The sequence below is a fragment of the Equus przewalskii genome, chromosome 5, assembly GCF_037783145.1.
Source record: "Equus przewalskii isolate Varuska chromosome 5, EquPr2, whole genome shotgun sequence".
NCBI lineage: Eukaryota > Metazoa > Chordata > Mammalia > Perissodactyla > Equidae > Equus > Equus przewalskii.
In genome coordinates, this window is record NC_091835.1 from 81,253,636 (window position 1) to 81,396,409 (window position 142,774).

The 142,774-nt window shown below is 46.5% G+C and overlaps 2 protein-coding genes and 1 long non-coding RNA gene across 4 annotated transcripts; 1 reads left to right on the top strand and 2 right to left on the bottom strand.

The window, feature by feature from the left end:
* Positions 1 to 15,908: 15,908 nt before the first annotated feature.
* LOC139083646 (uncharacterized) lies at positions 15,909 to 28,966 on the bottom strand. The gene is made up of 4 exons (XR_011540530.1): positions 28,868 to 28,966; positions 23,939 to 24,100; positions 18,264 to 18,388; positions 15,909 to 17,483 (listed from the first exon to the last, which is right to left on the bottom strand). It is a non-coding gene; the product is annotated as an uncharacterized lncRNA (long non-coding RNA).
* A 1,081-nt stretch (positions 28,967 to 30,047) lies between these two features.
* RASSF3 (Ras association domain family member 3) lies at positions 30,048 to 95,777 on the top strand. Its single transcript, XM_070621955.1, has 5 exons — positions 30,048 to 30,302; positions 86,777 to 86,884; positions 88,983 to 89,220; positions 90,993 to 91,102; positions 93,146 to 95,777. The coding sequence occupies exons 1-5, from the start codon at positions 30,192 to 30,194 to the stop codon at positions 93,293 to 93,295; spliced, it is 717 nt and encodes a 238-aa protein (XP_070478056.1). The 5' UTR covers positions 30,048 to 30,191; the 3' UTR covers positions 93,296 to 95,777.
* A 9,706-nt stretch (positions 95,778 to 105,483) lies between these two features.
* Positions 105,484 to 142,639, bottom strand: GNS (glucosamine (N-acetyl)-6-sulfatase). Of its 2 annotated transcripts, none has more exons than XM_008530508.2 (14): positions 142,238 to 142,639; positions 137,293 to 137,352; positions 134,371 to 134,577; positions 132,556 to 132,621; positions 131,813 to 131,911; positions 129,884 to 130,051; positions 128,189 to 128,271; positions 126,816 to 126,934; positions 125,054 to 125,157; positions 119,544 to 119,645; positions 113,919 to 114,026; positions 112,838 to 112,948; positions 111,308 to 111,468; positions 105,484 to 108,210 (listed from the first exon to the last, which is right to left on the bottom strand). In XM_008530508.2, the coding sequence occupies exons 1-14, from the start codon at positions 142,430 to 142,432 to the stop codon at positions 108,132 to 108,134; spliced, it is 1,662 nt and encodes a 553-aa protein (XP_008528730.1). In that variant the 5' UTR covers positions 142,433 to 142,639; the 3' UTR covers positions 105,484 to 108,131. The 2 variants fall into 2 exon arrangements, with proteins under 2 accessions (XP_008528730.1, XP_008528731.1); XM_008530509.2 differs by having other exon boundaries at positions 105,484 to 108,204; positions 142,238 to 142,610.
* Between the last annotated feature and the right edge of the window lie 135 nt (positions 142,640 to 142,774).

The window sequence follows — 142,774 nt, forward strand, 5'->3', positions numbered from 1 at the left end:
TGGGGGCTGATAATTCTTTGTTATCCCTCATCACATTCCTACAAGCTGCCACCTCTAACAGAGAAACAGTCATGTTCTTTGAGAAAACAATCGTTTATGTCTCAGCACTTTTGCATAAATTTTTAGTGAGCTTGAAACTAAATTCTGCATACACAGGGAGTAGAAGAAAGTACACTCCAACCGTCCTGTGAGTGAGAAACGGAAGCTGGTCCACGAGCAGAGAAAAGTGTCTCGCTTCATTTGGGGTGTGTCTTAGGAGGGCACAAGGGGGACATGTCTTTGTACCAACCACCGATGGCCAAGGGACTGAAGGCTTGCTGATGGAACTCTATCCACAGTAAGAGAGGAGGGAAACTTTTCTAAGAATGCTCACCATCCTAGACATTTCTGCTTTTTTTCCCCCAAGGAATGTGAACTATCTTGTTTTACATTTTCTATTTTATCATTTAATCCATTTGCATGGCACTATTGCAAAACATTTGGAAAACACATTCCAAAGCAGACTCATTGGAAGCAAGGCCACTGGCCTCAAAATCCAGCGTCCAGCAGAGCCCTGCACCTGCTGGGCACACAGTAAGTATATTAACCAGAGCCGAAGTCCTGACGGGGTCCTGAAAGGAGCAGAGAACCCACTTCCCAATGGCTCAGCCGGGAGGTTCATTGCCAAAATTTCCAAGAGGGTAGGCGAAGAAGTGTGGGGTTAAGGGGGAAGTAAATAAACCCTCATATGGTAACGCTGTATGAATTGAGGGTTCCACATGCAGACACTCCAGAACTTTCCCAGGCAGGGACCAGTAGACCACACGCTATTGGTCAGACACAAACGTCAATATGGCGGGCAGGTTGGCTGCAGGTAAACAAGATGTTTACTTTACTAAGCGTTCTGTACACACTGCATCTGTAGAATGCAGTGTATTACCCATGCTTGTCCCTCTCTCCCCTGAGGGCTGGGATTCTGGACTCTTGAAAGTCTGAGCTGGTGTTTTTGTGCTTGGGGACCAAGGGCAAAACGCAGTTGTCCAAGCGCTTAGGTCCAGATTAAGCGCAGCTTTGTGGGCGGGGGCCAGGACCTCGAGTCCTCTCGCTGGCGGCTCCCCAGGCGCGGCAGTTCACCGAGGGCGGGGAGAATTGATTCTCTTGCTAACCGGCCACGGAGGGAAGGAGCAGCTGGGGTTTGCAACTGTTGTGGGGGATCGATTTCAAAAGAGGCCCCGTTCGAAGCAGACTGTTGCGGGAGCTGGGCCAGGAGACAAAGCGGTGGAGGAAGCTGGGTGACACGGGGCTGAGCCCGAGAGGGTGATGGTCATCCCCAGGGTCGTGGTCCAGCCTTTATCAGTCACAGCACAGCAGCCTGAGCACGTGCAGGTACAAAGAAATGGAAGGAAACCCCTCCCCAGTGGCCACAAACCAGAGAGGAGGCCGCGCTCACTCACCTCTTCTCCAGGGCGCGCGGCCCCGTCGGACTCCCAGCCTCCGCGTTAAAGGGTGGCCGGGCCCGAGGCCCCGCCGAGGAGTCCTGGGTGGAGGGCTGCGTGCCACTCCCAGGCCCGGCCCGAGGCCTCCACGCCCAGCCATCGCTCTCTCCTCCTCACCGGCTGAACGGAGACAACCCCGGGCCGCTGAGGGATGATGACCCCACGGGTGGCAGGAGCCTGGAGCCCTGGACGCCGCTCACCCACGTTGGCGACCGCCTGGGGGCTAGGATTTGGGGGTCCCCACGACAGTTAGCATACGATGAACAACACACTTCTGGAACTGCAGATTCTAGAAACCCCATTCCGGAAAGAGTCTCGCCAGATCTCATACCAGAGCTGCTGGCCTGGGAGACGAGGCTCCACGCGCAGAGCCGCCTCTGCGGACCCTGGACCCCCCTCCCCCCGCCTCCACCGGCGCCGCATCCGCCCGCTGCTGCTTCTCCAGCCGGAGCTGGATGCGGGAAGAGTCTCTGCGTAACCTCTCCTACCTCCCGTTCACCCCCTGGGTGTGTCTGTGTGTGTGTGTTTGCTTGTTTTTTTTAATTTCTGTGTGTGTGAAAATATATGTAACATACATAGAATTTGCCCTTTTTTAATTAATTTTTTTGTGGGGAAGATTGGCCCCAAGCTAACATCTGTTGCCAGTCTTCCTCTTTTTGCTTGAGGAAGATTGTCACTGAGCTAACATCTATGCCAATCTTCCTCTATTTTATGAGGGACCCTGCCACAGCATGGCTTAATGAGTGGTGTATAGGTCCCCGCTGGGGATCCGAACCTGCAAACCATGGGCCCAAAGCCCAGCCGGCAAGCTTAACCCATAAGCTGGGTCAGGCCCCTGGAATTTGCCATTTTAACCACTTGCTTGTTTTTCTTCTTTCCATGACCACAGAGGGCCCCAGGCCTTGTAAGGATCGCTCATCCCCAGTCAAGCTGGGATGGGGCCATTTCCACAGTTACTTTTTCCACAGCCCCCAACACAGCAGACGCTGGCCATACCGGCGTCCCCTCTCTGTGTCCAGAGCAGTCTCTGGACTCCACCAGAGCAGCACCGCAGATGGGCACTCCTCCTCTGTGGGTCCTGCTCCACAAAAAATTCCAAAAGGCATCTCGTTTTCATTCGCCCCCCCAGCACCAGCCCGAAGGTGGAAAGTGCCCTTTCTGAGTCGACCGCGGTCCCCTCCCAGGTCGGTCAGGGAGTCTCAAAGGGAACCTTGAGAACCGTCGGTGAGGACTAAGTGTTGCTTCCCGGAGAGGTTTGGGCTGGGACATGCTCGTACCCACTCCCGTGTCCAGGGACCCAGACATGGAAACGCCAATGGGATGGCAGCTTCTCTCTTGCCTCCCCCACTGATGTCCTCTTCTGCCGAAGTTACACCCTGCTCGTGACACCCAGTCCAGGAAAGCCATCTTTCACTGCTGCTGTTGGAGCCTCCAGAGTTCCTTTGGGGCATAGCTCTTTGAACAAATTAGAAAAAGCCTCTTTCTCTGGCAGCCACAGCCCCACCCTGGAGCCCCAGCTTGGCTCCAACCTCCAGGGATCCAGCCTCCGCCCAGACCTGGCCAGGTGCTCAGTCAGTGCACAAACCGCACACCTGCAGCGCTGGCCCCGTCCACCTGGCTGCTGGAGTCTTCCCCACAACGTTGCCATGACTTCTAACCAGTCCCTCCCTCCTCCAGCTCATCACTGTCACCCTTGGGGCTCAAAGGCACAGGCTTGGGGACTGTAAGGTGCCCGGAGGTGATTTTAGTTACACTATGCCAGATGGAATTCTGCAGACTGATCTGAGAACACAGGTATCTTAATATCGTTGTTCCTATGGGGAAATGTATGCTTAGGTCTTTCCAAAAAACCGACTTAGGGGCCGGCTCGGTGGCACAGCGGTTAAGTGTGTAAGATCCGCTTTGGCAGCCTTGGGTTCGCTGCTTTGGATCCTGGGTGTGGACACGGCACCGCTTGGCAAGCCATGCTGTGGTAGGCGTCCCACATATAAAGCAGAAGAAGATGGGCACTGATGTGAGCTCAGGGCTAGTCTTCCTCAGCAAAAAGAGGAGGGTTGGCAGCAGTTAGCTCAGGGCTAATCTTCTTCAAAAAAAAACCAACTTAAAAATAAGTCTTAAGGGGACAATCTGTCCATTAAAACACAGGTCCTGCCCATAACGTACAGTCATGTGTCATTTAACGACTGGGATGCATTCTGAGAAATTTTGTTAGTTGATTTCATTGTGCAAACATTGTAGCATGTACTTACACAAACCTAGCTTGTATAGCCTCCTGCACACACAGGCTGTGTGCTACTAATCTCTGGGACCACCGTCGTATGTGGTCCATTGGTGACGTTGTTATGGGGCGCAGGACCATATCCGACTTGCTCCTTCTCATCCTCAGGCTTGTGAATGCCTGTGGCTCCCCCCAGCCTTGGCTCCGATGCATCTCAACTCCTTCAGACTTTGCCGTATGAGTCGTACGAGCTTTGGAGAAGAGTGTTCTGGATGTAGTATTTTCTTTGAAACTTGAACCCCAAGCAGAGGATGTATCTTTGTGAATGACTGATTTAATTAAAAAGTGGACAGATGCTAATTATATGCCCTTTTCCTCTTGGAACGCTTATTTTGGTGCCGTCCTAAAACTGCTGGTTAGTGGCTGCTGGGCGAGGATAGCTGTTTCCGGCCAGCCTCGTCTCCTTGATCATTCTCATCTGGGCATCATCATATTATCAAGGGGCTAACAAGGCTGAACTCAACACGATCACTTGACCTCATTTCTGATTTATGAATTCTCCCCACAACCATGCAATTTGAGGAGAAGGCCGGCTCTGAAGTGTGTTTTGAATTTTAATATCTTTTCATACTGGCCTCTTTCTTCGTCAACCACCACGTGTGCATCTGGCTTAACTTGCTGACTGGAACACTGAAATGTATTTCCAGCCGGCAGCCAGAAACAAAGGGAAAAATTGTCTGTCTAAAGAGCCATTTAGCTGCCCGCGTCTTGCCCCACACGCCCTCACCCTCGTGTGCCACCCCCGCAGGAATCTAAGGTCTTTTGCGCCAGCGTCAGCCGTGGCATCTCTCACCGGGTTCTGTCTAACAGTGACAAGGTGAGGGGCCTGCCTTGCAGCGTGGTCCCTCACAGCCCCTCAAGGGGTCTGTTCTGCCACAGTGCGGGAACTGGAGGGGGTCTCAAGTCATCTGGCAAGCCTGATTCCAAGTTAAGAAGTGTGTAGAAACCTCCCTCAAGGTTATGTCCTTTGAACGCTGCCTGCTTTCCAGCTCCTTAGAAGCCAGTGAGGATGGTTTCAGGGAATTGGCAGTGACTTCATCTGGAAGCATTTTCCTGAAACATGTAAATATTTGTACCTCAGGGGACTCTGACTGCAGAAAGGCTTACACCCGCGTGCGCTGTGGGAGGTAAGGCAGGACTCATGGGACACTCTGAGGGGAGGCCACTTTGACCTAACCGACAGGAGAGATTTGTGTTCCAGCGACAGGGATAACCCCTAACAGGAAAGGTCTGCAGGGAGGTAGGGTGGGTGTGAAGCAGGCGGTTCCGGAAAGCCGGGCTTCCAGGTGCCAACCCGTTTGTGGAAGAGGCACCTGGATGATGTTCTGCAAATGGCAGTCCCTTGTCTCTGAGCCTCTGCTGCTCGGTGCTTTGTAATGACGCTCTGCAGAGGCTGGGCCCTGAAAAGCCCGCACAGGGAAGAGGCTGTCACGTTTCCAAGACAAGGGCTTCAGAGGACTGAGGCCACCTGGCAACAGGAAGTGAGAAAACCCCTCAAACCTCATGGCACCATGAAGCCTCGCCCCCGCCTCCCACCCCAGCCGGGCAGGGAGCTCTGTCTGGAGCTCCCGCAGGGCAGGGCAGGGCGGAGGCTGCAGCAGCCACGAGCTTCCTGATCACTCAGCACCTTCTTTTCTTTGACACCTGCGTGTTTTGGCTGCCACGAGGGGGAGAAAAGCCAAGCTCTTGGCAGTCTCCTCCCTCTGGCATTAACAGCATCACGCCAGTCATTTCGAGCAATTATCTCCCTATCAGAGATGCTCTGTGGAGAGATTCGTGACCCTTTCTTTTCCAATGCCTGCGCTAAAGTTGGGAGATGAGTTCTGTTCAGATGGTCTGTCCTCTCTTCTCCCAGGCTCCCGAGTGATGGCCGTGCCCAGCAGTATGGGCTGCACACACGAACCAAGGCACGCTGTGAGGACCGTGGAAGCAAGCAGGGTGACTTCTGAGATTCTGCTGGTGCTAGAATCACTCACTTTAATCTCTTCTTTCTGATGGTTAGAGGGCAAAGGTCCTTCCACTGAGCTCAGAAGTTATAGATTAAGATGTTTGTAGGGTTCTTCTTACCCTGGATTAGGCCTGGCTCCCCCTTTCTTTCCCCCATGGCCCCCTGAACCTTTTGGTCGTGGCTGTCTCACAGTTTGTCATTGTTTGTGCAATTATTTATTTTATGTCTTCCTTCCACGAGGCTGTAAACCTTACGAGAGCACGGGCCGCATCTGTTCTGCTCGTGACTGAATCCCAGCACCAAGCCCAGAGCCTGGCGTGTGGTGTGGGGTCCAAGGAATATTTATAAAATGAATGAGCCAATTAGGGGCTGGCCCGGTGGCACAGTGGTTAAGTGTGCACCTTCCGCTTCGGTGGCCTGGGGTTCGCTGGTTCGAATCCTGGGTACGGACATGGCACTGCTTGGCAAGTCATGCTGTGGCAGGTGTCCCACATATAAAATAGAGGACGATGGTCACAGATGTTAGCTCAGGGCTAGTCTTCCTCAAAAAAAAAAAATAATAATAATGAATGAATGAATGGAACTTGAAGAAACCATAGCGAGTGAGTCCAGCGCCACCACTTCCTAGATGAAGATACAGAAGTTAAATGGTTTGTCCAAGTGTATGAAGCTTGTTTTTTTCTTTTGCACATATGAAGACAGATTGAACTTGTCAATTAACTCCAAAGTATTAATTGGACATTTATTCTAAGTATTAGAGAATTCAAAGATGAATACAATTCAATTCCTACTTTTAAAAAACAGCAGTTAAATTGTTAAGACAACAATGGTGACAGTTCATTAAGCGCTTACTAAGACATTGTTTCATTTCCTGCTCACAGCGGTCCTATGAGATAGGTCTTATTGGGCCCCCCGTTTACCAGACGTGGAAAGGCAAGCTCAGAGATAACATTGCTCAAGTGTACCGAGCTCTTACTGGCAGCTGCAACGGTTCTACCTATCTTACCTCCACTTAGAAATTCCTTTAATCCTCAAGGCCTGACCTGGGAAGGAGCCACTCGAAGCTCGCTCCTGAGACTGTGCACAGGACTCAGGTCCTCACTCACTATGGGCCAGAGACAGTTCCTTGCTATATGGGCCTCTCCACAACACGGCAGCTTGCTTTCCCCAGGGCAAGGGCTGAGAGAGACAAAGAGAGACAGAGAGACAGAGAGACTGAGGTTAAAGCCTTTGTAACTTCCTCTCAGAAGTCACTTCCCACCACCTCGTTATTGCCATGTTTGATTCATTAGAAGTGCATCGCTGGGTCCCGCCCACACTCAGTGGGAGGGTCTGACACAGGGTGCCAGTACCAGGAGGCAGGGCTCACAGGCCATCCTGCAGGCAGCCGTTAAAGATGATCCTCATGGCGAAGTGTAGGAGCGTGGAGAGCGGCGTATGATATTACGCAAAGGGAAGGAGGCAGGGTGCACAGAGGCACACGCGCTCAGAGGGCAAATATGTAAAATGTGAGGGCCTCAGACTGAGGACTGAACGGGGTTTTGCAGAAACAAAGAGTTGGCAGTGATAATCTTATCTTTTTTCAAAGGATCCCTACAATTGTCCCGTAGTCTTCCCATGAATGACAGACCAAAAATGAAGGGAAAGCCTTTCTTCCCTTTGAGAAACCCCATTTCTCCCCAAAATGTACTGTCGCTTGCGAAGCTGTGCTGTGACGAGTTCTTTAAAAAGGATTAGCCCAGCCCCTCGGGGTCATGCTGTCGGGGAGCCTGGCGTCTATTTCCAGCCCTGCTGACGGACTGGTGATGGACCTCACGCGTGTCCTTTAAGCTCTTCCCGTGTGTGAAGCAGAGAACAGGCCCGCTTGCTACTGCCATTTAGGTTAATGAGGTGCATTTAGTGCCCGTGAAGTTCATTGCAGCATTTCAGGTTATAGCCTTCCTTTGAGAAATCTGTGTTGTTCATAAAGGAGAAGGAATCAGTAGGAGCGCTGTTGTGGTATTAAAAGTGAAAGCGTTCAATCAACATCATTGTGCAACCGTGTGCAAGGGACTGTGTTTGGAGTTATGAGGTTTATACAAAGATGTCTACATCATGATTTCTGCCTTCAAGGAGCTTACAGTCTTATAAAGATGAAAATATCTAATATTTACTGAGGGTGTACAATGTGAGAGGCATATGCTTTATGTGCATATTTCTCTACTAATTACTTATGCATTATTTATCATTGATATCGTTATGCATTAATTAACACGTAATGAATTTATTTAATCCCAACAACACCCCAGGGAGGTGGGGGTGATTATCATCATTTTAGGAGAGAAGTAAATTCAAGCTGACAGAGGCTACATAAGAACCCAAGGTTGTAAACCTAAATTGACCCGAGCCGGGTGGGCTAGCTGACAGAAATCGATGCCGTTGTCACTCTCCTATGCCGTCTCCCAAACACTAGCCAAGCTGGGAAGCAACTGCCTCCCTCAGCCAGCTTGCCACCAATCCACCCAGCAGGTGGGCTCTGATCTACAAAATAATCCTTTCGATGGGGGCTAGTTGAATCTAGTAGCCAAACAACCCGGTTGGCGAGTCTGTACCCATAACTCAGTTTCAGAGGCATTTCTAATAGGGCTGGATTTGTCATGTTTTTCTTAAAAATTGCAATATAATTGACATATAACATTATGTAAACTTAAGGTGTGTGGTGTGTTGATCTGATACATTTATAGACTGCAGTGTCACCACCCCTGTAACATTAGCTCATATCTCCATCATGTCACATGACTATCATTTCTTTTCTGTGGTGAGGACACTTAAGATCTAGCCTCTTGGCAGCGTTCAAGTATATAACACAGTGTTGTTAACTATAATCCCCACGCCGTGTGTTAGAGCCCCAGGACATATTCATCTTCTAACTGCAAGTTTGTACCCTTTGACCAACCTCTCTGGAATTGTCAGTTCATTTAGAATGTTGGGATAAAAGTCATCGCATTTAGGTTACGATTAGGTGTTTTAATATCTGTTATTTTTGGGGAAGGGAACTACGAGCAAGAGCCAAATGTCATTAATAAACAATCTTTTCTTAATGTTATAACTGTGTGTTGTCTAATATTAAACTGAACATTTGTCTTTTCCTGGAATCTGTAAGGGATTATAGGGTAATTACTGGCTATGCTGAGAATAGAGTACAAAACTAAGTCTTTCTTGTATTCTGGTTCTTCCAATCTGCACCCCGTTTATGTCCCATAGAGTCACAGACTCTCAAGTTTGGAAAGAACCTTAAAGGGCATTTCTAGTAGAGCATTTTTCACACTGTGGATCACAACTCATTGGTGGGTTGTGAAATTAACAGACCAGGTTATGATAAGCATTTTCAAAAACAAAATAAGGGGCTGGCCCAGTGGCATAGAGGTTGAGTGTGCTCTGCTTTGGTGGCCCAGGGTTCGCTGGTTTGGATTCCGTGTGTAGACCTATGCATCACTTATCAGGCCGTGCTGTGGTGGCATCCCACATACAAAATAGAGGAAGATTGGCACAGATGTTAGCTCAGGGAGCATCTTCCTCAAGCAAAAAGAGGAAGATTGGCAACAGATGTTAGCTCAGGGCCAATCTTCCTCACCAAAATACAAAAAAAAAGAAATAAAATAGGATAAAATTGCACACGGCAAAAGTAAAGTATCATTTAGTAAAACTTTTGCTTTAATTATTGTTTTAGTTTCATAGGGCTGCCATAACAAAGTACCAGAAACCAGGTGGCTTAAAGCAAAAGAAGTTTATTCTTTCTTAGTTTCGGAAACTGGAAGAACAAAATGAAGACGTCAGCAAGGGCCTGCTCCCTCGGAAGCTCTGGGTGGAAACCCCCTCTTCCTCTTCCTAGTTTCTGACGGTGGCCAGAAGCCCTCGCAGTCCCCGGCTTGCAGCTGCGTCCCTCCGGTCTCTGGCTGTTGTCACATGGCCTTTGCTTCTCCGCGTGTGTCCATGTCCCACTTTCCCTCTTCTCATAAGGACACCAGTCCTACGGGATTACGGCCACCCTGATGACTTCATCTGGACTTGGTTACATCTGCAAAGCCCCTCTTTCCAAATAAAGTCACCTTCACAGGTCCTGGGGGTTAGGACCTCAATGTATCTTTGCGGGGGTGGGGGACACAATTCAACCCATAACAATTATCTATTTGCAAAACCTGTGTACTGAGTCACATGTAAAATGTGTTTGATATTGGTTGTGATAAAAAAGAAAAAGCCCGATACACGTGTTCAGTGTAACCACGTGTCCCGTTCTGACCTTTCTGTAATAACTTGACAACAGCACTTGGGTCTACGCTGAGTCCCCCAACAAGTGGCTGCCCATCTGAGTAGAGATCCGGGGGTCCGTGGACAGTTCTGATCGTCAGCCGGGCTTTCGTCAGGGAAGAATTTATTAGGACCATATCACTAGCTCGTGAGAGACCCGAGAGCTCCTTACACCATCAGGCTAGTTTTTCAGTGGTTCCAGGTAAAGTGATCTTTTGAAACAAAGTATAATATGACTGGAAAGTAGTCACACCTGGTGATGGAAAGGATAAGGATTAAAACCAAAAAAAATCAGTTTTAGAGGCGAGTTTTAAATGTTACATATAAGGAAGATCTCATCGTCAAAGCCTGAAGAAGGATGCATAATCTTTTTTTTTTAAAGATTTTATTTTTCCCTCTCCCCAAAGTCCCCCAGTACATAGTTGTATATTATTTTTAGTTGTGGGTCCTTCTGGTTGTGGCATGTGGGACGCCACCACGGCATGGCTTGATGAGCAGTGCTAGGTCGGCGCCCAGGATCCAAACCCTGGGCTGCTGAAGCAGAGTGTGCGAACTTAACCACTCGGCAACAGGCCGGCCCCGCATGATCTTTTTTTATCTGAAAGCATTTCAAAAGCAATTGAGAGGGGCTGGCCGAGTGGCTCAGCAGTTAATCTGCTTCGGAGGCCCAGGGTTCGCCAGTTCGGATCCCAGGTGCGGACAATGCACCGCTTGGCAAGCCATGCCGTGGTAGGTGTCTCACATATAAAGTAGAGGAAGATGGGCACGGATGTTAGCTCAGGGCCAGTCTTCCTCAGCAAAAAGAGAAGGATTGATGGCAGATGTTAGCTCAGGGCTAATCTTCCTCAAAAAAAGAAAAGCAATCGAGACACTTTTTATCATAGTAGACAGAACATGAACTAGGTCAGAGGTCCTCAGGTGTTCGATGAGGTTCTGCTGTGGAATTGTAAAGTCTGGCCTTTCCAGATGCCCAGTGCGTTGCCAGCATTCTGCCAGTCTCTGAATTCACCAGTTTCCTCCTTGCCTCAGAAACTTTGCCGCCAGCACCAGCCTGCTCACCCCAGGGAGATGCCTCTTCCTGAAAACGGTAGCTAGGCTGAGCTTCCTTAGGTCATTTCTAGAGAAGTCATTTTGCCTGTTTCTACTCTGAAGTGCTTTACTATTTGATTCGTGAAAGATCATTTTTAGAGCTCAAAGGACACTTTAGTAACACTTTTTTTTGTCTCCAAGACATTCAGGTTGGGAACAACCCCATCAATGGCATCTCATCACCCTGAGAAGAGCCCTGGGAGGGGTGGGACTTCGGGGGGCGAGGGGGGTGCATCTTAGAATGAGAGGGAGGAAGGTGAAAAGTTTGAAAAGATCTCCTTCCGAAACAACCTCCCTCCAATGCCCCCGTCACACCTGGTCACACCTCCCCTGCGCCTTGGAGGGAGCAATCAGACCAGGGGCTTCAGTGGCTCCTGGCTGTGCTCTGGGCTTCACACTCCATAAAAGATGCTGAGGGTGAGCCAGAGTTCCGACCTGGCTCCCCTGGTGATTTCCCCATGATTGTGACCTGCTTGTACGTCCCTTTCTTTTCTCTCCTCTCACATGGGAAGGCTGAAAGTGTAGAAAGAGCTTCGAGACACTACTCAGTTTGAAGCGCGTGATCAGTGCTTGTGCACAGTGGCATGAACCTCGGGCCTCTGAGTCCACACTTCAGCAAGAGGCCTCCTCTGCCTTTGGTTTGCCTGTGACACAGCAGTGCTCGCTCCACAGAGATCTCCTTTGCCTGCCTCCACCCCCTCCACCCAGGGCAATGGGAGGTACCCCGCGGGCACTGAGGCCTGAGTCTTTGTTCCGGAGTGGGATGAAGTGGTCTCCACCCTCTGGCACAGTTAATGCGGCTGCTTTGTTTGGGCTCTTTCTGAAATTAAAAAGAATCCCTTTTTCCGCGCACAGTTTACAGGGTGAAAACTCAAGCATCCGTGGAAGTCAGGCTCTGGGAAGTCTTTTGTGGGGTTCGGTCATCCACAGGGTTTTTGCCTCTTCTCCGCCGGCCCTTCCCTCCGGGTCTCCTGTCCCGTGCTTCCTCAGTGTACCAGGCGAGAAGAAGCCGAGGCTGGGTGGTGGAGTTTGCCTGACTTCTTGTCGCCAGTCATCTCCCCTTCCTGTTTCCTTTTGAAGTTCACTGGCAAGGTCTTGTTTTGCATGAAAAATATGGTAGCTTTATGTGTGCTCTCATTTCTGATAAATTTACACTTTAATCTGCCAACCACCATTCCAGGCCCTAAGCTGGCTTCAGTGTGGCTGCACAGCTCTTGCCCAGAGATGGTGGCGTCCAACAAAATCATATATTCAGGCAGCTGATTACAGCGCGAGACACTGACCCCGGGCTCCGCCGCGGTGCAGTAATCAGGCCATCTGCGCTCCACAACAATTAAAACCTTCAGATCTCTCAGGCGTTTCCTTCCTCTGATTATAACTTCGGGGCTGCAGCAAAACTCAGAGGGAAACAGAGCCGGCTGTGATGCCAGAGAGATCTCCGCTGGGCCGCTCGAGCCAGAGCACCCCCACCGCACGGAACAGCTCTCTTCTCTGCTGAGACATGGCTCCTGAACATCTAACAAACCCGAACTTTTAATTATTCACGTTGCCTCTTTTGCCCAGAGGGGAGGAGGAACCTTTTGTTTATGGAGCCAGAGTCAGGCAAGATTATGAGGTAAGGTCTGTCCCGGAGATCTCTTATCTCCCATTTTCCATGTCGCCCTTTGGCCTCTCCTGCCAGCTTTCCACACCGTCAGAGGCCCTGCTGCCTTCCACTACAGAGGCCCAAACAAACAAACAAAAAAGCGAAAGGAAGTCAGTGCGCCATCTCTTGCCTCCTTTCTCTCCCCTCAGAATCCCCACATCGTTATGATTGTGGCTTTCCTAGGAATTCCAGAGGCAATGCATACAATAAACGCATTCAACTGAAGGGTCCCAGGAGGGCCTACCGTCACCTTTGGGGAATGGAGGTGAGGAGTGGTGAGGAAAAGTCCTGACAGAGAATAGATTTCTAATGGAGAGCATCAAACTCTTAGCGAATCTCTGGGGGGACCAGAGGCTGGCTGGAGGGAGGGTAGCAAGTCACACTGTAGGCGTTGCAATATTACTCTCCAGGAGCACTTTGGAAAGGCACGGAGGAGTTCTTTGAACTCAGGCTCTTCTGCAGGCTAGAGGCTGCCAGCCTCAGCCTAGGCACACCAGTGGGGATTTCTTCGGTGACCACTGAAAAATCCAAGATTATAAAGATTTCTGTTCCTGACTGGGCACGAGGCTGGGGAGAGACTTTGCAGATCTGGTGCTTTTTCTTAAGCGCTAAGATTTAACAGAATAGCTCCTAACTCTGAGGCTAATAAATGAGGGGGGATAAAATGAGACGTTTCTTTCCCCAAAACTCTTACTGAGTTTTGCTAGACTTGTCTATAACAATGGTCATGTACAGGATCTGGCCCGGTGGCACAGCGGTTGAGTACGCATGATTGGTTTTGGCGGCCCAGCATCCGCTGGTTTGGATCCCGGGTGAGGACATGGCACTGCTTGGCAAAAAGCCATGCTGTGGCAGGCATCCCACGTATAAAGTAGAGGAAGATGGGCATGGATGTTAGCTCAGGGCCAGTCTTCCTCAGCAAAAAGAGGGGATTGGCAGCAGATGTTAGCTCAGGGCTAATCTTCCTCAAAAAAAAAAAAAACCAACAATGATCATGTGCAGCATTAGTGACTACAAAAACCTTGGCTCTCCTTGCTTCATTTAATCCTCTTCAGAATCTTAAGAAATAGGCATTTTCATTCTCTAAAAAAATTAGAAAGTGAAAACCCCCCATAAAATCACTCCCCAGAGATAATCACTGATACATGTTATATGTAGTATTATTATTATCATCCTCAGTTTGCAGATGCGAAAACTTAGATTCAAGAAAAGTAAAACAGGAGCCAGCCCGGTGGCCGAGTGGTTAGGTTCAGTGCCCTCCACTCCGGGGGCCCGCATTCGTGGGTTTGGATCCAGGGCATGGACCTACTCCACTCATCCGCCACGCTGTGGAGGTGGCCCACATACAAAGTGGAGGAAGACTGGCACAGATGTTAGCTCAGGGCCAATCTTCCTCAAGCAAAAAAAAGAGGAACATCCAATGTCACTGCAATAAAAAAAGAGGAAGATTGGCAATGGATGTCAGCTCGGGGTGAATCTTCTTCACCAAAAGTAAAAGAAAAGTAAAATAGTTTATCCAAAGCCAAATGTTCTATCTCTAAATTTTCGTGCTATTTTAAGTCTGTTTTCCATATCCCCTCCTCCTCTTTTTGTGTGGTGTGGTAGTGGTTGTGTGTGTGAATGTGTTTCCTTTATTTTTAGTTTTTCTCCAAGGAAAAAATAGCTAATAGTTTGATAACGACCTAATGTGGCTGTTTTATCTACAAGAGTACTATGCTGGGGCCTGCCTGGTGGTGCATCGGTTAAGTTCACATGTTCTGCTTCTCGGCAGCCCGGGGTCCGCCGGTTTGGATCCCGGGTGTGGACATGGCACCGCTTGGCAAAAGCCATGCTGTGGTAGGCATCCCACGTATAAAGTAGAGGAAGATGGGCACAGATGTTAGCTGAGGGCTAGTCTTCCTCAGCAAAAAAATAGAGGAGGATTGGAAGTAGTTAGCTCAGGGCTAATCTTCCTCTAAAAAAAGAGAGCACTATGCTGCCTGGCCAGAGTATTGCCAAGTGGAATGTAAAATACAAAACTTAATTTAAAACTTAATTTTAAATTAAGGCCTGGGTTTTGATAGTGCGTCACCATCCATAGCATTAACGTGTCTGAAGCCTGGTGGTGTCACAGTCCACCGCCACCCCCGACCCCACCCCTTCCCTCGTGCAGTGAGGGTCAGATGCTTCTAGGGTGGAGGGTGACATTCTGTTGGTATTTGCCAGGCGCCTGATCTCCTCCAGTTGTGGCTTCTATAGGAAGATGTGAGGTCCCCCTGGATTCTATCATTCCAACCACTTATGACGTGTAACTGTTTGAAGAAAATGGAAACTCTAACAGTTCTATTTTTGTTCTAGTTAAAAATGCTTCAACGTAGACAACGGTAGCTCAACTCAGCATTTTTTCAAGATCATAATATTTGGTTGTTTCATGGTATTAACTAAATGAGCACCACCCCTGGCTGAATCTTTAGGTTTCTATATTTATCAAACCCCATTTACTAAATTAGTACATCAGGAAAGAGCAAGTTACTCCAAGTCTTGCTCACATGGTTACTGAGAATGCAGAGCAGGAAACGAGGGAAGAGGGCACCGGCGACATTTCTTTGCATTTGGGTCCCTGCTGCTGTGCTGGATGGAAGATTGGAAAAACGAATTGTTGAACTGTCCCATGAACGGTACATTTTGGAGTCCATTTCTACACGCCACGGAGTTGCTGGGAGCTGTGTATAATCACTATTAAAATATTCATTATTGTACATTAAAATCTGGCATAGAAAAGACTTTAAAATATCTTTTTTCTTATAAAAGTAACACATATCTATTGTGGAAAATTCATTAAATGTAAAAAAACATAAAAAAGAAAATAAAGGGGTCTGCCCTTTGGCTGAGTGGTTAAGTTCACACACTCCGCTTCAGAGGCCCAGCGTTTCACCAGTTCGGATCCTGGGCGTGGACATGGCACCACTCATCAGGCCATGCTGAGGTGGCATCCCACATACCACAACTAGAAGGACCCACAACTGAAATATACAGCTATGTGCTGGGGGGATTTGGGGAGGAAAAAAAAAAAGATTGGCAACAGTTGTTAGCTCAGGTGCCAATCTTAAAAAAAAAAGTAAAGAAAAATGACCCGTAATTCCACCAAGCCAAGATGATATTTATGAACATTCTAGCCTTTTTTCTTTCTATGTATAAATTATTTTTAGACAAAATTGGGGTTATGCTGTATATTTAGTTTTGTATCCTACATTTTTTGACTTGATATTAAATCATGAACATTTCTCCATGATATTAAATAAGATGAGTTTGATGTTTATATAATATAAACATATAAAAACCTATTTTGGGGGCCAGCCCAGTGGCGCAGTAGTTAAGTTCTCACGTTCCGGCAGCCCAGGGTTCGCTGGTTCGGGTCCCAAGTGCAGACCTATGCACTGCTTGTTGGGCCATGCTGTGGCAGGCATCCTGCATGTAAAGTGGAGGAAGATGGACAAGGATGTTAGCTCAGGGCCAGTCTTCCTCAGCAAAAGAGAGGAGGATTGGCAGCGGATGGTAGCTTGGGGCTGGTCTTCCTCAAAAACAAACAAACAAATAAACCTATTTTTATGTAACTTTTAATATGGGTCAAAATGCATACTTTTTAATTCCTATAATTTTTTACGACTTCTTTTTAGTTTTTAATTTGCAAGAAGCTGCTCTGAGTTGAATTATAAGAAAATCTGAAGGAAAAATAAGAAATCATTATGCTGTCTTTTGAAACATAATAAAACAAAATATTCCCATAACACTAAATGTGTTACATAAATCAAAGAACAAGGACACCATGGGAATTTAGGTTGGAAGTCAGTTCTCTTTTTCACATTAAAAGTGTCAGAGTAGGGGCCACATCCCCGGGCTGAGTGGTTAAGTTTGCATGCTCCACTTCGCGGCCCAGGGTTTCTTTCACTGGTTTGGATCCTGGGTGGCAACATGGGGACAGGGGGCTGGCCCCTTATTTTCTTTTTTATGTTTTTTTACAGTTAATGAATTTTCCACGATAGATATGTATTACTTTTATAAGAAAAAAGATATTTTAAAGTCTTTTCTATGCCAGATTTTAATCTGCAATAATGAATATTTTAATAGTGATTATACACAGTCAAGCCATGCTGAGGCGGCATCCCACATGCCACAATTAGAAGGACCCACAACTAAAAATACACAACTATGTACCACGGGGCTTTGGGGAGAAAAAGGAAAAATAAAATCTTTAAAAGTGTCAGAGTAATCAAATAGTTAAAGATGACACCCCACAATTCAAGACTAAAGATAGCAGTCCTATAGTTAGGGCCCTGCCACATGCCAGTAGGCCGTCAACAAATATGAGCACAATTTTAAAACATTTAGGCGTGCTGTTTTAAATTAACAACTTTTTTTCCCCCATAAAGAAAATGCATTCAAGACTTAGGCTTGACCATGCTGAGGCAGCATCCTACATGCCACAACTAGAGGGACCCACAACTGAAAATATAGAACTATGTACTGGGGGGCTTTGGAGGAAGAAGGAAAAATAAAATCTTTAAAACAAACAAACAAACAAAAAGACTTAGGCTTGAAGGAGGCTGGCCCCATAGCCGAGTGGTTGAGTTCATGCGCTCCACTTCAGTGGCCCAGGGTTACGCTGGTTTGGATCCTGGGCGCGGACATGGCACCGCTCGTCAGGCCAAGACAGCATCAACACATTCAATGACCTCTGTGTTCTATCATGATCATTTTGTAGACATAAGTCCATGAACCTGACTTTCAAATAAAGGAGAAGGGACACTCCTTGATTTCATAGTAATGTTGAAAAGGGAGACAGATGGACAAACACACGCACACACGCAGTAAAAGCTCAAATGCATAGTAATGTTTTTAACTAGTTCTGGCCTATCCATTACATGTGAAATTTAGGGTTTTAAGGGGATCTTTCTAATACGCACACTATTTAACCAGCGTGCAGGAGTAAAAACCGTCATATTATGAATTCTAATCTCATCTCTTGATGTTAATGTCCTCTGTAGTCTTGTACAAGATAGTTGAATTTGTGGATCCAAAACCTGAGTCCCAGTGTCGGTTCAACTATGATCACGGACACATTGCTTTACTACTCCAAGACTCAGTTTCCCCTCTGCGAAGTGGCAGTAATTACAGAGCCTTTAGGTGAAGCTGAGATAACTGTGTGAGAAAGTGCCGTGAGCATTTTCAAAAGCATGGCCTGAGATACATCAAGCTATTATTATTATACAGTGTTATTTAGTTTCTCCATATTGAATTGCAACAATTAATCAAAACACCGCTCAATGACGCAGTGAAGCCCTAGCTTTAATATTTTTAGAAAGCTTTGAAGATGAAAGGATGCTAAGGGGTTTCATCACAGGAGTTTGGATCCGGTCTGACCTGAATTTGTTTGTAAATAGGGTAACAGGGCAGTGATTGTATTCCAGTGGAGGTGCTGAAAATGGAGATCTTATGCTCCTTCAAAAATTTTTATTATGAAACTTAACATGAGAACCAATTGTATCATGAATCTCCACATACCATCACTAACATTCAGCAGTCGTCAGAATTTGCCACTCTTATTTGATCCATTCGCTTTTTCCTTCTTTTTCTCAAGCAATTCCCAGATCTCATGTCATTTCATCCATATGTACTTGAAAATGTTTCTAAAAAATATGAACATAAAAACAATGCCATCATTATCACTTAGTTTATCCCAGAAATATACCCATAATCATCTAAAAATAAATGATTTTAGCAATACTGCTATTGCAGTTTAAGACTACTTGGCAATTATTTTATACTTAGAATATATCACACTAAGGGAAGTACAATCTAAATACTGTTGTAAAGACATCCAGAACAATTATTTTCTTTGTGTGTCTGATACTAAATATTCAGTTTGTTGCATTTATTTTAATGTGTTTTCAATTTGTAGGGGTTGCTTTTTCCCCCTTTTGATTAAACTTAGATTTTAATTATATAAACATTCACATAGTTAAAAACTCAAAACTATAGACTAAGATGTTTACATAAGTTGTGCTTCTATTCCCTGTGCCCTGAACTGGTTCCCTCCAGCCCCCTAGAAGTCACTAATTTTTTGTTATTCCTTGGTTTATCCTTTTATTGCTTCTTTTAAAAAATATTTTCCAGGGTCCGGCCCGGCAGTGCAGCGGTTAAGTTGGCATGTTCCGATTCTCGGCAGCCTGGGGTTCGCTGGTTCGGATCCCAGGTGTGGACACGGCACCACTTGGCAAAAGCCATGCTGTGGTGGGCGTCCCACGTATAAAGTAGAGGACGATGGGCATGGATGTTAGCTCAGGGCCAGTCTTCCTCAGCAAAAAGAGGAGGATTGACAGTAGTTAGCTCAGGGCTAATCTTCCTCAAAAAAAATTTTTTTTCCAAATATATTGCATACTACAATCACTGTTCCGCATTACTCTATTTTAATGATTAATCCTGGAGATCATTCCATATCAGTGTGTTGACATTGTTCTCATTTCGTTTTATGGCTACATAGTATTCCATTTACCAATTGTACAATTGATGGATATTTGGGTTGTTTCCATTTTCTTATTGTTGCTATAAACAATGATACAATCATAAACTTGACCATGAGATATTTTATACTTTTCCCAGTGTGTCTTTGAAATTGTTTCCCACCAGAGGAAATGCATATGTAATTTTGCTGTCTATTGCTAGATTATCCTCCCTTGAAGTTGTACCATTTTGCATTCAAACAATATATGTAAGAATGTCTGCTTCCCTCACCCTCAGTAACAAATCTGCCTGACTTTTGGATTTTTGCCAATTTGATAGAAAAGAGTAGTATCTTGCACTACTTTCAATGTGTGCATTTTTATGGTGAATGAGATTGAGCATCTTTTTGGTATGTTTAAGGGCTGTTTTCATTGATTTTACTGTGAACCATCCAACCTTATCTTTTACCCATTTTTTGGGGGGTTATTGCTCTTATTGATGTTTAGGAACGCTTTAAGGATTATGGATCCAGTCGGTCCCCAGGTTTCATATCCTCGGATTCAAGCAACTGTGGATCTAAGGATGCGAAACCCGCAGATACGGAGGGCCGACTGTATTCACTATTCTACGACATTTTACACGTATGAGGGACTTGAGCATCCGGGGACGTTGGTACCTGCGGGAGTTCCTGGAATCAATCCCCCAAGGATAGCGAGGGACGACTGTATTTGCTATTTGTGACAGAATTTGCAAATACTTTTTCCTGGTTTGTTAATCACCTTCCCCTTATTTAAAAAATTAAGGCATAATTAATATGCAGAATTCACCCTTTTTAGAGCACAGTTCAAGTTTTGACAAACATACAATTGTGTAACTCACCATGACCACAATCAAGATTCAGAATAGTTCCTGTCATCTGCCTTTCACTCTGCCTGTTGTCTTCTATTTTGCCATGATTTTGTACTTTTTTTTTTTAGCTCTTACAACCATGATTTAATGTAAACAGATTCTTTCAATAAATACCTCATAGTTCTCCTCTGCATTTTAAAGAAACAGATTATAAAGCCTGAATGTACATTCTACCTGGGGAGGAAAGGACTCATATAACTAATAAAATGCATTTTTTTCTTTTCTGTTAAAGGAGTTTCTAAACGTAGAAGTTAGAAATTCCTGCAGCAAAGCTGAATAGGATTGCTCTTTTTTGTTTGAGGGGTTGTGGGGCAAGCAGTAGGCTGAAGAATCGAAAAGGAATGTGGCAGCCTCCAAAAGACTTTCGGTCGTTTTGCTATTTCCAACATCCACTGACGGGGCTCAGCATAGGCCACCCCAAAACATGCTTCTTTGGCATAAGGATTATTTTGAGTTGAAAGCAACTGGGGAACAGCCACCTCGGGGACAAGTTCTAAAACCAGAGTATAAATTTCCGTTTTGAAAGGAAATTTACATTGATTAAGAAAATTTCCACTTGTAAACGCGTCTTCCGCTCCCATGCTGGAAAAAGGAGAATGGTGGGAGACCACTCTTGTGCCTGGGAGGACTTGAGTCTGCTTAACAAACTTATTAAAAATCTTTATTTATAATACATTTCTAGTCACCTTCCTACAGCCTCCCCTCCTCCCACTCAAAGTCCAAGACCCCCTCTCCACCCTTTGATAAAATGGTGTGTGATCCCCCATCTGTCCACCTCTTTGGGCTTTCTCTCCTTTTCTGTGATGCTCCCATATGCATGTGTAGTAAACCCTTTTCTCCTGTTAATCTGTCTTTTGTCAGTTCGATTTGTAGGCCCCAGTACCGGACCTAAGAGGGTAAAGGAGGAAGTCTCTTCCTGCCCTACGCCACTGATATCCCTCGTAGTTTGTGAGTTTAGCGGGAGATTGCATTTGGCTTGGTTGTTTTGACAAGGGCTGTCGGTGACAGCAAAGTTCCAGGATCTGGAGTCCTGTGTCCCAAGGCCCAGCCAGCGCACATCCTCCGACTGTGGAGCCCTTCACAGAACCACAGGAAGTTTCACAAGAGATGGTCAGGCTTGTTTGTCTGCTCCTCGCGGGCTCTGTTACAACACAGTCCCCCACCCCCAGCACTCTCTCCTCTGCGTCACCTGACTGCTAGTTCCCAGATTACTTCCTCAGCTGAAGGTTCAATACCTTGGCCCTCACTCTGCTCAGCTTTTCTTCTCAACTTCAAGTGTTTGATTCAGCCCAAGAATAGGTTGTGCTCAGGTTTTTGCTGGTGACCTTTTCTCTCCTCTCTGAACTTCCTATTCTCTTCCCTCTGTCTGTCTCTGTTTTATGATTTGCCAAATCTCTTCATGTGTTCTGACCTTGTGTTTATATTTTGACACATTCTCCATAGATTGACCGATTGCCTAACTACAGCCTGTCCTTATCATGTAATTGTTCTATGAGAGTGTTTTTCTCACCAACTAGATTATGAGGTTTTGGAGGACAGAGAACCCACCTGATTCTTCTTTCATACCTTGCCCAGTGGTTTCCATGGGGCTCCGCATCTAGTGAGGTCAGAGTTAGTGCTTAACGAAAAGAAAAAACGGAGGTGGCAGAGCGCGGAAGGAGAGCAAGGGAGCTTTCCGGCTCCTCCAGAAGTCTGTGTCCATCAGCAATTCTTCTCTTCTTTTATACGGACAATTTATGCAGCCCAGTGTAAGCTGCCCCCAAGGCCTCCTCCAGAGAAATTCTGAGGCCATCATTAAGTTTCTGTTTGTATTTATTAAGAAGGATCGATATCTCCCTGGAATGCCTTTCCTGAACAAAAAGGCCTTTCTGTTTGCCTAAAGCTGGCCTTTTAAGACACAGATTTCAAAGTCAGCTATCTGGGGCTCTGGGTACAGGTGCTATTTATCGAGAAGCAGTCATCAGATCTCTGTCTTGTGTTTGTGATAAATGTTCCATGTTTAGTCACAGAACACACTCTATTTTTCCATTCCTCACTCCACTTCCCAGCCTCCCGAGATTAACTAAATCTCAACCAAAAATGGAAGAAAATGTCCTTTTATTCTTCATAGGTTACAAAATGAACATGTCTGCAGAGGTGACGCCGCTTGACAAGGGGGCTCAGTAGTGGATAGGGACCCCTCACTTGGGGACAGTATTCACCTCCCAGTCACAACTCAGCTTTTAGAGGCCTCGCGCAAGAGATAATGCAGGGGCCGGCCCGGTGGCACAGCAGTTAAGTGCACACGTTCCACTCCAGCAGCCTGGGGTTCACTGGTTCAAATCCTTGGTCAAATCCTGGGTGTGGACATGGCACCGCTTGGCACACCATGCTGTGGTAGGCGTCCCACACAGAAGGTAGAGGAAGATGAGCACTGATGTTAGCTCAGGGCCAGTCTTCCTCAGCAAACAAAGGAGGACTGGCAGTAGCTAGCTCAGGGCTAACCTTCCTCAAAAGAAAACAAAACATACCAGCAACTGCTTCAGTTTTTTCCCCCCTAGGATTTCTTTCATTGGACATGAATAAACTCGTACTTTGATGAAGACAAACACAGTGTGTTTACTCAGTAAAATTCCCAACTATTTGAGGAACAACCCATCTAACTAAGTTTTAGTTTCAAATGCCCTTTGGAAGTCCTGTATCTTTGCCAAAATGATTCAATGTTAATGTTTTGTTTGGGTTTTTTTTTTTTTCTCCTTTGAGGGAAGCTAGAGTTCTCTACTGTTTTGATCCATGGTGTATACCTCCATCTTTTTAGCTTGGCTTATAAGAGTTTTTAACTGACCTATATGTAGTTAATAGGAGGTGGACATTACCAATGGACATCTTAGACCCCAGTGGGTTTGTGTGGTGCCAGATTTTTAAAATTTATGAATTTCTAACTTAAACAAGTTTTATTGTGACTACATTGGTTTCTCAGTCTTAAACTGATTTTTGCTCTGGAATATTTTTGCTTGTTTTCTATTTAGATTTCCATGAGAAAAGAAATTCTTAGACATAGAAGTGTTAAGTTTTTTTCCTCCTGTCTTCAGAATCTTAACACCATTGTAAACCCAAAGTGCCTAAACCAGGATCGTAGTAGATTTTTATCCCTCTAGGCCTTATTGAAACTATTCTAGTACATATTGCCATTTTTAAATAAATTATTTTTCACAACATTGTTAGTGAGAGAATCTGTTTTATTCTCACGGCTTAGGTTTTCAGACGTTTTAGGGCCCAGCCCCCTGCTCGCATCCCGTAAGCTATGGATGAAGTTCCCCATAGTGTTAAAATGTAATTCTTTAAAAAATTGCAGTTATGACCTGCCCTTTAGTTTCCTTTTAATTCTGTAAAACTAAGAAATATTCCAGGCATACAAAAAATGCAGACAATACAATAAAAAATCTGTGTTTTCAATGCCCAGATAAAATACACGTTAACGTGTTGCCATATTTGCTTTAGTCTCTCTCTTTTTGCAGAAATAAAGTGCCACAGCTACAGTTAGAGGTCGCTCCCCATTCTTCACTCTCTCAGACCTGGGGTGTAGCCTTCCCATCTCTCTGTTTCGTTATCTTTTAAAGGAGACGAGTGATCACCACTTGAGGAGAGTTAGTGTGAATGTCAAGGGCTTTGAGGGGCTGAGACAGAAAGTAAGATGACTGAGTGTCATCATGATGAAGGACTTTTTCATCAGATATGTGCTTTCCCTTGGCCGGTCCTTATCAGAGGAATGAGGAAATGCAGAAGCCTAAGATGAAATCTACTTGAACGCAGACACCAAACTATGGGGTTCATTGTGGAATACTCACGACAACTAGTATACTGTGCGCGAAATATTTTGGCTCATTCCAGTAGATCCTAGATATGTTGGACTGGCGAGTCTACTGATGGGAAAGACCATTTTTCTCCTCCACCTTCTTCTATACACCTGGGTCACTTCCACATCATTTTCTTGGATACTGAGGACGTGCCTAAGCATGGAAATATTATCCTTATATGTAATCATATCAGTGAGCATTAATTGAGCTCTTATTGTGTGCCAGGCACCGTGTATTACATGCCTTATTTGACTTAATCCCTGCAAGAACTCTTCAAGGTGAGTACCATTATGCCCCATCTTCCAGACGTGGGACTGAGGCTTCACCAGGTCAGACAATTTGCCATGGGTCACACCATCTTAGCCTGCATTTCAATACAGGCAGTCTGATTTCCAGGCCCGCACACTTAACCCCCAAACACACTGCCTTCCAGCTATTATACTGTTTATTTCTGTTGTTGTCATGAACACAATGGTAGTTGATGCCACAGGTGCTGTTTCTGTCAAAACAGAAGAGACACTGATTGTTCCGGTCTAGCTCCCCCCGTGCACATCCTCGAAGCCTCAGCCTGAAGTAACCACTTCTGTCATAGAATTTTTGAGAGAAATTTTAGAACATCTCTTTTTCTTTTTCCTTCTTCTCTTCAAAGCCCCCCCAGTACATAGTTGTATATTCTAGTTGTGAGTGCCTCTTGTTGTGGCATGCGGGACGCTGCCTCAGCATGGCCTGATGAGCGGTGCCAGGTCCGCGCCCAGGATCCGAACCAGTGAAGCCCTGGGCCACCAAAGTAGAGCGTGTGAACTTAACCACTCGGCCCCGGGGCGGCTCCCTCTTTTTCTTTTTTAAAACCATTTTAAAGATCAACCCTGGAGCCAGCCGTTTGGCTGAGTGGTTAAGTTCGTGCACTCCACTTCGGTGGCCCAGGGTTTCACCGTTTTGGATCCTGGGCGCGGACATGGCACCGCTCATCAGGCCATGCTGAGGCAGCATCCCACATGCCACAACTAGAAAGACCCACAACTAAAAATACACAACTATGTACCAGGGGGCTTTGGAAGAAAAAGGAAAAATAAAATCTTTAAAGACCAACCCTTTGGGATGGATTCTATTTGTTTAAATGTGAGAGAATGACCTTTCTAAATTATTTTTAGGGGAACAATTCAATTGTCCTTTAGAAAATCTTATTTCTGCTTCTATCTGTGTCTCTGACCGATTCTACCCAGTGTTGACGGAGGAGAACAGAACTTGGCAGAAATATGATGAGAGGGCCTTTTCCAGCAGAAAATAGATAAATAAAGACAGGCTGGGAATATCTCAGTGAGAATGGTACCAGCTGACTCACTGGCTTAAACAGTAAAGAAAGTATTTATCTCCCATAACAAGGAGCTCTAATTAGGGCAGCTTCAAAGTGGGTCAATTCAAGGACCAGGCCAGTTCTTGGCATCATTCTGCTTTGCCATCTTTAACCTATCAGTTTCGTCCATAAAGTGGCTACATAATTCCCAGGTACCACATTCAGGCGTGACAAGTTCCCTTGGAAGAATAGACAGTTTTTTTCCAAGTCTCCTTTCAAGGTGAGGAAACTTTTCCTGGAAGCCACCCAGCGGAGTGTCCCTCAGGTCTGTGTCTCCGTGGCAGGTCTGTGAGACCTGCTCCCATGAAAGCAATCCCTGGCCGGGGCACGGGGCCACCGCCACTGCCCAACGCCGGGCCTTCCGGCTGAGGCTGGACCTTCCCCCAGAGGGGGCGATTCCTGGACCAAAGCTTGCTGGCTAACAAAGAAGTGGGTATCGGACGTTGAGTCTGCAACAAGGTCTAATATTTGGGGCAAGAAAGACTAATATTTGCTTGGCCCTATTCTGTGCCAAGGGCTTTACATGGATTCTTTTGCTTAAACCGTACAGTAAATTATAAAGAGAGTAAAATGGGGATGGTGTTATTCCCATTCGACTCACAGTGAACCTGAGGCACGGAGAAGCTAATTAAATTGCTAAAGGTCACCCAAGAGTAAGCGACAGTGTCATCATTCAAACTCAGGTTGGCCTGACCTCCAAGGCCAGGCTTCTTCCATATCACACAAGTCTTAAGTAACAGGTGTCTGTCAATGTGACCTTTATTACAAATCTCCTTGATAAATTATCTTAGTTCCTAGTACATCTTAAGAATATTACTATGTTATGTATGCTGTTTAATGACCTGTTTTAAAGAATACTTGCCAATCTCACGAGTGAGAAATGTACCTTGTTTTCATTTGCTAGAGTTTGCATAAGCCTTAACACTCTATTCTTTACCCAGCAACCAAAGGAGTCCTTTGAAAGGTAAGTCAAATCCTGTCATTCCTCTGCTCAAAACCTCCAGTGGTTTCTCATCTCAGAGTAAAACCCAAAATTGGAGTCCCTATAGTTGCTTTCAAGGCATTGTAGGAACAGTAATCTTTCTGTCTCTGTTACCTTTTATATCACAATTCTTACTCCTGTCTCTTTCACTCACCCACTTCAGACACACTGGCTTCTTTGCTCTTATTCAAATATGCTACCACACTCCTGCCTCAGGGCCTTTGCACTTGCTGTTCTCTCTGCCTGAAATGCTTTTCCCAAGGACAGCTGTATGGCCAGCTCCCTTACCTTCAACACATCTTTGCTGAAAAGTGACCTTCTCAGTGAGAGCTGCAGTAACCAGTCTACATAAAACATTCTTTATCTTCCTTCCATGATTTATGGGAGAGCACTTATTACCTTCTAACATACTATATAATTCTCTTATTCATTTTGCCTCTCTCCCTCCAACCTGCACTAAATATATATTCTAGTAGAGCAAGGACTTTTGCCATTTTGTTCAGTGATGTATTCTTGTGTGCTGAGATCAGCGTCTGGCAGACAGTATGTGCTCAATAAATATTTGTTGACTGAATGAGTTTTTTCATGTATAAATGAGTGATGTATTTCTCCTTTTATTAACTGATTGTCATGTCCTTTGCTTATTTCTCTATTAGGTGTTCAAAGTTTTTATTGATTTCTATGAACTCTTCATATTTTAAGGATATAAATCTGGCAAATATTTTCTCCAGTTTTTTTCCCTGTCTTTTACCTTTGTGTGTGTGCGTATGTTAAAAATATTTAAAATTTTATGTAGTCAAATCTAGAAATCTTTTCCTTTATGGTCTTCTGTTTTATTAGGACAAGTTGACAAGAGAAATTTTACTTATAAATTATTTAGTCAAAGCACGATGGGGCCGGCCCCGTGGCCGAGTGGTTGAGTTCTCGTGCTCCGCTTTGGCAGCCCAGGGTTTCACTGGTTGGGATCCTGGGCGCAGACGTGGCACCGCTCATGAGGCCATGTTGAGGCGGCGTCCCACATGCCACAACTAGAAGGACCCACAACTAAAAAAAAAATAATACAACTATAATTGGGAGGCTTTGGGGGGAAAAAAAAGAAGATTGGCAACAGTTGTTACCTCAGTTGCTAATCTTTAAAAAAAAAAAAGCATGAACTGTGCCTAAATTTTTTCTACATTTATTATATTTGAGTTTCTACTATTTGTGGATATGTAGTACTTAGAGTATCTGAATAATCATTTAAACTTTTTGATGTATAATCACATTTATAGGATCATTTTTCTCCTGGGTGGTTTATCTGGTGAGCAAGAAGGGTTGATCTGTTACTGAAGCCTCTCCTTTTACGCTCATTTAAGGAAAATGATTTCATATGCAGGATGATTAAAATTACAAAACATTTGGGTGTGTTTACAATATTTGCATATACTTATTAAGTTTTAAATATATTCCCCATGTAACATAGAAATAAAAGGTTACTAGGCTATAAATCTAAATCACTAGGATCTGGTGTCATTGGAACATTGATGATAACAGAGTCCACTCACAAATTCTATTCTGTGTTTGACAGTAAGTCCTTTCAAAACTGAACTTGGTTGCATACATTTTATTTATTCCACCCCCTTCCCTGAATTTTAAATGTTAAAAATGTCTAGTTGCTTAATGCGACATTTGAACTGTTACAAATACTACTTTCATGTACCAAATTTTAAATTCACATTCTTTTATCAAGAATACTATCAGAAAAATATAGAAATATAATGATTATGCTGCTTTTAGGAAACAGAATGCCAATTCTTCCTTCCTTCCTTCATTATTCAATTATGTCTTTTTGTTACAACTGATTCTGATGGTGCGCTGACAGATAGAAAGGTCAGTTCAGTCCTTTGGAACTTAAAAATAACACAATGAAAAAATTCTTTTTTTACGGTATGGTGGATCATAAAACATTTTAATGTATTTTTCCTTTTACTGTTTTCCTCCAAAGGATTCTGAAACTGTTTAAAATAATTTGTTCCGGATGGGGTCATTTCCACCTTTCTATCCACAATAAAACAAGTTATTTAAATTCTTTAACCTACACATTACTCTTAAATGGGAGTATTTAAATCAGGATTGTGCTAATGAAGTAATGGAAACGGAATAACAAAACTCTATCAGAAAGTCAGTCAATCTTCCTATTCCCTTACATCCGGCTAAGTGCGTGGCTCACACAGGGATCAGCTTAGACTGAAACAATATGGCGTTGGAATTGCTGGTTTCTAACTACTCAGTACCGTGTGGCCCGGAGGCAGGCTTCAGTGTTGCAGAATCTTTAAAGTGGGCTGTAACGCCCAGGCCCGCCTCGTGGAGTTGCCGTGAATCCCTTGGGTAATTAACACACACTTTGCAAGCTGGATGTGTGAGTGAGCCTGAAGGAAGGTGGGGGTGGCTTGCAAGCCTTTTTTCTGCCTGGGGATAGGACGCCTCACGAGCCAGTGCTCCCCTTCCCGTCATCTCTGCTCCAGCTCTCCCTCCCACCAGCCCACAAATGACCATGGCTGACCACGGACCAAGCAGAGGACCTAGAAGGGTATCGAAGACCTACCGATCAGAATGCTCCCAGCCCCGCCGCCTGCAGCTGCCTTCCTCTCTTTAAGCCTCAGCTGCTCTGGGTGTAAAACGAGCATGAAATAGCACTAACTACAGAGTTGTTCTGAGGGTAAAAGGAGGTAATGAAAGAAAGTTTGTTTATAATGGGTGAAAATGGTCTTTTCTAACCCTTTCTTCCCCTCCTACTGAAACCTCTCCAAGCCTGCCAACCGCAACAGGGCTGAAGCTTCAGAACAACATTTCAATCAGGGGTCTGCACGGAAATGAGCGTGCTTTTAATCAATTCAGTAACGCTAAGGTGTAAATGACTGGTACGTACAGGTGGCTGGGAGGAAAATTGTGCATTTTAAAGGAGTATTAACTGACTGGAAGGATTTCAGAAAATATAGAATCTGTTTTTGTTTTTGTAGGAGGGTGAATCGAGTTCCCTGAGCCCTTCACTCCAGCCCTGAAACCATGCCTCGTAGGTTTAAAGCGGATTGTGGGAGGGGACATTTAACATCACGTTTGATTAACGAGTCCTCGAGCTCTAAAACTAGTTCACCCCTCTTTGCACCAAGTGGCCTCCCAGATCATAACGACCTTGGCCATGCTTATGTGGGCATGCACCCTCGCTAGAGAGGAGGGCGAGGGGGAAAGACCGAACCTCAACGGAATTACCAGAAAGGATGTTTTCATTTGAATAAACCCAACCCAGGGTTACCTCCCCACTCATCTCCGCTAACTTTAACCCAGGGTTCAGGACGGGGCGGAGCGGCTGCAGGACGCCCGAGGGTCTGCGCGCCCCCGGCAGGGCAATCTCCGCCGCCACCCGCTGCACCCCGGGAGGGGTCAAGCAGGGCAGGGACAGCGCAGAAAGTTCGCCGGTCCGCTCCCGCCCTCCCCAAAACCCGGGCGAGCGGGCGGGGGCGCTGCGCGCGGAGGAGCGGGCCGTTTCCGGGAGGCTGGGGAAGCGACCCCGAGCACAGCCCCAGCAGGCGCGGGCCCGAGCCGGGCTTTCCGGGTTCCACCCACGCTGCCGGGGAAGGGCAGCCCCCACCTGCGGCCGCGCCCGCGGGGAGCAGAGGGGAGGGCCGGGGAGGGCCGGGGAAGGCCGGGGAGGGGCGGGGCGCCCGCGGCCCGCGGAGCCCGGAGCCGGGCGGGGAGGCGAGGAGGCGGGGAGCCGGGGAGGGGCGGGCGGGCCGAGTGAGCGGCGGCCGCAGCTGCAGCAGGACGGCCGGCCGGCGGTCGGGGCGGCGCGCCGGGAACCTCGCGGGGCGGGCAGGCGCCGCACCCCAGCCTGGCCGCCTGCGCCCCCCGCGCGCGCCGGGACCAGCAGCATGAGCAGCGGCTACAGCAGCCTGGAGGAGGACGCCGAAGACTTCTTCTTCACCGCCAGGACCTCCTTCTTCCGGAGGGCGCCCCAGGGCAAGCCCCGCGCCGGCCAGCAAGTGAGTGGCGCGCGCGGCGGGGGTTCGACCCGCGCCCCCTCGCTCCCGGGGGGCCCGGAGGTCCCGGGGCGGCAGGACCCCCGCCTTCACGTGTCTCCTGGGGCGCGCCGGGGATGCCCGCGGGGAGGGAGGAGGAGGCCGCCGACAAGGGCTTCTCCATCTGGATGCCGGGGTCGTGCCTGGCGCCGGTGCCTGTGCGCGCGGGGCGCCTGGGCCGGGGAAGGGGGAGGACGGGCGGGAGGCCGAGAGACCGCTCTGCTTCCGCGCCAGATGGCTTCTGCCGCCCCGGGGGCCGTCCGAGAGCCGGGAGGCGTCCGGGCCACCCCCGGCGTCCCCAGCGCAGGCGGCGGTCGGGGCCTCCCTCTTGGTCCGTTCAGTGGCCGGCGGCCCCAGAGAGGCTTGGGGGCCGTGCGGTAGCCTGGAGCGCGGGGGGTGGGGTGGGGGTGGCCTTGGTGCCTGGCCTCCGCCACCTTCACGCTCCGGGCGCCTCTGGTCTGCGGCGCTGGGAGAGACGCGCGGCCTGGCGCCCGTGGGCGTTCCCTGAATCCGGGCTGCGGGAGTCGGGGTCCTGCATTCCCGTACAGTCAAGTTTATGGTGACCCGAAGGTTTTGCAAACAAGTTCCGGTGCTAGGTACATGCCAGCGGGCGCGAGCCGAGCCGCCGGCCGGTTTCTTCCTTTTTTGGAGGAAGCACGCCGTGGGAAGCTCGGCTTGGGAAAAGATGGGACGGGAACTGGGCCGGTGTCGCCGACCGGGACCGTGTTTTTCAGGGAGGCCTCCCCGAACTGGGGCACTTGGGTGGACTCCTAAGTCCGGCGCTTAACCCGCGGCCTCCGGGCCCTGGAGCCACCCCAGGAGGCTGCCAGCCAGCCGTGCTCGCGTCAGACGGGAGAGGGCTGTCATGGAACGGATTTCTTGCTTTTAAAAAATAACAGGCGCGCAGCAAACAGTGCTGTCCGATTGGGTCCTGGAGACTAGAAGCAGGGAAAATCGTTCAGGGCCAGCCGATGAGTTATGGGGGCTGAGAACGGAGTAATGTGTCAGGCTTTCCTTGCCAGACCTTTTAAGTTTATTTAAGCACTTTCTGAGGTTAGGTTTCTTTTTAAGATTCGGAAATTCTAATCTTTCCAACCTCTTAATTACCAACCCAGAAGTGGGAGAGGGCTGGGGGAGAGGGGACAGTGAAGGGCGCGGGGGAAGTCAGGGGCCCTGCTCAGTAGCAGGGAGGGCTGCGCCGAGTCCAGGTGCACCGGCGTCCCCTCTGTGTGCTGTCGAAGGCTCAAGGCCGCGCTGGTTTGCTGGTTACTTTGAGTGATGTCCCCGTCAGCTCGGGCTGCTGTAACGAACACCATAGACTAGGTGATTGAAACACAGATACTTATTTGGAACTCTTGTGGCTTAAGCACAAATATTAAGCACAAATATTTATTTCTGACAGTTCCGGAGGCTGGAAGTGGGAGATCTGAGTGTCGGCATGGGTGGTTTGTGGTGAGGACGTCTTCCTGGGCTTCCTGGCTTGTAGACGGCTGACTTCTTGCAGAGTCCTCACCTGGAGAAAGGGCTGACCCTCTGTCCTCTTAGAACGACCCAGCGTGGGTCCACCCTCATGTGCTGATTACCTCCCAAAGGCCCCACCTCCAGATCCTTTCCTATTCGGGCTTCCTCATATGAATTTTGGGGGAGACACATTCAGTGTGTAGCAAGTGATCTTTTATTTTCTCGTGACATGAGTTTGCTGTGACGGTTGGAAGTCAGAAATCCCCTCTACCTGCAGGGGTTATGGAAGAATTGCATTTCCTTGTGCTTTTTTTCACTTTGCTTTTCTCTTTCTTTCTTGGCCTCCTGTTTCTTTCCCTTCTCTGTTTTTTCTCCTTCCATTTGTTGATGTTGCTGTCGCATTTGACACTGACTTGAGCGTGTCAGAGATGGTTGTGCTAGTGTGAAGTCTATGTCAGAGGTGGCTAGTATCCAGAACACTTGCTGGCCTTGGATTCTCCAAGTGTGAGATGCCCCTTAACATCAAGGGTCAGCGTATCCAGGTCGGAGTTGCACAAGAATGATTTGATGCTTTAAAAAGTAAAATGTCAGTTTTTCCTGGGTTTGTACCCATGCAGTGTGTCTGCGATATACTCATTAATTTCTGGAATATTCATCCAGCATATATATTATACTCATATGATGTTACTTATTTAGCATTCAGAATTAGGCAAGCATTTATGTATATTTCGAGGTATTGTGCTGAAAGTCAGGACAGTGACACCTAGTTCTTTGTTCGAAGAGCTTAAAGTATATTCTGCAGCTTTATTTCCTGTGTATTTCTCCCTCTAACATAACATATGCAAGGTGCTGAGTTATAGGACTTCTTTGCCAGGGGGAGAAAGTGTTTTAAACTCTGACTTTTAGTGGGCATTTTGGTTTGTTCAAAGAAGTGACAGAGTGAGTCTGTTAGATTTCTGATAAGATTTGTGAGTTAAGGAAGTAAAACTTATAAATCAAGGCACTCTAAATATAACCTAAGGTTAGATAAGCCTTTTTTCATTTTGTTATGCTGGTGATTGTAAGAATAAGGTAAGCACTTGTGACATAAAGGGTAGAAGTGAAATGTATCTTTTCTCTAGAGTGTTGGAAAGAGGTGTTGCCATAGGGATCTATTATTGATAAAAGTGAATGTTTTTGGTGCCGAACCACCTGTGGGAAAGCCAGGAAAATGTGGTTTCTAGAACTCTTGAAAATATCTAGAGAAAGCAAGATGTTTGTGGTAAATGCAGGATGGAGAGAAAGGGGGAGGAGGGTGAGAAATTTTTTTCTTCTCTTTCCAGGCAAAGCAGCAGTCCGACACATCTTTCTGTGTTCAACGATAAGAAAAATCTTACAGATATAAAGAAAATGTTATCATTTTCTTGTTTTATGTTGGTACCGTCTTTAAAAAAAAAAAGAAAAAAGGAAAAGGCTTTTAAAAACCTGTCTGAAAGATAGAAAGGGAATGTTCGAACATGTGGCCTGTTTGTGTCAGTTTGAATGTCAGCTTATTGCTGTATCCCCAGGGCCTTGGTCAGTGCGTGACACACAGTGGTTGGTCAGTGAATATTAGCTGAATGACGGAATGCCTTCCTGGTTTGATAATAATTGGCTCTTTATGGGTTTTCAGTGTACCCTGTCTTAGGATTCTCCCAGGAGCCCTCTGGAGCAGGAACCTAATGAAACTCAGAGCCTTGTTAAGGGCTTCGCCCAAGGGCCCACACTTAGACAGGGGCAAGGCTGGGACTCAAGTTTTCCGACTCAAATTGCACTCTCCTAGTTGTTACTTCTTGGCTATAAAAGTAATTTTAAAATTCGGTTTTCCCTTTGCAAATATGGACGTCTATGATTTAGGACTTTCTTAAAGTGTTGACCCCCTATTCTGTATACATCTTCATCACGGTGTTCGTAATTCATCCTTGTGGATTTGCTATGTTGTTGTTTCACGCAGAACCAAGAATGTGGACAGTTGTGTAATTCATCCTTCTCCTTTTCTGATTTTCCAACAAAATCAAATACAGGACGTGTTCAGACTTCCAAGAGCAGAGATGGACTCCAGTGATTCCTAGGGTGACCTACTGCAGCCTGTCTCACCCCGCAGCTAAGGTGCTCACTCTTTTTCCTGAGCCTTTGGTAGTTAACAGGAATAAGGAAATGAGACTCTGTTTTTGCTTTAGAAGTCGAATAGTCAAGAAGTCTTGAAAAACCTGAACTTGTCTTCTGAACCACCCACACTTTTACAAAAGTTATATTGAAGATTGGTTTAATAGGGCAAGTCCGTGAGACTGCACAGACAGGCCTCAAGGTTGCCCTGTGGGTTTTCTCCTTATGGTAATAGAAATATCTTTGTGGCTCTCTGGTTCTGTGTCTTGTCGCTGGAATCAACAGTAATGCGTTGCATTATTTTATTCAGTGCTTTTATTAGAAGTTTTGGCGATAGACCCACTAGGGCAAAAGAATAACAGTTTGCAAATCAAAGGTCTGTTGGCTGTCCTAACATTTTATACTAACCGTTAGTCCCTCTGTGACTGACTGGAAACATTCCCGCCAGTCCTTTTGCCTGGTGCCCGGTGATTGGCACATCTTGTCTTCGTGTCTGATACAATCTGTTCGTACACAGTATTAATCCATTGGAATTTTGTGTTTGTGTGAGCAGGACACACAAAGTCACATTCCTTTAACTGAATTTCAAAAGAAAGTTAGTCACCAATCTCACATACCTCAATATGAACAATACACTCTCTACCCCATTTCTTCTTCTGGCTAACTTGCAAGATTTGGAATTATTTGGAAAGCAGTGACACAAAACATTTATGAAAAGAAAAGCTAAAAATATCCAATAATGTGGTTATTCTTTTTAGACTTCCTTTGGCAGTCAGTGCAAGTCACACTGTAAACATTCATTTTCTGGGAGGAAAAAGCCAGGCTGAGCAAATGCTTTCTAGTGTGGCCTGATCATCAGCTCTTAGCCCCGAGCACCAGCTCTTGCTTACCCCCAACTTCCTACAAGTAGCCATCTTTTAATAAAGGCTCCAGTTCCAGTCTGGCTTTTCAGCTCTAATTTGGCCCAAGGCCATTAGCCAGCCTGGGAGGCCCCTCTTCAGAAGGATGGAGAAGGAATCGGATATAAGATAGATGCAGGCAGAGGAGCTGCTCTTCTGAGCTGACTTAGCCTGTTTGCCTCCTTATCTCATTGAATTGAATGAAGAGCCAGTGTATGTTGCCTGGAAGGAGTTTGTTATTCTGGCTAAGCAAGCCTCTTCCAGGCCCAGCTTATTGGTCACTCTCTGGTGTAACAACTTTTAAGTAACAGTGTGTAACCAGGACTCTAGTCATATTAGCCTCTTCCTTTCAGGACCCAAGTTGTTCTCCATCTCAGAGCCTTGGCCTGGCGTTGCTTCCCTCAGTTCTTCCCATGTCAACTTAGTGTCACTTTCTCGGAGAAGTCGTCCTGAACCACCAGTCCGAAGCAGGCTCCCTCCCCTCTTAGAGCCCTCTGCTCTTTCCCTTCATAGCAGAACTTATAATTGGTTGTCATGTTTTGTTTAATGAGGACAGAGACCACCATGTTTACCCAGCACGTAAAGTAAATGCCCGGCACTTAGTAGGCATTTGAACAACTGAACTGTTGCTCCTTTTGGTCCGGGGTCCCAGTGCTGGGTGCTGAGTGTTTTCTTAGACACAAATGTACAGTTTTTCCCCCTCTCTCATTAGACCAAAAGCCCCCATAGTATCTTACACATAGTAGTCATTTAAAAATGGATGCTCTTGGTCATATCTGTTATTACTGGTTTAGGTATAGCTCACTTTATATATTTTCCCCTTATTTTAAGAAAGTCCATTATTCATTCATTTAACAATTTATTGGTTTATTTTTGTAAACAATTTATTTTTTCTATGAAGAGAAACAGCAGAGGGCTTTGGGGGGGCTACTTCAGATTGGTGATTGACTTCTCTGAGAAGGTGACATGTCAGTTGACATGGGAAGAATTGCCACACACACACACAGACACACGCAGACACACACAGACACACATACAGGCTTGGCTCTGGGGATAGAACCATAAATAAAACGAAGTCATTAGCCTCACTTAGTAATATTTTTTAAAAGCTTATCAAATAGACAAAACTTCTCTTTAATTTATCTTTGAAGAGCTTGCTTCTTTAGAGTAAAGAAGACTTCTAACCACTTCCAGGTTTTCAGGAACAGACCTGTTGTGTAAAGTGTGGTGAAGCTGTGCATCTGTTTAGATGGCAGTGTTGACTGAGAAGCGCATCCCTGGGCAAGAAGTCACGTTTCCCCCTTGACGTCTGTCCTAAAATTTTAGGTGACCGTGTTCCAACAGAAGCATAATCACGCTCAAGGATATAAAATGCATTAAACAGCGTTAGGAACAGTAACCAGAGTTTACCAGACTCTTGAATGAGGCTGATTTTTCAGATTTCTCGTAATAGTTTAGTTAGTCCTGGTTTGGCTATCAGTGACTAGTGAAATGGTTTTTGTTTACTGTTATATTTTTTTTTTAATGGAGAGGGCCAGTTATGCACTAGGAAGGGTATCAGAGCCCATAAAGCGTGACATGCATGTAAAAATGTTACAAAATGGAAATGACCATCATTTTAAAACTGTCCTGTCCAGGCTGGTGATTACTAGCCACGTGTGGCTGTTGAGCACCGACATGTGGCCAGCCCGAATTGAGAGGCACTGTCAGTATGACGTGCACACTGGATTTCCATGGCAAAGGAAAGAGAATATAAAATAGATCAGTCATTTCTTAATCTTGATTATATGTCGAAATGATACTATTTTGGATGTATTGAGTTAAATAAAATTATTTTTACCTGTTTATTTTTTAATATGGCTATTGGAAAATTTTAAATTTCCTCTGTGGCTCGCAGTGTCCTTCTGTTGGACGATGCTGTTTGCTAAAGCAGAGCTGCTGACTCCTGCCAGGGGTCTGAATCTGCATCCTGTAGATGGCTGCAGATGGATGGGTGGGGTGCCAGCCAGGCCCACTGCAAAGATTCTTCCTTGTGAAGGGGGACTTGCCCTTCACTGTTGGGAATAGTTTCTTCTCAGCCCATCTTGGGTCACGCATACCAGCATTTTGGGGTTGTGAAACTTTTGCGTGGGGAACTTCCCTTTTATTCACATCTGAGCTGATAGGATAAAACCATCCTAAGGGCATTCTAACTGCAACTCTGCCTTCAGTTTACAGAGAACAGGGCCCATTATTTCATAGAGCATTAAAATGGCAAGAGTAATAGGTATTTTATGGTCTGTAATTGCTAACTACTGCTCCATGATTCTGCCAGCTAAGAATAATTTACTAATTATATATTGCAGCCCTCACTTCTTTTTCAGATGCTAAACAAAGTGAGATAATTAAAGGGGGAAAAGAATGAATTTAGGAATTGGTGACCACAAGAATAGATTTAGAATATCTTGGATTTAAGAGATTTAGAATGTAATCAGCAAAGTGTTTTCAAGAAATTAATGCAGATTGGGCAAACAATTTGTGTGTTAAGTTTGTGAAGGTCATTTTCTAAATTCATTTCCCAAGTATTTATTGAATATTCACAGTGTGCTAGACTAGGTTCTAGGCTTTTGGTGGACAAAACAGATTGAAACCTGCTCTCGTGGGGTTTGGAGCAAGATATTAGTTCAAAATTTGACGCCATCTTTGTTTTGTATGTGCTAAAAAAGTGAATTATTTCTCATAAGCATGTAATTTTTACTGGAAGGACTTTAAGCCTTGGGTTTTATGGGTAGTAAGAGCAATATGCTCTTAAAATTTTTTTTTTAATAAAAAGAGTGCCATAAAAATCAAATCATAGAGTTTGGGGCAAAATGGTGCATACTCTTACTATCCTAATCCAAATATTTCATGAAATTGTTTCCCAGTGTTTTCATTAGTCTGTTTTACATACGTCTAATCATACTGTACTGACATTTAAAAGAAGTTGTGATAAAATATACATAACATAAAATTTGCCATCTTAACCATTTTTAAGCGTCCCGTTCTGTAGTGTTAAGTATATTTACGTTGTTGTGCATCCAATCTCCAGAATTGTTTCATCTTGAAAACTGAAACTCTGCACCTATTAAACAATGATTCCCCATTTCTCCTCCCCCCCAGTTCCTGGCAACTACCATTCTGCTTTCTGTTTCTGTGAGTTTGACTACTCTAAATATCTTGTATAAGTGAAAAATCATACAATCTTTGTCTTTTTATGACTGGCTTGTTTCACTCAAGGTGCATCCATGTTGTAGCATGTGTCAGAATTTCCTTGCTTTAAGTCTGAATAATATTCTTTGTGTGTATATACCACATTTTGTTTATCCATTTGTCAGTCCATGGACATCTGGGTTGCTTCCACCTTTTGGCTATTGTGAATAATGCTGCTATGAACATGGGTGTACAGATATCTCCTGGAGACTCCTCTTTCAGTTTTTTCAGATATATACCCAGAAGTGGCATTGCTGAATCATATGGTAATGCTGTTTTTAATTTTTTGAGGAATACTGTACTGACAAATTTGAATCCTACTATTGAAACTTACAGTTATGGGATATTGCTGTATAATTTCAGCTATCATTTTGACGTCTACATTGTATTTTCTTGAATAGGCATTATTGCCCAAATATTGGAAAACTTGAATGTTTCTGATTTTTGCTGCTATACATAACACTGTAGTGAACATCTTGAACAAGAAACCTCTCCATTATGGATTAGTTTTTTAGGATAGATGTACAAAATAGAATTGTACAGAGCATAAGGGGGGGTGACCATTTAATGGCTCCAGGTATGTATATTACCAATTGAAGGCTATATTTTTAACTAGTTTCATTGCATCCTTAGCTCCACTGGATATAGTCATTTAAATAGAGGAAAAAACTCATTGTTCTCTAATTTGCATTCCTTTAATTGAGTGAATGTAATACTTTTCTCTTCTTCCAAGGGGCTGAGCCCAGCCTTTGCGCATCTGTCTGTGAGGCGGGCGGAAATCTTGAGAGCCCTGGGTTGAGTGCTGTGCGTGTTTGGCTGGTAGATAGTTCCCCTTTTTTTGTGGTCATCTGAACTTCAGGTTATTTTTTGACTTACTCTGTTTGTACCAGAGGGACATTACATATTCTGGCATTTTGAAATACTTGGGAGTGTGTTTCAGGCTGACATCACTGAAACTCGGAGCAAAACACTTGTTCCTCCCATAATTATGATACAGGAGAGGCACTGCTGAGAAAGCGTCGGTGTCCTGGGAACGCCGCGGAAGACGGGGTGGGGAGCTGGGCGATGGGTCTTTACCAGCCCTGTAGAAGCTGGAGGCTGGACGTGCCTGTTTATCTTTGAATTTCAGTAAATTTATCACCAGTTTTCCAACCACTGTGGTAGAATTTGGAGGAGCCTAAATTATGCTACAAATACCTAGACTAGTTATTGGTAAAAGGAAGGTAGGACCAACTCGTAAAAACTTCACCTAGCAAAGAGAATTTTTCCCTTGTTTACCTACAAGCTTATTGTCTTTTGTTGAAAAATTGCAATTAGGTGGAATCTGGCGTCTCTGTCTGCTTGAAGGCTGGCTGCTGTTGAAAACTGTTGCTTAATCTCTTGTAATCCGATTACCTCCTAGTTTGCCCTTATTTACTTTTTCCTTCTTTCAGAATATTTTAATTAAGTGAATCTTTTAAAAAGATATGAAGAGTTATTTCTGACTTGAGATAGATTGTGAACCCTCGCTAATCCTCATCCTCTTAGACAACTCAAACAAGCTTACTCTGGGGCCGGCCCAGTGGCGCAGCGGTTAAGTGCGCATGATCCATTCTGGGTGGCGCAGAGTTCGCCAGTTCGGATCCCGGGTGCAGACATGGCACCGCTTGGCAAAAGCCATGCTGTGGTAGGCGTCCTACGTATAAAGTAGAGGAAGATGGGCATGGATGTTAGCTCAGGGCCAGTCTTCCTCAGCAAAAAGAGGGGGATTGGCAGAAGATGTTAGCTCAGGGCTAATCCTCCTCCTCCTCAAATAAATAAATAAATAAACAAACAAGTTTACTCTGAAAATTTCCCACAAATGCTTGCTTTGAGGAATAGTGTTTGATATTTTGCCAGTTAAGTCGGAGAGATTTATGTATATCTGATCTAGTTCTCAAACAGGAACACAAACAAAAACCAAAAGATTTTTGTGAAAATAGAAAACAGCAGAGCTACATACATTACATGGGAAGGAAAATATTAATACTAAAGTGAAGTTGAACATTCCATGGCCTTTTACAGTTAATGGCGCTTTCCAAGGGAATAAAGTTCAGGTGATTTATTTGGACTCTAAGAAGTTTCAGTGGAACCTTGAGATAAAGTAAGCTAACAGCAGGTTTTGGTCCAGGCCTTCAGCAGATCCAGGTTGAATGGCACAGCCAAGGGGAACTTGGGCCCATCGACTTGCAGGCACTGATTTCCCAGCCCTGGGAAAATGTAAATATTATGTAGGTGGTTTAAAGAAACAATAATATTACTTTTGTCCATTTAAGGTCTGTTCCTGTTTGTTTAACCAGGCGTGTGGATTGCTTTTCTTGCCAGTTTCCCTGTGGGGGAAGGCATTGGCCTTTCAGAAGCCTCTTTCTGAAGTCTGAAGATTTTCTTCCTGCCTTTCCTCATGCCAGTGTGGGCCGCGGGCCGTGGGCCGCAGGCAGCTGGAGACTGTGGTGCTGGCCCTGGCCGAGGTGGGCTTTGATCCTTGGCCGTCCTGCTAGAGGAGCTTTGTTGTGTGGACGGTACCCACAGCATAGTTGTTGCTGCTGCTGGTGGACATGACGTGAGGTGGGTCACGTAGTGGAAGGAGTGCTTTGCAAAAAGGCAGACCTAGCACCAATATCAGCAAATCAACTTAGAATCCACTCCCACTGGCGGTAGTGCTGTACAGTTTTAATTACAGTGGATCCTGATCTTTGGGGTGAGGGCTATTACTATTAAAAAAAACAGGGACTGGATTTGTCATGGCCTACAAGGGTGTGGTGTGTTCTTGCTGGGTGGGTTGGTTGCTTGCCAGCAGCCATATAAGGCAGCTTGAGTCAAATCTGGGCTACTGTGTTATCTTGGGCAAGATGGCACCTCTTTAAGTGTCAATTTCCTCATCGTAAAGTTAGCAGTGTGCCTGGCACATAGGAAGCAGTGATAAATATTAGCAGTTGTCATTTTTAAAAGGTTCTACTATGTATGGTCATATACTTCTTCCCATTTGTGGGGACTCAGCTCAATGGAGAAGCAACAGTGGCTGAGAGATTTGAAGCGAACTCATCAGCCAGCTAGAGAATGGAAGATGGCAGGAAGCAAAGTTGTCGCTCTTTGGCTTTACTGACCAAGATGAATTGGGAATGTCAGTGTAATTGATCAGAAAGGAGCTTCAGTCATTCCTGGAGGCTTAATTTTGTTTTTTCTTTTTTTTTTTTAAACCTCTTTCTGTATTACTGTGGGGCATTTGTTTTCTGGTAAAGGGGCTGTTTTCTCCTGACTAAGCCTGAGGCCACCTATTAGAGTCTTTGTCAGCTTCTTTTTCCTTTGAAGCAAGCCCCCTCTGTGGAAAGAGGATGCGCAGGCGTATGGAAGTGTCGTCTTTGGCCCAAGAGTTTATGTGAAAGTTAACACATTGGACGAAAGTTATTTTCTTTTCACCTTCCTCTGCTCTCCCTCTAATCCGCCTCTGGCTGCAGTTTTGCTCGAGGCTGCTGGCTTGACCCATAGCAAATGCTCCTTCTTCCTGGTGGCTTTCCTTTTTCCTCCAAAAGGTCTCAATCGCCTCCTGCTCATTGTCCGGGGGCTTAGTCACTGTCCTGTTTCTGGTTTTCATGAGATCAGATTAAATGAGGTAATTTATGTGAACTCTGTACCTCGCTGCACAGGGAGATGCTGTGGCTGTCCTCAGAGTCCAGCGCCACGCGCTGTGGCTGGACCCCAGCCCTCTGGCCTCCCACCCACGGTGTCGATCTCCTCTCTAAGGATTTCAGCGTTGCTGGACACGTCCGCAGTTGGGAAACAAGCTTGCTCATGCCAAATTTGAATGCAGGCGTGAGAGAAGCTCTGCGAATCATGTGATCTGTTCTTTATGCTCTGTGAAACCAGTCGGAGTTTTGGAATCTGGTGGGAAACCTCTTCCTTTGGGCCGCGTGAGCCTCCTGGGGTTTGCTCTTCCCTCTCCGCCCCCAGCCTTCCCTTCCTTTGGTTGAGTTTCTTACAATAAGCCAGTTGTCTAAAACTGGCTTTATATTCCGAATGCCATTGTGAATATTTTTAATCACATAACTTTTTTTTTTAAATTTGACTATGACTGATATACTCTTATGTAAATAATATATCACTGATTAATTTGTATAAAAGACTTGGAACATTATCTAGCTTCTGAGTACATGTTTAAGAAAAGTTAACTATTATTATTTCTAGTGGTGGTAGCATCAATGGAAACAGTTGGGTAGGAGCATTTACTAAGACATTGTGGTTCAGGAGAAAAGTCCAGGGGTCTGGAATTGTGAAACTCTAGCTTGGTTTTGGATCTGTCATTTACCAGCTCTGGGAGCTTGAGCAGATTCCTTAATTTCCTTGAATATCAGTTTGTTAATCTTTAAAACAGATACTCTTATAGAGCTATGAAATGGGATAATGTGTGTGGAAAGTATTCTTAGATTATAAATTGTTGCATAGCTGCAAGGGTGACAGCATCACAGGTGTGTTTAGAGACTGCTATAAAATTGTTTTCTCTTACTTTTAATATACATCTTGTGTCTTGTAAATTGATGATAAATACTCAGCCTCATGGAGTATTGGAGGTGACCTTTGATGAACAATTGTTGAAAAATGAATTTATCCCTCCATATCATTGATGTATGTCTATTTTTATCTGCGAAGTAGTGATTTGTATTTGGGGACCCGAACAATTATATCTAAGCAGCAAGTCTAAATTACGTTATGAATCGATTGTGGTGTGTATGAAGCTCTCTGATGCTTTGGAGAAAGTGACATTTTAGCTCATTGTTGGATGCGTCAGGGGACTTAAGTAAATTTAGTTTTAAGCCTAAACTTACTAAATTATCCTGTCTGTGGGCTTCACGAAGGCAGACTATTTCTTGTTCACCACTGTAGCTTCATGGCTAGTGTGATGCCTGACAGAGGGGCTCTGGTCCATATTTGTTAATTGACCACCTGGGTTTCATTTGCTCTGAATTGTGTCAGAATTATAATCAAGAATAAGAAGTTGGGTGAAGGCCATGACACAGATTTCTTTTGGTTTCAGGAGGAGTAATAGTAAAACAAACAATGGTAATAGATTCCGTATCATGTGAAATTGAGACATTTAGGTGAGAGGGGAAGTTTATGGGACTGGGGATGTGGCATCCTGGTGGCAGGCCTGGTCCTTTATTAACCGCCAGAGGGAACTTTGGGAGTTGCTTAGCTACTTTGGGCTTCCGTTTTCCTTCCTCAAAGACCCTGTCCAGTTCTGTGACAAATGGTTACTTTATTCTGGAGCTGAATTACTGATGGAAAGGAGAGTAACAATGATAAGACTTGGAAGGGCTTCCATGAAATGTCTTGAGATGCCAAGTGAATTAGTCTGGAAACACCTACATTCGGTCCTATCTGGTTGGGTGGGGTTGAACTTAAGTGAATCGATGGGTCACTGATTAGTCATTAGTGTTTGAGAGATGAGTAGAATATGTCGAATTATTTCTTTCTTTTCCTAGAGAGGGAGTGTCTTGGGAAAGAAATCAAGGGGGTCATGAGTGGTGTATTGAATTTATCCGTTTATAGTGCCGACAAGAATGGGTTTTGTGCAAGCCAAAGGAAACACTTAATTGTTCTGAATTTCTGTATTGAAGGAATTGTAAATACAGAACCATTTAAGAAAGAGCCCCCCAGCAGTGCTATATTCCTCAAAGACAGGGCAGGATGAATGTCTGAGTCACTGGCTTACTGAGAATACTGGGACCCTGGGGCCGGTGGAGCCCCTGTGCTTGCTGGAAGGGCGAGTGCTGGGGGCTGGGGCAGCATTTGGGGGTGGAGGAAGCGTCTTCATTACCTTTGCAAGATTTAGTTCTGTCTTTCGTTCTGTCGTCTCCTTTATTCCAGCTGGTCTGCACGTATGCTTGCCGGGTAGATGTTAGAAAATTTCCTTTAGCAAGTTTAATCCTATTAGAAAACATCAGTGTCTTGTCGACTACAGCATGTCCAAGTGTGAGGCTTGTACCCTGGTGCCCACACGCTGTAGGGCCTCACCCCGCCTCTCCGTTCCCTGATCCTAGAATACCCACTTCAAGGCTCTTTCTTAAAATGGCTTGTCCTCTGATTGCTACACGTGTGTTCAAGCATCGCCTTCCTGACAAGAACGAAAACTCTCGAGGGCTCGGGACCTTTGCTCTGTAGAGGCCGTGTCGAATGATTCCTGAGTGTGATGATTAACTTGATTCATTCTGAGACGTCGTCTTTTCCCAGAGGAATTATTTTTGATTTGAGCAGTCTATTTAGAACTTCCCTCTCGTCTGTGTCTAATTTCCTATATACTTCAGAGGATGTCAGCAAGACCCAATGGGGAAAGATATTTCTTTAAAATTGGACTTTTGAATATTTGAGGGATTGGTGATAACTTAGAGTGACATGACCGTAACTCAGGAATGGACTAGGTGCACTGATTCCTTTTAACCTGAAGAGCCTGAGCTTTTCGGCTATTTTGGCCGGAAGGAATGTGCCTAAATGCGTAGTTAGATGAAGTTTTGTTTTCAGCCATGGAAATTGTAAAAAAATTATTTTTCTGGTGACTCCTGTTCTTTTTGTTAAACATATCCTAGTATCCCTGACATTCTGTGCTGGATTTTAGATTTGGAAAATGTGTGATGTAATAATATGAAGAGAGAGCTGATGTAGCTAACTGCTCACAATTTTGTGTCCATTTTTTTGAGGAAGATTGGCTCTGAGCTAACAATTTGTGTCCATTGTTTTGAGGAAGATTGGCTCTGAGCTAGCGTCCGTGCCCCTCTTCCTCTATCTTATATGTGGGGCGCCTGCCACAGCATGGCTTGACAAGTGGCGTGTAGGTCCACCCCCGGGATCCGAACCAGCGAACCTGGGCTGCCGAAGTGGAGCATGCGAACTTAACCGCTATGCCACTGGGCTGGCTCCTTGTGTCCGTTCTAATTTAAAATGTTGGCCATATGAAAATGGGTATCATGTCAAAATGGTTTATGTGGACTAAAATGTTGTGTTAGTATTTTGTGGCAAGTAAAGCCACGAGTCTCCAGATCCTCAGCGTTAGAGTTATTTAGCTTTATTTGAAGTATCTCTGAATTTAAACATAGACATTCCATTCATTTGGGCACTTACTGATTTTAACAATTTCAATGTTGAGAAGGGAAAATGTTGGCTGAACTATAAAGTAGTAGATACCCCCAGATGTATAATTTATGTCACCAAAAAAGATAGAAACATAAAGCTAAAAAGCTGCTTGGAAATACTGAACCATTCTTTGTGGCTGTCAGAACATGTTCTATTCCATCATGTCCACCTCAGGAGTCAGTTCTAGCCAGTGCTCAGTGGCTCTTTATTTTTATTTTATTTATTTATTTATTTTTGAGGAAGATTAGCCCTGAGCTAACATCTGCTGCAAATCCGCCTCTTTTTTGCTGAGGAAGATTGGCCCTGAGCTAACATCCGTGCCCATCTTCCTCTACTTTACATGTGGGATGCCTACCACAGCGTGGTGTGCCAAGTGGTGCCATGTCTGCACCCGGAATCTGAACTGCGATCCCTGGGCCACTGAAGTGGAACGTGTGCACTTAAGCAATGTGCCACCGCTGGCCCCTCAGTGGCTGTTTAATTGTTGAGGTGGGATGAAGGCAATCAGAGTGGGGATGGAGTGGAGGAGGGGCCGAGCTGGAGATATTGGTGAATTGGGGGAATTTTGCAGCATTGAGTGTGGGTGTTGGGTGGTGAGAGAGAGGGGTCAGGATGAGTTGTGGGTTTTCTTGGCTTTAGATGATTGGAAAGATGATACTGTCACTTGCCAAGAAAGGGAATATAGGAGAAAGATCAGATTTGGGCGAGAGGATAAGTTCAGACTGCATGTTGACTCCAGGTGGTCCATGAGTGCTGAATGAATGAATCTGGGAAGGTGTATTGTGAGACGTCTGTGGGGTATCAGTTTACTGGGTTGGTAGATGTGATCTGGAGAGAGAGCTTTCAGATTTATCGAAGCCATGGGGTCTTGAGACAGAAGCACGGAGCACGCCAGCATTTAAGGGGTAGGCGAGGAAGAGTGTGTTCACGGAGATAGCCAGGAACGAGTGGCCAGAGAGGTAAGAAGAAAACCAGGGGAGAGTGCGTGTCCTGGGAGCCGAGCTGGGGCCGGGCCGAAAACAAGGGCTTGGTTAGTAGGACGAGTGCTGCAGAAAAGCGGGGCACTGAGGCTGAGGCAGTAGGAGGTCTCTGGAGACCTTGAGGAGCCCCTTCCGGAGCTGGAGTGGGAGGAGGAGGGAATAGCTGCGGAGGAAATGGGGAAGGTGAGTGCAGACTGCTCTTCCATGAAGCTCGCCAGCAAGGAAAGGACGGTGGAATGAAATGAGGAGGCCAGGAGGCCGCACTGCGGAGGGAGGTCGGTCGTCGGGGTGTTGACATCAGTTGTCGATGAGAGACTTGAGCAGAGAGTCTGGGCAGTGAGGATGCAGGTGAGGGAGAGGGGACCGTTGGAGCAGCGGCTGCCTTTGCAGCGGAAGGGACGGTATCTGGACCATCAGTGGAAGAGGAGTGCTCAGAAAGAGGGCAGCTCCTCCTTGGAGAACAGGGGGGGAGTTAAATCTGCAAACGGACGTGTGGTACCAGGGGAGGTGGCAGGAGTTTGAGTTGGTGGCAGGTGGACGTTGATGGAGGAGGTGAGTGTGCATGGTGTGAGGTGTGCAGAGAAGCCCACAGAAGCGCAGAGGCCGAAGAGGGCGTGCTGGTGTCTCTGGGGAACCAGCTGGTGGTGTGGGTGGAGCAGATGGCGTCACCGACAGGTGTGGTGAAAGACTGAGCTGGAAAAGGAGGTGGGTTCTTCCAGGGCCTTGCTGGCTGGCCTGAGGACTTTGGATTTTATTTTCTGGGTGAGGAGGAGCCATTTAGGGAAAGTAATGTGGTCAGATCTATGGTTTTGAAACCCATAGCAGTTTATGGCAGAGTTCAGAGAAGTTTAGGAGGCTATTGAAGTCACCTGGGTGGAGGTTATTAGGGCTGGAAATAGGGCAGGTGCTATGGGACAGATGACTCCAGAAGTTGAGTCAGCCGATTGGCACCTGACTGTTCTGGTGAGGGTGCGGGGCAGGAAGGAGAGGAGGGAAGAGAAGGAGGAGGTGTGTGTGGAAGGCAGCTGAGAGCACGGCGGTGGTGCCGGGTGGATAGAGAACACGCGAGGAAGAGAAGCAGCCTAGTGAGGGGGGCAGCTCAGTTTCAGGCACATTTACAGAGCGTTTGTGTAGCGTCCAGCTGGCAACTAGGATCAGGGGTCTGAAGGTCGAGACAGAGGTCGCAGCAAGAGAGAGAGATCTGGAAGCATGAGATCATCGTATTTGAATTGGAAGTGGTTAGCATTTATTTGAAGGAACGAGAGAAAAATAAATCTTGATGTGGATATGGACTGTAAAAGTAAACTTCTCAGACCTCTTCAGTGTATTTTTAACTTTCTTAGAATAGAGCCTCTGATGACCAGAATATGGGCGTGCCCCCCCAAATAGCTCAAATTTGACATGACCAAAAGATGTTGGGAAATAAATTCAGGCATTTTCAATAGAAATGCTGTTATCTTGGTAGTTTTTTCCTGTCAGGTTAAAATCTGTTTCTTCAATCCTTTTGTTTATCTTCTTTTTGATAAGAGACTTCAGAAGAAGGATGAGGATTGGCTGGTTGTAGTTTTGAAAGTCTTTGAAGATGAAATATTGTGTCTTGGGGTGGTCTCGGGGCCTTTCCTTCCCTGGCTTGGTCACCAATGATACCTAATAATGAGATATTCTAACTCAATGTTTGGAGATGGATTTAAAAAAAAACTAAAGTAGTTTATATCTCTTTTGAGAAATAGACTGATTACAATCTGTACTTAGCTGAATTCTGATTTGTAGAGCCTTACTTTGGATCTGCCATAAAATCCATGTTTTTCTGTTTTCCTTCCCAAAATGTGTAAGCAAGTAACACTGCTGATCTGTGGAAATGTTAATTAAACAGAAGTAAAGTCTTTTTTTTTTTTTTTCTTTTTGAGGAAGATTAGCCCTGAGCTAACTGCTGCCAATCCTCCTCTTTTTGCTGAGGAAGACTGGCCCTGAGCTAACATCCATGCCCATCTTCCTCTACTTTATATGTGGGACACCTACCACAGCATGGCTTGTCAAGCGGTGCCATGTCTGCACCCGGGATCCAAACCAGCGAACCCTGGGCCACCGAAGTGGAACGTGTGCAGTTAACCACTGCACCATTGGGCCGGCCCCAGGAGTAGAGTCTTTAAATCCTCTAGCAGTTCCCAGCAGTGTGTTGTAGGGGTGTGTATGATCCGGATTGTTCTCCCCAACTCGCTGCTGCTGTCTCATAAACTAACTGTGCTACTTTTTTTTTCTTTTTCTTTTTTTTTTGCTGAGGAAGATTCACCCTGAGCTAACATCCACTGCCAGTCTTCCTCTTTTTCTGTGTAAGCTGCCACCACAGCATGGCCACTGACAGACGAGTGGTATAGGTCCACAGCTAGGAACGGAACCTGGGCCACCGAAGCAGAGTGTGCCGAACTTAACCACTAGGCCACCAGGGCCGGCCCTGTGCTGCTTTTTGATTTCATGCTGTAGAAGAGAGATTAGTATTCCTGCTTTCATGGGATCAACAAACATTTGTTGAGTGCCTGCTTTATACCCAGTGCTGCTGTGATATTGTGACTTACAGTAAATGTACATATTGGTCCCATCCCCCTCCTGGTGCAAAGCTTCTAGAACCTGGGGAATTTCCTGTTGTTTATAACATGCCCTTTTCAACCACTCCTGAATTTACGTTAGTGAGGTGGCTTCTGAAAAGCCCCTAAAATGGGAGGCTGGTTGCCAGGGGAAGCCAGCAGGTGATTAGAGGGCTGGACCTTTTGCCTCCACCGCCCCCTCCTGGGGTGGGAGTGAGGGTGAAGATTGAGTTGAGTCACCAAGGGCCAGTGATGTAATCCGTCACGCCCACATAATGAAGCCTCCATAAAAATCCTAACGAGGACTTCGGAGAGCAGCTTGGTTGGTGAACACGTGGAGGTGCTGGAGGGGGGCCCCGGGCCAGGGGGCGTGGAAGCTCCGAGCCCCTACCGCTTGCCTTACCTTTTGCATTTCTTCGTTTGGCTGTTCCTGAGTTGTGTCCTTTGTAATAAACGGGCAAGAGCAATCAGAGCACTTTCCGGAGTTCTGTAAGCTGTTCTAGGAAAGGATTGGACGTGGCGAGAGGGTTGTGGGAATCCCCAATACACAGCTGGTCAGTCCTAAGTACAAGTGACAACCTGGACTTGGGATTGGCATGGGGGGAGGGGCAGGGCAGGTGGGGCCGGGCCCTCAACCTGTGGGGTCTGCACTAACCCCAGGAGATGGTGTCAGCGTTGAGTTGGATTATAGCGCAGACACCCAGTTGGTGTCGCAGAGAATTGGGGAATTGCTTGGTGTCGGGGGGTGGGGAAAACACCGTGTATCTGGTGTCAGAAGTGAATCATTGAGAATAGTAGAGAGTACAGAAAAAGAGTTTTTCCTGTCAGCCATAAAGAGACCATTGTGGATGCACATGGAGGAGGCACCTGGATTCTTAATGCCGACATGTTTATGGCCCACCCACGGTGCCTTAGACCTCTGCTGAGTGACGCCATCCTCACACCAACCCAGGGAGGTCGGCACAGTTATTCTCTGTACAGAGGAGGAACGGAGGTTAAATGGTAGCTGTCAGTAGAGGAACCAGGATTAGACACTGCGCAGTCTGGTGTTAGAATCCACGCTTTGAAGAAGTGTGAAGAGGAGGGGAGTGACAGTCCAGTTAAGGGTGACTGTCACACTAGCCAAGATCAGGATATGCGCATCTGAGGCTGGGAGCCTGGAGCTTGGGCTGGGGGTGGGGGACAGTGGGAAGGGAAACCGTGGGGTCAGGGTTAAGCTGAGCCTGGATGGACTAGTCTGAAGTGATGCTGGAAGGTGGAGGAGGGTGGAGCCCAGATTATGCAAATAGGCAGTGTCTCCTTTATATCAAGGTTCACCCTGAAACCCTAAAATGATCTTTATCGTTTTGTATATATCATACATTTACTGTGGACGTTTCGAAGAGGCCCAGGACCTTTTGAGTTTATAGCATTTTTATTTTCATACCAATTGCATTCATTGGCATCTAAGAAATATGCATGTACAACATGGGCGGAAATTAGAATGATTATAATAAAGTCACTCACAATTCGAAGACGTTGGGGGCGTCTGCGTGGTTTATGTAACTTTAAAGAGCCGTCTGTGATGCGTAGGTTTTGGAAGTTTGTTTCCAGGAAGGGTAAGTGAAGGAGTTCTGGAGGCCGGGTATATGGCTGCGCGTTTGTTTTCCTCTCAGATCAGAAAGAAAATGTAAAGGATCTGGATGAGTTCCAAAGATCAAAGTAAGTCGCTCCCACCCTTCTTAGCACACTGAGATTGCTCAAATGTTTGCGCTAAGTATTACTGAGCACGGACCGTGTGTGGAGCTTGGTCCCGCATACAGTTGGGTTGTTACGCAAGAGTCCTGCTCCCTACCTAGAAGGAACTCCAGGATTTTACAGGGAGACCAACATAATGTGATGCAACTTGTGAACAGCAATAACTGTATAAATGAGCATAGAGCAACCCAGAAGAGATGAAAATAAACGCATTAGAAGATGCATAATAATAACCTTGATTTATTCCTTTGTGCACTTTGTTGAGCAGTGGGCACCTGGAGGCTGCACGGAGAAAGGCAGACCTAATTAGGAATACCTCCCGAAGGTTGCAGAAGCTTGGATTTGGGTGTTGGGAGGATGGAAGCTCTAACAATGACTGGGTGTCTTTTATTTTCCTGTAGTAAAAGCACAGGTGTATGTTTTGGAAAGGTTTAGATTGCCTCAAAAACAAGGAATTTTATAGACTCGGTTTCAGAAATGCCCTTTGTCTCTCTGATAGGGCTCATCTCCAGGGACAGGTAGGTAATGAGAGTAGTTACTTTCTAGAAACACTGCAAACTGTATCTGTGAGGTTGGGATAGATCTTAAATTAGGATGTTCCTTTCCATGCTTTCTCTGTAATTATTAAATCAGATATTTCTGCCAGGGAATCCAAGATTGTAATAGAAAGGAAATTATTGTTTCAACTATTATATTGTCAAAGTAAATATTAATTTCTTGAAGCAAGTCAAGATGCTAGGAAAAGACATTTTCCTTTTTACTATTTTCTGTCTCTCTCCCTTTCTTTCTCTCCACTTCTTTTTTGTCATCGCCATCCCCATGTTTTATATATTTACTGCGGGTGTCTAAGTAAATAATTCATCGTCAATAGTGTTATTTTACATGCTGCTAAGACTGGAAGATGTGGTGTCACATTGCATGTTTTCGTCTGTGACTCGCTTCTATTGTTCAACCTTGTTTTTGAGGTTCTTTTTTTTTTTTTTTGAGGAAGCTTATCCCTGAGCCAACTACTGCCAATCCTCCTCTTTTTGCTGAGGAAGACTGGCCCTGAGCTAACATCCATGTCCATCTTCCTCTACTTTATCCGTGGGACACTTGCCACAGCGTGGCTTTTGCCAAGCGGTGCCATGTCCACACCCGGGATCTGAACTGGTGAACCCCTGGCCACGGAGAAGCGGAACGTGGGAACTTAACTGCTGCGCCACCGGGACGGCCCCTGTTTTTGAGGTTCTTGTTGCTGAGTTTCTTCTGAACTGCTGAGCACGCTACAGTGTATCCATTTTCCTGTTGATGGACGTTTGCGTATTATGTCTTCCGGTTTCTCTCTGTTACAAATGATATTGCAATGCATCTGTACCTGCGTGCGGGTGTGTAGGTTGCGGTCACGGGAGTGGAATGGCTTGGTCGAGGGTGGGGAGAGTTGGCATCTTCTTATTCACTGGGGAGGGTGTGCAGTTCTGTCTCTGAAACAAGAAGCTTGAGGATTAAGAAATTATTTCTTTAATTTGTATGGTAGTATTTTCTTGAAACTATAATAGACGTACGAAAACCTCGTGATTTGGCGAAAAATTGGAATACAGAGAGGTAATATTTTGTGTTAATGGTTTGTGACTTGTGTGATTTATGTGGAGTTCCGCTTAGCTGAATAATAGGTGGCTGCATATCTTCACCTAGGACCACAATGAAAGACTATAAAAAGGAAAGTTTAGATCTGTGTTCTTAGTGCTCACTTGAAGGGAAGTGAATGCCACTTGGTAGGGCAGGGGAGAGTTCGGAATAGATCATGACTTTTTTGTGGTGTTTAAATGCTCTATAATTTATTTAAAATTGAAAATCTTTAAAAAGATTGGGGCCGGCCCGGTGTTGTAGTGGTTAGGTTCACGCCCTTCACTTTGGAGGCCCGTGGTCCACTGGTTTGCATCCGGGGTGTGGACGTATGCACCGCTCATCAAGCCATGCTGTGGCAGCGTCCCACATACAAAATAGAGGAAGATGGGCACAGACGTTAGCTCAACGACAACCTTCCTCACACACACACACAATTATTGAGGTAGAATTGGCATACAACATGATTCGGTGTTTGTATATATTGCGAAGTGATCACACGACACTAAGTCTAGTTCACATTCATCACCGCACAGAGTTATAGAATTACTTTTTCCTCCTGATGAGAACTTTTAAGGTCTACTCTCAGGGGTGGGCCCCGTGGCCGAGTGGTTAAGTTGGTGTGTTCTGCTGCGGAGGCCCAGGGTTTCGCCAGTTCGGATCCTGGGTGTGGACCTAGTGCCACTCGTCGGGCCGTGCAGAGGCAGCATCCCACTCTGTCACAACTAGAAGGACCACAACTAAAAGAATGCAGCTATGTACTGGGGGACTGTGGGGAGAAGAAGAAAAAATAAAAAAAACACTCAGCAACTTTCCAATATGTGATATGGTTTTATTAACTATAGTGGCCATGCTGTACTGAAAATCTCTTTTTCAATCCTCGTTATGTCTCAGGGTGATCAAGTCGAGGGCACAGGTGCCGGCATTATGAAGAGTGGCTTAAATCAGGACGGGGCCTTTTTGAAATAAGCTGGTGTGCTCCCGTGGGTGGAAGAGGGTTGTGTTTCCTTCTCGTGCTCGTCCTGCCCGAGCCGCCCGGGTTGACTTTGTGGTTTCCAGGGTGCCTTTTGGACTGGCTTTGGGCTGATGGTATCAGTGCCGTCGTATTTCCTCCACATCTTTTTTTAGAACTTTTATGTAACTCTCTTTCCAGTAAGATCCTAAAACATTTGCTGTTGGGGTTTAGTTGCTTCTGCAGACGTTTATTTCCTCGGGGCAGGGATCAGTGGGAGAGCTGCCTTCTCATGGATTGGGCGGCAGGTTCTGTGCTGTGTCCTGTTGACAGAGACCTCTGGAGGGAATGCACCGTGAAAGATGTTGCCCTTCTAGGATAAAATGTGGGGTGAGCTTCGCATTAATGCGGATTTAGTGTCCGTCACTGAGGGCCTTTTAAATTCTCCCCACTCTCCAGCTAGTTTGGACTTTGAATGTTGAGGACAAATGGGAAATCCCATGGGCGTGGGGTTCTCTGAGTCTGTCCCCAGGTGGAGACTGGGGTTTCAGAAGTTACTGACTCCAGGGGGGCATCCAGGCAGTTACTCTGTTCCTCTGGAATACCGGTGTTGCTTCAGTCACGTGCAGCCTGCTCCGTGACTCTCGGAAGTGCTTAGTGATTCTTAGCCCCACACTTGGAGCCATCTAAATACAATTATTTTTTGCAAGTTACCTTTTCTGCTGCTTTAGGCTCCTTGGTAAGCAGATCAAAATTAGCTCTGGTTGACAGCTCACCTGGTTATTGAAGTTGTTCGATTTATCCTCTGATCTAGCACTTCTACTTCTAAAAATTTATCTTTAAAAAAACAGTTGGGCCTGGCCTGGTGGCACAGCGGTTAAGTTCGCGTGCTCTGCTTCCGTGGCCTGGGGTTTGCCAGTTCAGATCCTAGGCCGCGACCTAGCACTGCTCCTTAAGCCATGCTGTGGCAGGCGTCCCGTATATAAAGTGGAGGAAGATGGGCACAGATATGAGCTCAGGGCCAGTCTTCCTCAGCAAAAAGAGGAGGATTGGCAGCAGTTAGCTCAGGGCTAATCTTCCTAAAAAAAACCCCAAAACAAAACAGTAGCAGCAAGGGTATATGAAAAGATCTCTTATAAGGAGGCTCATCAAAACATTGCTTTTAATAGTAGGAAATTTGGAAACAATTTAAAGGCCCAACTTCAAACCTGTCAGATATATAAACCTTCAACTATTTAAAATTATTTGTACGGGGCTGGCTGGGTGGCAGAGCGGTTAAGTGTACACATTCCACTTCGGCAGCCCGGGGTTCGTTGGTTCGGATCCCGGGTGTGGACATGGCACCGCTTGGCACGCCATTGTGGTAGGTGTCCCACATAGAAAGTAGAGAAAGATGGGCACGGATGTTAGCTCAGGGCCAGTCTTCCTCAGCAAAAAGAGGAGGATTGGCAGCAGATGTTAGCTCAGGGCTAATCTTCCTCAAAAAAAAAATTATTTGTAGAGTACAGTTGTTAAAAGTACAGGTTCTGGATCCAGACTAAGTACATTCTAATTCTGGGGCTGCCACTTAGAGCTGTGTGACCTTGGACAAGTTTGTTTTTTAAACTCTGGTAAAATATACGTAACATAAAACTTACCATTTTAACTCTAAGTGCCGTTAAGTGCATTCGTATTGTCGTGTGGGCAGGTTTCTTAATGTAATTGATAATTGTAACTGTTAACAGCTTTCTTTTGATTATTTTGAATATCAAAGAAGTTGACACGTAAAAAGCTTAGATGGGCCTAGTCCACGGTAAATACTCAATATACATTAGATATTATGTATCTATCTGTGTGTCTATCAATCTATCTATCTGGGGTCTAGTCCATGGTAAATACTCAATATACATTAGATATTATGTATCTATCTGTGTGTCTATCAATCTATCTATCTATCTGTCTATCTATTTATTTAGCTGAGGAAGATTAGCCCTGAGCTAACATCTGTACCAGTCTTCCTCCACTTTGTATGCGGGTTGCCGGTCGCCTCAGCATGGCTGATGAGTGGTGTAGGTGTGCGCCCGGGATCCGAACCTGTGAACCCTGGGCTGCTGAAGTGGAGCCTGCAGAACTTAACCACTATGCCATGGGGCTGGCTCCTACATTTTTTTTTCTTTTAAAATAAAAAATTGTACATATTTACGATGTACAACTATGATTTGGTATACAGATGCATAGTGAAATGATTACTACAGACGAGCTAAATAACACATTTCTTCACATAGTTGTTTTTTGTGTGGTGACAACATCTGAAATCTACTCTCTTAGCACATTTCCTGTATTCAGTAGAATATTATTAACTGTAGTCATCATGTCTGTACATTAGCTCTCTCGACTTACTCATCCCACGTGACTGAAACTTTGTACCCTTTGACCAACAGGCATTAGCTATTGTTGTTAAAGTGTTAATGACTTTTTTAAATGGTAGAGATTTGTATAACAGCCTGTATAGTTTATCATTAAATAGAAGAATAGGACAAAAAAGCTGCAAGGATCTACCTCTCCGAGTGATGTTATCTCATTTTGCTTCTGTGTTTTTCCCCCCTATAATTGTCCTGTTTTTTTTTTTTGTAATAGAAAAAAAAATTTTGCATAGGAAATTTATTCTGGGGTGTTTGGGTAAAAACACCTGGAGCTTGCTGGCTGGTTAATCCTAAAAAGGACAATTTGATTTTTCACTTTATCTCAGAGTTTCATTTGTTCCCCCTGATTTAGTTATTTAAATAACGTTAAGATTCATTGTGGCATGCATACAGTTGTGTCAAAAATACACTTTCATACAAAGGCAACTTCCTAAGGGTATCTTTAAAATTGTATATAGTTTGTTAATCTTATTGTGGCATTTTGTTTTTCTTAACTATAGTTTCCTGTTCTTTAAGTTTTGCATGCCAATATTGCTGAAAATAAATATTTTTCTCGGCAGGGTTAGTAAGCCAGATGGAGTGGTGTTTATAATTCAAGGAAATAGCCTAAACCGTCATCAGTTAAAATTGCATTCAAGAGCTGAGAGTACTTTGAGTAGAGTTTTAGGAGGTGGAGAGCCAGGAATTCTAAATTCCCTGTGCCTATGCTGTTAGAATTGTTCCTGAAAGAAAGGTGGAGAGAGTGCCAGGGGACCTGGGGGTCTGGGAAGGGTGAGGGACCGGGGAGCGAAGCTGGAAGTGACCTGCAGGCAGCCGACAGCTCACGATTGCTCCGCGGGGGCACGTGCTGTCCTAGCAAGTGTTGCAGTCGGTCTTCTTAGCATCTGTTTAAATATAAGTAGGTTTCTCTCTAAATTTTGAGTAAGATTGGCTCGGGTTCATCCTGAGCTCCAGCACCTCAGATGCCCAGAGTCTCTCTGTATGCTGAGTGAGAAGCGGGGTCTACACTGCCTGCTGGATGGTTTCTCATGGATTCGAGTGGGAACTGTTTATGGTTCTCGTGCTTTGAGAGAGTGTCTCTGAGTTTATTCAACAAATATTGAATGCCTGCTGGGTTGAGAATTTTTGTGGGTTGGGCTGAAAGGGAGTGAAGAAAATGGACAAATAATTATGGCTAACGTTTTACTAAGTGATGACTATGTTCTGAATTAGTGAATTATTAGGTGATGTGTAAGTACTCTGTTAGGTGCTTAATTACGTCATCTCAGTTAATTATCATCACAGCAACCCTGAGATGGGTACTGTTATCACCCACATTTACAGGAGAGACTACATTAGAGGTGAATTGATACTTTCTTTCTTTCTTTTTTTTTTTGAGGAAGATTAGCCCTGAGCTAACTGCTGCCAAGCCTCCTCTTTTTTTTTTTTTTTTTTTTGCTGAGGAAGACTGGCCTTGAGCTAACATCCATGCCTATCTTCCTCTACTTTCTATGTGGGACGCCTACCACAGCATGGCTTTTGCCAAGTGGTGCCATGTCTGCACCAGGGATCCGAACCAGCAAACCCCGGGCCACCGAGAAGCGGAAGGTGTGAACTTAACCGCTGGGCCACGGGGCCGGCCCCTGAATTGATCCTTTCTTAAAAACTATTTTCATTTTGAAAGTTTTTGAGTACTTTAGGTATACATTATGTTTTATTAAGTAGAACTTCTTATTACCAGCCTTCTATCCTCCCATCTGTTACCCAAAAAAAAGAAAAAAGGAAAAAAAGATTTTATTCCTGAAGTTAAGAATGGAGCATGTCAAATCTTCAGATACAATCTTCATCTTTATTTGGGTAGGTATTTGAATTTAAAAAATTGAGATATTACTAATATAAAGGAAAAATGTACAGATCTTAATTGTATAGCTTAACGAGTGTCTGTCTCTCTCCCCTGTTCCCCCACACCACCTACCGCCCAGGACAAAATACAGTGCATTTCTGTCACCGGGTTCCTTTGTGCCCATTCCCAATGAGTGATCTCCTCCGCCCTCGTTGGGCCCCGCTGTTCTGACTTCTGTCACCGTAGGTAACGTTGCCTCATCCTTGGCTTCACGTCAGTGAAATCGTGCAGCATCTACTCCTTCTCCAGTGGCACGTTCGCCCGGAGCAGTGTCGTGTGATTCTCCGTATTGTTGTGTGTGTCTGTAATTCCTTATTGCTGTGTGTCATTCCACTGTCTGAACGTGCCATAATTTATCCATGCCGTTGATGAACACTTGGGCTGTTCCAGCTGCTTTGAACGTTCTTGGAGTATATGTCTTGCGATGGACTGTGCCCTCGATGCTCTTGGGTGTGGACCTCGAGTAGAATTGCTGCAGCGTAGGGCGGGCCTGTGTTTGTCTGCAGGAGACTTGATGTTCGGTTAGACCCATGTCCATGGCCCCAGCAGTGGACGAGAGTTCTGTTTGCTCGACATCTTTGCCAGCAGTCTCTTTTAGATGCTTGAATTTTAATGTCATCTTCAAGTGGGGAGCTTGGGAGAAGGTTGTTGATAACTGCGGCTTGGATGGCCCGGAGATGAATTACCAGTACACAGCCAGCCTTAAGGCTTGGCCCAGCCGCATACTCAGACGTGGCATTTGTTCCAGTGACAACCAAAAAAAAGTTGGTTTGGGCCCTCCCCATTCACTTTCTATTTAAGCCAACTTTGTCAAAATTATATCCAATTACACTTATGTTTTTCCAGGATAAGAGACTCATCATTTCCCCCTTGTTTTCATGCTGAAATATTAAAAAATCATCTTACTTCGAATGCTGATAGGAAATGTCCTACTTAAGATGAGATCAGTGTTTGATTTCTCCCCTCTCTGTTTTTTCTTGTGTTGAAATGGAGTGAAAGACCCAGAAAAAAAATGCCTGTGATCCAGTAACAATTTGATGATTGTCGAGCGTTTGTTGAGGGCCTCCTCTGGGTCAGGCTGTCGACCAGGGGATGCATTCCTCAGCTCAGTTCCTCTCCATCACAGCCACTGAGGTGTAGGTGCTGTCGGGATTCCCACTTCACAGATGGGAAACTGAGGCCCCGCGAGCTTCAGTGAGTTGCCCCGGTTTATCCCGTCGTAAGTACAGATGCTGGAGTTTTAATCTGAGCCTGTCTCACTACACAGGACAAAATTAGGCTCCATCTTTATGATTACTAGTCTGTCAATAATTAACTAAATGATAAACCTCTACATGGTTACAATTTACTAACCCGATTTCTTTTAAACTGAGCTTCTCTCATCCTGGCAAAAGATAAATGAAGCCTCTTGTTTGTTCCATTTCCAAGATTAGTTGTTTTTAGGTCCTTCTAGGAGTGTAAGACAGAATGGATGGGAAATAGATGGAGTCTTCAAGAGTGCTTTGGGTGGTGTCCCCGATGGGAAGTGCGCATGGCCGACTGTGACAGAGAAGGTGTGGGGAGAGGGCCTCGTTAAGTGCGGTGGCGCCCGGGTACCAGGCTTTGTGGAGGAGGAATTTGACCTGTGCTTTGAAAAGTGGCTGGACGTCCGACATCTGGGCACTAGAAGCTGGGCAGAGGGCAGGGGGTGGAATCTGAGCCCCAAATTGCAGGTACTTGTGTTTGCTGGGGCATGAGATGTGTGACAGGCGTAGATGCCATGGGTCGGTGCCCCCAGCTCCCGACCAGGTTAAGGAGGCCTTTTCTTGAATGTCTGGCCCTGCCCCTTTAAGGTCTTTCCCGTTTGGGGAAGGTCATTCGGGCAGCGGCATGGTGCGACTTAGGGGTGGGGACCCGGTGGAGGGTTTGCAGTAGGATGTCGGCCTGTGGGACCAAAGGTCAGGGAGAGAGATCTGGGCTGGAGAAGATGGACCCAGAGCTGTTTGTGGAGCTGTGGGAGTGGACCAAGGCGCCTGGCTGGAGCCCGAGGGTAGTGCGGTAACCGAGAGTGGGAGTCAGATTGAAACGCGCTGGCCTGGGCCAGTCTCAGAGCTTCTGATTGTTTGTTCTGGGGTCCAGCAGCATCTGGGTTTTAAACAGCCCCTCGGCTTGTTCTGATGCACTCCGCTTACCCTGCCCAGAGTAAGAGTCAGAGAGGAAAGTGGGTCTGGAACCCCCTCCAGGACACACTCCCATCTCAGGGGCAGGGGGATTGGAAGACAGGACTCCTGCTGCCTGGATCAGCAAGGGAGCAGGGTTAACGTCCCCTTAAGTCTGGGTTCCAGAGTGGTCACGCCATCCCTGTTTAAGCACTCCAGGGCAGAGAGCTTGCCAACTTCCCAGGCAGCCGTTTTTGGACAATTTTGAGGATCAGAAAAGCTTTTTGGTGACATAAGCCAAGCTATCTCCTTGTGTAGCTTTCCCAGGGTGGCCTTAGAGGGAGCACCAGGCTGGCCCCCTGCAATGACTCTCTTTCTGGTGATAAAGACCGATCTCTTTTCCACACAGAACCTCTGCAGTGTGCGCGAGGGTAGTGTTAGCGCCTTCGCTATGTGCCCATTTAAAGGTTCCTCTTTGCACTATTGCTCTTCAAATAAAGCACCCCCAAACTTAGGCCTTTTGACCAGCACCAAGCAGAGTGGGACCATTTATTCCTCTCTTGCTGTGGAGATACCACACTTCTGCATTTTTGGAGGGGGAGTGGAGGGCTCCTAGCGTAGACCTTAAATGCACCTTGAACTCATCTTGGATTCATCGTGTTCTCTGACCTGTGGATCGGAACCGTGTTATCTGGCCCACCCTCCTGGTGTCATTTTGCCAATTTGATAAGCAAATTTGACCGCTCCAAGCAGAAGAGGAAGCAGGGCCTCAAAGCGCGCTGAGGCAGCCCTGCCTCCCGGAATGTGTTCAGCTCTGACCTCACAGACAAGACCCAGTTCTGACGGTTGGTTGGTACCTGACTAGCGTGGCATGCTGGAACAAAACCTTGCCTTTCACCCGGGAGCTGTTTGCCGGGAAAGGAGCTGTGGGGTCCAGGCTTTTCCTGCACCTCAAACAAGCAGTGGCACTAAAGTGATTTGCTGTTTGGGATGTTTCATATCGATTCTTACACATTTTTGCTTAAAATATACCACACTCATTGGAAAGTCCCTGCACGAGTGTTTACTTTTAGGCACAGTGTTGTGTAGACTTTGTGACTTGGGCATGTGGACTGTTTGTGTGGCTGGGGCTTTGCCATTTGCCTCTCGTGGCACGAACAGTGATCTCCTACGTGCTTACAGTTTCCGAGAGGTATTTGCTATATGTGCTTTGCTGCATTTGATAGAAATAGACTAAGGCTGGTGTTTGAAAGTGCCGTGTAACCATATACAGAGCCAGCTTAGTCAGGGTATGTTACTGCATTTCAGACACTTAACTCTAATAATAGAAAACGCAGCCTCTCGGCAGGCTGGGCCTCTCTCTGCCGCCCTCTCTGTTTTTTTTAAAGTGTCGACTGAATGTCAGGCACATTGGCAGTTTACCTAATTTAAGGCCCAACATATACGGAGAGGCAATAAAAATGATAATGACAATGGTGCTCTGAGATGAATACATATCAGAAGTTATTTTTAAATGCCATTTAATGTCTGATTGTTGACTTGGTGATTGTTATGGATCAATTGTTAAACAGTCTTATTTTGGATTACTGGAAGCACGAAGGCTGTAGTTTTGAAAGTTACAGCAACAGACTAGTTGATTAGATATTAGATTATCGCACTTTTCAAGATATCAGCAATTTCCTTTTCTTATTGATTAGGGATGAGGAAGGTGCTCTCTTAACTATAAACAGAGCTGAGGTTCTAATGGCAGAATAAACATTGCAATTTGCTGAACCGATGACATATTTTTATTTTGCTTTATAGAACCCCGTCTGTGACTTCTTTAAAGACCCTGCCTGTTTTTAACCCTCTGTGCCTTTGAGGGTGTGCTGTGGCACACTGCTTTCTTCACGGCAGACGCGCAGACTTTTTTTTCCACATCTCCCCGGATCACGGTTTTACGGGCATCATGTGCATTTTGTAGAGGAAGCAGATTGATTTATTTGCCCGGCCGGTGTTGGAGCAGCTCTCAGATCAGGGAGCGTCCGATGCCCAGATGACTGACTGAGGGCTTCTCCCTCTTCACCCAGGGTTGTCTCTGGCGTTCTCTTACGCTAGGAGGGTTCCTGGAATACAGGGTGGAATTATGGCAGAGTTACCAGAACAGTCACGTACTCGCATCTCCTCATCGTGTGGTACTTGGGAAACTTTGACTGTCTCAGTGTCTAATTCTCTCTATATTTGACGTCTGGGCATCTTCAGCAGCCAACCAGTAGCATATGTACAGAGCAGTGAGTGTCTGAGGATGATGGCCGTGGATCCCAGCTCAGGGTCACCCTCAAGAGTCACCAGGGTTGGGGGGCAGTTAGCGGAGCCCCTTCTCTGGGTCATGAGCCAGTTCAGTCTGGAAAAGGCTGTTGCTGCTCCAGTGTCTGGTTGCCAGTTCGTCCTCTGTTCTTCCCACTCATTCCCACTAAAATCAGTTTAGTAGCACTGGGAGGAGCCATTTCTACCTTGGCACAATAGTCTTGCCAAATAGTCTAACTTTTGATTAAAACTCTGTATTCCACCTGGAACTAATTCACCAAGATTGCCTTCTCTCATTTCCAAGTAAACGATTTCAGTCATTTTTCTCCTTTGTTAGTGCATTAACTTCTGCAAATACTATTTAAAAAGACTTCTTATGTGCTGAGATTTACTGACTGTCAAGAACGAATGTCCCAGGAGAAACCAGCTTCAAGTGAAGTGAGAGCAAGGGAAGATGTGTAATTCAAATCCAGTTTATGGATGAAGCACATGCTTTCTTTGGAGCAACGAGCAACGCTGGGACCCATGTGGAGAGGGTTTCAAATTTGCACAATGCTCACCAGTGTTTTCATTTAGTAGTTAGCTCTCTGTGATTATAAGTAAATAATTTACCTTTTTTTTTTTTAGTGAGGAAGATTGGCCCTGAGCTAACATCTGTTGCCAGTCTTCCTCTTTTTGCTTGAGGAAGATTGTTGCTGAGTTAACGTCTGTGCTAATCTTCCTCTGTTTTGTATGTGGGATGCCAACACAGTATGGCTTGATGAGTGGTGTGTAGGTCCGTCCCAGGGATCTGAACCAGTGAATCCTGGGCTGTGCCAAAGCAGAGCGTGTGAACTCAACCACTATGCCACCAGGCCGTCCCCCCCTTTTTTTTTTTTAAAGCTTGTGATGTTCTGTTTCTTGATATTGCTTCGTTTAAGAGGGCGCAGCATCAGAATTTTTAGAAAACACACATTACCAAGTGAAGTGTCATTTAATAGTCTGCACGTGTTGTTTTGATGGGCGAGAGGCAGGACTCGCCCAAGAGCAGGTGGACAGATCTGGTCCCCCGTGGTGATGGTGAGGGAGGGGACAGAGGAGGCCTGGACCCTTTGGGGAGGAGTCCTCTCCTGAAATGTATGTCCTAGCACTGTTAACTTCTTTAATTGTGAAAAACAAAACCGAAAGTTAAAAAATGTTACTATTTTAGGAACGTACCTCTGGTTTTTTAAAAAAAAGAGTCATGAATTATTTTATTCCTAACTGGAATCTCAAGTTATTGGAGGAGGAAGAGATCTTGGCATATGCCTAGTAACAAAATTTCTGAACACGATGTTTACTGGGAAGAATTATTTTTGAGGTTATTTGTGGTAGATGCATATAAGCCCTTGATGGCAGTGCACAAGTATTGATGGGACATTTAAGTACTTCCTAAGTGCTTTGGGAGCTGTAGAAGGAGTATGAGACTTCATCAACTAGATAGAAACTTCAGGTCGTATTAATGGGAAGGAGTAGGGTGTTGCTACTAATGGGTACGGGGTTGCTTTTTGGGTTGATGAAAAAATGTAAACTTAGATGATGGTGATGGTTGTACAGTTTTGTGAATATACTGGAAATACTGGGTTGTACATTTCAAATGGATGAATTTTCTGGTATGTAAGTTATAGCTCAATAATGATGTATAAAAAAGAGATCTTATAGATGACTTTGCAGTGCAGAGAAGATTCCAGAATTGCTTGTGGTTTCCTGCACTCCTTTTTCCATTCTCCAGATCTCCGGGAGTAGTTGAAATGAAAGGTAAAGAACACCCAACACCCTTATCTTCTGGGTGGGCCGGCTTTGTGCAGTGAAAGCTGTTTACACAGCCCGAGGCTGTAAGGCCAGAGATAAGAAAAATCGGGCTGAAAGCCCACTCAGGCAAAAACTGACAGAGAAATGGGCCTGCCTGCCTGATGGAAAATCTGGGATTTCCTGATATTGGTCCCTACGTTTGTGGACGACTCTAGGCTGTCAACAAAGTAGTAGTCTAAAGTAAGAGTAACGTTCTGACACATTCTACAACATGGATGAACCTTTCAGACATTATCATGAGTAAAATAAGGCAGACACAAAAGCACAGATTTGTATGATTCCACTGATATGAACTGCTTAGAGTAGTCAGGTTCCCAGGCACACAGAATGTGGGTTGCCAGGGACTGGGGGAGGGGACAATGGGGAGTTAGTGTTTAATGAGTACAGAGGTTCAGTTTGAGAAGATGAAAAGTTCAGGAGACGGAATGGTGGGGATGGTTGCACAATTGTGTGCATACTTAATGTGAACTGTACACTTAAAAATGGTCAGAATGTTAAATTCTGTGTTATGTATATTTAACCATGAAAAAAGAATAAAGTAAGAATAAAGTCACTTAGAGAAAAAGAAGATGAGACAGGACATTTGGATTCTCTGCTAGACTGTGCACCTGTTTTGCTGGCCTTGCCTGTGCTGCTGTCCAGAGTGTGTGGGAGGGTCACCCAGGATGCCTAGCGAGTTTTCCATCTGCTCCACCTCCTTCTGGTCCTTCCACACTCACTCGTGGAGCATCTGCTGTCTTCCAGAAACTGAGCTCCGCCCTGGGGAAGGATGAAAGTGTGCCCTTGAGGCAGGGGAGGAGAGATGCATTTCCTTCAAAAAAAAAATTGTGACTTTGCCTCGTGCTCATCTGTGGTAGGGAGTGTAGGTGGCACTATTTAGGTGGTACTTGGGGGTGACAGTGAGATGTCTGGAAACCTGATTTAAAGTCGTAAAATCTACACGTGGCTGAAATTTGATACCTGCAGATGTTCTCTTTAAAAAGACAGAGTGTCTCTGGAAGGATGTCTTGCCTGTAGCCTAAAAATTCTTCATGGAAAAAGAAAATCCTCATGGTACCAGAGGAGCTCTGCACTCTCCAGAAGGAGCCACCAGGATGAGGATGAGGTAAATTGTCTGATGGCTACTGTTTCCTGAGGCGACCGAAGATGCAGCTATGTCCTTAAGGAACTCAGAGGCTAAATACGAATGTGAAACAAAACATGTTTACACAGTGACTTAGTGTGTTTGGGCTGCTGTAACAAAATACCATCGACTGGGTGGCTTATAAACCACAGAAATTTATTTCTCCCAGTTCTGGAGGCTGGAAGTCCAAGATCGAGGGACTGGCAGATTCGGTGTCTGATGAGAGCCTGCTTCCTGGTTCACAGCAGAATTTTCTCTGTGTCCTCACGTGGTGGAAGGGGCAGGGGAGCTCTCTGGGGTCTCTTTTAGGAGGGCACTAATCCCACTCCACCCTGAGGCTGATCAGTCACCTTCCAAAAGCCCCCCTCCTAATGCCCCCACGCTGGGGATTAGGACCTCAACATCCGAATTTTGGGAGGACACAAACCTTCAATCTATAGCACAAAGCAGAATATAAACAAGTGAGAATTAATTTACTAAGAAAAAATTATGGAAGAGAAGTGTGGAAGTCAGGCGGGCCAGCAACCATGAGCTCTGACAATCTAGTTTCAAAACACATTCCATAGGGCTGTTAATGTTTTTAGGGAGCCACCATTCTCAGAGGCAGTCTTCTTCTGTTAAATAAATTCTTTGCTGGGGAGGAGGAGGTGAGGGAGGCGGGGGTAGAGGTGAAGTAGGGCAAGGATGTGCTATTTTTGGAACAGTTTCAGATACAAAGTAATTTCCTGATAAGGTTAGTTGCCTCGTAAATGCAAACTGCAGTCATTCTCTTACTAAAGAAAAAGTCAAAGTGGACAAGCTTGGAAGAAGTGGGGTCCTAGCTCTTGTGCTGAATTCCGAGTTGTGTCCTGAGCACACTCAAGAACATTGGCTCTAGGCTAAGGGAGGGATCAGTTTTTGTGGACTAGCTTACTTTGATTTGAGGTTTGTTTGTGAATTTCATAATAAAGGTAAATCAGAGTCACTTTTCTGCTTGGTGGGGGCTGGGGGTGCACCAATTCAGAATATAGCAGATTGCGAAAGGAAGTTTAGAAAAATCAAATGCTAAGAATTAAGAATCGTTAGCAATGTTTCTGGAAACAAATCCTGTTTTTTTCCAGAAAAGGAAAACTAGAAAATACTTTAAAAGTGATACTTTTTTCCTGCCACTTGCTCACAATTCTATTATCATTCACCAGTTACATTTAGAAGCCATATAATAGGCATTTTAAAGGGAACTATTAAGGAGCTATCTCATGTTTACGAATATGAATACTGAGGAGTTTGTGTTGCCAGTATTGTGAGAAAATTGGTGCCTGAACCTGGCTTGCTGCTGTTAGGGACAAAGACAACTTCCTTTCTTAAGTAAGGTTAATACTGTCATTAATTTCTTGACCTTTAAGGAGTAGGTCACAGATTTTTCTTTTTTTAAAATAAGTGGTAACTGTCATTTGCTTTTTAAAATATATTTTTCCCAGTGACTAAAATAATACATATTCAATTCAGAAAACCTAGACATTAGAAAAAAGGGAGACGTTTCTGGAAAATCTCTTCCTTTCAGGCAGTCTCTTTGAGGGTGACTGTTGGTTTTGTTTTGAGCTTGGCTTGTCCCCGCAACCCGCCTTTCCTTGTCTGAGCGCTGCCCTGGCCTGGGGAGGGCCCGAGGGCGCCAGGACACAGGCTTTTCCCGCCTCCTCTCTGGTCTCTGGAACTTGGAGGGTTTGGGAGGCGGTCACCTGGCCTTCTCACTCCATCAGCTTCGTGTCTTTTTCATAGGAGCCCAAGGAGCTTTACTTTAAATTAGTTGAACATTAAATTCCGTAGTTCTGGTGTTTCGTCTGGGGAGGGGGAGTGGCAAGTGGATGCTCAGAGACTGAGATGGTCTTTGCCAATAATTTATTTAACACAGGTTCACTGTGGGAATTGCAGTAATTTCACAAGTCAGTAGCAAAGAGGAAAATGGCTCTTAATAATAAGCCAACGCCAACTTAAAAAGCAAATTTGCCTGTTATTTTATCTCAAAACAAGTCTATTTGGGAATAGCCAAAAGAACGCAACTCAGGACGTGCATGCCGTGAGGAGCCATAGGCAAGTCCAGCAAAGGCCGGGAGCTGCTTTTATAGAGACAAGGGGGAGAGGGAGGGGCTGTTCTAACCCAAAGGCCATTGCGGGTAAGTAGCAGTTCAGGGCGGCAACGGCTTCTCATTGGCTGAGCTGTGGCGTTTCTCAGTGGCTGAGCTGCAGCGTTTCTCATTGGCTGAGATGTGGCGTTTCTCATTGGCTGAGCTGTGGCGTTTCTCATTGGCTGAGCTGTGGCGTTTCTCGTTGGCTGAGCTGTGGCATTTCTCATTGGCTGAGCTGTGGCGTTTCTCATTGGCTGAGCTGCAGCATTTCTCATTGGCTGAGCTGTGGTATTTCTCATTGGCTGAGCTGTGGCATTTCTCATTGGCTGAACTGTGGTGTTTCTCATTGGCTGAGCTGCATCATTTCTCATTGGCTGAGCTGTGGTATTTCTCATTGGCTGAGCTGTTGCTGGGTGGGGAGAGGAGTCTTCCTTCGGCAGTAAAGTTGCTTCACTTGCGGTCGAAGATGTGCGCCTCCATCTCCCCCTGTTTGTTGTAATTGAGGATGTGGCCGGGCTGAGAGCTCCCCCTACAGGCCCTCCCGACTCCAATTTAATTAATGTTTCTTTAATTAATTTCCACCCCAATAAAGAAATAATATCCTCCAAACCCATGATACATTAGTCACAGTATTGTTCGGGCAAGGAAGGACGAAAGGAATAAAGTCCGTGTTTAGTGGAGGGGTACCTTTCCCACCAGAGACGGCTTAGCGCACCAAGAGTAGATGCCTGCCCAGCTGCCAGCGCAGAAACGAAGGTGGCGTGTTGCTCGAGCGCGTGCCTGGACCGCCGCATGGGGTGGGTGGCCGGGGAAGCTGGTCTCCTGGGCAGGGTTGCTGGCCTCACCCCTGCGGGTGAAGGGCTCATGCCCCCGGGTGTCGGAGAGCTGCTGGGTTCAGCAGAGGGCAGCCCTGTCCAGACCGAGCGCTCTCGGGTGGTCCTCACACACTCTCCTACTTGGAGTCTCAGTGTCCCTTCGCCGTGGTTGCGTTTTCAGATGTTCAGAAGCCCCCAGCGGGGCCTCAGCCGCTGAGGGGCTGAGTGCTCATCCCTAGCCACAGATGTGGAGGACGACAGCCTGGCACCACAACCTCACCCTTGGATCAAAACAGCTTCACTCTTGAAAATGACCTCGTTTTGGTCATTCACGAGTGGATTTGAAATCCTATCAAACCAATACACACATCAGTTTTATAGGACGTGCTGCAGCAGCCCCTCCCTGGGGACCGCGCGGTCCTAGGGCTGAGCTCAGCATGCTGTTGGTGGAGGGAGGGAGCCCCGTGCCGCAGCCACTGGGTTCAGGTTCTGGGCCCAGGACTCAGTCGAATTGTAGCCGCGACAAGGTCAACTCGGTTTGCTCCTGTGTAAGTGGTAATAATGTTCCTTAGATAAAATTATCTGATTAACCTGGTGCATAGCAGGCTCTCAGGAAGAGCTCTCTCCATGGACGTTATGCCCACCGAAACCTGTTTGTTGCTTCCCTCCAGACTGTTTACTGAGCACCACCTGTGTCCAGGGCTTGCTCTGGGTACTGGACCCCAAAGCAGACAAATCCCCACCCTCCGGGAGCTCAGATTCTTGTGCAGGAGGCAGTAAGAAACAAGATAAATGCATAAAATATGTGGTTTATTAAACAGTGGTAAGTGGTAACTAAGGAGAACAAAGGAAAGCATGGAGGGGGCTATGGAGTGCCTGTGGGTGTGCACACACGTTTGTGCATGTGTGTGGTGGGGGAGAGCAAACATGGAATTATTTAACCCGGAACGCAACTGCATGTTGTTTTTATGTGGAATGGGTCTTTGTGTGCCAGCTGGAGGCCAGAACTCACCCGTTTGTTGAAGTGGCACTTCCTGGCTGTCCCTGCATGGTGTTTCCGGGAGGAGGTACTTCTGGATCTTGCCTGGCTGGGAATGAGGGCTCCAGCAACAACGTTTAGGGTTTGAGAGGTGTGTGTGTGTGTGTGTGTGGTCTTTGGATATACATGGAAAGTGCTTAGAATAGTGTCAAGCATTCAATAGCCTTTAGTTATGATATGTTAGTACTGTATTATGTCTTCCGTAATAAAACTCAAAGCTTTACATACAACCTGGAGGGGCCACTTTCTTGGAAAAAGTGCCCAGTGAGAGAAGCAGTAATTATCTAACTGCCACATTTGGAGCACAGCCTTAATGTTGAGCCCTCCCCCAGTCTTACCCACACCGCTGCTGCTTTTCTCAAATCTCCCATTTCTGCGCCCCTCTCCACATCCCCCTCTGCGCCCCACCCCCCCATCTCCTAGGGCCATTTTAGAGGATAGGTTTTAAGGCAGGAACCACGGTTAATGTATATAACAAAGGCTGGCTTGTGTCATTGTCTAGTAAATCAGGAGGCAAGAGGAAGAAGCACATTCTCAAGGCAGAGTCCGGGCTCTAAAAATGTATGCGGATGCAGGAAGAGGATACGAAATCTGGTGAAGGTGCCGTGTGTGCTGATGGATGGAATAAAAGACGGTGCTTTCCTGAACTGGAGGCTGTCTTGTTTCTTGATTAAATTTCGGTTGGGAAAATACTAGAAATCCATTCCATGTGGTTGGTACCTGCAATTTCTGATCATTTCTCAGTGGTGTTTTTCTGTTTCAGGAATATGGATTCCGCTGCTGGTGTTAGAAATTGTATTTCAAAAACCTTCCTGAAGGCTGCTGCTAATTATTGCAGTTCTCCATCCAGTGTGTGTAACTCAGTTTAACAGTGGTCACTAGGTCATTTTAATAGTAGGTCTCCATTGAAAATATTAGAATTATTCCCTTCCCTAAAAAATCAGAGGGCCAGAAATAAAAGGTGCCGGGTTCTCTGTGGGTTACCGTGTTTTGTGAGCTAAATCGTCTTCTAAAATCAGAAAAGCAGTGAAGTATTGTGAAAGGTACTAGGATTTGCATGGGTCTGGGTTAGAATGTCAGCCTGTCTGTCAACCAGTTGTCTAAAATTTGGGCAGGTTGGTCTCTCCAGCTCGGTTTTCTGGCATGTGAAGTAATGATTACTATCTCCCAAGGTGGTTGTGATGAGTAAGTGGATTAACGTGTGTAAGCGTCTGGCACGAGGTGGATGCTAAAATCAAATCTGCTTTGGCTTCTGTCAGAGAAAGTGCACTCTTCATATTAATTTTGAGAGCCTGCAGTCAGATTGCCCAATTGATAAACGTTGATTTTTCATGTTAGAGTTTAATTTCATGTTATTATTGAACAGCAGCTTTGATGACACCACCACTAGTATAGAATCCTAGTGCTGGGGTAGCCAGCTGGACATACAAGTGCTCTGTGTGTGTTGTCTTGGTGACGCTGAACAAGGACCCTCTGAGGGAGGGAGGGGTTTGTATTGTGTTCATTTTACTGAGAAGAAACTGAGGCTTCGTGAGATTAAAAGATTTAGGAAGTCATGGCAGAAAGATGATATGTTAAAAGATGACGTTTTGTTGGTGGAGATGCGTGAGCCGAGTCGTCGTGGGAGGGCACTTATCAAAGACAGCAGTGAGAGCTTTCCTTGTGACACCATCCACGTTTTGCGGACGGAAGCCCAGTCTCTAGTACTCCAGGCACCACAACACCCGCCGAGCTTCCTGCCACAGCCCCGGGCCCTTTGCAGGCTGGCTGAGTGGGGTCCTGAAGGTCTGGTGCCTTTGCCTGGTCTTCCTGAAAATTCCTGGAAGCTTCTCACTTTGCTTTCTTCTGAGTTGGTCTGCTCACCTGGGAAATCCGTCACTGGATCACTGCTGGTTATTCTCAGTTCCCCAGCAGTGAGAGGCCAGCTCGTAATTGCTGTCCTGCAGGGAAAGAAGCAGGCTGGAGACCCACAGCAGGGAGCCTGGTCCCCGGACACCCTGGGTGGGCTGGACAGCCGTGGTTTGTGTTGCAAGCTCTCTTCCTGCGGGGTCCTGATGTGGAGGCCCTCCAGGCCACCGCGCTGTGGGGAGTCTGCCGTGGGCCGTCCCTACACTGAGCAATGAGAACTTTCAATACATCCAATTCTTCAGTTACCTGGACATGAAAATTTTAAGTTCTAGAATGCAACATTACTTTTCCCCCTTTATATTTGTGCTTTATTTCTCTTTGAATTTGACATCTTAGTGGATATGGAGAGAAGTTATATTGGATTTCACAGTGTTTTAAAATAAATCCAAAGAGACTAGTAAGTCTTTCAATAAGACCAATAAGGTTTTTGGTAAGGAAACCAATATGAGAATGTTGATTAAGTCAGAAACAACTATGGAAGATATTTTGGGGACAGGTAGGGATCTCTGAATATGGGATGGATATTGATTGATATTAGAAAATTGATTTTCTTAGGTATGATAAAGATGTTCTGATTATGTAGGAGAATGGCCTGATTCTTGAGAGATTCATTGCTTAAGTGTGTAAGGCTGGACTGTCGTCATGTCTGCAGCTTAGAAATGGTTCTGCAAAAATAAGGAGAGCTCACCCCCTACCCAAGGGCAGGATTAAGCCCACTGAGGGCAGGGACCGCCTCTGCCGCAGTGCCTGACACCTGGTAACGTGCGCAGCCAGTATTTGCTGAGTGGAGGTCATGACAGAGACTAGCTGGCATTGTCACCTGTCGCTTCCCCTGCACTGTGCTCCTCAGGGCCAGAGTCTGTCCTTGAATCTGCCCTGAGCACCTCGCACAGCGCCAGGCACTCGTTAATCTCTGTTGAGCGATTCATTTTCCCCATCATTCAACTAGTGTAATAGCAGCTACTGTTTGAAAGTGGGTTATCTTTTCCTTGCAGACTTGCTGACCAGCAGGAATCCAAGGGTGTGGGGAATCTGTCTGGTTCCTGGTGGGCGTTTTCAGGAGAATGGGGCTGAGTTGGTAACAGATCTGAAAAAAGTCATGCAGCCAGAATCTCCAAGACTGATGCCTTTTCACAGAAAACAAACAGGTGCCGCTGTGCAGAGCAAAAACTGAGCTGTCTGGAATGTCCATCCCAAACTCTGGAATTTGGTTTGGTTTCAGGCTGAGGGCTAGTCAGTGAGGTTTGAAGAGGCCAGGGTAGGCTTGGGATTGCTCTCAGGCTGTGAAATGTCCTTTGAGCCTGTCCTCAGGCGCTCTCGGGTAGGGAAGGAAAGCTTACCATGTCTGTGAGTGGATTGCCCCATGCTCAGATGTGTTTGGCGTTGCTCAGTGTTTTCTCAGGATACACAGTGAGAAATAAAACCCTAGTCAGCTTTCTTCCCCAGGCACCAAGCAAGTACTGATGGCGTTTAGGCATAGGATGGAATTACTTACAGAATGCCAATTGTTTGTTTTCTCTTTTAGGGTGGAAGAAATGAGGCGCGAAGAAGGCAAACCCTGTTTTATTTGTTATACATTTGAAATAGTTTTCTTTCTTCTCTTTTCTTTCTACTGAGAAGTTCAGAGTGGTTAACTGAACTAGAATCTAAAAATATCCTCAAGCAGCATGCTAAAGTATTTTCTCTTTGTCTAAAATTAGCTGATTTGAGCTATGTGCTCTGCTTTCTAAAGCCTTCCATTAGATGCTCCAGCCCCTTCTCCCTCTGGTTTCATGAGCTCTGCAGAACATGTTGGTATGATGGGGAAGCAAACCAGGAATGACGTTATCTTTCACCAGAGAATTTACAAATACCCGAGGCATGTTCTGGGGTTTTCTCCTGTATCACTGTCACTTTTCCTCCACCAGCACTCCTCTTCGTGTCCCACCCCTGCCCTGAAGGGCAGAACATGTGCCCTGCTCCTGTTCTATCCCGCTGCCTCACACAACTATTTGCTAATTATTTTGGTGCTTAACAAATATTTGTCGAATGCCAAAAGCCGTCTATTTACTAGGCAGAAAGGAAGGAAAATATTATTTGTTGGTGGTGTCCACAAAGAGGCTTATCTTTTCACGTGAAAATTAAGGAAGTGGGGACAGAAAAGAAAGTGGGAGCGAGCTGGTTGAAATGGGCATGGCTCAGAAGTGTTGACAAGGTCAGGGTGTGGCGGTGGAAGCCCAGCGCCTGGAGGAGACCCAGGTGGTGGGACGTCTCTCTCTCCACCTCCCCCACGGGGCGGGCTGGGAGAGGGCCGCCACTGCCTGCCTTTCCCCTGCCTGAGCCCGGCCCGCCGCGGCTGGGACATTTCTAAGGCGGTTTTTGTTTTTTACACGATATCTATTCTCTCAAAAATGTGGTTTACCTGCCTTAGTGGGGGAAACAGCGTTTATTTTTGTGAAAGCAGGTGTCCTTGGTGAGCAGTTTCCATCTGGTAGTGTCTGGAATGTTTTCCAGTTACTCCACGTGTGTTTTCTTTCTACTACTAGTTCCTTGAGAGAAGGGCTCACAGCTTCTATTTTAGAATAGTAGAGTCTCTGTCTTAGCGATGCTCCCATTTGGCAGGTGTTGGGGTATTCAGGGGGGACGAATTTCATGCCTATCCCTGTCTGAGTTCTGAATCAGTGGGGAAGGAAGACGGGAGTAAGGAAGATGGAGACCCAAATTGACCTTTGTTGCTGCTAACAGGTGAAGCTGATATGGAGAATGTGGCTGATCCCTGTGGGCAAGCGGCCTTCCTGGGGCTGACCTCCAGGGCTCTGCTGGGGAGCCCCCCTACAGGGTCAGAGCAGAATGCTGGCGCCCCAGCGAGGACAGGGAGGGGCTGGCTGTGTGTGCACACCCACCATCCCCTTCCAGACTCGCTGATCTTTTCCCCCTTCCTTGTGAGGAGAGAGGCTGATGGGGTGGAGAGGGGAAGTATCCTTCCCTATTAAGAGGTTAAAAAAAAAAAAAAGCCGCACCCAGAGAGGTTGTATACATTCCTGAGGTCACACAGCAGTTGGCAACAGTTTTTTCTCCTGGGCTCTGGAGGCCATTTGGTATGCATATGTAGGGCCGGTTTTGGAGTTGGCTGCGCCTCACTTTCACATTGTCCCTCTGTGACCTTAGCCTCGGTTTCTGCGTCTGTGCAGTGGGGTTAAAATTTCCGCCTGCAGGGCTGTGGGGAGGGTTGCGTCGGGTCTGACCTGTGCTGAATGGCCTCAGGCCCTCATCCCTCATTGTCAGTGACGCAGGTCTCCCAGCCACCGGGCGGGTTACCGGCTCGTCCGTTCTTTCTTTTCCATCCTGGCTGGGCGCCTCGGAAAACTTGGTGACTGGGGGCTCGTTCTCAGCAGTGCCGGCTTGAAATTTGACTATTCTAATTTTGATCTTTTGGGAGGAAAAAAAATTGTCCCTAAGGAAGTAAAGCCCTCACTTGAAAGAATTTTACGTGTTATGTGCACCCCCGGAACACTTGCGCTGCGCCTGGAATTAATTTGGTGGTGGCCTGTTTAACCTTGGGAACAAAGCCTTTCAGTGCGAGATGCGGATTCTCCTTTCTTTGCTGGGATGTTCCTTAGGTAGCAGTCTGAGAAGTCTTGTTTTGTGACACTTTGGGGGGGTGGCCTAAGTGAAGGGGTGACTGGGTGAGACGTGGCCATCTTTGTGAGAGGGAGCTGGCCCAGACCTTGTGAGTGCGCTGTTGTCCTTGTCTTCACTTTTCCTTCCGCGTCCTGGGCAGCGGGCCCGCGCCCTCGGGGACGCCCCACGTGGGGATCAGGATGCAGGCTGAGCAGGCGCACATCCTGTGTTGACGGCCGGGTGTGCTGCCCCCTCTTTCGGTGTCGCCGCCTGCTTCCCGTCGGGCCGTTAGTTAGCGAAGTACGACCAGGAGGCTGTGTCCACACAGCTGTGGCCCCCTGTTTGTGCTGGGCCCCTAATACTCATACGTCTATTAAATCCAGTTTCTTTTCTTTCTTCTGCTTCAGGTCGGCCTTTTACTTTCTGTGTGTTTCTGCCTCCTCTGGGTACTCCCATCATCAGGGGCTCTGCTGACCTGGCCCTAGCAGGCGGGTCGCTGACCCCCAGCTCCAAGGAAGGGTGGGCCAGGGCCCTTCCTTCCTGCTGGCCTTGGACTTCCTTCCTGTGCGGCAGGAGGAAAGGGAGCTGGAGGGTGTGTGAGCCCTCAGGTTACACTGGCAACCTCCACGAAGACCTTTAAATTGCTGTAAATTACCAAAAAGCAAAAGAATTAGTGGCACTTCAATTCCCAGGGCAACTGGAGGGTAGCTTTCATTTACAAATTGGTTGAGAGGGTGAAATTTAAAAACCCAGCTTTCATTTTGGCAACCTTTGGCAATAGCGGTATCTTTTTTTAAATTATTTTTTTAAATTTTTATTCCTTTATTTATTTTTGAGCAAGATTAGCCCTGAGCTAACATGTGCCACTGGTCCTCCTCTTTTTGCTGAGGAAGATTGGCCCTGAGTTAACATCTGCCATCAATCCTCCTCCTTTTTTTGCTGAGGAAGATTGGCCCTGCGCTAACATCCATGCCCATATTCCTCTACTTTATATGTGGGACACCTGCCACACAGCATGGCTTGCCAAGCAGTGCTATGTCCACACCCGGGATCCGAACCAGCGAAGCCCAGGCTGCCGAAGCGGAACATGTGCACTTAACTGCTGCGCCACCGGGACGGCCCAATAGCAGTATTTTTAGGGAAGCCTTTTTTTGTTTCCTGGGACACAATGGCTTATTTTTACCAAGAGATCTCTGGTTGCTTTTCTCACAACTTCCCTGCATTGAGCTACATCAGTGCAGTTGGCTGTCACCGTCAGAGAAAACACTAGCTTAGCCACGTGGCCGCCTCTGTTCTCAGTGTGGGGCGGTTGTGTGGGGGTGCCTCACCCCGAGGGGCTGTCCGCGCATCACAGCGTGTTCGGTTAGGCTGGCCACGTGCCGAATTGCTTTGTGTCTATTGTTGTTTCCAAGATGTTTTTAAATTTTATCTTTTATACATGAAAATCTTTTTCCTTTTTCTCACTAGATTTTACTTTTCTTTTCTGATTAACAGCCATACAGACTTTGGAGAAGTTTTTGAAAATTCTGTGAAAAAGTTTTGTACAGAAAGAGGAACAAAACCACCTGAGATCTCACCCCTCAGGTGTAAATGCTGTTAACATTTTGGGATATTTCCTTCTGGTCTTGAGGCACAGAGCTGGTCATACTCGATACACAGTTTCTCCTCTGATTTTTTCTTTTTCCATTGAAAACTCTTCTGTGGGTTTCATGTTGACAGCTCCTGCATGGTCCTCTTAAAATGCGAAGGTATTTATTTAGTGATTGCCTTCCTGCTGGGCATACAGTTTCTGATTTTGAACTAATTCTGTGGTCCCGGCCAGCTTGCTGATTCTCTGGTCAGCTGCTAGTTGTGTTGGCACCTCACCCCTCAAATCCAGGTGGAATGCTGTGTGTGGGAGCAGCCGAGCCTCCAGGTGTGCGCTGGGGTCTCTGGGCACGCTGTCGCCCCCCTGGCCCGCCCCTCTTTCCTCCTGAGTCGCTCGGCCCTGAGGCTGGGCCTTCCTGGGCCTCTGTGCGAGCAGCTGCAGTGCTCGGGCTGGTCATCCTCCTGACTCTCTATCTCCCTATTTGCGAAACAGGGATGATGGTCGTGCCCAGTCACAGGGTGTGACGAGAGCTCTGAGTCCACTCATGAAGGGGGTGGCACTGCGTCTGGAACTGGGGGATGAGACGCCCGCTAAGGGCAGCCGCTGCCGCCCTCCGCCCGTCCTCAGTCCCTCGAAGGCATTCGGGTCGGCTCATTCTGCTGGGTTTTTAGAAGCGGGAGCATAGAGGAGAGGGAAGGAGAAAGGGATGGTGCATTGAGAAGACTTCTTTCTCCTTCTCAGTATAAAGTTCAGGCGTTTGCTGGGCGCTGCCTGAACCCGCAGAGGCAGAAGGTCTGGGCTGGGCTTGAGTTCCTCGGGGTGGGGGGGGTGGGGGGGGTGGCGCCAACCCCGTGGGCCTTCTCCCTGAGGGGGTGTGCTCCCTGCTCTCTCCGCTGCTGGCCTGTCTGCTGTGTCACTGACTCACCCCCAGCCTCTGCCCCTGCCCAGCCCTGTGTTCTCTCCCGACGACTTTGGTGTTTCTCCCCCGCCTACAGCTGAGCAGGAGGGCGGAGAGGATTTCTGCAGAGAAGAGCATCTTTAGAAACTGCTTCTGGGAGGCTCCTCCAGGTCCTAATCCGCCAGCTTTCTATTTGAGTGGCTCTAATGTCTCTCTCAGTTACTCTGGAGAACTTTCACCTCCTCGGTGGGAAGGAAGAAGGTGATTCCGGCTGCTGAGGCGCCACGCATGTGTAGTTGTCCCGAGAGTGCCCGTTTTCGGCCTGTATCCTTGTCCTTCGGAGAATGGTGGCAGCAGATGGGCTTCTTCCTTTGTTCTTCATCACGTATGGCCCCTGGCAGAAGAATGAGTCCTGTGCACCCGGACTTCAGCCGTGCCTTTTCAGGGCTATGAACAGACTTAATCGAAAGAGCCATCTTCTTTGGGAGGTGAACATGATGGAATTGACACAGAATTCGAAATATATTATGATGTACATCTGAAAGTCATGTAATGTTATAATCCAACGTTACTGCTATAAAAACAAAAATAAAAGTTAAATAGTTTAACCCCTTATAGCTCCCTTCAGACCATCAAGTCTTCTATTTAAAAAGTGTTCATGGTCTGGACATCTGTCCTGGAAGGACTGTGATGCTCTCCCTCCCCCGTGGTGCTGTTTCTGTACCTCAGACTGGACGGGAGAGAGCTATACAAACGTGTTTGGACTAGTGCAGTCGTAAGGCTGCAATGAGCAAGAATCGGAGATTTACAAATCCATGTCTTAAAGGAGTAAAAGTGACTGTCTCCCTTTACATTGCCAAATTGTCATCTACACGTTTTAACTCTGTGTTGCCTGAAAACAGACAACCTAAGTTGCTTTTGAATCTCCTTTTATTATGTGGTGGCAACTTAGGCTCCGTATTATAATTGGCAAGGAAGAAGACACCAAATATCTTTTGGATAAGCTTACTTCTGATCATTTTTCTTGGAGTGCTCGTCAAGAGACATTTCTCATTTTCTCGAGACTCTGTCCTGTTGTTCCAGTTGGGTTTCAGCCAGCAAGGTGACGACAGTTCGTGAACCCCTGCCCTGGATCTGGAGACTCCTGCTGTTGGTGGGGCTGGAGTGGCCCGGAGCTGGCCGAGTTTCCCAGATGGGCACCACCTGCCTCCTTGGTTGCTGCAGCGTTCCTTCGTGCTTCCTGTCTGGCTCACCTCCAAAGGAGCCTGCTCATTTCCTTTCTCCGGAACTGCCCCTATCACCAGTGTTCAAAGGTTCCATATAGGATTTGGGGGTTACGAGACCTGACCTCCAAACTCTGACCTTCGTCAGAGCCTCCAGCATCCCTGGGCTGACCTGAATCAGTGGGAGGAGCTCCAGAGCCACAGTTGTAATTACTGTTAGCCCAAGAGGTGGAGGGCTGGGGGCTGACCTTGGAGCCTTGAGCATGAGATGTTTAAGCTAGGATTTGGGGTGGACGTGGTGGCACTGATCGCCATTGTAGTGTCAGTCTAATTCCCCTCCTGGCTTCTCAGTGATCTCTTATATTTATTTTTCCAGTTAATTTCCTAATACCCATTGGACGTCCTGTGTAGGTACCTGATTAGGGCATAGAATATTAGAAATCTTACTGCTGGGAGGGACCCTGGTCCAATGCTCTTTTCTAAGAATCAGGGAAACTGAGTCCTTGGGGCCATGCATTCTTTTGGAAACCAAAGAATCCACTGCTGCTTCCGTTCTGACTGAGATTTCAGAGGTGGCTGGGGCTGGAGTGCTGACTCACCCGAGGCCGCCGCCTTCAGTCATCCCCGCAGGAGAGCTGGCTGTGGATGTGCTGGGTTCCGAGGGCCCGAATAATCTCTGCTTTCTTTGTTAAACACCTAGCTCACCTAGAATCTGAAGACAGTTAAACCCATTGTGAAATGCATCACCTTTCAGAAATGAATAGCATCTTAATTGACTCCCTTTGAAAACATGTCAAACTGGGATTTCTGCGTCTGTAACCTGGTATGCCTTGAGGTTGAGGCCTCAAGCTGGGCACTCCGGGGAGGCTGGACCACCTCCAAGTTTGTTTTCTGGCTGCAAGCAAATGAGTGGCTGTTTGACTATTGGCATGCGCCCCGGTTTTGAAAGTACAGCCATATAGGGTGGTGACCAGGGGCTTTACAAAGCGAGGTCCTGGAAGGCCCGGATGAAGCTCTTTGAACGTGTCTCATGGCCACAATTAATCTTGTGAGCACGCTGGGCCTGTGCCTGCCCTCCCTGCCCGGGTGTGTGCGGGTATCTGAGGGGTGTGCTTTGAACACTCTCTTCTTTGATGGTGCAGATGGATAACAGAAGCGCATGAGACCTCGTCTCTGGAATTACAAAGGCCTTTTGTGTGCCTGTGCAGAGTCCTTCAGTTTGAGAAGCGAACGCAAAACTTTATGCAGATTGATAAGATGTACGAAAGAGGATCATTGCAGACACAGGCTCGTAGCATGGGCTCCGTGACCAGACAGAGTCTCTTGAAAAGGAGTGGAGCTCTTCCTCTGTGCCAGCCTGGAGCCACTTCCAGCACAGCCTGCGGGAGTGAAAGATTTAAACACCCTCGTGGGTTGTTGGGAGCAGGAGGAGACGCGGGAAGTGCTGTGGGTACCATGTCGGAGTTGATGGGGTTGTGTAGGGGTTCCCAAGATAGAGAAGTAGGCGGGGGCGGTTGTGGTTGGGGTGCTTCCTGGGTGGGGTGGGCCTTGAACCGGAGGATCCTGGGTGGGGAGCAGGGTGGGGGTGCACGTGGCGCCCTGGGCCGAGAGCTCAGCGTGACCGAGCGGGAGTGGGTAGGCCGGGAGCCTAAGGGCAGTAGTAGGTGTACACTCGGATCTCCACAAGTGCAGTGAAGAGCAGGCTCCTCCACCATCGCGCCCTTATAAGGCTGCTGGCTGGGTCTGTTTTCGAAGTCCATTTTTTAGAAGTCATCTAAAATACCCACCTCCACTCCCTTCTGCTCGTCTCTCTGTTGTTGTTTAACAAGTAGCCTTGGGGACAAAGAGGTTGTTTAAAATCTTCAAGTTCAACAGATACGTTCTGGGTGTGCTCATATCTTCTAATGAATACAGAGTCCACTCACTGAGTGAGTAATTAGTGAGAGAAAAGAAATATCTATTCCTGTGTAACATACTCATATCCGCTCATAATTCACGAGTGTCACACAGATAACATTGTTACATGTCTGTTCCCTTGAAGTTTCCTTGCCGCGTGGGTCTCTTACATGGGTTTCTTGCAGGGGTTTCTTACCTGCAGGACTTCTCAGAGCCTTCGGTGTTCTAAAGTGCACTGGGAGACTCCAAGGGGTAGGGTGGAGGGGGAGGAGGAGCCCTTTCTGTGCACAGACTTCTGGGAGGGTTAGTGCTCCATGGGCTCCTCTCTGAAAGGGTGGGTCCCTGCCATCGGGCTGTGCCGTGTGCACTGTCCTTGCCCTTTCCTCTCGGCCGCCTTCCATTTTCCACTTGCTTTTCCTACCCTGAGATAACCGCAATGCATCTCTTGATACGAGGAGGACGAGGGGGCCGCTCCATCCCTCCTATCCTTTTTCTTTGCTGCTCGAAACATGAACAGGAAACATCTTGCGTGGCTACGTGGACGAGTCACCCACAAGCTCAATTCGAGCAAGATGCGTCCCTGACTCCTCACAGAAATGGAAATAGAGCCCAGCTCTCTGTCTTGCCATTTAGAGAAGTCTTCCTTCTGGCAGGGGAGAAGCCCCAGAGTGGCCAGGAGGAACCAGCACACCGTGGCCCGGTGCCAAGATCAGCGTGCCTCTCAGCCTGGCGCCGCGGCCGATCACGGCGCTGGTGCCGTGAGAACGGGGCTGCGGGTGGCACGCTGTACTTTTAAGGTCAGGAGCAGCCGTGCCAAGCACCCGAGAAGCCAGAGCTGGGACTCTTCCCTGCAGATGTCTTTTTACTGTGATGTACTGTTTTACGGGGCTTTCGTGTGGGTTGTCATTCCTGTTCTTTGTTTACACGTGTGCCCATGTCGGACTCGATTTGCATTGTCCAGCAGAGTCCCACGAGCCACATGGGGCTGTTAACGTTTAAATTATTTAGAGTCAGATAAAATTTGACACTCAGTTCCTCACGTCAAGTGCTCAGACTCCACGTCTGGCTGGTGGCTGCTTTCTGGACAGCACGAACACAGAACCTTTCCGGCGTGGCAGATGGTGCTGTTGTGCGGTGCTGATGCGTATCAGCCATGCTGATCCCTATCTGGGAGAACTTCCTGGGCCCCCTCAGCATCTCTGCCCACGGTGACATCGTAGAGCTCGTGGAACCGGAAGTGAAGCACGTCCGACAGACATCGCCTGTAAATAAAAAGCTGTTGCCATGGCCTCTGTCACGCGCCTTCATTAGGGTTGACTGTGACCTGCTCCTGCCTAACAGACCCTCTTAGGGCTTTGCGGATTCAGCTCTGGGTGACAGCCCTTCCTGTATTCATCACAGGGTTTCCACTGTGCACACCTAAAAGGCATCTCAGGACAGCGTTTTCTTACTTTAAAATCTAGTTCAGGGGGCCGGCCCAGTGGTGCAGTGGTTAGGTTCTCATGTTCCGCTTTGGCGGCCTGGGGTTCGCCGGTTCGGATCCCGGGTGTGGACATGGCACCGCTTGGCAAGTCATGCTGTGGCAGGCGTCCCACATATAAAGTAGAGGAAGATGGGTACAGGTGTTAACTCAGGGCCAGTCTTCCTCAGCAAAAAGAGGAGGATTGGCAGCAGATGTTAGCTCAGGACTAATCTTCCTCAAAAAAAAAAATCTAGTTCAGGAGCATCTAACTTGACTTGGTGAAAGTTACTTTTGAGCCCCCAATGGCATGCCCTCTAGCTCCTGGACATCACATACCGAGCTTGAGTGCAGACCTGCTTGGTTTGCTGGTGGGTCCCTCCCACGTGGCATGGAAAGGTCTCTCCCAGAGAACATGTTTCTGTTCAGGTTAGCTCCGCAATACTTCGTCCGGTGTCTTTACTTGAGCAGAGCCTGGAGGGAAGTCGTCTGAAGGAGTCATTCCCCAGAATCCCTTCGGCTTGAGCCAGCCCTGAATTCCATCACAGCAGGAGCCGCTGCTGCCAGGAAGCACCCTGCTAGGATGAGGGTGCCTGATGTCCTGTTCTGTACCCAGGACGAGACTGGGCTTGTTCTGTCTGTATCGCACTGGTACCCGAGTCTGTTTGGACATCAGGAGTGATGGCCTGTCTCCACATCTGGAGATGAGATGGGAAGGAGGAATTCCTGAGTCTGGGCTCTGGCCTCACTTAGAGAAAACCTGTTGGCCTGGTGAGTTTACGTAACTTCTCCACTTCACAGGCTGACCCCATACCTGGCCAGGAGTCAGCAGTTCCACATGAGGGCTGTGGGGCTCCCGATGGAGAGGTGGTAACCCTGTGTACTGAGTGTCTCTCGTGCCCTGTCATCAGGCTCTGTGCATATATCGTCCCCACGCCATCAGAGAATCTGTGCTATTTGCGTGTGTTTTTATTTTATTTTTTTGAAAAGGGTCAGTGATTTTATTTCTTGAGGAGGTCTGTGATGGAGAAAAAAGAATCCAACAACCCCCAGGGGGTGGGGTCGAAGGAGTGAGACAAGCCTGACTAGGCTGTCAGCCAAGAAAAGGCAGAAGGGCAGGGACCACGGCGGTCGCGCCAGCTTTAAGAGCTTGGCACAGAGCTGGGCAGCAGTAGGCGCTCAATAAATGGTTGTTGAATAATGCATTGTATTATATTTTGGTAGCAGTTCTATAAAGTACGTACTGGTTTGTGCATTTGACAGAGATGAGAAAACAGACTCAGAGAGGTTAAATAACTTGCCTGTGGCCACACAGCTGGAACACGGCAGAGCTGTGATTCAGCCCTTAGTGTGCCCAAACCATGTCCACATGCCTTCCCAGGGCCAACACAGGGGGAGCAGTGGTAGGCGTATGTGTCTTCTTGCTCTCACCCTTCAACATAGTCACTTTTAGATGCTTTATATTTGTTTGGTTTTTTTGTTGTTACATTTTTAACCTAAAAAAAATTGTTTTTAAATTTCATTTTAATTTCAGAATTACAGAAAAGTTAGCAAGAAGGGTTGAAACAATTCTCAGACCCTTTGCCCAGATCTGGCAGGTGGGTTCCCAGACGGTCTTGCTGGGTGAGCCACTTGAACACCGGACGGGGCCACACTCTGTTAGCACAGCCCCGGCCGCTGCATGAGGATCCTGGTGTCCGAGGTTGGGCGTGTCCCTTACCAGGACGTTCACTAGTGGAAAACAGCGATGGGACCCCACCCAGGAACTGAAGCTGACCCGGGGGAAGTCCTCGGGGGCTTGCTGGAAAACTCAGAGAAGAGTCTAGGGTGTATCATTCTGGGGAGAAGAACTCTCCTGCTGAGGAGCTGGAGGGTTTGGGAAATGCCAAAGAAAAGTGGGTTATAAAGGATGACCTGTCACTTAGCATCTCAGGCGTGGCATCGTCCTCTCCCAGCCACCAAGAACAATGGCCGGAAGCATCAGCGAGGCATTCAGACGGCTGCGCCCTGTGTTTCCTGCCCTCTCCCACAGTTAGACAGCCTTGTTTACACTCGGGCTCACTTGCTCCACGCCCTCCACACCGGGTTTCAACCCTCTTCTTGCTTTCACCCTTTGTACCCACTGTCCCTACTTCCTCCTGCCAAGACGGCTGTATTCCCAAAGGCGTTGCATTTGGAGGAAGGGGCGGGCGGGGATTCTCGCCTCTGTGAGAGGAAAGGGGGTCTCTTTTAAAGGGGGAAGCAATTTGGAGCTTTTCCATATCGGATTTACTCCATTTCTGACCCTAAAAGAAACTGGTGTCCTCCACCCCAGGGCCCGAGCTTGTGACTTCTGTGTCTTTGCCCTGCTCCCAGCCCCTCCACTCGGATAGAGCGTGCTTGCTTGGTCGTCGTTTTGGAAGCCTTTTTTTTGGACATTGCTCACTCAGGCTCAACCTGTGCTGGACAGACACCCCTGTGCTCAGGCAGGCATCTGGTCCACAGCAGACGCTCAGCAAATATTTGCTCAGAGAGCAGCCCCTGGTCTGTGGCCTTGTTCTATGATTACTCCATCGGTTGACATAAAAATATGAGATCACGTGAGAGAGTACATCTATAAAGTACTCATCACAAGATGAAAAATTGTATCTGTGAGGTGATGGGTGTTAACTTACTGTGGTGATCATTTCGCAATAGATACGTATATCAAGTTGTTAAGTTGTGAACCTGAAGTGAATACCATGTTAATGTGTCACTTATAGCTCAATAACAAAAACTACAGGATCCCGCCCTTTAGGTTTTAGCTGCTTCTCTGGGCTTTGCCTTCCGTTTGATCTTTTGGTAATGATGTGTTCAGCTTGGAAGGGATCCACTCTTTTCTATTATTGCTCCCTACAGGTGCCTGGGTTTTTCTTCTCTCAGCAGGCAGGATGATTGTTACCCAAGTATGTCTCAGTTACCCACATGGGGAGGATCCAGGGAAAGCTTTTTCCAGACTGGCTTGCTCCTTTGATGTTCTGCAAGCTCTGGGGAACGCTCCCTCTGGCCTGAGGACGTGTCGGGCCTGAGGATGGGTGCTGGATGCTAAGTCCAGCAGCGTCAGCAAAACCTGTCATTAAGAACTGACCGAACTGACTTGATCCTGCCCTTAGCTCTCAGTGGCCCCCTCCAGCCCCTGTCCTTCCGTTGTACTTGGAGGTCTCCCTTCTCCTGTGAGCTGTGAGCGCCGAGGGGGTAGATGTGCTGAGGTGGCCACGTGCTTAGCTATTGTGTGTGGTTTCAATGGTGAGCCTTTGGTTTCCCTGATGCCCAAATGGGACCGCCTTGCCCCAGGGCTCACACCCGTGAGAGCAGCCGCAGGTCTTTGCAGACAGATCCTCTTGGGCCGGGAAGCACCTTCGAGAGCATCTGCTCTAGTCTCTTTATTTGATGGGAAGTGAGGGAGCAGGCTCAGAAAGGTGAGTAAGCCGGCCGCGGGGTCAGTTGGCCACAGGCTCAGGTCGGGAGCCGGGTCTTGCTGGGATGGGGGCAGCCCGCTCTGGCCCTGCCATCGTCGCATCCCACACCTACAAGATGGAAAGCCGCCTCTTGTACCCTTTGCACTGTGTGCTCAGAAGGGGCTTTGCACACACAGTTCACGCTGAAAAACAAGCGCTGAGACGGACTCGCTCACTTTCCACAGCGATGGCCCGTGGTGGCTGGTGGTGGATCAGAAGGACCAGCATAAGCAGGGGCATGTGGCTGTTGTAGGTGTTAGATTGTCTTGGAAATAGTCCTCGAAGCCTCTGCAAAGTTATTTTAATCTATAGCTTTTTTTCTTCCTAACCGGTGACACCAAAAATAAGATTGCACTGGGGTTTGGCACTGGCAGATAGAATGCTCCAGGGGACTCTGTGGCCGGCTGCTGACCCTGAGAATGAACTGCTGTCTTGTGCTGTGTTTCTCAGTATCGCCCAACACTGACCATCAGGCTACACCAGGACGGTGCTGAAATTGAAGTTATGTGGGTAATTTGTAGCCAGCACGTCCTCCTCAGCGTCTGAAATCAAAGAACTGGAGACCTGGATGGATCAGAGCCGTGGTGTCGTCTTATGGTGTCCCTGCCAGTTCTCTCGTAGCCCTCCTGTGTGTGAGTGACACTGGCTCACAGTGAGTAGATGGGAACCAGTGAATGTCTACTTGGAGAGTGTCCCGCCGTGAGGATGGGGTGATGTATATGGCTGGAAAAGAGGCCCCTTTTCAAAGGTTTGATTTTGGGGGGTAAGCCATCTGATTTTAAATGTTCTTCCTCTCTTTGTCTTGAAGATTGTTGGGACCCTTCATCTTTTCTGAGTTGCTACTCAGGTTTGAATCTGATTATGCCGCCATTCTTCAAGTTTTCAAACACCCACACGGGAACACTGGGGACCTGTTTGGTTGAGTGGAAACACATAGACGACCTGGATCAAAACTAAGCTTGGTCTCTTCACTAGTTGGGTTGCCACTTGACCTCTGTAAATTTCAGTGTCACTGTCTGTAACGTGGGGATGCTAACTAGATCATCGTTGGGAGATCAAATGGGGACACCGTGGGGACACCCATGTGGAAGTACTTAGTGGTTTCAGTAAATGGTTGGAGTTACTTTGGGATCAGGCTTCCAGTAAGTTCCATCACTTCCACAGGACCATTAATTTCTCCTGGCAGGTTAATTTCCTTCTTAGAACTTGATCTTACGTGGAAACTGGAGTAATAACACCCACTGGGTTAGATCGTTGTGAGAAGGAATGCGATGCAAGTCAGGTTCCTTATATATATGCTTGGCTTCGTGGGCTCACAAGGCGCTGACGTTTGGTCATTTGTCGTCACATATTTGTCGCATGGTGTCGTGCACTGGTTGAGCTCTTTGGACAATAAACCCATAGTGAATTTTCACAGGGGTAGGAGGGTTTAACTAATATCCTCCCCTCCAGAGGGTGGTGAGGCAGGGGTGGGGTGAGGCTGGAGGGGTGGAGTGAGAGTGGCTGGGGAGGGGAAGTCTGGCTATTTGTATCTTGACATGAGGCTTTGTTTGGAAGGTAAATTACCCTCTGCTAGTCTAATTTGGCAGGTCACTGATTTGTGCCAGTTAAACATTTCTTAACTACCATATGTTTTGCTGATAAATACTGTAAAGCTATAAAGATCATGAAGTTCATAGAATTTGCTAAATAGAAACTTTTCGTCTGTCTTTAAATATGGTTTTAAATGGAACGGCCAATCTAGCCGGTCGTCTTCGGGGACGTGTTTCTGCACAAGGGAAAGTTTGCAAAGAGTTTTGCAAAATAATATTTAATGAAGTGTTGCTTTTAGCCACTGGCAAATTAGTTTTATTTGGTGTATCCCTTGGGAAGACTGTAGTCTGACGGAATGAGAATCATAATTGGTGGATGAGCCTGGAGAGTTCGAATGTGAGAGGGGGAGAGTGTGTGTGTTTCAAGGTAAAGTGCTCATAGTTGCTCTTGTGTGGAATGTGAAAAGAATCCTGGCTTATCTGCGTTTTTTCCTCTGGTTGCTCATGTGTGGCATGGCTTGTTTTTCTTCTAGGATGTGGAGAAAGAGAAGGAAACCCACAATTACCTCAGCACAGAGGAGATCAAAGAGAAGGTTCATAAGTACAACTTAGCAGTCACAGACAAGTTGAAGATGACCTTGGTAAGCACCCATAATGCTGTTTAAGTTGACACATGTCAAAAGATAAATGTAAATTGGTACGACAATCTCTATGTTTTAAAATCTCTGACTCACACTGGCAGAAGTTTAACGTCAAGGTCTGCAGAACAGGAAAGTGGAATATTTCTGCATCTTTCAAATTAAAGCTGTATTTTGAAGTAGATTTATCTCAAAATCAGTTAACACTTCTTAAAATTTTATTTTAAAAGATTTTGTGACCCCCACAGGATTTTTAGCATGATGTGTAATCATTGCCTGTTTAACGTATAGGCGGTAAATCAGATTCTGATAAGGCCTTAGATAAGTTTTATCTTGTGTCAATAAATTTGGAAGTGTCAGGAAGAGGAATTTGTGTCCATGGATTGGAATATAATTGAGCTGAGAGTTTTCTCAGCTGGTGTCAGCGTAAGACGAGGTGAGTAATATCCAGCTTCCTACGCTTTGTTGTTTCAGGCTTCTGCAACGGTGTGTTTGAAGCCCGTTGGGGAGTTGGGGTGGAGGAGGGAGAATTCTGCACGGGGCTTGGTGACATGAAAGGAGAGCTGACAACAAGGCCAGAGTGTTCACGCTCCTCTAAACTGGGCTGGCGGCTGTGCCTCGCCCATCCATTTGATGACTTTCCTCGAGGCGCCTGCCACCCCGTGGTGCCAGTTTCCAGGCCCTTGGACCCCTGCCTCCCAGTCTATTGACTGTGAACTGGCAAAGTTCAGCAAAGGACAGGGTCACCGCTTAGAACAGGCCCTACTGAATTCTGTGACCCTTCAGGGAGCTTTTAAATCTAAACCCTGTGGTAAAGGATCCCTCCCTAGTGGGAGTCTGCCAAAAAGGGAAGAAGGGCAGATGACCTCAAGATTATGCTTCGTTATTCCAGCGGTGGTGTGTCTCCTTTTTCAAACACACTTTTCATCAGAGAAGACAAATTCCACTCCCCGCCCCGCAAGGAGATTACAACAGATGCGAGTTTCCATGTTGTTTCAAAGATTACAAATTTGAAGTATTGTATAACACCTTCCACAAGAATGAACAAGTGAATTAGGATTGTAAATTGATCTTGAAAGGAAGAAAAATAATGGACCATAAAGGGAGTTTTTCATGTTCTTTTTAAACTATGCCATTTATATGTAACACCTGAGGATTTGTTTAAAACATTACAATGAAACTTTTCTAAATATACTGGATGTAAAAAGAAAAAGTGAAGACCATTATTACTAATTTTAGCAAGTAAGAAATAGCAGTTCTACCGTCAGTTAAGACAAGGGCTAAACTAACTCATCAAATTGTGTATATTACATATGCGCAGGTTGTTTGTATGAAAATTACACCTCAATAACGCTGTTAAAAATATATGCATATGTAAGAGACATAAATACATGTTAAAACAGAACAGACATAAATACATGTTAAAATACATGTTAAACACGTTGTAGCTTGAATTTATTTTAAAAATATTGCTGCTTGAGGAGCCTGAAACGCATCATCGTGTGTCCCATGCTATATGGGATACGGGCTGTATAAAGGGATTTAGGCAAAATTGGTCATCTGGTACGTATCATAATAGCCGCTAGGAATGAAAACAGCTTGTTTTCTTACTGTCCACTCCTGGTTTACTTCGGGACATCAGAGTCCTTAATGGTGACTTTCTTTCCTGTGCCATAGCTGGTCCTCAGGTGCAGATGTGGTTTCCTTTGAGCACAGAGACATATCCCTCTGAGCTCTGAGAAGCCCGTGGTTTGGCCGGCATCTGCTCCATGGACTATAACCTCCCCAGGGCGCCCTGACCTTTCACGTGCAGCCTCAGAGGCGTGAGTCTCAGACTTCAGTGGCCACCGCGCTGGGAGGCCGCCTGGATCCCACATCTGCTCTGCAGACCTTGCCTCTGGAAGTGCTTTGCCAGGGTGTGTTAACCTCCCTCCGAGGTCATCCCCTGGGGGCAGCCTTCAATGCGGTTCTGCTGCAGAGCTGCGAAGGAAAAGAAGAGAGAGAAAGAGTTTCCAGGTCCTTTTTTGGCTTCGCTGTGCTCCGTCCCTGGAATGCCACCATCAGCCCAGCTAAGCGTGTCCTTTCTTCTTTCCCACTTCAGAACTCAAATGGGATTTACACTGGCTTCATTAAAGTACAGATGGAACTCTGCAAACCCCCGCAGACGTCTCCGAACCCTGGAAAGCTCGCTCCCGGGAGCAATGGCTGTATGAACACACTTCACATTAGCAGCACAAACACTGTGGGGGAGGTGATCGAGGCCCTGCTCAAGAAGTTCCTCATGACCGAGAGCCCTGCTAAGTTTGCACTTTATAAGCGTTGTCATAGGGAAGATCAAGGTACGCTGCCACGCTTAAAATTAAAATGCGCCCTGCTTTGATGTCTTTTGTCCTCAGTAGCAGCCGGAAGACTGACGGGGGTGTCTGCGTCAGTTACGTCAGAGCCCAGGGACAGATTCTGGCACGCAGTGAACGCTCCCTGGCTGTCCCTATTTCCAAGTGGGACCGTTGTGGGTCTGAGGGGCTCAGAGCATCCACGTGTGATGGATATTTTTGGAGGATTTCGTGGCAGTGCCCAGGGGGATAGCTTTGAATGTTTTTTTTTTTTTTTTTTAGCTTTGATTTTAGTGCTCTTTAGGACAAAAAGGAATGCCTCTGTGCTTGACGTTTTCAGGGACATATCCCACGTTTGACGTACGTCTCAGTGTGGAGGGGTTTGGTGGACTTGTCTCCTCAGAGACCCTGCGGATGGGGAGGCACGTGGGCCTTCCTGCACATTTGACACTTAGCGATGTAAACAGTGAGGCCCTGAGTTCTGTCTCTGAGCTTGTCTCTCTGGCCATTACACGGGACGTTTTTGGCACGCGGCCCCCCCGAGGCACAGGCAATGGGGTAGTAACATTTTGGTCTGGGGTCTGCCTGTCTAAGCTTAATACCTGCGTTCAGTGGATAGCAAGAGAATGTTAAATAAATGTGTGAAGTAAGATATGCCGGCTCAGGTGCTCAAGGGGAAATCGATCCCAATGGTGGCAGCAATGGTGTGAGGGATTCAGTAAGTGTTACTTTGAAAATGGTGTGTATGTGTGAGCAATCAACTATTTAAGCTTTCTCTGGTTTTTCTGGGTAAAGCCTAAAGCAGCTATGGAAGGAAAGATACCAACCTGGCATGGTAGGAATGTCCTTCAGCTGCATGGGGATGAAACCCAGCTAGTAGCTGAGTGTGGGTGCAGTTTCTGAACACACACGGTGGGCTGGGCCCTGCGGAAGACAGAGGTGACTAGGGCAGGGCTCGGCAGCATGGGGGCAGTTTGCATCTACAGGGAAATCGGCGCCCACCGTGCACTTGTGTCCGGAAGAGCCACAATAGTGTAGATACATTCAGACGGCATTTCTGTTGCGCCGGCCTCTCTGCTTGCTCACCAGGACTTCAGCTGTGCAGTCTGCTGTGCAGTAACTGCGTCCTGTTGGGATATCGCCCTCATAGCTGGCACATCTTTCAACAGTACAGATAATGCCATTACCGTGTGTGTATGTATGGGTGTGTGTGTGTGTGTGCATGCATGCATGTATGTGTGTGCGTGTGTGTGTAGCATGAGACACACATAGCTGTGCTTAAAGCCACCAGGGCTTGTATTCCGACTGCTTGGTTTGTGTGCAGCTGCTGATTCTAAATTAACCTGTAGAGATTTGCTCCTAGAGCTCTGATTTCCTGTTCTATGGGTGGTATATTTGTATTGTTTTTAAAGGGGTCGCAGATCCCTTTTTAAGTTTCTCGTCTTGCTTTCTAAAAGGAGGAGCAGAATGAATTATAAGCCCATCTGGGGACTAATACTCATTTAAATTCATTCTTGAAAATTCTTTGCTTTTTAATCAAGGCACAGTTTATATTGTGCAGACAGAACAGAAACAGTATGGCTTTCATCCCACTGTGGGCTCTTTATTGCTGGTAATAGGACGAGGAGGACGGTGACTTGGTGGCTGGGGTCACAGGGACTGTGGCTTTGATCGAGGAGGGGTCGGTGAGGGGTCGGTGAGGGGTCGGTGAGGGGGTGTGTGGTCTAGGCAATGATGAATTCTTCTGCCAGTGACGTGTTGCTTGTTTCCTTACTCAGTCTACGCCTGCAAGCTCTCGGACCGGGAACATCCCCTCCATCTGCGTTTGGTAGCAGGGCCCAGAACAGACACCCTTAGTTTTGTTCTTCGTGAACATGACATTGGAGAGGTGAGTGATGGTTCATGCTTGCTTTAAACTCTAGGACCGGCCGGCCCTGTTCTGTCCTCTGGTCTAGGGCCTGTTCCACCGGGGAGAAAGAGGAGGAGGAGGGCAGGGGAGGGGGTGTGTGCATGTGTCCGTCCATCCGTCCATCTGTCTGTCCTGGGAGGAGGAGAGGTGGTCCTGAGGAGGACAGCTTTCCGTGTGTTTTCAAATTCTCAGAAGTGGACCCAAAGTTAGCCTACAATAGAGTTCTTTTACAACATTCATTATGTTGGCCTATGATTTTCAGAGGCGGGAGGAAATAAAGTTTTTTCCTTGACTTCCACCCAGAGTTGTTTTCGCCCCTTCTGCCTCCAGATTCCTCGAATCCAGCTGAACTTTGAAAGTTGACACTTTCCAAATGTCTGCCACTGACCAACACTCTACAGGGAAATCAGGAAAGGCAATCTCTCTACTGCGAAAGACATTTAACTCGTTTCTAGAATCTTTCTTTTCCCCTTTGCCCAAATTATCAAGAAGTTATGTTTATATGTGCCGGTTGAAGGAAAAAGCACTTTAGACCATTGTTCTAGGTCAAGTGACAACTTTCAACAGCACTTGAGTAAATGTCTCAGGCTTTTTTGACTAGAACAGGGAATTTCTAATTTCTAATGTAGAAAATTTTGCTCTCCTTCCCCATGGTTCTCATTTTCTTTAATAACCAGCTCACAACCCACCTCCGGGGAGCCCTCCCTGTCCTGGAGCCCACTTGGTGGTTTTGTTCTGGCTCCTCTGCATCCCCTCGTATGGGGCCATCTCCAGGCTTTCGTGCCCACGCCCCGGGGAGTCCCCAACGGAAGTGGCTCCTGGCTGGGGCAGTCATTCTCAGCCAGGACCCAGGGCCCCTTTGGGGAGGGGAGGATGTGGAGTGTGAAGAAACCGCCCAGGCAATGCCAAGTAGCCTTCTTGACATTTACTGCTTCAATTAAAAAAGGTTTTAAAAACCCCACAAACATTGACTTTGTGCCTGCCAAGTCCCAGGTGCTGTTAGGGAGACAGAACTCAGAGGCTCAGGGGTGAGAGATGAATCCCTGATGGTGCGAAGGAAGATGGCTGCGGTGTAGGCGAGAGAGAGAGAGACAGAGACAGAGACAGAGACACAGTCAGACAGACAGACAGACAGACAATAAGCAAATGATTAAAGTAACCTTTACATCTTGTGTGATCAGGGCTCCCAGTGCTCAGAGAGAGCTTTCTAATAGACAAGTCCTGAGTGGGAGGGAGTGGAGGGAATCATGGAAGCCTTCTTAGAGAACGTGGCATTTAAGCTGAGACTTGAAAGTCGAGTAGGAGTTTGCCAGGCAGAGGGGAGGAGGGGAGAGCATGTGCCAAGCCCCTGGGGTCAGGAGTGAGGTGACAGCGTGAGAGAGGGTGGGATCTTTCAGACTCGGCAGAAACAACCAAGGGAGGCCATTGAGTGATTCTCAGCAGGGGAGGGTCACGACGAGATTTGCATTCGCACGGAATATTCCAGCTGGCTGTTTGGGGAACAGATTGAGGAGTTTAAGAGTGGAGAGAGGCGGCCGGGTAGGAGGGGTCCCAGGGAGGCAGGAGATGATGGTGGCTGGCAGGAGGGCGCAGGAGAGATGGGAAGAGCATGCGGATGAGAGAACCGTTTAGGAAGTGATGAAACTGCAGCAGGTGAGGAAGAAGGCAGCCGAGGCTGACTCTGAGTAGAGGGAAGAGAGTGCTTTAGGGTGGAGGGTGTGGAGTCGTTTCTACGCCTCTGTGGTCAGGCCAGGAGAGGAGTGTCTAATGGCCTTGGGGATGTGGAGGTCTTTGACCTCAGTGAGAGCCATTCTGGAGGACCGCAGGAGGAGGAAGGAAGGAGGGCGATGGAGGTGAGCCGAGTGGGGGTGGAGGGAGGGCCGGTCCCAGGGCGGGTCCTGTGAACACTGGGCTGTGAGTCGGCCAGGGAGGGCAGCCACGCCTCCACGTGCTCGGTCAGCATTCCGAAGTCTTGACGTGGAGTCCAACACCTGGCCCTTTCTTTTCTGTGTTCTCTCACAGTGGGAAGCCTTCAGCCTTCCAGAACTACAGAATTTCTTGCGTATCCTGGACAAGGAGGAAGACGAGCAGCTGCAGAACCTGAGGAAGCGCTACGCGGCCTACCGGAACAAGCTAGAAGAAGCCCTCGGCGAGGTGTGGAAGCCCGGTTAAGGCGCGGGCTCCGGCTCGCTCGGCCGCCGCGGGACCTGTGTGCGGACCAGCAGCAGCTGTCTCTGCTCGGAGGGCTGTGTTCCGGCCCTGTGATGCTAGGGTCTTCCCCTTTGATCTCTAGATTTAGTTCCCAGACCTGGCCACACAGCATCCTGCCCCTTAGGCATCCTCTGTAAGGGATTCTGCAAGCTTGTTCTGTTCCATCACTGCGGTGTTACCTCTTGGCAAGCTGTGAACCTGTTCTTATCTGGAGCATTCTAGAGTGCTTTGAAGCATGGACTCTGGGTTGTTGTTTTTTCTTATTTTCTTTTAGTTATTTTAATTATGTGATGTTGATGTTAAGCTTAAGGGTGTGCAAACGACTTTTTAAAAGCTTAACGAGGAATCTATCTGAATACTTGTCCTATGTTGAAACTACCTGTTTGTTTTTTGATTTTTTTTTTTTTTTAAATGTCAGGGGAAACGGTCCATGTGAATTGAAAGTCACAGGAAGCTAGAACGCTGAGGAATTGGGGAAGGAGTTTGGAGGAGTTTGACCAAGAAAGTAAAGAGCAAGTTTGGAAGAAGGCGCGAGTGGAGGTGGGGCGCTCCGAGGGAGGGTGTTTTGGGTGATGCGTTGACGGTGAAGGATGAAGGTGTATTTGCTTGTCAGCGACTTAAAAAGTAACCAGTTCTGAGATGTCAAACCCTCTCAGTAGTGCTTGACTTCCTGGTAAGTAAAAGGTGGGAACAGAACCAAAGAAAGTAGGACCTAGACCAAAAGGAGGGCTAACCCAGCGGCTGACCCAGAGCCCGGCGGAGCACTCGGGCCGGGGTCCGCGGAGCCAGCAGACAGGCCCTGGCGGCTGGAGCTGCCCCCGGGACTGCCCGGACCCTGCTGCTCAGAGCGGGGGCTCACGGGGCACCTTCTCTGGGCAGGTGAGCAGTGGCCGCGCGCTGACTCCTGTGAAGCTACGGTTTCTCCCTGGGTGATTTTCAAAGCTGAAAGGAGTTTGGGTGGGGCAGCTGGCTCCCCGATGGCTCGTGGGGAGATGCGCCACATCCGAGCGCACAGCACACTTCCTGACAGTCACATCGAGGCTCCCTCCTCTCCTTCCCCTCCCTTTGTCCTCCCCCCTCCCTCCTTCCCCCTTTCTCTTATTCAGTGAAGGCTTCTTCCCTAATGTAGAGCAGGGATGCGGATGAAAGACCAGGTCCTGTGGGCAGCTAGACAGGGAGGGCAGTCCACCCCCGCTGGCCGCTCGAGGGCTGCCTTGTGGAAACGCTTTAACAGAAGTGCATGTTCCTCCCAACCAAAGAAACGCGTGTGCAATAGGAGCCTTCCGGAGGCGGGTGAGAAACTCATGGTGTGCAGCAGGCAGTCTGAGAACAGCGGGAAAGGGTGCTGTGCTGCTGGAGGGCCTCGGTCTCTGTTTAGCCTAGGATATTTTTTGTTTGTTTATAAATTCCCAAGGAATTGTTAACACTTTGGTGACACCTAATGGATTCTTTTTGAAACTCCGAGGTGCTTCAGGGCTTTGCCTAAGTGAACTGTGCCTTTTATTGCATTTCTGTCTCCTCTTTGTGGCCCTTGGGACACTTCAGAGAAGACCCATCTGGTGGGAGGCAGGTGGGAGTGTCGGTTTCGCTGTGCCACACACATTACTGAGACAATCATATCTTCTGAACTTTTTAAGGAAAGTTGGAAAAAAAAAAAGTAGAGCTAGCTATAAAATATGTATGGCACATCTTGTTTAATTTTGCATGTACCTTCTTTTTAGTTCATTGATGAGGTTTAGTGACATTGTCATCCAACACTTTACCTTTATTGTTCAGGGAATGCCTTCCTGACTTTATACTGGTTTTACTATCCAGACTGTGGCTTGGGTTTGAGTATACTGTTATCAACCACCTGGTCTCTGAATTACCCATCCCGGGAAGCTTATATTTTTTGAAGCATTTGTTTCTCAGATCAAGACACTGTTAGAACCTAAAGTAGGAGCTGATGGGTATCTGTGAATTTTTTTTTTTTTTTTTTACTTGAAGTAGATTGTCTAAAATAGGCATCCTCATCTGTGTTATCCAGAACCTCGCTCACTGTTGTGTGCACTACAAGTTGCAATTTGGAAACCTTGCTGTATTGAAATTCTGTCAGTACAGACCAACGTTCTCTCCCAAACACTGGTTACTGCGGCAGCGTTTTTAATGTGTAAAAGAAGAAAGGCCACAAAGGCCGAAGATTTTTAAAAATCATTGTACAAATTCTTATGATAAATTAAGCTTTGCTGTAATACTGTTTTCTCTTCAGTATGTGATGGTACAGGAACGATGTTAAATGAAGGGGTGGTATTGCAGGGGAGCATTTTAAATCGCAGAAGTAAAAAGTTATAATATTTATAATTTCGATGTTAAGTTTATTTTTATAGGGAAGATTTTTCTTCCCTAAAATTGTTTCTGGAATGGCAAATTGTTTCCATTATTAAAAGTTGAAGTTGTTAGTGGATGTTTGTGTGTTTTCCTTTATGATAATACACCAGGTAAAAGAAAGCCACGGGCTGGCACGAACCGCTTTTGCAGATACACGGGGACACGTGTGGGGAGGCGACAGCTTTTCCTAGGTTTGAGTGGGGGCACACTGGTTCTCTCAAATGGCATTCTTCCTTTGCCTTATCCTCTGGGGAAAATAACCCTAGGTGAGTGTCCATATAACACATTCCTGAAGCGATTGTTTTAATTGTGAAATATACATGCATTCAAAAGTCTATGAAGCGTGGGAACAGTTTAAAGAATGATTTGCCCTGTGACCACTACAAATAGATTAGAAATCCTCTCCCTCCACCCCCCAGGCTGGTCCCTGAGGGCTCCATCCTTGAAACGGACCACTTTCAACAGGAAAGTATCTGTACTTTTTGCTCAGCGTGACTCTCCCATGGGACGGGGAGTGTCTGGTTCCCGCCCGGGGTGCCACCGGCCTTCTCGGCCCAGGCCGCCTACCTGGTGGAGGCGAGGTTTTCGCGGCTGCACTGCCCCCTAGAGGCCCTGGAGGTTGGTGACCGGGAAACTGCGCGTCCGACAGTTGCTGTGCAAGTGCAAATATGATGGTAGAAAATGATGGTCCCATATTGAGCTCCCTTTTCGCTGAACTGTCCAGAGGAATGTAGTTTGGGGCTTCAGCCTGGGTTACTGCTCCAGGTCCAGGAGGAGCTTTTGGGATTTTTCTCCCTTAAAGCGAATTAGCTTTCTGCCCTAGGCTTTTCTTCAGAATTTGTCACCGATTGGTAACTTGTTGAAATAAATATTCTTAGGGTGCAGCATCCGTTCTTAAGAATTGTCTACTGCGTTTGGGACTGTTAGATGATCCTGACTGGGTGTTTTGTTTTTTTGAAAAGAAGGAGAGTCCTTACTACAATAGCAAATTCAAAGAAAAGTGCCTGCCGTGTGCCAGGCCTTATTCCTACACGCTTACTGTGTATGAACGCGTTTTCTCCCCCTCATGCCCATTTGCAGATGAGGAAACAGCAGCTCCCTGCGGCCGCTCTGTGTGCCTGGCAGAGCCGGTCCGCCTCTCCCCGGCCTTTCCCTGTGAGCTCTGTCCCGCTTTTCAGTTATCCTGCCTATTAAAAGCCTGTTAGTTGTCTCTCAGGGGCCGTCCATCTGAAAGCAGCCCTCTCGGTGCAGCCGGGATTTGTGGGAAATGAAAGGGCAGCCTTGATGTCAGTGCTTTTCGATCCCTCGTTTTGTTTGTTGAGCATTCCGTTTCAGTGATGCTAAGCCACCGAGAACGAAGCCCTGCCTGTGTTCGCAGGTCCCCTTGCGTGGGGGAAACTGACAGGAACCCCGAGTTCTGGCCACGAGTGAGGGAATTCCCTGGAACCACGAGACGAAGAACAGCTTCCCGGAGCAGTCAGAGTCCCGGGAGCCGCCGGACACTTGGGAAGGCTGGAGTCTACCCCCTCCCGAGGACGACCCTTTCCGAAGGAGCGCAGGAAGCTAAGTGTTCAGTCTTTAAAGTGCACGTTTGTCCGGTGTGAATTCCTACTCGCTTTGTTAAGAGTGCGAGGAAGCGGCTTTGTCTGAGGATTAGGCGGACATGGGGGTGGGGGCAGTGGGCAGCGTTAAATAACACCTTCCAGGTGAAATGCATTAATTCCATCTGCAGGATTTTGGGGTTTTTTTTTTTTTTTTTTTTTTGGTTGGTGGTTTTCGGTTTCATTCTGTTTTGGTTTCTGGCAAATCTTTCCCTTTAATTCTTCCAGGAGAGAATGGCAGGGTAGAGGTCAGACTCTTTGATCTGGAATCACAGTTTCCGCGGACACTCGTGACTCACGCTGGGCGGAGGCAGCGCTTGCAGCCACGGGCCTCCGGAAGCTCCTCTCCTTCCCGTTTCCGAGAGTCTCAGAATTTTTAAGTGTTTATACACAAACAGCACAACATCAGGGCTCCTTGTAAACTTCAAAAGAAGTTGGGGTTCTGGCTTTGTTCTTGGGAGGGAGTGGCTCTCCCAGGATGGTTGGTTTATATCTTTCCGAGCACGAGTCTTACCTTTAATGCGCCTCAGCCTGTAGCGCGCGGGTCTGGCTGTGTGGCCGGCTCTGCAGCCTCGCCTCCTCATTGACACCCGTGTGGACGCAGGGGATTAATTAAGCCCTGGGTGCGGCTCCTTTTCCGTGAAGTGGAGTTCTAGGGGGCTCTGCTCCAGACGGCTTTCTGGTTTTCAAATGCAATAAAATTCCCTTAAATTCTAGGAATTCTGGAGCAGCGAACTGCAGTGTCTCTCTAAAACTTAGAATCCTTGAATTATTACCCTTGCAGGCGGGGAGGCAACAGCTTAAAATCACATCTTTTGCTCTGAACTATAAATGGTGTCTTCAGATCCTTTTTAAGACGGCAAACATTTCAAATGCTTTTCTTGCTTGTGTGATCTCTCAAGGAAAACATTCAAAGCCAATGATGTTTAGGTGAAGTTGAGCATGGACACGCTTATCTGAGAATACAAGGGCAGCCATAGAAATCAAGGACTTGGGTTTCTGCCTTCAGATGAGGGAGTTTGTGTGTCTGGGGAAGGGGGGAGCTTCCGGGGAGATCACCAGCAGGAGTGAGGGGTGCAGCAGGATGCTCCTGGCCCCTGGAGCTCACGCCCCCCCCCCCCGCCCCCAGCTTGCTTTCTAAAATTTTGTTCTTTGCAAGTAAGGCCACGGAGCAGAGGCACAGGACGTCTTGGGGAAGGTTATTCTGAAGCTGGCAGTAGGGAAAGGGCGGTGCTTAGGATCTCTTGGAAGAGATTTCAAGACCCTGAGGTTACCACACTATTTCTTCCTGGACTGCCTCCAGAACTACCGCAGGTGCTGATTTTTAAAAGGCAGGTTTTTCTGCACCCCACCCCAAAGCTACTGAATCTGAATCTCTAGTCCTGGGCCCTGAGCAACTCCTGTTTTAACAAGCACCCGTATGTTTTCAAATGCCAATTACAAATCTTAGAGCTCCATGGAGCATTTCAGAGGCGGAAGGGAGACATCCGCCTACACAGTTGTACCTCTCTCTCTCTCTCTCTTTTTTTAAACAAATTACTTCCACGTTGAGAGTAATGGCTAGCCTGCAGAGAGGCTCCCCGACCTGCCATTTAGCCCTGGGAAAAACAGTTCTATATATAGTATGACCCTGTACCCCTGACCATGGCTAACTGGATCTTAGTTAGACCTCTGATAGAAGGCCATTGATCAATTAGACTTTCTCAAAATTTTAAATAAAGAAACGAGAATTCTAGTTAGTCAGTGATGGCTACTCATAGACCAGGGGGGCTGAGCCCCACCACTGGGCCTTGCATCACAGGCAGAGAGAAACTGTAGAGAAAGCAGGAGAAGGGAGCAGAGGAAGTAGAGAGGAGAGGCCATGTGGCCTTCGGGAGATGGAGAGAGTAAATTCAGAACATACTTGATGTTGTTAGCTGTTGGATGCCTCATGGTACACTTCTTCCCTCAGTAAAGAATTATCTTGGTTTACAAGGGTTCTGTACCCATATACCTATTTCTACTATGGGATCAAGAGTGGAAATGGAAATTTATAGCACTAAATCCCTATTAGGAAAGACGAAAGGGCTCAAATGAATGACATCAGCTTCCACTTTAAGAAACTGGAAAAAGAAAAGCAAACCCAAAGTAAGCAGGAGAAAGGGAGTAATGAAGAGTGGCGATTAATGAAATAGAAAACAGAAACACAATCAATGAAACCAAAAGCTGGTTCTTTGAGAAGATCAACAGAATTGGTAATCCTCTAACCAGACTGATCAGGCAAGAACGACAAGATGCAAATGAACAGCGTCAGCAACGGGAGAGGTGACATCACTACCGATTCTACAGAAATCCTTGATATGTTCATATTTTAGGTCCTTGCATTGAAATAATTTTCCTTAAAAATTAGTTATTTTCTGCTTAAAAAATGGTAAGCTCTAAACACAGTCCTAATTTTGCCTAGCTTCTGAGAAGCGTGCCAAATGACAAGTGCTGATGTTCCTGCTGCTACCAGCTTCTTTGTTCCCTCAGGAATTTACAGTTATCTGCAGTATGTACCTTTAATGCATATGATCAGTAATATTCTGACAACATTGAAGCTTACTTTCATATTATGGGGAATACAGTAGGGTTCATGCTTATTAAAATGAGGATTAAGATTATGCTCGCTTGTTTCCTTCCTCCCTCCCTTGCTTCCTTCCTTTCCATCCCTCCTTCTCCCATCCCTCTCTCCCTCCCTGCCTCCCTCCCTTTCTTTTGTTTTCTTTCTTTCTCAACCAGTAGCTTGGAACTAATTGTAATCATATTTGAGGAATGAGCGTGTCTGGTTTGCTGTCAGGTTCTGTGATATCTATATTCTCATAACCATCCTTTTTTCCTTAAACCTTTCACTTATATTAGTTTGTTCTGTTCTTTGCACAAAAAGAAACTTGAGTAGAACACCAAGTGTTTTAACTTCTTTCCTTCAACAGATATTTATAAATCACCCGAGAATGTGAGGTACCGGGTAGATTATGGTGGGAAGGAACATCCTGGTCCCGGTCTCATGGAAACCGGAGTCCTTGTGTAGTGCAGACTGCCAAGTGTCATGAAGCTAAGGTACAGAGAGCTCTGAGAGTTTATTATTTTAGGAGGTTAGAGAAGCTTTCCTGGCAGAAGTGATTTGGAGCTGAGATCTTACGGGTGAGTAGGAGCTCCCCAGCAGAATTCATCACTTACCTTATGTGAGAATTTTCTACTTGATGGGACTGGTTTCTGAGGTCTTTCTTTTGGGAGCATGTGACACTGGTGTCACTCTGACTGCTTTTCCTCTATTATGAAAAAAGAACTTTAAGTAGGGTAAATAATTCTCTCTAGGTTAAGAATTCATCTTCGGCAAGGGCAGAGTTAAAATTTATGATGACAGGTGCTCTGGATCAAACCCGATTTCTTTTTTTCCTGTGAAGTGGGGAGGGGGTTGGCCATCTGCTCACCTCCCAGGGCTGATGTGAGGGGCAAGTAAGACAGCGAAGGCAAAGGTGCACCGTTCAGCTTAGCGTAAGGCGGTATTATTCTCCACGCTCCTCTTCCTCCAGTGGTGCCATGGCTGCTTTACCACTGCGCCAAGCTGCTTGCCTATCGCGTTGACGCTAAAATTCATCTAAGAAGCAATACCGAGGATGCGGTTTCTAAGAGGGATATTTTTCCAAGCAGAAATGTTTTTTGTTTTTGTTTTTTAAACTCACGCTTAGGGAAGGAAATGGAATTATAAGCAAAACACTCAAGATTCTACGGCAAATAGTAGAACAAGAAATCCACATTCAGAGCCTTCCCTTGTCCTCCCATAAATACAGTGGCAGAGTGTTGTCTTTCTTCTCTGACGAGTTAAAGCCAAAATGCTCAGAGCAGCTGGGAGCATCAGAGCAGCTGGGAGCAGGGACGCCCGTGCCGTCACGTCTCTGTGAGGAGAGAGTGATGCTGACACATCCAGACTGGAGGGCCACGTAGGTGCAGCTGGGGGCCTGCTCCCTTGTTGCTAGTCAGTGTCGTTGGTGTGCGAACCCCTCCACCCTCCAGCCCCAGAGAGTAATCTTGGGGACTGGACCATCTCCAGCTCACTTTAGACTTCTCCCAGCTGCAGGGCACAACATGTGTGGGACTAAACATTTCATAGACGTGTCTGGAAACAGCCACTTGGGAGGCTTTGAAACAGGAAGGGGCCCTTCTACAGGCAGACCATGACCTGCGGCTTCCTGCCTCTCCTGATGCAGTCCGTGTTCACCCCTGACCTCTTAACTAGGGCCTTCGTGGCCTTACAGGAAGAAGAAAGGGGCAGGATGACGGAGGCCCCCACTTTTTGTCTGGCCCTGCTGTGCAGAGGACCAGACTTGGCACACTGGGCTGCATTTGCAGTGGGGCAGCCACAGAGTGCAGTCAGGGGCTGGGCTCTGCCCTGAGAGCGGACCCGGGGTGAGTTGTCGCCCATTCCAGACTGCTGGAAGAATGCAGGTTGTCGTGCTGCTCTCGGGCTTAGTAACGTTGCCGCGTGCCCGATCTGGGCGGTGCTGGGAGACTGCAGAGAAAAGCGCACGAGGCAGCCACTTTCTTAGGAATGTCAGCAGGAGCAGAACCCATTGTGCCTCTGAGCTACTTTCCTAGCGTTGGGATGAGGCAAGGGAGTGGTGACTGATGATCTCAATTTGGAGAACAGGTGCCCGAGAAACCAAGCCAGCAGCTTCACCTGCTGCAGCTGCTGAGGAGCTGCCCACTGCGCGCTGCGCTGTCCCCCGCACCAGCTTCTGTGAGATACGGAGACTTACCAGAGGGAAGACTGGGTCTGCGACCGGAGCCTGCCAGCCAGGAGAGTCCATTAAAATATTTTCCAGCGTGTGCTGAGAACGACATTTCAGCAACCGTTCTGACAAGGAAGCTGCTACGGGGTTTTCGTAACGGTGACTGGGAACCAGTGTTTATTTATGCTCTTCAAGCATGTAGTGTACATAAGACTTTTTTTTCCCCTTTTGAGATGAGTTGAGCCTCTATGACCAGAAGCTTTGCCCTGTCCTGGGTACCTGCAGTTGGACATGTTTTGGCAAAAGGCCTGCCCCAGGTTCTCTCTCGGTAAGCCAGCTTTGGTCATTACAGGAGTCATATCTTGCTGCATTTTATTACTCCAGCATCAGCAGCTTAAAACAACATTAAACGTTTATTCCATCACGTGGTCTCCATGGGTCAGGAGTTTGGGAGCAGCTTAGCTGGATGGTTCTGGCTTGGGGGTCTCATGAGGTTGCAGTTAAATGTTGGCCGGGGCTGCGGTCATGTGAAGTCTTGACAGGCCGTAGGATCTGCTTCTGAGATGGCTCACTCACACAGCTGGTAAGTAGGGGCTGGTCACTTGCAGGGGGCCTCAGATCTCACCATGCAGACCTCACCATAGGGCTGCTCAAGTGGCTTCATGATACGGTGGCAGATTTCCCCCTGAATAATCCAAGAGACAGCAAGGCAGAAGTGGCCGTGTCTCTTATGAGGTAGCCTTGGAAGTCACACACCATCACGTATGCCCTATCCTATTGGTCTCGTGGACCAACCCTGATGCACTGTGGGAAGATCACTGGGAGGCATCTTGGACTGGCTTACCACAGCCATACTGGAAATAGTTAAATGAAGTGTGAAGAGAGGAGCGCTTGCTTTGACTTCTTTTCCAACAGCCATGCTGTGGAGCAGGACAAGAAGCCACTGGAATGGTGTGGCACCTCCCCTTCTTGGTCCAAAACTACTTTCCCTGTGAATACAGGTATCAGGGACAAGGTCTTTTTTCTTTTTGGTCTGTTAATATATGTTGTATATATTTAGGTGCTCCTATGTTAGGTGCATAAATATTTACAAATGTTACATCCTCTTGTTGGACTGACCCCGTGATCACTATGTAATGCCCTTCTTTGTCTCTTATTATAGTTTTTGTTTTAAAGTCTATTTTGTCTGATGTAGGTATAGCTACCCCAGCTTTCCTTTGGTTTCCATTTGCATGGACTATCTTTTTCCATCTCTTCACTTCCAGTCTGTACGTGTCGTCACATCTGAAGTAAGTCTCTTATAGACAGCCTATGGATGTGTCTTTCTTTTTATCCATTTACTCTATGTCTTTGATTGGAGAACTTGGTCCATTTACATTTAAAGTAATTACTGATAGATATGGGCTTATTGCCATTTTATGAGTTGTTTCCTGGCTGTTTTGTAGCTCCTCTCTTCCTTTCTTCTGTTGCTCTCTTTATGGTGTGCTGACTTTTAGTGGTGTGCTTTTTCTTTTGTGTATCTACAATAGGTTTTTGCTTTGCAGCTACCATGAGGCTTACATGTAACAACTTAGAACAATCTATTTAAGTTGATAAACTTGAACGTGTTCTAAACCTCTACATTTTTACCCTCTCCCTTTTTGTTTTTGATGTCCATTTTACATTTATCACCTGTGTATCCCCTTAATAATTAGTTATGTGTACTACTTTTGTCTTTTAACCTTCATAGTAGCTTGATAAATGATTAATCCACTACCTTTACTATATATTTACCTCTACTAGTGAGATTTATACTTTCATGTCTTATTACTAATTAGCGTGCTTTCTTTTCAGCTTGTCAGCCCCTTTAACCTTCCTCGTAAGGCTGGTTTAGTGGTGATGAACTGGAGCTTTTGCTTGTCTGGAAAACTTTCTCCTTCAATTCCTAATGATCACCTTGCTGGGTAGAGTATTCTTAGTCGAAAGTTCTTTTCTTAAGTTCTCTTTTCGATCTACATAATGCCCTGGAGATCAGGAATAGAGTAATCCCTTTCACAACTAAGCTCGCTGCTACTCTGTTAGGCAGAGTAGGCACTCAGATGGATGAGGGAGGGAACCAGCCTTCCTAGATCACAGAGATAGCCGCGTGTAACAGAAAGATGGCAGTGAAGCCAGATCTTTGAAATCCTGACTCTGACTAATGAGCTTTGTGAGCTTGGGTAAATTAAGCTGAAGAGCAAACCTAGCCTGCAGAGCTGTTTTTATCATGATAAATACTAATTAGAAGCATCCTCTGCCTCTCTCTACCCTTTGAAAATCTGTTAGTATCAGTCTGAGCTGCAAGTTAGGAGGACACACATGGATCTGAGGTCTCAGGAGCAGAAGGTGGTCATGAGAGCTCCCTCTGAAGACGAAGCTGTAGAACCATCAGCCTGCTCTATGGTGCTCTGGGAGCCGGCTCCCATGTCCCACGTCCAAGTCTCGTCTCACTAGACAGTAATTCCTGGGCCGGCAGGGGAGGTGCTTTCCGCTCGTGGCCTTTGGATTCCCTAGTTTTCCGCTCTTGCCTCAACAGACTTGAAGGTTCGTCTACATCCAGCCCTTTAAACCCGCTGTTGGCAGAGAAAGAGAGACTCATTCCATGGGGAATTCGGTTCTGTGGGGCGGGGTGCAGTCTCAGTGGGAAGAGGTGGGCAAGCTAGAAAAACGGCTCTGGTAGAGGCTGTACTCCCCTCACTCTGAGTCTGTGCAAATCAATGCTCCCCTGTTTCTGTTGACATTGTGATACACCCAAATTACCTGTTTTTCTGATAGAATCTGGCAACTTTATGGGCGTCCTCTAACACCCTGTTTTGCTACTTGGTCTCCATAATTTATGAGATGAGAGGCAACCTGCTAGGTCTGGGGTTGGCAAATCACGGCCTACCTGTTTTTGTATATGAAGTCTTATTGGGACATAGCTACTCATATCCATTCAAGTGTTGACTAGGACTACTTTTGGGCTGTAACAGCAGAGTTAAGTAGTTGTGACAGAGACCACATGGCCTACAAGCCTAAAATATTAACTGTCATTTTAGGAAATAGTCTGTCAACCCGTATGGAGTCATTCCTCCTTAGGGCAATGGATCACATGACTGGGCATCAAGGCAGAGCACCTTCGAAGGTGAGCTTAGTTTATTTCATTTAAGGCCGGCTAAGGGAAGATGTTTTTTCTCAACGCTGTCAATGCCACAAGATTCCTCAGGAAGGACTTTCTACATGGTGCTCCTTCCTGGCTGCCCGTCAGCAGGGAGCACGTGTACAAGAGCTTTCCAGGGAGACACTACAGCACCCAACGAGGAGATGGCCCTCTCCAGCACCAGCGAGTGATTAAAACAGGAAACCGCATCCAGAAAAAAAGCATCTCGACAAAATTACGACTTGTGGACTAAAACAAAGGACACATTCCCACTAGAACAGAAGTTAATTTTAATTGATTGAAAAGTGCAGCAGTGAACAGGGTCCTCTGAAGGGCACTTGGAGTCAGACGACGGGGATGACACAGAGCCAGGGCAGGACACCTTCCAGGAACAGAAGATGCGAACACAGGAATTCACAAAGTTCAGTGGGACCCAAGCGGCGGTGAAACCAAGGAACCCAAACGTTCCCATCCAATTCCAGTGGCGAATCAGCTGAAACACCCTTTGCTTTCTCTTAGTAAGGATCCTGGGACAATTCATCTTTTCATTACAAAAGCGCTAATGCTTAGACACTTAAAAATAAATTTAAGAACATTTCTCACAGGTTAAGATATAACTTCCATGGCTATCATTACTATTTTGTACAAAAACCCTGGTGTTGTCTATTAAAATGTATTTTGCAACAGCACCATTGGTCACAGATGCTCAACAGGTGCTCTCTCCTTTGTAATTGTATTTGAGGGAGAGCCGTGTAACAGGAAATCTTCTAAGGCAAAGTCTCTACTCATTCCTATGGCCTGTGTTCACTCCTAATGGTTACGCAGTTTTCTACTCTGAAGGGTACCAAGAGAAACAGACCCGGCCTTCTTAGAAGGGAAAATCATCACAATTCAAATCAGTACAGTTAAGAGAGAAACAAGGCAAGCCTCTTGCAGTGGGTCCCTTAGACATTCTGAAAAGTTCAGTGCACTCTGTAGTCTGCTAGGCTATAAACTGAGGCCTCTTTAAGAAAGATGGTTTCAGCATGGATCCAGAATGAAGCCAGTCCAAGAGAAAGTCAGACTAGAGGCCTTTCAAAAGTTCGGTAGGAAATGCGCCAAATAAGAGTGGAGGACAGAGAGGGCCACCCCACAGCCCACCACCCACACATGTCCACTGAGCATGCGAGCAGTCTGGCTGGGACACTAGTGCTGTGAACGTGAGAGCAGTGTGCTGGGGACACTACTGGCAGCTGACTCGTGTCACTCTCCTGACGTCAGCTGCCTTCAGGAACCAGCATCATGAAATCGAATAATACGACATCACAGTACAAGACCTGGTATCAGTTGGTTTCTTTTTATTTGGGAATAACTATGGTCAACTTTAATTAATGGGGAAGTTGACTGATTAATGTTAAAAATCAAAGCGTAGAATAAAGCTGTAACCCATACTCAACATTGCAGTTTGAAATCTTTAGAATTTCTTTCCCTAAAACATTCACAAGCGGAAGTGTTCGTCTCACTTGCCTGTCTGACCTCTAACCACCACCAGTTATGGGATCGCATGAGATAAAGGAATAGACCCAGTGGCTATTTGGAATTCTGAGAGGAAGGGTGCTCTGGCCGTGTCCTACCAAGTGTGTAAGCTCAGCCTAAGCCCTTAAATAAAGCCACGGTCCCCGCCGCCTGAGCTGCGCAGGCCTGACCCACAGCACCGCCTTCCCCCGCCGCCCACCGCTGGTGAGCTTCTTGTGAAGGAGACAGTGCAAACGGGGTTGGTCTTTGAGCCAAAACACATAGAAATGTAGGTGTTCTAAACAGTGAGGGAACCTCAACAGGATCTGGTTTTGGCATGGGAATAGCAAACGGGGCCCAGATTACACATGACTCCAAAAACTCAAGAACCCATCCGAAAGGGAAGAGGGGAAAGCAGGCTGGTACTTTGCATCAGCTCTAAGAAATGTTTACACCTTATAAGAAATGAACACCGTGTCAGCAAAATGCAGAGAGAGCCAAACAACTTCACACGTGGGTTGACACCCAGGCTCCCTGCCACACCCCAGCCACAGCCCGGCCACCTGCCTGCCCTAGAGCCCCAGCCACAGGGGGCCCCCACCAGCCTGGGAGGTTCCTCTTCTCTGCCGAGACACCCCAGCCGCTTTAACTTTCAGCTCTCAGAGGGGACAGTATGGAGGGACATTCCCTCGAGCCCCTGGTGATAAGTGGCACTTCATGTGGTTAGCAGCCAGCAGACAGGAGAGGGCTATCACCTTCCGTAACCACCTGGAATGAGCCCTTCCCAGTAGCTCACTGCTCTATTTCAGTGCAGCAGCAGCCCAGAAGTCCAACAAATGGACAGAACTCGGCTGACATGTTCTGACTCTGTGACTGTATCACATTGTGATGGGTATTACAAACAATATGTTTCCACTAATCTAAAAACCATGGTACTTGTTCTTAATCAGATGATTCAGCTCTGATGGTTATTCTTCAAGCCACGCAATGTTAGTATTTTTGACAGTGAGGTGCTCAATCTGAAATGCTGTGCAGGTCCTTTGATTGTAGGTCAAGCTATATATCAAAAACATTTTTCCCCCTAAAGTATTGCCATTTATCTGAATGGGTTTACAAATTCAGACTTTGACCACATGGGGAATAATCAAGAACTGTAGCCCCAGGACAGAAAGGGTATGGTGCGAACAAAGACCTCAGGAGCATTCGTTATCAGCCGAGTGGGGACCAGGGACAGCCACTCCTGACATATGGACAGAGATCACAGTTTAACACGTTGCACAAGGAAGTCAGCTGATGGGGTTGCTTTTTCAAACAGGACTTAAAAGCAGCCAGTCCAGAAACTCTTCCAGGGGTGGTCTCGAAGACTCGCTGGACACCTACTACAACCGCTTCAGAAGAGGCGCGCAGGGCTCCCACTGCAGGGGTCGCTACAGAGGAGGCTTTGAAAACCTTCGAGTCCTGACACTGCCGTGATTGTTGAACATGAGACGAGGGTCAAACCTGTACCTGGGGAGGAGAAAAGGCTGTCACATCACTCTGGCTGGCCACTGAGTACTTCCTGCAGAAAACTAAGTGGAAAGGACGCCAGTCAGGGATATAAAAGGAACAGCTGAACCACCAGAAGGGAATGTAGTGGCAACGTCTGCAGGACAAAACAGTACTTAATAATTAAGAGCGTTTCCATCACAAGTCAGCAAGCACAAAACAGAGGAGTAAAAGTGGAGAGAAGAGACAGAAGGAAGGGTAATCTTGAAAGGCGACAGGAGGAGGCAACATTTGAGCGGTTGTTTTTTGACAGAGAAGGAGTGATCCCTGAGATATAAACAGCCCCATGAAGAGTCTATCGCCCTTGCTGAAGGCCCTACCAGCTGTTTCAAAGCCCTTCCCTCTTTTGCAGTGAAGACACAGAGGCTGCGGTGGGTCAGAGCGCAGGGGTGCACGCCAGCCACGAGTTTGAATCTGGCTCATTATGAACTTAGGTAAGTCATTCACCTCTGGCCACCAACAAAACAGTAAGGCAATTCATGCAAAATGTCTGGCACATATAATAACTTAATTTGCCACCCAAAGGAAAGTTCGAGTGCATGCTGACCGGTAACCTGAGTTGCGACTTGCCAGAGACAAAGGATGTAAATTGGCTGGAGTGAGATTTTACAGGTGCAGGCTAGAAATAACACTGTATTTACTTTTTACCTGCTATCCTTTGGACAAACTAACTCTTAATATCATTGTAGAGCAGGGGCTGGCCAACGTTTTTGGTAAAGGACCAGATAATAAATATTTTAGGGTTGGTGGCGGTACAGTCTCGGTCCCAACTACTGAGCTTTGCTGCCGAAGAGCAAAAGCAGCACAGACAGTGGGTATGCGAATGTGAGTGCTGTGTCCCAGCAGGTTGGGGCTGGACTGGGCCTGTGGGATCTAATCTGCTGACCCCCATTTCAGAAGATTCTATAGGTCTAAATATTTGGCAGGAAAGAAAAAGCTACAGCTAAGGAATTTAAAAAAAAGTCAGGTGGAGTTTAAATAGTTCAGGCTAACATCAGCAAAGCCAGCACCTAGAATCTTAGTTATAAGCTTCTAGAATGTGAGCAAGACAATTAGTTATAGTTAAACAAAGGAAGCTTGCCTGGAGCCCGGAGATCTCGAGGTGGCAGTTCCTAACAGGGTGACCCTCGGGCAGACCATGACTGCCAGCTCTGTCTCCTCTGAAATTCACCTGTTTGGGTTCTAAGGGCTGCATGCACATTCTACGGGTGAGTCTAACACTTAAGGCCAGACGCTCGAAGAAACAAGGGAGCTGCTGCGTGCGCCCTGCATTGGCCAATGGGATGCCAGCACGGCAGCCTGTGGCCTAACAGCAGCATGATCAGGGACGTCATTGTCCAAGAGGTCCAAGTCCCTTGACCCTCCATTCAAGATTTAATTAGATGTTGGCTTTAACTTCTGAGAGTCGGCCAGAGACTGCTAGGGACACCAAACTTTATCTGACTTGATAAAACACTCCGAGCCAAGTAGCTGCTGGAAACTGGAAAATCAGCATGTGTCCACTAGAAGTCTTGTGCTTTTATCTTAGAGACCAACCTTCCTATTTCAAGGAACTGGCACCAAGCAAGGATCCATCTGACTGACTTGGAGGAAAGAGCAAAGTCAGGCAGTGGGTGAGAACGCCTGACCAATTACTGCATTAACAGGATCTTTGCTGTTAGTGCGGTTGAGTTAATTCTGACTCCTAGCGCCACCGTGGCCAGCAGAGCATAACCCTGTCCGGTCTTTCTGCACCATCCTCTCCCCTTCCCACGCTCGATCAGACAATGCTCTGCTGCTCTTCACAGGGTTCTCAGGGCTGACTTCTTCAGAAGTGGGTGGCCAGGTCCTTCTTCCTAGTCTGTCTAGTCTGGAAGCTCCACTGAAACCTGTCCAGCATGGGTGACCCTGCTGGTACTTGAAATACCATGGGCGTAGATTTCAGCATCACAGCTGCCCAAGTATGACAACTAACAGATGGACCGGTGGTGTGGTTTTCTGAGCGGGCGATGAACCCAGGCCGTGGCGGTGAGAGCTGCACACCTTAACCACTAGACCCCCAGGGCTGGCTATGAACACGATTATCCACATACAAAAGGGTATTTTGCTTAGGTGACACAAAACTATGATAAACATTGTGTTTTTATATTGTTACCTAGTTTTAGTTTGCTGGCATCCATGTCTCTTTGGCTCTAGATACACTATTTAAAAGCAAAAGTATTACATTTCTTTAATAGTCTACAAATCCACTTTCTCTACTCATTCACACACATTCATCTCTAATTTGGACTGAAGATATCATCTCACATGAAGATGGCTAAGTAATTAAGGTACTACTTTCCATCGGCTTAGGACATCATTCTCCCCTCTCTCTACAGAGTGTAAGACCGAAATAATCCTTTCCCAGTGAAAGTCTGATTTTTAATTTCATAGTCTTCAAGCCAAAATGCCAGGCTTCTTGCCACAGCACAGGCAGCTCCAGTGCCTGGTGTGCTGAGCTCGTGTCACTGGTGAAAAGTTACCGTTAAGAGGAACGGAGCCGATTCAGTAGGTGATCGTTAAACACCTTTTCTCCCTTCACACACGGCAGTGGGCTTGATTGTTTCAACATTTGAGAGTTTATACCTTCTATTTCACTGTGTATGTTTAATATATTAAATTGATGGGCAAGCACTCATGTTTCTATAACTAGAGTCTCTGAGAAAGGAAATGAAATGAACACACATGCTCTCAAGTGCTAGGAGGGCAGCACTTGGTCAGTTACTTTACACAAGTCCCAAGGGTCCCCAGTGCAATCGAGTGGTACGGTGACAAGAATCACAGCCAGGCAGGAAGGGGAAGAGGAGCCCGCGGGGTGGGGAGCAGGCCACGCCTCCAGCCAAGGCACCAGACCAAGTTCAGCCGGCTCGGCTTCCCTGCACAGCAGGCTGGTGCTCTAGGCCAGTACTCCCACTGGGAAGCAGAGGGAGGAGAGACAGCTGGGCTCAAGGCAGAAAGGACCCATCAGGCTCCCTCTGCTTCAAGAACAGCGTGGCTGTGGAGACAACTCGGCAAAGTATGGAAGAAAAGGGAAACTTACCCGGGGTCAAAAACCCCTGGAGTGCGACAGGTTGGTCCAGAACAGGACTGTAGCATCATCAGGCGATAGTTCATCTTTCCTAAAATCTCTGGGTCTATGCTTTTCGCGATGTTGGTGATTTGCTCTGGGTCTGCAGTCAGGTTATAGACTTCTACAAACACCTACAGGAAGTGGAAAGATGGAGAGAAGAGAGCAGTGGCTCTATGTGCAGAAATACTCCTCCTGTGAATTCTCTCTAAATGGGAAGGGAGGTGGATAAAGACCAAGGCCCCAGGAGAGTATCATCTGGTCTCAAGATCCCCAAACAGCCCAAGGGTGTACACGAGACAGCAGAGCATCTGTTCTGGGTGTTAAATTGCTCTGGGTCTGAGGCGCCCATGCTGGAAGGGGGCCTCGTAATTATGCAGAGAACAGAAGGCAGGACCCTCCAAAGGCAAGGTCTGAGAAACTGGATTTAGCGACCGTTACTGAGTGAGAGTTGACATCTGAAGGTTTCTTTCTGCCTTACAATTGTGAAGATTCAAATGAGAATCGATACGAAAGTACTCTAGCTGTATTACACAAATGTTAAGTTTTGCATTTTAAGAAGCAGTTTGTTATGTCTAACGTCAATTGGGAAAGGATATAATACTGTTATTTCTAACATCAGTCATGTCCGGTATCACTATTTTCCACCCAATCTGTACTTTGTTCTCCAAATTGGAGTTAAATGGCAGACTAGGAAGATGGCAGGTAAATTTTGCCTATAATGGCTTCAAGTGACTGCCCTCAGACTATCACTTATAAAGTAGTCATCAAACTGATAAACATTACGGAGAAAGGGGAACAGGAACTGAGCCTGAGGGACAAGCGCTTGTCCAAAGTGCTTACGAGCTACAAAGAAATGGCAAGAAAGCCAATTTCTGAGAAACACGATGAGCATCGGTTCCATATGGCAAGATGTGAGCTGCCACATGGGGCAGGGGAGTGCAGGCTGATAAACGCTATGACACCACAAGGGACTGGAGTCCACGTGATCCTTTAGACAATCCACACTGATCCGCGTTGGCTAAAAGCCACCTTCTTCCAAGGATGGAGCCCCTGGTCCTGCTGTTGACCCCACTGCTAATCTACTTCGCAGCACTGGGCTCTGCTGTGACGGGGACAGAAGTTTCTGAACAAGGTGGTTGCCAGCAATCTTTCTAGGCAACGCCTCAACTCCCTTCACCTCCATAGAAGCTGAGGTTTCTCTCACCCCAAACGATCAGGAAGCAAACAGACCAGGCATGTAGCATTTTGAAAAAGTGAAGTGTGCATTTAAAGTGTATGTTTGGTGGGAGCAGAGAAAACCCCATCCAGAAAGGTCATAGTAAAAGACGTGAAGTATGGCTTTCTGGAATTCTATCTTCTTAACTGAAAGAAACCGAAGTGGAAATACAGATAAGAAACACATCTTCCCTGGGGAGCACCCTGAGCACTGCTCTTCTGCCCCCAAGTCCAGCTAACAAAGCGCTGGCAATGGACACAGTCGGGGAGGGAGAGCCCTCTTACCTCCTGGTCATCAAACTCGCAATACTGTAAATTCCACAGCGCCGTCGTGGTCCTCACACAGGCATAGGTGTTGTTATAAGCATCTTCACACACGCAGTCTGGGAAGCATTGCTGAAGGGATATTTAAAGAGTTAAATGAAGACAGTTCTTCTACACTAACAAATGCTCCTGGCCTACACGGGCAACCAAGCCGGACAGAGAACTGGACAGAAATCAGGAAACCTTCCTCAGAGGAGTAAATCAAAAGACATGAGGTCGTTCCTTCCTGCTGGCTAACCTGACTAAGGGACACGGGTGGTGGCTGTTCCGTCGGCAGACTGTTGCCATCCCTGCCTGCTCATCTCCTGACAAGAACTGGCTGTGATGAGCACCTGTGAAACGGACGGGCTGGTAAGAAGAGAAATCAGTACTCCACGAGTCACTTCTAAGGGGTGTTGGGAACTGTCATCCTAAAGGGCTGGAGAAAAGGCTAAAATGAGCTTTGTGGAATCATTTGCAGGTACTTATTTATGAGTGTTCTTATGACTTAGCTCTGTTTTCTTCACATCTTCCATACCAGCCATTGGTTGGCTCTTTACCGTATCCTAACACTGTGGTGTTGGAGCGTCAACTCCCAATGGAAGCCGACCTCCCATCCTCCCAAGTGAGGCCAACACAGCTGTCGGCACCTCCACAACCAGCCTGGCTGCCACCTGCGCAAGACACTCGTGATGGCATGGTGACAGGTGGGAACCCCATCTCTCTGTTGGATGCCGCTGATAACATCCCTAATAAAAAATAGTGCCACCATCAGGAAGAAGAGAAAAACTGGACGGGGTATGGACAAGGTAAGAACACGGCCGTAGGTGCACCTGCTACACAAACTGGAAGTGCACATCCTGATGATAGGTAGGTTGGCAGCAGCATTTTCCGGATTACTGAATTTACCTTTGTCTATCTACTATCTCTCACAGTCAAGCGACAGTCGAAGGACAAAGGAGTAGGACTCAGATGGAGGAGTTCAATACTTGACACACTAAACCAGCGCCTTGCCGTGCTGTCCGTGAGAAAGCTCTCTAAGCCGACTCAAGATATTACTCACAGACACTCCAGGACTCAGGGAGGGACACGTGGGGTCGGTGACGTTGCGGCCTTCTCCTTGATATTCCACCAGGATATCTGACCGCCACGTCAGATTACTGGCGCCTCTCTAGAAAGAAGAGCACAGGTGGTTTCTGTGAGGCACACACTGTGACAGGATCACAGAGTTACTCACTCCACTGCTGAAGGGACTTGGGAGTCAAACTAATTGGACTGTTCATTCGGTAACCAGGGAATGACTAAAACTGATGCATATGAAGGCCACCGATGTCGTGTCCGGGGTTTATAGAGCCCTGACGGGTGACGGACAAATGCTTTGAGCATTTATTTAATAGTTACTTCCCAAGATGACTTCTGTGAACCAGGTCAGGACTGGAAACTGACAAAGTGGCTGAGCAAGACTCAAAGTCACAGTGCCAAGTCCTGATCAGAATAAACAATAGTCGGTAAACTCTAGGGAAGAGCTGTTCTGAGCTCATTCGAAAGAACTTACAGCCTAATACACACAAGGACAAGAATTAAACAAGCATTAAATGAGGCTAGTGTGCTAAGGACTTCAACAGGTTCAAAGAACTTCTTGATGGTCAGAGTGGAGATACCATACATATATGAGCTCACTTCATCTCCAGTGCACATCAGTGGAGCGGAAGGAAAGCAGCAGCATCTGCAACGGGAAGGCTTACGCCAGGCACACGAATAGAAGGAGGAGGGACCGAGGGGTGAGAGGGAGTTTTGAATCAGAAGGAAAACATAAGCAGAGGATGGAAGCAGAACTTGGAAGTATGGTTTCCTGAAGTCCAGCTCAGACACGGAAGCGGTGCCAAGCAGGTCGAGGCAGGCTGCTAACCGTACGGGAAAGGCCCTGACAGCAGGCTGCTCGCCATTCTATCAAGAATGGCAGGTGATGGAGAGGAAGCAATGGGAGGTTTGTGAGCAGGGAAGTAACACGATCAAAGCTGTGCTTTAGAAAAGGCAGCCCAGTAGCGGAATCTAGAGATGGAGTGGAGACGTGGAGACATGGAGATACGGAAACCAGCTTAGAAGGTGCTCTTGACATGGTCTCCAGCCTGACGAGTCAGTCTGGTTTGCGGTCTATCAGCCACACCTGGGAGCTGCTTAGAATTGCACAACCTCAGGCCCTACTCTAGCCGTAATGAGCCAGAGTCTGCGTTTTAAGAAGATCCTCTGGTGAGTCATACGCACAGTAAAATTCGATAAGCACCGCTCTAAAACAGTGGTTCTCAAAGTGTGCCCCCCTCCCCAGCATTAGCATCACGTGGAAACTCGCTACAAATGCAAACTCTTAATTCCCAGTGAGGGTGGGAGCAATCTGTGCTTTAACAAGCCCCACAGGCATTTCTGAGGAACGCTAGTTTGAGAACCACTGCTCTAAGGACTTCGTGGACCCATTTAACCTGGTGACCACAGTGGGGAATGGGTGACAGCCCGTGCAAGGCCTTGGAATACCACAGCTGCCTGGATAGGGAGAGTCAGAAATAGGAGCGTATTTCCTAACTCCCTGTTCTGTAATGAAACCCGAACAATGTGTGCAGATCAAGGTCTCAGAAATCCTAAGTCACAGGAGACTTCAGAAGCCACCAGCTCCTCTCTAAGTAGCCACTCTGAGCCATGGAGGCTGGGAGTGGGGGGACGAGCTTATCTGTCGGACTTGCATGTCAAAGTGCTCAAATGAGAAAAGGGTGCCTGAGAAGTCTAGACCAGTGGTCTCAAACTTTGCTGCACATTAAAATCATGAGGGCAGCTCCAAAACTCCCCGAGGCCGGTTATGCCCCATGTCAATTTGTCAGAGCCTGCGCTGGGACCCAGGCATTAGTATTTTAGTATCTAGGGTATACGAATGTGCAGGCAAGTTTGAGACTAAAGGTCTGGAGGGTCGTTAAACTTTTTCTGTCAAAGGCCAAATAGTAAATATTTAGGGGCTGCGGCTATCTAGTCTGTGTTGCAACTACTCAGTTCTGCTGTTGTAGCAGGAAAGCGGACCTAGACAATACATACACCGATGAGCGTGGCTGTGTTCTCATACACCTTTACTTACAGAAGCCAGGGGTGGGCTAGATTGGCCCCCAGGGGTCTGCCACCCCCTGGTCTATGGGAGCACCACCCAGCAGAAATGTTCTATATCTGACCTGTTCAACACAGTGGCCTCTGAGCACTTGAGAGGTGGCTGGTGCTGCTGAGGAGCAGAACTTTCCCTTTTATTCTAGTTAATTTAAACAGCCATGTGTGGGCAGAGCTAGAGACACAACGGCAACAGTGCTCTGCGGCCCTAGCACGGCGGTAGCTTCCCTGGAGTAACCTCGGATCAAGGAAAAGAGCTGAGTCCTCAGTGCCCTTCCAGAGCCGTGCAGAGAAACTAGTTACACACGGCACACTGGTCTGACCCCCACAGTGACGGTGTTTTTTCCTCTAATTAGAAATAAGGTACAAGTATAAGATTTATACAGAGAAAGTTAAAAGATGGACGTTTCCTTCTAACTGATCTATAAATTCAGTGCAATTCCAACCAACAGCCTGACATGATTTTTCAGGTAACTGAAAAGCTGTCTTTAAAGTTTATATGAAAGAGAGGCGGCAAGGATCCCCACAGGAACAATGAGAGAAGTGTGTCCATGCAAAGACAATTATACAGCTTTATGACAAGACAAAATGATGTTGGTACAGCGACAGACAGATCTGTGGAACAGAAAAGAGAACAGAGTATTCATGGAGAAAAAAGTTCAATTGGATCCCTGCCTCGTACCACACAGGAAAATCAATTCCAGGTACATCAAGGGCTTGAATGTAAGAGGCAGAAATACAAAACTTTTAGGAGAAAAGCTGGGAAAACTAGCTTTTTTTTTTTTTCTGACCTCAAGGTTCAGAAGCATTTTTATAAACATGACACAAAGAAGACTAACCATAAAAAAGATAACTTATACATTTGACTTCTGTGTTCTCATATCTTAACAGAGGGAAAAGACACGTCACGGGGAGAATATGACGGGCCAAGAGAGGCATTTCACAAGGGAAGAAACACAAAAGGCCTCAAGGAACATTGATTCACTTATCAGAAACCCAACTGAAAAATGGGCAAAGGATCTGAACAGACATTTCTCCAAAGAAGATAAACAAACGTCCAATAAACATAAGATGTTCAACATCGTTAGTCATTAGGGAAATGCAAATCAAAGCCACAAGGAGATACCCCTTCACACCATATACAATAAAAATACAGAGAGCAGCAAGTGTTGGCGAGGATGTGGAGGAACAGGAACACTGTCCACGGTTGGTGGGGCGCATAAAACGGTGCAGGTGCTTTGGTGAACAGTCTGGGAGGTCCTCAAAAGGCTCAACATAAAGTCATGCGACCCAGCAATTCTACTCCTACGTTTACACCCAAGAGAACTGAAAACATTTGTTCATACAGAGACTTGTACACAAATGTTCACAGCAGCATATTACTCATAACAGCCAAAAACGGGGAACAACCCAAATGTCTATCAACTGACGAATGGATAAATAAATGTGACATATCCATATGATGGACTATTATTTGGAAAGGAATAAAATACTGACATGCTACAACGTGAATGACGCTTGAAAACATTATGCTCAGTGAGAGAAGCCATTCACAGAGGCCACATATTGTATGATTCTATTTATACTAAATGTCCACGACAAATCGATAGAGACAGTAGACTGGTGCTTGCCTGGTACTGGAGAGGGAGAAATCGGGGAGAGCTGTTAATGTATTGGGGGGTTTCTTCTCAGGGTGATGAAACGTTCTAAAATTAGATTATGGTGGTTGCACAACTCTGTGAATACAGTGAAAACTACTGAATTGTAAACTTGAAATTAGTGAATTGTATGGTAAGTGAATTAAGCTGTTAAAAAAAAAAATGACTCATCTCATTAACAAAGAAATGCACAGTAGGACCAAATATAAATTTGGCCTTTTTCACTCACTAGATTGGCAAACATTAAGTTGTCTGACAGTTTCATATAGAGCAAAGGGACTTGTCATACATTGCTGGTGGGAATGTAAACTGATGACCATTTTGTAAAATAACTTGGTAATATCTGTAGAAACACACACGTGCAGTTCCTGTAACCTCGGAATATACATACTCTGGGAGACACGTCTAAGAGGGCTAGAGCAGCACTGTTCCTAAAACAAACAGAGCCACACAAATGGCCACTGACTGACAGGAAAAGAGCTAAGCTGTGATGCACTCACACAGTGGAATATTAGGCATCTGTGAACAACTTGGATCAACTTGGAAACAATGCTGAATTGAAAAAAAGTCCCAGATTACATCCAGCAGGTTGTCATTTTTAGAGAGCAAGAGAAGATCAAAACTAGGTATGTTGTTTAGGAATGCGTACATGACAATTACCGAAAAACAAAGTCCAGAGAATGATAACACGAAATTCAGGACCGCGATCACTTCCATGCCAGGGGTGGGATGGGGAGGAGCATGTAGGGAGATACACGTTATTGGGAACATCTGAGTTCTCAATGAAATAATGGGCTCATGGGTATTTCTTGTTTCGTAACTTGTGTGAGTTGCATGTATTCTCTTGTGTGAATCATATACTACCTAATAATAAATAAACTGTAATAGATTCAGACAAGTCAATGAGTAAGCGTCACCTATAATGAGTCACTATTAATGGCTAAAACATTGGTATTGATCCTTCCAATCCTCTCCACGCCTAAACACGTTCACATACATTTTTAGTGGAGAAGAGATGCTGCTGTGACCCCTCCTTTTCTCCCTGTAGTATGTGGGGGGCATCTGTCCAAGTCAGTGTGTACAGATCGATATCATTTAGCGTTGGTTTAATATTCTAGGGTTTCATTGTCCAACACTTTAACCAATTCCCTACTGGATATTTAGGCTGTTTTCTTCTATTAATACTACATGCACATTTTTTATACTTAGCTCTGTGCAGTATCAGGCACATAACAGGTACTCAAATATTTGTTGAATGAATTTTGTTTTCTTAGAATAAACTCCCAGTGGAACTGCTTGATGTGTGTTTTCTGAAGTGATGTCTTGTCAAACTAGCCCCCTGATAGCTTATACTCATTATGCTTTCATGAACAGAGTCTGAGTAGTTTCCATTTTCTCAGACTTCTGCAAATACTGGGTATTAATCTTTTTAATCTTTGCCAGTTCTGCAGGCAATAAAGGCCTCCTTCAGTTACGCATTTCTTTGATCAGCAATGAAGCAATCTTTTTGCATTGACTCTGGCCATTTTTAATTCCTCTGTGAGTTGACCATTTACTTCTTTTGCCCATTTTTCTACTGTGATATTAATCTATGCTTTCTAAGAACTCACCTATTAGGACTAATTAGCCTTTTTCACAGATGTTGCAAATATTTTCCCAATTTTTCACTTGTATTAACTTCGTTTATGATGGGTTTTTTGGGAGGAGAGGGGAAGAAGGGAGGATATAGAACTCTGTTCAAATTTTTACCACCACAGAGAAGAGAAAAATTCTATTCTCTGTTCCCCAAAATTAATAGTTTTAAAATATAAATTTTTAAGTCCAAAGTTATACAACCTGGAATTTATTTCTGAGTCTTGGCTCAGGCCTCATGGGGGCTTTATACTCACCAAAATAGGCAGTAAAGACATCCCGTCCATCTGTGTCTTATTCAGGCTGTAGCCAGCGATGTCCAAAATAGTAGGACCCAAGTCAATGTTGGCAACGAGCATCTATGAGAACGAGGGAAAAACAAGCAATCGAGAACACAGTTGGTCTGTTTTCCTTTTCTATCTATGCTAAGGCTCTCTTCCCCGCCCACCCCACCCAGGAGATAAACAGCACCTACTATTATCTTTTGTACGGCCCATGCTTACTTAGGTCTTACTGATTCATATACTCAAATATAACTACAATAATTTAAAAAACAAACATAAAGGCTTATAAAGCTTGTAATATATGCCCCTGGGAAGTTACATATTTATTCCACCCATACTGTTATTGATCAAAACATTTGTCAAAACTCCTTTAGGATTGCCTGGAGTCTGTTATGAATCACGAGAAAAATGTGAGGCTAATTATTTTATACCAAGTGTTGTCCAACTTGATTATTCCTATTAGTTCATTAAATTTGACTTCAAACGGACTCTTGACATTTTTGAAAGCCTCAAAGCTTGAATGCTTGCCACAGAGGAGGACATTAGCCCTTTTTATAGTTTCTCAAAGCGAGAACACTGCTAAAACATATTTGCAATCGGCTTTGAAGACTTCAGGAAACCTAGGCCAACAGTGCATCCACACAAGCTGACTTGCACGAGGGGGCGGAGCGCCTCTTCTGTGCCTGGACTCTCGGTTTAGCCTCCTTTATCCTCACCACAATCCTAGGATGCAGGCTTTCCCCCGTCTTACAGAGGAGGAAATGAAAGAAGTAACCGAAACGAAGTCAACAGCTTGTAACTGGAAAAGCTATCATTTGCTGACAGGAAAGAACGGTCTTCAAAATTGTCGAGAAAACTTCGATCGGCTTAGGAGGCCAATTGGGGATTAAAAAAAATCCAGCATCCCTGGTACTGTTAATTTATAAACAAAACCAAGGGTACAGACGTGAAAGGCAAGAAAATATCTTCAGAGCATAGCTCAGCAGGGGCCAGGTTTCCTGGCAGCTTGGATGGCTCCTGGAGGACAGTGACACACACAGCCTGGCTCTGAACCATCAGTCTAATTCCACAGCTGTCAGAAATGACCCTTCAGTGGCAGGCAACTCACGGGAAAGGCAGTCCATATGTTACTGTGAAAAACCACAAAAACCATGTCTCTAGGATTATACAATCCCCAGTGTTAGAGATAGCCTGCCTAGTTGCAAGTCCCAGGCAGACTAAGCAGCTTGTGACAGGGTCAACGAGAGCGGGTATGAATATGGAAGAGATCACAGCACGAGAGGAGACGAGCAGAGACAGAGACGACCTTCAGAATCAGATCAAGGCAACAAGACCCTAAAGTGACTAACAGATCTCCAGTGATGTCCAGAATGTGAATGAAGTGAAGCCAATTCCACATTACCATGTTCAAGGCAGCTTTATAAGAAAAGAAAAAGGATAAACACCAAAATAGTAAAACCCACAGAAATAAAAATGAGACTACCAGTCTCACCAGGATTTGCCTGAGGAGCCATCAGCTGTTAGGATGGGAGGCTCTCTGATGGCCGTTTGGTCCACAGGGAGGAAGGTCTGGAAGTTGCAGTACAGATCATGTCACTAAGATCTGGCACAAGTACTGTAAACACTGGACTCTTTCTTCCCAGACATCTACAACGATCACATATTCCCTAAGAATAATGGACAAATTCTCTTCCCTTCTAGGGTTTGGTTGGACTAAGAAGTAAAGTCTCAAAATTAGTGTACTGGGGCCAGCCCTGTGGTCGACTGGTTAAGTTCGCGCGCTCCAGTTCAGCAGCCCAGGGTTTCGCTGGTTTAGATCCTGGGTGTGGGCGTGGCACTGCTCACTAGGCCATGTTGAGGTGGTGTCCCACATGCCACAACCAGGACCCGCAACTAAAAAAATATACAGCTATATACTGGGGGGATTGGGGGAGAAAAAGCAGGAAAAATCAGCATACTACGTCAGGAGACAGGAGACTTCTCGTGCACACTGAGTATGAGTGAGGAATTCAACAGAGAATTACACAACCAAGAATCAGAGTGGATGCTAGGGGCCCATCACCATAACGACTTCTAGAAACATTAGCATTTCAAATTGTACTGCTTTTATCGCTAAATATAAACTTAAAGATTCCTTTATGGATTGGAATCGAGAAAGCTCTGACAAGACCAGAAGTAAATAATTTTGTAAGTCCCAGCCTCACAGTTTGTTTGGGAATGTGCTTAGGACTTAAGCATACAGACATTCTGCTCAAATAAAAGCCCCGAGAAGACTCTGGGCATGAAATCAAGGGCTCTCACGCCTTGAACCTGCTTGTTTTTAGCTCTGGAAGAACGACAGGGCTGCAGGATTACTGAAGAGTCAGAGGGCTCTCGGGAAGACACACGGGATTTCCAAACAGACACGGGAGCCCTGCTGCTGAAGAACTCGCGCAGGGCCAGCAGAGACTCGCAGCAGAGGGCAGCCGCTCCATTCAGTCACGAGCACTCGCCACGTCTCAGGCGCTTCCTCTGGATCTGCCCGAGCCCCAGCTTCCCCTGCAAGGAAGGAGCCAGGCCTCTGCCGAGTTACACGCAGAGTTTGCACTTAACATCCTCCCAAATTCACACCTGGAGACCAAGGCTTATTTCATCCGATGTCTGAAAGCCAACATGTGGTCTTCCCGATCCCAGCTGGTTCTGCGTCCCCTGGATCATGTTGGGTCATTTGAGTTTCCTACTAACCTTTCCCTTCCTTAAAACCCTTCTGAACTTCTGCCCTCAAATCTAAAGCTAGATTAGTTTCTAGCCGGAGGCGAAAACCTCAACAGCCAATCTTTGGCGTCCACACATACCACCTGCCCCTGCTCTCCCAAACAGCCAACACAAAGCTAAATCCACTGGTCAGCCGTGCCCTGTTTTGACTGTCAGGCTGTTGACAGCTCAGCCCAACTCACAACCCTGTACCACCCACAGAGCACTGGCACCGAGACAACCGTGCTGCCAACACGTGACGAATCAGCCACCATTCTCTCTGAATGTGGATGAAAGCGGGGGTGTCTCATACTTCTCCAACTACATCTGTCAGCAAAGCAGGGTGAAAAACACGGAGTTTGAGACCAGACATAGTTAATTTTCAGTCCTGGTTCTGTCTCTTAACGGGACCTTGGTGATATCTATTCAACCAACAGGGATGTCCCCAGTGCCTGTTAAGGGGGGTGCCTGTTAAGGGCTGGGTGTTCTAAGTTTAGATAGTGCTCTCTTCCTGAAACTCCTAGAGTGAGACAGACACGCTCGACAGGGTGTGCGGGTGTGAGCGCACCCACCCCACGTGGGGGCGGGGATCTGCCGTGACTTCCCAGAGGGGAGCCCTACGCTGAAGCCCTAAAGGACAGTTAACTTAGCCAGGTGACGGGGTCATGAGATGGGCGTTCCAGACAGAAGGAGCGGTCAGCCGCACAAGGCAAGGCGTGGAGAGAGGGCTCACTTAGGAAGGGCAAGCGGTTCAGGACACCCACGCCTTCCGTCCCGTGAACAAGACAAGCTCATGCTCTCATCTGCGCCCTCACACCTATGTTCTCTCCGAACGCCCTCCCGCAGATCTCTGCAAGCCGGAGGCCTTCTCCACACCCGGGTCTCTGCTCACACGCCTCCGAGGCATTCACCGACAACGCAGCAGAAGTTCCTGGCTCTGCCTGACACGGGGTGCTAAGAACCGCTCTCCCCTGACTGCTCACGGCTGGGGACCCCAGGCTCCTGGTGTGCTGCACTGGCACAAGGAGATACTTAACAGACAGTTGTCTGAGCTGGAGCGTGATGGCTACTGTGTGGACTCTGGAGCCAGCTGGCCTGAGTCCAAATGCAGGGCTCTGATACGTTTTAGCTACAGGATCTTGGGAAAACCATTTAACTTTGGTACTTCAGTTTCCTCATCTGTAAAATGGGGGTATTAGTATCCATGTCTCATAAGGCTGTGGAGGTTTGAGAAGTTGAACAGGTAATACACTTAGAACAGCACCTGCCCCATACTGAGCGTTCAATGTGTGTTAGCTGTTATCACTGACATGGCTTCCTAGGAACCGGGCTTCATTTAGATTGCTCAGAGGTGAAGTTTCTGAATTTAACATTTGGACACTACTGTTAACTTGAAGAAAGAAGGAACCGTCTGTTCCACGAGCAGCTGCTGCCACTTCTCAATGCTCTCATTCGGGCTCCTTCCCCACCAGGTTAGAAGTGGTCCTGTGAACCCTGCTCCTGGGAGAGGCAACAGCTGCTGACATGCTCTCCTCAGTTAGCTCCCAGCACCACGACCAATAAAACGTTGTGAACATTTAATGGTCTTCCTAACTTGCCCACCTCCTCTGAATGAAGAGGCCTGTTTAGAGGGTACTGAATTTGCAGTGGGGCCTTAAGAGGAAAAGAAAACTGAGAACGCCATTATGAAGGCCATTTTACCTTTCTGAGAGAATTTTAACAGAATTCCACCAAGAGCATTGTAAAAGGAAATAAGCGAATGACAGACATTTAAACAAAGTAAACATTAAGCCCCCAAATTAAACTAAATCCTCAATATCCCCAGAAAGTCTGCCCCATTTTCCAATTTTAGCTTCAATGATATAGTTGCTTATTTTCTTTTGTCCCACAGACCTGGGACTGAAACTGTGCTGTCAGGAAAGAGAAGACATAACTGGGAGAGGCTGCCAATTCTTATCTCCTGAGCCTTAGACTGAAGGGTTTTGGATCAAGGTGCCCACGAACTCTAGGAACAAAGTTCTTCAGTCTGCAGTACCAAGTCTGGAAAAACACACTGAAACCAAATGGGAATGGCAACAGAAGAATGTGGCGCACGATGACAGCTCTAGGAGAGCGTGAGTAAAGCAGAAAAGCATCGTTAAGGGGGGAGTCCCACAGAGGGAGGGACTAAGTCCTCGGAAGACCTGCTTTCTGTAGACTTTAACTCTCAGTGAGGGCAGACCAGCCACAGAAGCTCCTGGCCGCAGGTGAGAAACGCAGCCTCGGAATCCGCGTTTTAACAAGGTGCCCAGGGGATCTGCTCTACAGGGGAGCGGGCCCAAGCCCCACTGCCTCGCAGGCATCTGAACTTCAGAAACAAGCAGAGGTTGGGTCCCTATTCCAGTCAAGCGAGTCCATCGGAACGTTTCTGGAGGTTTCACAATTGCTGAGGGTGATTGTGATGCGCGCCCTGGTGGACAGCTGCTGCTCCAGGACAAATGAAGATCTAGTCTCAAAAGACAAAAGCTATTCATGCTGATACGATACGTATATTTGGGAGAAAATACAGTTAATAGGGAGTGGCCAGGAATTGAAAAAAAAAAAAAAGGAATCCCTGTTTCCAAGGCTCATGAATACACTAACGAGACCTTAAAGCCATCAGCCTTCATCCTCATCGGAGCAGAAATCCAGCAGCCTCCTCTCAGAAGGAACAGCCTTCCTTCCCCAGGCAAGTGCTACCTGTAAACAGCATCGTCTTATCAGCCGCCTACCTTGCTGGTCTGATTTGGTTTGATCCCAGGCCCTCGAACCAACAGTGGAACTTTGATGTCAAATTCATACAGCTGTCTCTTGTCTATTGGCAAAGAAAACTGTCCTGAAAAAAAAAAAACAGAGGGTAAAGATGGAGCCATGATGGAAGTGTGATGCACACATTCATTTGTTTAATCAACAGGAAAAACAAAAACAACTTTCCTCTAGTAATTATAGTGTTTTCATGGAAAGCTTAAATTTGCCCAGGACTCTTATTACTACAAGGCAGGAAACAAGGAGCTCATCTTCTTTAAATAAATGCCTAGGGGGCCTCCCTGGTCTAAGATAGGACAAATTCAGCAAAAAGAATGACTGGAATGAGACACAAACACATAATTTATGTGTGATACTCAACGTGATCACAACTGAATGCGGTTACTCTAAAAACTGCCAAATAAAGGGACAAAAAACGTTTATCTTGAATAACCTGCATTTCAAGACAAACAGTTAATGAGGGGAAGTCCTCCTCTGAAGAATTCCAGCTAAAAAATGCAAAAGGAAGGACAGAGTTATGAAGTCAGCGTTTTGCAATTTCTGAGGTAATAATGGATTTCAGCAACAACCATCAATGGCAGCTTTAGCCACAAAAGGTTCACAGGACGGCTTAAGGCTGATGCCATGTGAGCCAGCAATGAATACCAGCATCCTCAGAAGGGGCCACCACACACTGCGGGCATCACAATGTGATGCAAGAGGAAGTACGAAGCAGTCACCAAGAAAGCGTTCTTGCTGAAAACATAAACTCCTAAGCTTCTAGAGCAGACTACCAACCTAGGAAATGCTGAGTCTAGATAAACAAGCCAAGGCATGAGACAGCAATTAGCCAAATCCAGAATGTGAGGCATTCTAAAGGACAAAACACCAATTTTTCCAATAAATCAGTGGCAAGTGACAGCCTTAGGACACTTAAAAACTAAAGGGAGAGTGCGGACTTTGGATCCTGACACGCGGTAAAGTAGTCAGATGCACACCTGAGTGTTGACGGTGGAATCAGTGTCTGGAGCTTCTTCAAAACCTTCTAGCCAAAAAGAAGAACATGGGGACAGTAGAAGAACTCAAAGGACTGGCCACACGCAGCAGAAAATCAAAGCTGGACAATGGGGATTATTTTACGTGTCTCTACTTTGAGTGCTTAAAAATATTCAAAATAATTCATTGAAGGCCTAATTAATCTGCTCCTATGCAAGCAAGCCTCAGGTTAATTGCATTCAAGTTTATGAAATTGATAGATGGGGAAAAATGAGAACACTGATTTTTAACTACAGAAAGTCCAAGCAGAAAGGATGAACGTCAAGGATATGGGGCTCATACTGCAGGTTTGAAAAGACAAAGAACAAAACAAAAACACACACACAAATGAAAAAAACGAATTTCATGATTTCACAAGGAAGAGTCTTTCCCCCAGGACACTTCCTGTGTAAAGTGTCTCCCCGATCCTCTCAGGCCTACTTGTCCTGTAAATCTGGTTCCATTTCCTACCTCGTAAAGCCTGCCTCCACCCGTCAGGCCCATTCTCTGCTCCCAACTCCTACGACACTGTGGAATTTAGCAAATAACGACACCTGGTCTCTCTGGGTGGGAATGAGTGGGCCCTGTAAGCAGCAGGTCCTCCCTCTGGCCTGTCCACCCTGTACAAGGAGTGGAGTTCCCTGCCAGTGTGACTGATGGGTGAGAAAGGAGAGGCCCTCATGAAGGTCACAGGGTCCCTGAGCCCATCCTTACCTGTGTGGTAGCCGTTGTCTGACGTGTAAAAGATGTAGGTGTTGTTGAGCTCCCCATTGAACTCCAACCTCTTGACCAGTTTCTCCACAAGGTCATCAACTGAGAGGAGAGTCTGCCACCTGGATGTGAACGGAGGGCGGCAATGGCACTTCAGAGACAGTGGCTGGGCTGCTGCTAACTCACCGAAAAGCAAAAGCAAAGTCCAAACCCTGCCCTGAAAACCCTCCAGACCACTCTCCCAGGGAGGTCAAATGCCAGATTCCCCTCAAACCCGTTGCAAAAAACAGATCGGAAAATTCCAGAACATAATTAGTTCATTCCAAATCTAACTGTTTCCAAAGAAATACACAAGGCTTTTTATAACCAGTGAGCTTTATTATTATCTTTAGCTTTACTATGGTGATGAGAGTAGAGACAACCAGATGGGAAAGTTGTCAATTCAGTGCTGATGAATACAGATTAATTCAGACAGACCTGTGCCACGACAGTGTTCAGTGGTCTGAGCCAGGGCCTTAGCCATGAGCCAAAGCTGCCCACTCTCTGTTTTTTGGTTTTTTTTTCTGTTTTTAAATTATGGTAAAAAACACACTACATAGAATTTACCATTTTAACAATTTTTAAGTGTATAGGTCAGCAGTGTTAGGTATAGTCACACAGTGAAACAGATCTCCGGAACTCTTTCATCTCACAAATCTGAAAGTCTATACCCACTGAAGGACAACTCACTGTTTTGATAGACATATAAAGTTTCACCGGGACATGGCCACGTGCAGTCAGTCACCTGTTGTCTGGGGTTGCTCTGATGCTCCCAGGGCAGAGCTGAGCAGCTGAGACAGAGGCCATATGGCCTGCAAACCTATAATATTTACTATCTGGCCCTTTACAGACAAAGTCTGCCAACCCCTGGTCTAAACTAAATACACCTCAAGAGAAAGTAATGGATTTTTAAAAATTGACTTGAAAGAACTTCTTGAAAATTCCAAACAGCAAAGGCAAATATTTTGCTGTAGTCTAAGCCTTTGGGTCTTATGCAAATATTGGGGCCTCTCTCTCACACAAATGACCTTTTCTTTAGACACAGGAAATTGTTTTTTTTTTTTTTGCCAAATGGCTCCAGTTTACAGTATGTTTTAATAAGTCATAAAAACGGATTGTTTAATTAGTCCTGGGGTCCAAAGGCCGCCTCATAAACCTAAATGGAAGGGAATCTGCCTGCTTCTGAGGCCTCAGGACCCCCCATCAGAGACTCTCCCCCACCAACCTGCCCCCCTCTGATTTTGTCTCCCAGATAACCACGTGGTGCAGCCCCCCAATCATGGGCTGATCTGGAGGGTCCTAAAGACCACCCAGACTGAGAAAGCAGCAGCTCTTACCTTTTCCTAAAGGCATTATCTAAAAACTGTATTGAAGAATTAGTCATTGGGGTCTTGGCTTGCCGAATTAACCAGTGCTTGTTCTAAAATTCAAAAGAAAAAAACATGTTAACACCAAGTCACCAAGGTCAACGAAACTACTCGAGTAGACAGTGAAAAGGATCATTTTATACTTTAGCAAAAAAGAACTAACTGGAACTTGTATAAGCAACTTTACACTTTCCCTCTCCCCACCTCCCTCCCCTGTGTTCCTAAAAAAAGCTTTCCACAGATTATCACTCATCCTTCAGCTTCTTCCCACCGCCTCCTGAATGGCAGCAGGTCTGGGCTCCTTTGTCAGCAGCATTAATGGGAGAGTGAGTGAAAGACACTGGGAAACTACTGGCTACAACGAGGTTAAATTTAATAACTTTGGGTCTACTGCCCAAACTGCACAATGGGCAATATTAACTTTACCTTCTTCTAAGTTTTGCCTAATAAGTCATCGTTCTACTGCCCTCTATTTTTCTACCCGAGATATTGATCATCCTAGAACCTTGAGAAAAATCTCATCATAGCAATTTCCTAAAACTTCAAGTCCAAATCAAAGTGTTCTTTTCCTTAAATAAAAAAGTCACAGTTTCAAAAAAACACACACATTCCCACACACCATTAAGTCTCCTCTATATTCATAAAACTCTAAGCTGCCATCTCCCAAACTACGATTCTGAAAGTGTCCTTTAGTTAATATTGAGAAATTAGTAAATTGAGAAATGCTATACAGCATATCCTCCTGTTGGAAATTCAAAGAACATGCATTGCTGAGAAATCCTGTAGCAGAGTGACTTATCTACCTAAAGTTTCTAAACTTACTTGGTCCCAGAAGCTTCTATTAGCTTCTTATGGAACACAGTTTGAGAATGGCCCTCTCCTTTAAAACTCAGTTCACTCAGCTTTAAAATAATACTTAACAAGCACAAGCCTACAGTGTGCCACGCAGTATGCCAGATGTTTCTATGCACTTTAATCCACACAGCAGGTGCGTGAGGGATCAGGATCTCCCACTTCGGACAGAAAAATGCAAGTTCAGCGTCTTGCTCATGGTCAGGCAACTGAGTTAGAAGGTGGGAGCGCTGAGTGTAACTCCAGGACTCCTTCTCCCACTTCACAAGCATGAAGATTTCTGAGTGACAGGCAGGAGGCAGGAGAGGCGTTCTGCCTCTGAACCAGTGAACTGCGTGACCCGATGCAAAGGGAAGGGTAAGAGGCTGGCATGAGGCACACTGAGGTCTGAGCCCTGGCTCATTTCTCCCTTCAACTTGCCTTCCCTATCACACTGCACCGTGTCACCCCTTTCCTGTGCCTCAGGTCCGGTGAGGGCCACCAGGGAGACTGCTGCAGGCCCAGCGAGCCCGAGGCCCGAGTCTCAGCCACTGCCTGGCAGGAAGAGAGTCAGCAGGCAGGCTGGCAGGAGAGCCCGCAGTCAGGGAAGACGGCACTCTGTAACACCCGCTGTGGCTCTCGCGCTCACTGGATGTGCAGCAGGAGCCTTACCTGTACTGCAGAAGCACATTCACCTCACCCATTGTACCAGACAGGGGCAACTACCTCTAAAGATCTGGAAGGGAAACTACATGGCTCAAAGGCTCCCTGACAAGTCTATTGTACAGGTAATTATATCGAGCATGGCTTAATTAAAGGGTTAGGGAAAGCTACCGTTCCATGGATGTTGAAGTTCTTGTTTCTTGGGGCAAAGACATTCTGGAAGGTCTTCTGGTACTGAGGCGCGGCTGTCCACGGTGAATGAGGAGCTGGAGTGGAGATCATCATGAAGAACGGCTCAGAGTTGGACTTGTAGTCGAGGAAGTCCAAGGAGACGTTAGCCTGACACACACAAAGATCCGTCATCGCCTACCCTACCCACCACTGAGGGCCTGACAGATGCGTGTTCGCTGGTCAACACAAGGTACAGGGTCCCAGGAGCTTCTAACCAATCTCAGCACACAGTCACCGTCATCTGCAAGTCTGCTGGAAGATTTGGCTTTTAGGCAAAACTTACAGTAAAAAATTGAAAAAGCACACCATCCTAAGAGAGCAATTAAGATCTTGATTCTACATGATCTGAAACCGCTGTGCCTCCCAGAAGGAAAGAAATTGTAATCTGGCCACTTTAGTATTAACTTACATTAACGCAGCTTAGAGTGTACCCATTTGATGTCTTAAAGAATATAAAAAGAGAGTCAGCCTAATTCACGACAGGGGGAAAGGTGGCTTAAGTCATCTTAATCTTACAAAAGTAGGTAAAGAGTAGGTATCAGAAGCTATGCCAGCTCAAGCAGCTAAGCTAAATGAACAGTACGAAATCCAATACCTCACACCAGCACTTCCATTTATATGGACTTACATTTTCACTGACTTATCTGGAGGTACTTCGTAAAAAGGAAAGCACCCCCCGTGCATGCTACTTTTTGATAGTTCTAGCTGATTTATACTTTCATGTATTCCCAACGCTCAGCGCAGAAGACACTGACTGTGTCCCTTTCCTATCTCCAGCCCCCTCACCTGCTTCACTCGGGTCCTGTCGGAAACCCTGTAGTCTCTCCAACACGCCAGGCGCCTCACACTCTGTGTTCCCTGTCTGCGGCACTCTCCCCTCATCTGTACAGCTCACTCTCACCTCCTTCAGGATTTTGCTTAAAGGTTATCTAAGTAACCCCTATACCTGCCTCATTCCTCTAACTGATCACCACCTAACGAGTCAGCAGATGAATGTGCACGCACACACACGAGTAAACAAAATCTACCACGAAAAAGTGACCTTCCATACACTCAGGGATTGGCTTCATCTACTGCTGAACACCTGCTGTAATGTGGCTGAAGTATCTAGTGAACGAATGCTCTACAGACGGCTGTCAATAGAAACACCTTAGACAGCAAAGTCCCCAATTCACCAGATTTTAGCAATTTTTATATATAAGTACACAACGCCTGAAGAACTCCCATATCCCTATCCCTCCACCCTCACAACGAAGCCGCCATGTCTTGTAGCTTGTGACTAAAAATGGGGTCATGAGGGGCTGGCCCTGTGGCGTAGTGGTTAAGTTTGCGTGCTCCACTTCGGTGGCCTGGGGTTTGCAGGTTTGGATCCAGGGTGTAGACCTAGCACTGTTCATCGAGCCATTCTGTAGTGGCATCCCACATACAAAATAGAGGAGGACTGGCATGGATGTTAGCTCAGTAACAATCTTCCTCAAGCAAAAAGAGGAAGATTGGCAACAGACGTTAGGTCAGGGCCAATCTTCCTCACCAAAATAAATAAAATAAGATAAAATATTGGGGTCAACAGCAGGAACCCCTAACAAAGTAAAACCTCTTGAAAGTAATCTCTGTAGTCTTAGAGATTAGCCTTTGGAAAAGGGATTTGTTGCTGGAATTTCAAGAACATTAGATCAGAGCCCGGCTTACAGACGTACAAAGAAAAACAGTCTCAGGAGTTTTAACCAGTTGGAAATATTCTCTGGTAATCTGACCAAGTTATTATTCATTCCTATCACCCCACACGAACAAGTACAACTCAGGGTTTCTAGGCGGGGTCTTTAATCAAACGTGAGCCAGATCTGCCAGGACCGAGCTTCCGTAACTCACCAGAACGTCAGTCAGGTAGTCCACACTGTAGTTTTCACCATGCTTCCGCGCCTTCCCGTTGATAGAGAGGGTATAATTATAGTATTTAGAATTCTTTTCCTATTAAAGAGAGGAAAGTAAAATTTGTTATGAGGTCAGCACACAAAATCAAAGTTGGAAACCATGCTGGGCTAAACTATACTCTGTTTAAATAGTGATAAGACATGAAAAAGAGGTAATTCCCGTCATAAGCCACATCACAACGTTTCAGTCAACGATGGATTGCACACACGACGGTGGTCTCATAAGATTAATGCCATACAACCTAGGTGGGTAGTAGGCAAACCATCTGAGTTTGTGTAAGTGCACTCTATGACGTTCACACAGTTAGGAAAGCACCTAGCGACACATTTCTCAGAACGTACCCCTGTTGTTAAGCGATGGATGACTATACTCGTCAATGTCGAACTGGATTTTTTGACTAGGGTTTTATTAACTACTGGCACAGTTTCAATAACTGTCTAGTTTAAAAAGCCAGAAGTGGATCAGGTCAAATAGCAAAATATGTTGCTAAACCTTGTGCAATGAAAGAAAAACATCCCGCAAAGGAGTGACTCACAAATCATGACTTTCTTTTAAGGAGATAAAACAGCCAATCATACAAGCAAACCAAGTATGTCCAGATCAGAGCTAAATTAGAAAGGAAACATATTTTGCGCCTGTAGGGCTGTGTGTAATTGTCACCGACTTGAGGAGTCACTCACCAAGGCATACCAGTAACTCCAGCCCAGAGGAACGTGCTCGAGGCCACCTGCATCCGGGGCTCCATACTGAAAAGCAAGACAAGCAGGACGTGAGAAGCCCTTCGACAAGACCACATCAGAGAGAAACAGGGAACTTTCAGCATCTTTTTAGATCAGTGTCTGAAACACGGTAGGTGCTCAACTTTCCCAAACACATGAACCAGTAAGAAAGCAAAGAACACTATAATGCTAGGAACTTCGGACGCAGGAGTTGGCAAACTATGGCCAGTGGGCCAAATGTATCCCGCCAACTGTTCTGTATGGCCAGCAAACTAAGAATTTGTTCCAACCATTAAAAAACATAAACACCAATCGAAAGAAGAATATCATGTGACGGTTAAATGAAATTCAAACTTCAGTGATGATGCAGTTTCACTGGAACACAGCCATGCTCACTGGTCTGTGTGACGTCCGCCTGCTTTCAGGCTCCAGTGGCAGATCTGAATAGTCACAGCAGAGACACATGGCCCGCAAAGCCTAAAATATTTACTTCGGGCCCTCTACAGAAAAAGTCTACATGGCTTAGGCCACAGGGCTCATTTGCTGAGCTGCTAATGGCATGGACGGAATAGTCCAACTGACCTTGTCGCTAACAGCAGCAAAATAATCAGACTATGAGCTATCAGCTTGGAACTTCAGTTGTCCTGCTGATGACACTGACTTTGGAGCTCAATTTATCTGACGAGATGAGTACGTGACCAGACCACAGAATCATCCCATTTTACCACCACAAGGTTTAATACTGCCCATTTAAGGCAGAATTTAATCCCTGAGAACTGTATCTTTGTACTTTAGAGAATTTTTCCTAATTTTGTGTGCACGTTAGATGATTGTTAACATACAAAGTAGTATAAGTTCTCTTTATGACCCAGAGCCTAAACCCAATGACCTAGTATCCATACTTATTTCTCATGATTCTTTCCAAACTGTCTCATCTTCCTGCAAACTCACAAGGCTGCACGTTCTCCCAATTACTGACAGGAGGAGGAGAATTAACAGAAAATTCAGATCAGATATTAAGATCTCTAGCAACCACAGATAAAGTATATAAGAAAACGTACACCTTCTCTTTGTCCTGCATCCCCAGTTTTACTCTAAGAGATAACCCCAAACACTCTCAAATACGCTATTTCTTTTGCGCTTGAACTCTGACTAAAACCTAAGGCCAACGTGGTGGGCTTGAAGCCAGGAAATCTGGCCTTGGCAGGTCACAGTGAGGTACCCTCCTTCCAGGCCCACGAGGCCAGCACACCAGCCACTTGGCTGTGTGTTTTAATGGCCGGAAAGTACCAAGCTCTGCGTGTTTTCCCTTTATCACTGAGCTGTCCACATTTTTTCCGCATTTTTCAAGTTAGAAAATGGGTTACACATTAAGTCGTTGTAATTCAGGAAAGATACTAAGAAGAAAAAATTCTTCACTCTGATCCTGATAAAGGGGAAATGGAAACAAAGATACTGTGACGGCCACATGACCGGCAGAATTCTTGAGGAAAAGGGGAAGACGCATCGGACAGCTGCCATCCTAGGGCAATTTCTAAAAAAATGCTCCTGAGACCATTAAAGGAAGAGCAACTACAACACCCGGATCATGTGAGTAAGCTCTTACTTAACGGGCAGATTAGGAGAAAACAACATACACCAAAAACCCTTTAATGTGACCTGAATGGATGCTAATTAAAAAACAATTAACATGAATTACATTAATGCACATTTAAAACACTGCTAGTAAAAAAAAAAAAGAAGAAAAAAAAGGAATAATTAGGCCATTCAACATACCTCATTTAAGTATTTCCCTGCAAAAAAGGTTTGATAACCACACATGGACCTGAGAATTGCTGGGAAAGTATTAGGTTCCTGGATCTTCTGCCAAGACTTGCTGCTGCAGTTTCCCTCTAAGGTGTTGTTGACCACGTGGTGGTTATGCGGGTACTTTCCCGTCAGGATACTCGCTCGGCTCGGGCAGCAAAGAGCACTTGGCACGTACTACAAAGGAACAAACGCAAGCGAAGACAAGTTACCTGAGAAAGATGATTTCCCATCATTTCTAGAGAGAAGAAGGAAAGCTGCTCAAAACTCTAACTTCTAGCTGCCCAGGGAATACAGATTTTCTTCCCACGCGACACGCTTCAGAGCTGCTGTCTGTCACACAGTGGAGACGGTAACGCAGGTAAACCGAGAGAACGGATTTCTTTCTCAGCTGGTCTCCTTCTGCAGGATAACAGCTATTCTAATCTCATCTGCCAAAGAAATATTTCCATGCACGGAGCACAGCAGGGTGGGAGGGAGGTCTCAACCAAAGACAGAGACTACCCCTTGACTCTAACATGGCTGAAAAGGAGAGGTTCATTTTCAGGCTGATCTGTAAGTATACATTTCCCGTATCACTTTATACCCTGGACACAGACGTTTTCTTCTACTGTAATCGTGTGTCCATTAGCTACTGTCGTCAACAGACTTACTCCATCCTACCCGATAACATTTGTATACGTCTTAACATACGTCACCAGGTCACTTTCCAGAGGGTGGGACGAGCTTCTACCTGCACCAGCAGGGAAAGCACACTCATTGGAGCACACCCTTGCCAAAATTACATCTTAGCCTTTGTAAATACTTAGCCTTTCTTTGGCCTTTCAAATTGGATTTGGTATTTTTAAATACTAGTGGGGATGGACGTTCTCCACACGCGTTCTGACCAATTCTGTTCACCTGCTTCGTGCATTTTTTTCCTCCCGGGCTGTTGGCCTCTTGTTACATAAAATTTGAGCTAAGGAAGGATTCCATCATGTTACAAATACTTCCTGTTTTTTACTTTTGCTTTTTAATTTTGTTAGCTGTTTGAGTTTTGTAATTTTTATACCGGCAAGTCTTTTCTTTCCTCTTCTGTTTCACGACCTATTTTTTGGCCAATACCACACTGTTTACTGCATCTTCATATTATACTTTAGTATCCAGTAGAGCAATTTCATCCTTTAAAAAAATTACCTTGATTGTTTTAACCTAATTATTATTCCAGATAACTCTGAAATCACTTAATTCAGCCTAAAGATATCTTGTTGAGATTCTGATTAGAATAAACATTTCATAATATTCTATCTTCCCCCAGAAAACGATGTGCATATCTACATATTAAGTATTTTTATTGTAGCACTCACAAAGTTCTGTTACTTTATTTATAGAGGTCTTAACCTTTATTGGCCACCACCAGCTGTTCCTAGAGTTTGTATTTTCCTGCTGTATGAATGGGATCTTTTCTCCCCCTATATTTCGCTAACTGGTTATATGGAAAAAAGTTATTTTTATTTTTTTCATTTCTACCTTACTCAATTCTATTAATTTAAAAAGTTTTCCAACAATTCTCCTGTGTTTTCAAGGGAGAAAATCCAAACAGGCGGAAATAATAATTTTGTCTTTTTCCAGTGGTTTTACCTCTTAACTCCATAAGCCTTTGCCAACGACTAGAGAGTTCAGAACATTAAGTGGAGGTGGTGGGCCTTTGTCTCATCCCTAATATTACCCTGAGTCTTCCACCTTAACTGTAAGGTGTGCTATCTGCTTGAAATAGTCATCACAGTAAGGATGTACTCTCCTAACAGTCTAATAAATTGTCAGAAAAGGATGCTAAAACTTCAGAGGACTGAAAGCATCTATTGAAATGAACATCTCTCCCATCCTTCTTTCAACTACTGATAGCGTGTTAGTGGACGACTGAGACAAGTGTTTACTTTACATGTATCCCTTCATCTAACCTCACAAAAACCCGGACAGATGTTTTAGTACTCCCATTTACAAATGCGGAAACCAAGGGCCAGAAAAGTTAATAACCTGCCTGAGGTCACAGACCTAGAAAAGATGGAGAGAGAGCATTCAAAACTAGGCGATCTGGCCCCAGAGTCTGTGCTCTTAGCACAACACTACGCTGCTATTCAATGGATTTCCCGACATTAAGCTAGGCTACCACTTACTTGGTTATGTGCACAGTCTTGAATTTGACATTCATTTTTTATTTTTTTGCTGAGGAAGATTCGCCCTGAGCTAAGATCTGCTGCCAATCTTGCTCTATTTTGTATGTGAGATGCCTGCCACAGCATGGCTTGATGAGCAGTGTGTAGGTCCATGCCTGGGATCCAAATCTGTGAACCCCAGGCCACCAAAACAGAGTGTGCAAACTTAACTACTATGCCACCAGGCCAGCCCTGATTTGTTAGCTTTTATTTTGGATATTTGCATCTACATTTATATATATATATATATATATATATGTTTCTCTCTCATACACACACACACACATATATAGTTGTTGTTTTGGTTTTTTTGCTATTATCTCTCTCAGGTTTGGCTATCAAGGTTGACTGGGCTTTGTCAAGTGGCCTGCAAGCTTTTACCGTGGAACAGTTTACACAGCATGAACCTTACTTGATTCTTACAATCCACTTTCAAACCCCAAACAGTGAGGTTTTAAGTAAAATTCTCTAGTTCTGAGTTGTAGATCAGACTGGCTTAGAAAATACCTGCAAATCATCTTCAATTGGTAAGACGTAATACTTCAATTAAAAGAATTTGTATCACATTAAAGTCCTTCCTTCAGATCAGGCATTTAACCAGAAAAAAAAACACACTGATTACCCAAAAGAGAGTGTTCCTTCCCAGAACATAAACACAATTCAAGTGTAACAAAATTAAATGAGCTTCAAAACTTACAGCGCTGGAGAAGGTCATCCCCATCTCCCCGATGAGAGCCTTGGTTTTCTTCAGCGGTGTCTGTAAAATACATTACCTGTTAAACAACTCCTTTCAGTAAACTAAAACACACAGATCAAAATTTGCGTCTTTTGCATCTTACTCTCAACCTTTTACTCCCAAACGGTCAGCTCCGTCTGACACTAGGAAACACTCAAGAGAGTCCTGTGCGATTCTCAAGATGAACTAAGCAGGTCTGGCTACAGTCTGTCATTTCCTGTGCAAAAGTTCAGGGGTCATCAGGCTTGGAGGGAGGAAAAGTTCCCAGCCGATGGCATTCTTCTAGCAACGCGGATTTCAATGTAATGAAATGTTAGATCCCTTTTCTCATTCGTCACCTGCCCCCTTATGAGAGAGAGAGGGTAGAACTACCTGTATCAATTCATCTTTAGAAGCAGGATGTGGGAAATGATATGAAGGAAACCTTCCACCTTTTAAAATAGAAATAAGATAACACTTAGGTTCCGAAAGCAAGACAAAGCCCTGAGGCTGAGACTGACTCAAATATCAGACATTCAGTGGTGGAGCCCAGAGGTAACTTTAAGCTCACGGCCCTCTGGAGCAGACCAATCACCTCCTCGGGTAAGGACTAGACCAGGTGTCAAAGAGGTGTACACAGAACCCCCGTCGAGCAAAAGACTAGTCAGAAATGACTCTGTTTTTAGCCTTGATTTTTATCTTTTGTTCAAAAGGTAAGATCCTGACAAGTATAGAGAACAATTAACCTCAAATCCTAGGGTGAAGATCAAAGTATGAAGATGGTCATTTAAACACAAATAAAAGGAACACTAATAATCTTTTTCAGATTCTAGACAAGAATGAACCACTGAAGAGGCTCATTTTAGTTGTACTCTATGAGTCAGTTCATGAGGATGCCAAAGGACCTTTGAAATCTAAGCCCATACTGAATGCAGTTTTATGTATATTTCGTTGTGCAATAATTCCTTAAAAATAATCCAAATATATAACCATGTTAACAAGAGCCTCATCTTGACTATTGTCTAACCGACTTTTCTCCATTGCTTTATACAGATAGTAGAAAACCTAGGGAACCCATCAGCTCAAAAGGGTGAGAATTCTAACTTATTCAAGAGCTCTGACAGTTTCCTGAGCAGATCCATAACAGTTCCCAGGAGATGCTAGCGATCCACAAGGTCTTTGCTAACCTTCAGAAGCAAGGTCAGCAGTCATGATCTCCCATGAAACATCACTGAGGGCTACCCTCAGGTAAAGAACATGGGGCTGAACCAAACACTGGTTGATGAAGAACCCGAGTTATAGTGAGGGCCTGGGGAGGGGAAATGAGAATGCCAAGGGTAAGTGGGGAAAAGGACCATGTGAGTTGATGATATGGGACTCGACTGTCAAACTGGTAAATATGCAAAGCTACCGAAGAATATCTGACTTACACTAAGACTATACTGTGTGACTATAACCCATTTGTTAAACACTGAACATGTGCCTGACACTGATCGAGGCACTGGTGGACAAATGGCGGTCCCTCCTGATCCCTGTACTCTCGGGGACTTAACTAACAGGTAAACAAGCGTTTCAGGCGTGACAAGCGCTATGAACAGAATAAACCAGCATGATGTGCTCGCAGCGGGTGGGAGGAAGGCAGAAACCACTTTAGACGGGTGGGAGGAAAGGCCTCTTTCAGGAAGGAACTTTGGTACTGAGAGTCATGTGATGCGGAGTGAGCCACACCAAGGTCCAGGAGCAGATGCTTCCAGCCCGAGTGAGCAGCAAGGACGAAGGCTGTCAGGGAAGGAAAGAGAGACACGGGAGGGACAGAAAGAAGGCCAGTGTGGTCAAAGCAGCACAGTAAGTGAAGGGGAGCGTGGGGTTAAGACAAGCTCGGAGAGTCAGGCAGGAGCCAGAAGATGATGCATGGCCGCGTGGGAATCCAGATTTCAGGGCAAGTAAGAAATCTGTATTAACAACCATAATCTACACTGCTAATAGTAGTACGAGTGATAACCATAATCTGTGCTTAATCAAACAAGTCTGAAACAAGAAACCACACTGTACTGAAATGTATACATGTGTCCACGGAAATAGGAAATGCTAAAAGGGATCCATAAGATCTAAGCAAAGATGGTGACTGGTCAGGTTCAGGCCATACAACGTTCTCTAGGAAGCAGCCAATCTCACACTCGTACGTGGGGAAATGTGTTACTTTACTCATCTGAAGCAAAATCCCTTCCAGAAGAATCCTCAGGAGTCATTTACTTTCCTGGCTCTCACGTATGGCTGCGCTGAAATAAAGTTTTGACAATTCTCATGATTCTATGGCTAACTTTCCTTTTAGCAAATGGAAGACCACTTTGCTTTAAGCAAAGCAAAGACACGATGCATTTATTCTTCCCTACATTTCATCCCAGCTCCTTCCCTCACTTCCCTGAAGTTTCGAACAAATGTCACTTTTTCTAGATGGATGATTTTAACAAGAGCAACCTGTGCTTCTGTGAAGAACAGTGTGTCCATCACACCATAATGACCTTCAAGTAAAATCAAGAAATAGATAGGAACAGTTCCTTGGGCAAAAAAAACTAAAAACGGAGTCCCACAGATGATATCTTCAAAAAAAAACAGTGAAATGGTGAAGATGACGCTCCCCCACAAAAGTCTATTTCAAAGGTGATGGAAAGATTCCACATAAGCCACAATCAAACACGTCCTATGATCCTCTGACCTGAGTTAGTGTGGGGGATTGACTACTGTTTATTTTGCCAACTATGGCAGCCATTTATAATCTTTTTTGGGTCAGACACCTCCTCTCTCCACAAAATAAAAATACACAAAGTATTACATGTAAATTAAGGCGTTCCATGACCCCATCGACGTCCCTGAATGTCACCTGAAGAACCTTTGCTGTATGGTACAAGTGACTGTGCTGATGTGCATATGTAGAATGCCATCTGGTAAGTGAGTATCATCACAGAATTCTAGAAGAGGAGAAAAAGCATGGGGCTCTGAGAGCCGAAGACTCTGAGCTTTGCCCTTTATTAGCTACACGGACCTTGGTCAAGTCACTTAACCTCCGGGACGTCTTAGTTTCCTCTTATTTAAGATAAGGACGACAGCTATAGCAAAAGACCCCTGTGATGAGGCACAAGTGTAAGACACCTCACACTCTGACTGGCTCCAAGTCAGTTCTCAAATGCCCTCACTGTCTTCACTCTCTCTTCAAGTCCTGTTTGACAACTAGTGGTAGAATACTCTGAAAAGGCTAGTAGAGAAGCCAGAATTCTCTAGAGAGGTGGGAGCATTCAAGTTGACTTGTCATTCCCTGCACTCAATTTTTGCTCCTCTCTCCAGCATAAACACCACTAAGAAAGAATCTGCTGCTGGTGTAAAGAGACAAAGGGGATTACCGTGCTACGGGGGAGGGACCTCAAATACACACACCACACCTGTGGTCGACAAGAACTGATGGAACTGAATTCTGAACGCCTTAGAGTAAAACAATGAGTTTTGTTCTCAACAGAGACGTGGAAGGCTGACCTTTTAATTCAGGCTTTAGTCATAAGCTATTATTCATTTCTGATGGAAATTTTTTTTTTCAAAGGAGTTCTGTGAGGAGGATAAGTGTAGTGGTTGGAATGGTGGAAAAAACAAAGTAAAATCCAGGAGGGCAATTAAGTTAAGACTCTCAATGTCAACGTGGCTGAGTAGAAACTAAAAGACCATGAGGCACATGTGGCAGGAAGAAGTGTGGAGTCAAAACGCAAGCATCTTAAACACCATCTAGAAAAGCTCTCATACTCTTGAACAGAGGCCCGAGTAAGAAATACATTTTAATTCACAACCCAGAAATACATACATATGGATATGCTTACCTTTACCACATGTCCCACACAGACCTTTTCTATTCTACTCTATTCCGCAGGAAAGTAAAAATGCTGGTAGCTACTCAACGAATTTCACAACTCCCTCTCTGGGCTGATGAGCAGTTTGAAGGACACTGACCTAGAGGGTTACTACACAGAGGAAGTTAGGGACCGCCTGCCTCCAGTGTTTTCACAGTCTCAGCATTTAGCCAAAAACAAAAAGAGAACTGAAAGGAAGAAAGCGATAAAGCATTTGTCTTTAAGAAGATAAGACGAATGCCACCCAAGATCAGAGCACTCCTAATGCCTCAGCCACCCATGGGCCTCGGGCAAGCCACTTTCTGGGCCTCCACGAGCACCACGGGGTTGGGTGCATGCTTCTGAAGGTCATAAATTCCAGAACTCTAAGATAAAGAAGCAAAACTGACTCCGGGAAAGAAAGGAGTCTTATGACAACACCCTTCACTATACAATGGAACACTGACAGTATCGAACGCATCAGCCAGGTGTCCAATTAGGCTAATTGAATTTGATTCTTGCGAGGCAAAGCACACGCTGAACAGTTCGACATCCTACCTACCAACCGCATAAGTGCATTTCAGCACTTATTTTACAAACATCAGGCACAGACGCCGTACACAGGGACAAATGCAGAGGTGGCCTAGGTCCCCTCACAGAGGGGGCTGCTCTCGTCCTCTGATCCAAAAGAAAACCCACTAAGGCTTCCGCGCTCTTGGCCAGCACCTGCTCCTCGGTGGTTCAACCCATCACTAACTGGCGTTCACACGTTTGTCATGAGACGTGAACGCAAACTCGGCAGCAGTAAGGTGCAGGCTAGAAGCTCCGTGTGGTGCGTGCATATGTGTCAATCAGAAGAGATGCGGGAGAAAGAGGAGCAAAGAGAGTCCTGCGGCCCCTCAAGACCCGCGTAAAGGGCCTGGCGTGGCAAAACCAAACCTGCCCGGGGTCCGGGCAGCCAGTCCAGGGAGTCGGGGTGGGGATGGGGCAGGAGGCGAGAAACCAGGGAGTCCGCCTGGAGATGGAGGGGCGGGGCAGAAAGGGAGAAGAGTTACCATGCCGCCGAGCACTTCGTCCTGGTCGTCGGTGAGGAGCAGCACCACGTTGGGCCTCCGAGAGCCTGCCGCCGCCCCGGAGACCCCCAGGCAGCCGCCCAGCAGCAGCGGCAGCAGCAGCAGCGGGCTGCAGGAGGGCAGGTGGCGGGGGCTGCCCCGCCGGGGCCCACCGGGGGCCAGAGGCAGGAGCCGCATGGCGGCCAGGGCTCCGGGGGCCCCCGGCACGGGTGGAGGGACGCGCCGGTGGCTGAAGAGCGAGAGGCTGGCGAGGAGGAGGAAGACCGGGCTGGACGGCGCAGGCCGGGGGCGGCGGTCAGGCGTTTTCTCCCCGGGCGCGATCACGTGCGCCGGGGCAGGGGGCGGGGCGCGCCGCGCGGTCACGTGACGGGCGGCCGCGGGGGCGGGGCTGCGGGCGGAAAGGGCTGGAAACCCGGAAGCGGGCGGAAGGCGGGTCCCGCTGGTCTCAGGCTCAGGGTCGGTTGGCTGGGGCTTCTCCGGGGTCTGTGTCCAAGAGCTTGGTGCAAAGATCAAAATGGA

Bases quoted from the DNA above. Each gene is read 5' to 3' on its own strand.
- RASSF3 (XM_070621955.1), top strand. From the start codon at position 30,192: ATGAGCAGCGGCTACAGCAGCCTGGAGGAGGACGCCGAAGACTTCTTC. The intron at 86,885-88,982 runs GTAAGCACCCAT...TTCCCACTTCAG, and splicing joins ACAAGTTGAAGATGACCTTG to AACTCAAATGGGATTTACAC. The intron at 89,221-90,992 runs GTACGCTGCCAC...TTCCTTACTCAG, and splicing joins TTGTCATAGGGAAGATCAAG to TCTACGCCTGCAAGCTCTCG.
- GNS (XM_008530508.2), bottom strand. From the start codon at position 142,432: ATGCGGCTCCTGCCTCTGGCCCCCGGTGGGCCCCGGCGGGGCAGCCCC. The intron at 132,622-134,370 runs GTATGTTGAATG...CTTGCTTTTCAG, and splicing joins CAGGGAAATACTTAAATGAG to TATGGAGCCCCGGATGCAGG. The intron at 111,469-112,837 runs GTAAGAGGGCTC...CACTTCCTGTAG, and splicing joins GCGAGTTTGATGACCAGGAG to GTGTTTGTAGAAGTCTATAA.